This window comes from Phaseolus vulgaris, chromosome 1 (assembly GCF_051622355.1).
Source record: "Phaseolus vulgaris cultivar YP4 chromosome 1, ASM5162235v1, whole genome shotgun sequence".
NCBI classification, from domain to species: Eukaryota; Viridiplantae; Streptophyta; class Magnoliopsida; order Fabales; family Fabaceae; genus Phaseolus; species Phaseolus vulgaris.
In genome coordinates this window covers 43,292,201-43,436,379 of record NC_143498.1, presented here as the reverse complement: position 1 = coordinate 43,436,379, position 144,179 = coordinate 43,292,201, and the positions used below count along the sequence as shown (strand labels likewise).

At 32.6% G+C, this 144,179-nt stretch overlaps 13 protein-coding genes across 14 annotated transcripts; 5 read left to right on the top strand and 8 right to left on the bottom strand.

Annotated features, from left to right (window-relative positions):
- Window positions 1-1,859: 1,859 nt before the first annotated feature.
- On the bottom strand, window positions 1,860-2,515 carry LOC137816029 (uncharacterized). Its single transcript, XM_068619131.2, has one exon. It carries the CDS (start codon window positions 2,468-2,470, stop codon window positions 2,015-2,017), a length of 456 nt encoding a protein of 151 aa, XP_068475232.2. The 5' UTR covers window positions 2,471-2,515; the 3' UTR covers window positions 1,860-2,014.
- A 3,581-nt stretch (window positions 2,516-6,096) lies between these two features.
- Window positions 6,097-12,208, top strand: LOC137814197 (DUF21 domain-containing protein At4g14240). Of its 2 annotated transcripts, none has more exons than XM_068616790.2 (13): window positions 6,097-6,473; window positions 6,569-6,645; window positions 7,601-7,684; window positions 7,780-7,893; window positions 8,286-8,369; window positions 8,598-8,669; window positions 9,238-9,305; window positions 10,344-10,431; window positions 10,514-10,587; window positions 10,667-11,036; window positions 11,177-11,223; window positions 11,325-11,421; window positions 11,711-12,208. In XM_068616790.2, the coding sequence occupies exons 1-13, from the start codon at window positions 6,239-6,241 to the stop codon at window positions 11,717-11,719; spliced, it is 1,419 nt and encodes a 472-aa protein (XP_068472891.1). In that variant the 5' UTR covers window positions 6,097-6,238; the 3' UTR covers window positions 11,720-12,208. The 2 variants fall into 2 exon arrangements, with proteins under 2 accessions (XP_068472891.1, XP_090159129.1); XM_090303003.1 differs by having other exon boundaries at window positions 6,181-6,473; window positions 8,264-8,369.
- Window positions 12,209-13,863: 1,655 nt separating this feature from the next.
- LOC137814196 (small polypeptide DEVIL 14) lies at window positions 13,864-14,288 on the bottom strand. The gene has a single exon (XM_068616789.2). The coding sequence runs from the start codon at window positions 14,228-14,230 to the stop codon at window positions 14,078-14,080; it is 153 nt and encodes a 50-aa protein (XP_068472890.2). The 5' UTR covers window positions 14,231-14,288; the 3' UTR covers window positions 13,864-14,077.
- A 12,721-nt stretch (window positions 14,289-27,009) lies between these two features.
- Window positions 27,010-29,895, bottom strand: LOC150029650 (putative glutathione peroxidase 5). The gene is made up of 6 exons (XM_090303000.1): window positions 29,630-29,895; window positions 29,447-29,523; window positions 29,254-29,315; window positions 28,970-29,088; window positions 27,526-27,693; window positions 27,010-27,249 (listed from the first exon to the last, which is right to left on the bottom strand). The coding sequence occupies exons 1-6, from the start codon at window positions 29,681-29,683 to the stop codon at window positions 27,223-27,225; spliced, it is 507 nt and encodes a 168-aa protein (XP_090159126.1). The 5' UTR covers window positions 29,684-29,895; the 3' UTR covers window positions 27,010-27,222.
- Window positions 29,896-33,174: 3,279 nt separating this feature from the next.
- On the bottom strand, window positions 33,175-47,464 carry LOC137816028 (protein HUA2-LIKE 3). The gene is made up of 11 exons (XM_090302996.1): window positions 46,952-47,464; window positions 46,164-46,240; window positions 38,781-40,748; window positions 37,465-37,918; window positions 35,700-35,808; window positions 35,443-35,555; window positions 35,139-35,323; window positions 34,576-35,059; window positions 34,026-34,461; window positions 33,741-33,908; window positions 33,175-33,611 (listed from the first exon to the last, which is right to left on the bottom strand). Exons 1-11 carry the CDS (start codon window positions 47,072-47,074, stop codon window positions 33,586-33,588), a joined length of 4,143 nt encoding a protein of 1,380 aa, XP_090159122.1. The 5' UTR covers window positions 47,075-47,464; the 3' UTR covers window positions 33,175-33,585.
- Window positions 47,465-54,977: 7,513 nt separating this feature from the next.
- LOC137814195 (hyperosmolality-gated Ca2+ permeable channel 1.7) lies at window positions 54,978-64,996 on the top strand. The gene is made up of 12 exons (XM_068616788.1): window positions 54,978-55,128; window positions 56,365-56,698; window positions 56,858-57,013; window positions 57,311-57,446; window positions 58,428-58,529; window positions 59,497-59,616; window positions 59,764-59,844; window positions 60,693-61,033; window positions 63,048-63,293; window positions 63,376-63,700; window positions 63,905-64,138; window positions 64,467-64,996. Exons 2-12 carry the CDS (start codon window positions 56,388-56,390, stop codon window positions 64,674-64,676), a joined length of 2,262 nt encoding a protein of 753 aa, XP_068472889.1. The 5' UTR covers window positions 54,978-55,128; window positions 56,365-56,387; the 3' UTR covers window positions 64,677-64,996.
- Window positions 64,997-68,020: 3,024 nt separating this feature from the next.
- Window positions 68,021-71,044, top strand: DBE1 (debranching enzyme 1). The gene has a single exon (XM_068616786.2). It carries the CDS (start codon window positions 68,228-68,230, stop codon window positions 70,823-70,825), a length of 2,598 nt encoding a protein of 865 aa, XP_068472887.1. The 5' UTR covers window positions 68,021-68,227; the 3' UTR covers window positions 70,826-71,044.
- Window positions 71,045-71,828: 784 nt separating this feature from the next.
- On the bottom strand, window positions 71,829-83,123 carry LOC137814193 (mediator of RNA polymerase II transcription subunit 33B). The gene is made up of 12 exons (XM_068616785.2): window positions 82,783-83,123; window positions 82,279-82,389; window positions 80,734-81,081; window positions 80,301-80,620; window positions 79,498-79,613; window positions 78,889-79,252; window positions 78,243-78,453; window positions 77,145-77,259; window positions 76,855-77,016; window positions 75,966-76,623; window positions 73,285-73,485; window positions 71,829-73,004 (listed from the first exon to the last, which is right to left on the bottom strand). Exons 1-12 carry the CDS (start codon window positions 83,064-83,066, stop codon window positions 71,890-71,892), a joined length of 4,005 nt encoding a protein of 1,334 aa, XP_068472886.1. The 5' UTR covers window positions 83,067-83,123; the 3' UTR covers window positions 71,829-71,889.
- Window positions 83,124-85,901: 2,778 nt separating this feature from the next.
- LSM2 (Small nuclear ribonucleoprotein family protein) lies at window positions 85,902-88,476 on the bottom strand. The gene is made up of 3 exons (XM_068616783.2): window positions 88,368-88,476; window positions 88,120-88,278; window positions 85,902-86,229 (listed from the first exon to the last, which is right to left on the bottom strand). Exons 1-3 carry the CDS (start codon window positions 88,368-88,370, stop codon window positions 86,110-86,112), a joined length of 282 nt encoding a protein of 93 aa, XP_068472884.1. The 5' UTR covers window positions 88,371-88,476; the 3' UTR covers window positions 85,902-86,109.
- Window positions 88,477-93,889: 5,413 nt separating this feature from the next.
- Window positions 93,890-98,357, bottom strand: LOC137814191 (BTB/POZ and MATH domain-containing protein 2). The gene is made up of 4 exons (XM_068616782.2): window positions 97,643-98,357; window positions 95,990-96,338; window positions 94,918-95,194; window positions 93,890-94,392 (listed from the first exon to the last, which is right to left on the bottom strand). The coding sequence occupies exons 1-4, from the start codon at window positions 98,071-98,073 to the stop codon at window positions 94,214-94,216; spliced, it is 1,236 nt and encodes a 411-aa protein (XP_068472883.1). The 5' UTR covers window positions 98,074-98,357; the 3' UTR covers window positions 93,890-94,213.
- Window positions 98,358-99,457: 1,100 nt separating this feature from the next.
- Window positions 99,458-103,985, top strand: LOC137814190 (uncharacterized). Its single transcript, XM_068616781.1, has 6 exons — window positions 99,458-99,613; window positions 99,740-99,940; window positions 100,497-100,677; window positions 101,387-101,801; window positions 102,469-102,546; window positions 103,191-103,985. Exons 2-6 carry the CDS (start codon window positions 99,848-99,850, stop codon window positions 103,681-103,683), a joined length of 1,260 nt encoding a protein of 419 aa, XP_068472882.1. The 5' UTR covers window positions 99,458-99,613; window positions 99,740-99,847; the 3' UTR covers window positions 103,684-103,985.
- Window positions 103,986-105,214: 1,229 nt separating this feature from the next.
- Window positions 105,215-109,404, bottom strand: LOC137814188 (elongation factor Tu, mitochondrial). Its single transcript, XM_068616780.1, has 12 exons — window positions 108,974-109,404; window positions 108,784-108,859; window positions 108,615-108,707; window positions 108,455-108,529; window positions 107,917-108,021; window positions 107,734-107,824; window positions 107,400-107,605; window positions 106,591-106,674; window positions 106,298-106,363; window positions 106,146-106,208; window positions 105,748-105,988; window positions 105,215-105,599 (listed from the first exon to the last, which is right to left on the bottom strand). Exons 1-12 carry the CDS (start codon window positions 109,153-109,155, stop codon window positions 105,529-105,531), a joined length of 1,353 nt encoding a protein of 450 aa, XP_068472881.1. The 5' UTR covers window positions 109,156-109,404; the 3' UTR covers window positions 105,215-105,528.
- Window positions 109,405-122,519: 13,115 nt separating this feature from the next.
- Window positions 122,520-123,236, top strand: LOC150029649 (uncharacterized). Its single transcript, XM_090298389.1, has one exon. The coding sequence runs from the start codon at window positions 122,604-122,606 to the stop codon at window positions 123,024-123,026; it is 423 nt and encodes a 140-aa protein (XP_090154515.1). The 5' UTR covers window positions 122,520-122,603; the 3' UTR covers window positions 123,027-123,236.
- The last annotated feature ends 20,943 nt before the right edge of the window (window positions 123,237-144,179 follow it).

The window sequence follows — 144,179 nt, the reverse complement described above, 5'->3', positions numbered from 1 at the left end:
AAAAGGATGAAATGGAAGTGAAATGAAACCATATTACATCATAATCCAAAATATAATTCAAAAATTGGTAGTTCGTAATTCATTTGATAATTAAAAAATAACTTTTGGGTTGTATAATTCATAACTTATTTGATAACTCAATAGTAGCTTATAAATTAGGTAATCTATAAGTCATTTGATAACTAAAAAATAACTTTCGGATTAGATAATTCATAAGTCATATTATAATCCAAAAATATCTTTTGAATTGGATAATTCGTATGTCATTTTATAACTAAAAAATAATTAGGTAATCCATAAGTCATAACTCAAATACTTTCTAGATTGGATAATCCATAGGACACTTTATAACTAAAAATTTACCTTCTGAAAATATTTTCATTATTGGTTTCGCTTCATTTATTATGGACCTATAATATTTTTGGATTGTCTAATCCAAAAGTTTCAAAATTTAGTAATTATATTTCAGATTGTATAATGCGGAACTTAATCCCAATTTCATATTAATTTTTCAAATTATCTAATCCAAAATGCAATAATAAATTACGAATTAACTAAAAGAAATATTATTCCAAATTTAAAAATTAGTTCCGTGTAATTCAGAACATAATTAATTAATTTTAAAACTTAATCCGTTCATCTAGCGAATACAAAAAAAATCCATGAATGGAGTTATGCCTAAGGATGGACACCGACGTTTATGTCTCTTCCATTTTTAGTGCTCTAGTGGGTTCAATATACGTTTTGTGGCCCAAAAACACCAAAAACCATTCAACATTATTTTATTTTTCTTATAACTGGAGGGGAAGAAAAAACTTAAGAATTCTTCGTAAGGATTGAATTTGAAGAGTTAGGGTTTAATTGTTAAGGATTTCTGACTTCTTTATCTTATTCTATAACTTTTAAGAGTGTGTTTAGACAATATTTTTCACAAGAACTTTTAAATATAAAAATAAGAAGAAAAATAAAGAAGTTTTTCCATAAGTTAATCAATGCAGAAATCCTTTCATACAATTTTTCTAATTTTGTAATTTTTGTTTAAGTTAAAATGTCCTTAAGAGTTAGCTTAGAATGAATGTAGGTTTAAACTTAAAATGTTTAATTGTTTTTTACTTCAATAAAAATTTGAAATCACTGTTTTTAATCTTTCTAAAATGTGAAAATTTTAATTTTATTTTCTATAAAAAAAATCACCTTCTAAAATTTCAAATTGCTATTTTATTTTCAAATATTCATTTTAAAATAGATAAGTAACATTTATTTTCAATTTTAAGAGTTTATTTGATATGTCATAGGTTAATATTATATTATAACACTACGGATTTGCCCTAAGATCACTTAACCATTTGTTGAGCGCATTAACAAGTTAACTAGTGTCAAATTAATTAATAATAGAGATGCAAAATAATCATTTTCAATTTATACAGACAAAAAATAAAACTCATTCATTTTACCGAAACTAAAAAATATATATTATAAATAACATGTTGAAAAGAAAATAAGCTATGTTGAACATTTTACATTTTCCACTTTGATAGCTTCCTCTTGAAAAAAAAAAAGTGATGAATCACAATATGAGAATTATATTTTCTGGGTTTGAATTTGAGCATAATACATGTCCTTGTAATATTAAATCTTATTAAAAAGTTAATTTCTTTTGGAACACACGCATGTATGACTTTTCTAACATTGTATTTAATTATATTCAATTTTTACTTTTCGCATTTCATATATTTTGTCCCATTTTATCCCTTTCACAAACAATAGAAGTCTAAAAAATAGTAAAAACAGAGTAATATTTTCTATTCATATTTATAACACATGACTCTGGAAAATAAAGAGTGTTATAGAAATAATAATTAACCAAACCATAGTATCCGATTGATGTCTCAGTAAAGACGAAACTGCAGCTACATAGTAAAACTAGAAACCAGAAACGATAAATATAATGTCAAATCCTTAAAAACTGAACACAAGACAAGACAAGATTTGAGAGAATTAAAGTGACAATGACTCAGATTGGTGCACCGCAAGAGTAAGTGACGTCACACGCATCTCCAATGTTGAGTGTGTACTGATGCACAGGTCTGATAAGGAAGGGTGGCAAGTGAACCAGAATTTCACACACACATTGGCTGTCGACTTCCTTGGCCCACCGGCAACAGTTGTTTTCCTCAGGGGTCTGGTGGTGCCTGTGACTGTGTCCATGTCTGTGGCCATGTCTGTGAGTGTGATTTTGGTGCCTTTCTCCGTGACCTTCTTCCTCATCTGGGGATGGAGGAGAATCTGGTTGCACTCCAGGGCTGAAAGGCAACCTGGAACATGCATAGTTCACCAGTGCAAATTGTGATGCACAAAGAGGACGTGGAGCCTTTGATACAGGAATGAGTGGGGGCCTTATATGGCTCTCCATCTTTGGCACTAATGCTAGCAATGCCAAAGCCACTGTTATTAGGTTCAAAATCTCCATGATGTTCTTTTCTCTTTTTGAATGTTCATGTGATATGATATCACCTCTAGGAAGCTGCTTATATACTTGCGTGTTCCCAGGATCTTTCATGCTTGTTTCTAATGGCGTTGCTATTATAAAATTGTTCTCCAAGAGTGTCGTCCTTGTTTCAAGTTGGTTTCAAGTCTCTCATGTCCTTTGTGTGATGGAGTTTGTAGGTGACAGGACAATGGTTCTACTCCAATTAAACACCTACCTTCTTCCTGAACAATTTTTTTAATACTTACTCTTAAATGGTGCTTGTCATAATATGCATGAACAATGAACATGCAGAATTTATGAGGGGTGACAAAAAGTCTTGTATATATTCCTAGTGTCTTTCACAAAGAAATGTGGTCATAAACTATATGTATATCAGGATTTCTATGCGTATATAGACATTTGATTGCATGATAATTTGTGGGAAATGAAAATGGTGCAAAACCACATGTATATATAGAGAAAGGTAAATCCAATGGTACAAAACAAAATGTGATTTTTTGTATGTGTAATAGTGTGTGTATCTACAAGTTTACGCAAGCTACAAATCTAATAGTGTATTATTTTTCAGCACCTTTTAATTTTTTGAAAAAGGAATTGGTACTTCTGGATTACTTATTCATATAAAAATGTTAGTTATATCTTAATAATGTAAAAAAAATTAATAAATTTATAATTTTTTTTATAAATAAAAATGATAAAGAAAAACATGACATGGGACTGTAAAAATGATAGAAAAAGATAGATATTATATTTATTCTTCATTTCTTTAACTTATTCATATTTATTTTTTTATTTCTTCAGTCTTTTTTTAATTTGTCGATCAATCCACTATTTTTTTTTCAGTTGATTGACAAGTTGGAGAAAAAGAGTGTTAAAAATCTTATATTTATTGAAAAATAAGATCAATTTATAATATATAAATTATGACAACTTTTACCTTATAAGTTGATTTTGTAAAGATGAGTTAACTTTAAATTCACTTTTCAATATTCTATCAAAATATATTTTAATAAAGTTTGTTGACATATGTATCATGTGCTATTGGACAACATAAACTAAAAATAAGATTAATTCACACAGGCACACACACATCCACACACCTAACCCACCCACCCACACACCCACACCCACGCACCCACATGCACACACACAAATCATTTTTGAAGATGTTTTCATAACATTTTGGTATTAATAATTTGGTATTTTGTCATCAATTTCATAAAGGGGTTCAAGATATGAGCACATTTAATCGAGGTGGGTGCATATAAGTAACACTTAGATATTTGTCATTTATTTCCAAATAAAATTAAAGTATTTCATTTGTTTTAGTAAGCAAATTGGTGATGTTCTTATTGAGGATGACACTCACATGCACACACCCACACCCACGCACCCACTCACCCACACCCACGCACCCACACCCACGCACCCACATGCACACACTCACACCCACCCACCCACACACAAATCATTTTTGAAGATGTTTTCATAACATTTTGGTATTTTGTCATCAATTTCATAAAGGGGTTCAAGTTATGAGCACATTTGATCGAGGTGGGTGCATATATGTAACACTTAGATATTTATCATTTATTTCCAAATAAAATTAAAGTATTTCATTTGTTTTAGTAAGCAAATTGCTGATGTTCTTATTGAGGATGAGTTGTCTTTCTTTCGAAGTGTTTGCAATAAAATCTCTAAGTTGTTCGATTAAGTTATGGGACACCTGCAAAATATTCTATAAGTAAACATTATTAAATATTATTAAATATTAATAAATCTTATTAAATATTATTAAGTATTGTTAAATATTATTAATATTATTTAATATTATTAATATTATTTAATATTATTAATTTATAAAAAAAATTATTAATTATTATTACTATTTATTTATAAATATTAGTTATGATTTTATAGTTATTCATATATATATATATATATAAATAATTCATGTTTTTCGTACCCACGAATACATTGTTCCTAGATAAATTACTTACGGACTGTAGTTGGTGGGTAACTCCTTTCTCTTTTACCCACGAACACATCGTTTGTATGTAAATTACCTACAAACTGAGATTTGTGGGTAATAGAAATAGGAATTACCCACCAATTTCAGTCTACAGGTTTATTATTATTACTAATATTATTAATTTTGTTCATATTATTAATAGTATTAAAACTATAAATAATATTAATAATATTATTTATGTTATTATTACTAAAATTATTAATATCATTAATATTATTAATACATTTAATATTATTCATATTATTAGTTTTATAATCTTAATAGTATACATATCTATTAGTTATAATTATTATTATTTATGAATATTAGTTGTGATTTTATAATTATTCATATATATAAATAATATTTTTAATATTATATATAATTAATATGATTAATATTATTAAAAATTTAAAACTATTAAGATTATTTATATTTTTAATATTATTAATATTGTTAATAAAAATATTTATATTAATAATAATATTGAATTTATTTTTTAATATAGATATGTGGATAAAATTTGTATATAATGTTAAATTTATCTACGAACAAATATTTGTAGATAATGCTGAATTTACCTACGAATTCATATAATAATACTAATTTTACTTATGAATTCAAAATTTATAGGTAATATCTATAGGTAATGCTAATATTTTTTGTAGTGACTTTCTAAAATATATATTTATTGATTGGCACTATTTCTAAAATAATAAATACTCCTTAACAAATCACATTTAAAAGGTGTGGACTTTGGAAAGTAGCAACCTACTTTACCTCATTCAAGGTTAATCTAATAATTTGATCCTGCAAAATAAATTATCAATTTAATTTTTATACATAAAAATATATTAAATAGGTTTTCATGTGTATAATATATTTTTAATTTGATCTGTATATATATATCATATTCTTGATCCGTACATATAAAACATCAAATAAAAAATATGTTACACATATGTAAACCTGATTAATGTAACGAGAGATTATTTGTAAAATTTTACATGCAAGGATTAATTCATAAACTTTTAGATATCGAATCCACAATAAACTCAGTCTGGGCCCAATACAATAAAAAAACACCTAAGTTACAGGGAAAATTCTTCTTACACCCAACCTTTTTGAACTTGCACTCTACACACATTAAAATTTTCAAAAATGCCCTTCATTCTGAAAATGAAAAGTTGAAATTGGAAAAATATATTTTGGAAAAAGAAATCCAGAATAGATTATTGTGTTCCAAAAATAATAAAAAATGGAATAGAATTAAAAAATAAAAATCTCATTTCAGAAAAGTAATTCCAAAATGAAAAAATAGTTATGAAAAGAAGAATTGAAAACATAAAAGAGGGTAGGAATGTATGTTTGTCGTACTTCTTTTATTTTTATGATTTGATATGGAAGTTGGGAGCAGGTTGAAATTTGATAAGGTGTAGTAACTAATTGGCAAGGAACAGTGAGCACAGATAAAGGACCACAAGAAGGGTAATTATTTCACAGTAAACTCGGGCTGGGCCCAACACAATAAAAACGTAGCTAAGTTACAGTAACCACAGCTAACGACATATTCTATTTACGTAACAAATGACACAATCAAAATGATATAGAATTGAATATTATTATTATTATTATCATCGTCACTGCGTGTTTTGTGTTTTGTTTCTTCGCTACATTAGAGGGAAGTGTGGATTGTTGTAACTTTTCTCGCTTTCCTCAAGTGTAAGCAACAGAGCATGTTGCATGCGCTGAGTCTGGGCATGAGGGTGTTCCCACCTGAGAATTTCATGTACGATTCTGAGGATATTCCATTTGGGACTCCCTGGTGGTTCCTTTATGCTGGAATTTCTTGCTTGCTTGTTCTCTTCGCTGGGATCATGTCTGGTCTCACTCTTGGATTAATGTCTCTGGGTCTCGTTGACCTTGAGATTCTCCGGCGGAGTGGTTCCTCCACCGAGAAGAAACAAGCTGGTACCACCCTACCTAACATTCTCAACCAAATATTATACTATGCTAACCTCGTTGTTTTGTTTTTTTCGTCTTTGACTTTTGGTTCACACTTGCAGCTGCTATTTTCCCGGTTGTTCAGAAGCAGCATCAGCTGCTTGTCACCTTGCTTCTTTGTAACGCTTGTGCCATGGAGGTATTTGCAACTTGGTCCTTGGGAATTCTAATCCTTTATGAAATGGGTTTGCTTTTTTAATATTAAAAAAATTGCTATCTGATTACCCTGTATAATGAGGTTCTTACTGATCAACGGCAATGTTAGCGGAAGTGAATATGTTCATATGGTAAATTTTTTTATCCTGATTGTTTTGTTGAAGAAATTGTATTGCCTGAACATTTTAATTGTCGCCCTTTGCTTCAGAGGGTTTAATTTGATAGTTTAATTCAACCAACCATCCAACTAGCCAACCAACCACCAACCAACAATTGTCGATTCTTTCAGTAACCAAAATGCAAAAAGGGTGATATTGTACGGTACCTTAAATTTAGAAATCAGACATGTTTTGCTGGCTTATATCCTCATTGGAGAATTCTAGGGATTTCATTTTCACTTCAGTTTGGTGTTCAAAGTTTACACCCACACTGCTTGTAAATTATACAAGGGCAATTATTTAAACAAGATTGTAACTTTTCTACAGAATCATCTCTTGTTTAACAAAGTCAAAGTCATTATATTTCTCTGTAAAATTCCTACAAAAAAACAAAAGATAAAGAAGTGAGAACATAGGGTAAGAAACAGAGAGAAATCTCTGTTCTGAGATTTTGGATCAGTTTTAGAATAAACCTATAATTAATTTGTAAAAATCTTTACACATCTTGATCTTCTCAAAGAAATATAAATATATGCTCACTACATTGAACAAGTTTATAGTGTAGTCAATTTGAAACTGATGGCACCTCTATTCCCCTTGGTCAACAAGAATGATGATCCCAAAAGAGAAAAGACCTAAAAAGGCCAATGTAAAATAGATATCATAGAACAAATAAAATATGTTAAGATTGCTTTTTGGGTAGCTGATGTTATAACAACTAATGATTATTGGTGGATCCTTCATTTTTGTGTTTCCTTTCCTGCCGTTTCGATTTTGCAGGCACTTCCAATTTACCTTGACAAAATTTTTCATCCGTTTGTAGCAGTACTGTTATCTGTGACTTTTGTTCTATCTTTTGGAGAGGTACAATGTTTTTCCAATCCGGTGTGCTTGCATCATACACAAGGATTTCAGCAGAACATTACACTGACTGTTGTTACAATGCTACTTTGGCTTAGGTTATCCCACAAGCTATATGCACAAGATATGGGCTGTATGTTGGTGCTAATTTTGTGGGGCTTGTACGTGTTCTGATGATCATCTGTTATCCAATTGCTTATCCTATTGGAAAGGTAAGGCCTATGCTTGTCTAAATTCTAATTTTAATTGAATAAATTATATGCTAATCATATCATTCTCCAAGCCCCAATATACTGCAAAGGTGATATACAACTTCACCCATCCATTACAATGTTGCTTATTGTTTTTATGACTCTGATTATGAAGTGATATGCTCAAATATATTTTTCTTTAAGTTTTCCTAATTGCTAGTAACCTTATGCCCTATAGTAAAAGGGCCATGTTTTGACAATTTGGATCAGGTTATCTAAGGTTGAACCATTCAGTAGTCATATTAAGCTGTTTTATTTTTTTCTGAAGGCATCTGCTATATAGTCCATAATAGCGGACATTTTTATTTAAAACAAATTGTGGCTTTTGTAGATCTTTACATTTATGCTTCCAGGTTCTGGATGTTTTACTTGGACATAATCATGCATTATTTAGGAGAGCACAGCTGAAAGCCCTTGTTTCAATCCATAGCCAAGAGGTAATCTGTTTGAATTATGACCATTTTTTATAGCTTCCTGTTCAAATTGAGGAGTCACTGGATTTTCGTGAAAATATTTTCTATTAATAGCTTTTTAATTTGTTACTATGTTAAAAAAACCACTTTGATACATTTTATAAGGAATGCTGATCATTTCTCCATGATAAATTTTCATTTTCTTCAATTACTCTTCTGTGTCCCTTAACTTCATTTTCTTGATCATTTAAGGCTGGTAAGGGAGGTGAACTCACTCATGATGAAGCAACAATTATCAGCGGAGCACTAGATCTCACGGAGAAGGTAGCTACTGTTGGTTTGGAGAAAGGCATCCTGATAGTTCTATCTCTTGCCATCTATATGTAACAGAGTTTAACAGTTGTCATTTGCTTTAATGGCTCCCTACATCAGAATATATGAATGTCGTGAAATTTGCTTCTGATATACCAGGAAAAGTAAAATATACTGTGCCAATGTGACTATTTATGCCCCTAAATGTATGATGTTTTGGCTCTGTATTTGAAGCTGTAGAATAAGACTATCATTAGTACTTAAGTTAGGAGGGCATGTTATTTTGGTAAAGAAGTAACTGTCATTTGACTTTTCGAATTTAAAATCTACATGTGTATATATAGTACTTGCTTCATCATCCATGCCAGTTCCTTGTTTAGCTACTGGGCATGTTCTGAAAAGGGGTTCTCTTTTTTGTTTGATGATAACAATCCCAGTAATAGCTGTGTATGGATGTGTTATAATTTTCCCACTCTCAGGCCAATCCTCTGTTTCAGTTTCAAGATAAATTTAAAATCCAGATATATCTATTATATTGGCTTGATCTTATAATAGAAAACATTTCTCCATCCTTATGCAGACTGCTGAGGAGGCCATGACACCAATTGAATCTACATTTTCCTTGGATGTGGCTTCCAAATTGGACTGGTGAGTTTTTTTCTATAAGCTTTTCTGTTGAGATCGATGTATCAATCTCAGAAGGCATAATTATTTCTAACCAAAGTATTGTGGAATGCGGATTACTTGATGTCACTTGCCCAACCCAGATTTACCTTACTTTATCAGTCTATTATTAAACTGAACTCGTGTATTTGAATTATATATGTGAATATTATCTCATTCTTTTTCTTTACCCATGATTGACATTGAAGTAGCAGAGTATGTCGTATCAATGAGTTTGTAAACGCAATATATGTTGCAGCTCTCCTGTCCGCACAGAAATTTATCAGTTGTCAGAAATATATTATCTCATTCTTTTTCTTTGTTATTAACTAATAATTACGCACACACTCATATATAGTGAACATAATGTAATTGACCGCTAATACCAATGGCTATGTTTGAATTGATGAGAAGGGATGGTATGAAGTGAAAGGAAATGGAATGATATTATGTTCCATTGTTTGGTTGTTTAAAATAGGATACAATAAAATGGAACTTCATCAAATGCATTGCACTGCATTTCATTTCTCCCTTGGGTCCTTTTTTAATTTTTAATTTCCCTACAATTTTGAATGTATGCATTGACTAATTATTTTATGTATTATATTACAAGAAGGTTTATATTACTTAATTGATGATGTTAAAATTAACATTAATAAGTAGTAATTCAGATATTCAGTTAATTCCTACGCTTAAGTCCCAAGTGCTATGTTCATCACTTGATTTGCTTATGCATATGATATATATTTGTATTTCATAAATGCATTGCTTGAACTGATAAATAAAAGGCTATCCTTTTTAGCAGAGTAGTTAGTGTGAGATTATTTTTCAATTGAAAGACTGGTTAACCTCTAGTGAACCATTCTTTGAATAAGTTAAGGTAATTGATTTCTTTGGACAACATTCCCAAAAATAAGGGGACAAAGGTCACCTATTTACCTTTCCTTCTTATGCCCCATTACCTGTCATTTGGCCTACATATATTTAGTGCTGAAGTAAGATATTTATTCTGCTTAATCACAGGGAAGCAATTGGGAAAATTCTTTCACGAGGCCATAGTCGTGTTCCTGTATACAGTGGAAACCCCAAAAATATAATTGGCCTCTTACTAGTGAGTTTTTACATATAGTGAAAATGCTTAAAAAAGGTTTTTCTGGAACTAACTGCTAAGTAATTTACCACTGAATTTGTAGGTAAAAAACCTTCTTACTATAAGAGCTGAAACAGAGACCCCAGTGAGTGCTGTTTCTATCCGGAGAATTCCTAGGTTTGACCAATGGTGACCTTATATTTCGTGTATCTAAAACACATTCCTTCAACTGAACTATTGTTCATTATTAATCCAGAGTTCCAGGAGATATGCCTCTATATGATATCCTCAATGAGTTTCAAAAAGGAAGCAGTCATATGGCAGCCGTAGTCAAGGTTACACGAGAGACAAAGTACCCTCTGGCAACTGGTAACATTGACAAATCCAAGGATAAAGAAGTCATGAAGCATAGTTCTCAACTAAGTATGCCATTACTAGCCAGGTTTTGCGAGAAATCAGAAAAGGTTGTCAATATTGACAAACTCTCCAACCATGCTACAGACCAACAATTTCAGAAGGATGTCACTGCAACAAATGGTGCCCACCACTCTCTTGATAATGTTGACGATGGGGAAGAAGTTATTGGCATCATTACCTTGGAGGACGTGTTTGAAGAACTCCTTCAGGTGGCCTCCACTTTTATTATCGCCCCTTTAAGATTACCTTAGTTACATGGGATTGTTGTGCATTATTGGTGCATCAAAAACAAAGTACAATTCGTTTTCCTTAGAATGAAAAATTTTTCTAATAATTTTCATCCTTGCAGGAAGAAATTGTGGACGAGACTGATGTGTATATAGATGTACATAGAAGGTGACATAAACTTTATAGTTTATTTTTCTTCATCTCAATTTCCCATAGCTTTTAAGTGGTTACTGAATATAAGAATAACGAATGCATGATGAATTTGGCAGAATACGTGTGGCTGCTGTAGCAGCTGCTACATCTGTGGCACGGGTTCCTTCTGGCCGAAAGTTGACAGGTCACAAGCCTGCAGTAACTCAAAATCAGGTTTATAATTTCTATCTCTAAAGTTGGAATGGAAAGATGACAAGTATGGTAGAATTTTTGAAAGAATTAATATTTTTTTAAAAATAACTTTAGAAATGGGTTTGCATTTGGAAATGGTATTTTAAAAGTGAGTTTAAAAAATTTGTGAAGTGTAAATATATCCATGCACGTGAAGCTTTTATGCTAGATGCTTCCATTGATACAGTTCTGGTTACAGTTATAGCACTTGCACTATCATATAATGTAAATATTTAGATATTTTGTATTGAAATAATGTTGTTTTTCCTAGGGGAATTAAGCAATCAAGCGAAAGTTTGACGAAGTTTGTGAATTTAAGAAGAATATCATTTGAAGATCTTTTAAATCAGACCACCCATCTTCCTGTATACAGTTGTGTGGCCATGGTTGTGTTTGATGGCATAACTCAGCAAGGAGATGTTGGTCATACTCATACATTTTGTTTTTGTTGGAAGTCTTTTTATGAACATGTAGGTCCAATAGTACTTCTCAAAAATAAATTATTATCTTTGACACTTTTGTTTTCTTAGCAATTTTGTATGAATTAATCACACTTCTTGCCTCTGCGTTCCTTTCAATGTGAGCTCAAATTGGTGTATCACTTAAATGCTGGTGATGATGATTAAGGTGGAGTGAGATATAGCATGAGAAAGATGATGATTATGGTGGGAAAAGAAAATGTATGAAAAATGGTTGTTTCTCTTAACAGACATAATGCAGTATCTTGGCTTTGGCTGTCTCTTCATTTATTAGAAGAAAATTGTTGTGTCGCTTTCTGTTCACGTGAACTGTTGTATACAAGTAGCCTTACCTTTCAAATCTTTTTCTCTGCTTAGAGCAAGTTTTCCTACACTCCTCTTATATTTATTAAAAGGTGCACATTTTCAATCTCCCCAAAAACGACTTTGTCGTTCAACTGTTCTGAGTTTTGGACTTTCTTTCCACAAACTTCTCATCAACCTATGCATCCTAGTCCAATCCCACATCATTAGTGTTCAGAATTTATTCTTTTATATTTATTTTTCCATCATTAGTAAACTATAAATCAATTACTGTAATAGTTAAATACATGAAAGTATAAAAATAATTTGATAAATATAATTTTGTTTATTTTTGAAGGCACTGTTTATTACTATTTCCTTCCCTTCCATATTTACTAATGTTGCAGTGCTGAGATTGCGACCAAACACTATGTTGTCTTCTTTTAGACGAAAAATGTCTAACATAAAAAGGGATTCAATTCGATTCAATACTTAACATCTTTACACTGTGCAAGATTTTGTTCTACATTTTAACGGTACTCACGTCACCACGCATCACATTAGAATCATAGCCTAAGAATTTATATTCTTTATTTTTTATGGCAAGTTCAACGTGTGATTGCCTTTTGCCACTGTGGAATGTCACTTTAATTCCACTTTTTCTGCGTGGATGTAAATAACTTGCACCACAAATTCTTCAAATACTTTATATTCAACTCAATTATATATGCACTGAAATAAATAAGAATGAAAATTGTATTCAAAATTAGGTCGGATTAAATTTTTTGCCCTGTTATTTATGTTTTATGATCAAATTACAGTTAAATTAATTTTTTCAATTTCATGAATTTTGTCTTTTTTTTTGCAAAATTGATCCCTCTACTATTCTATGAAGTTAGTACAGTGGTGTGACAATATGGTGTGCCTTATTTGCCTTACATTACATTATTTGTTCAAAAAAGGAATACTCACCAAAATAAATTTTCCCAACATCTATTTTAGTCATTAACTGTATCCAACAACTCAAAAATATCAAACGAACAACAAAATTTATTGTTCAGGTAGAACCACTCCAACTATAAATATTATATCTTCCATCATTATTGAATCCTTTCTATCACCTACTTTATCTCTAATAAATATTGTATCAAATTTAATTTAAGAGATTTTAAAAATAAGAAGAAGACAAATTCCAAACACACAAAATTGAAGAGATAGAATTGCATGAAATTAAAAAAAATGGAAATAAAAAATGCAAGTGGAAACATTTTCTTGTCATGGTGAACAACGGAAAGCATTACAATCACTTAAAATCCAAATGAACCAACAAAAGGCAACAAGTGATCCGTTGCATTTTATTGTGAAATAAAACCAAAATAATTATCATAGCTCAAATGGTAGCTTCTCGAAGCATAAAAGTATAACCATGCTAAAAAAAATCTTAACATGATGAGAGGAAAAATAAAAGAATAAGTAATTTTTAAAATGAAATGGGAGATCTTACCTTAGAATAGGAAGATACCCCTTCTAGTTCTAAAACATTTATATAAAGGAAGCCATATTTTCCAGAAACATTGATGGATCATAAATTCATAATGTTAAACTCTAGAAATTGAAGCCAAGTGGCTATAAAAGCAACACACTGCTACTATAAAGACTCAAGTTAATGTTAAAAAGTGGGTGTCATGTCAAAAGTAGAATCAATGAAACTGGGGCCTGAGGCCGATTTTACAATCACTTCACCTTAGAATCATTGACTTCTTTTCTCCATATCTATACTAATTTACACATTAATCACCAGCTACCCTGCGATCAGCAAAAATTGGAAGCCCAAACCCAAGCATGCAGTGGCACCAAGCAGTGATATGATAATGAAATTAGTCATGCCAGCACAAGAGCAACACAGTGCATCTCCAAATGATGTAAAGCCTGGTCCTCTGCTGGCGAATGTACTTGGAACAGCGTCCCCAAGGTCGAAGCTTCGAAGCCCTCAGTGATGAGAACATGGCAGTAGTTGTTGCTGTTGTCATGGTGAAGTTGAGGGTGAGGTTGTGGTTGTGGTTGTGGTCCCAATGCTGAGAACTAAGCATGGTGATATATATATAGAGAGAGAGAGGAGAAGGGGTTGGAAAGTTGGAGATATGAGTGAAGAGAATTTGTGGTGGATTGCACCTTGTGGCCCGTGGGTGTGGAGATAGGACATGTCCCACTGTCCACCTAAGATATCTAAGTGACACCTATGAACTTGTCTCCTTATCGCCAAACCCATTTGAGAAGGACTTCTCATCCACTTCTACTAAGTAAGACTCTTCCTTGTCCCCCTCCATAATCGCTTTCCCTTAACTTTTCTATTCAACGCTGTTTCTATATTTATCTTCAACCTTCTTTTCTTACACAGTAATTCATCAACTTCGTTATTCAACATTCTAGGTTCTCATCATTCATGAAATATCTCTCTTTTTAACTATGTTTTTCCATTCATGCCATGAAAACGCAAGACTGTATTTGACAAATCTTGGTCTGATGATTTGGCTCAAAATAACCAGAAATTGGTTAAGGTTGTACAGTTGTCAACAGATAATCAACATATGTATAGAGTCAAATATGTTAAGTTTGTGATATCTGGTTCAATCATGCTGTTGAAAAATGCATATATTATTGAAAGGATTTTATCAGTTTAATTAATACCTGACTGAGTTTTGAGAAACTGTTTGTTCATCTGTCACATAATTCAATGTGTGGAGGAGATAAAGATTATGTACAGACTTCAATTATAGTGTGAGAGAAATAAGCATTCAAACTTCATATAAGAATATGATATTTTGTTTTAAAGTAAGATAATGTAGATGTGTTGATAACTCTTGATCCAAGTTTTTTCAGTTTATATATTTTATTTCAAATTAAGTTTTAAAGAACCTTCACTTTCTCATTTTGCATGCGTTTTTCTAAGCCAAGTCCACCAATCATTTGGTTCTTTTAATTTTAAAGCCAACTATTTCATACGTCAAATGTCATTGAAAAATAGAAATATAATTTTGAAAAATGCTATACGGAGGAATAGTTAAATGGTAGTTTAATAATTGAGTACATAGTTAAGATTTTTTTTTAAACGGATCAAATATAATTTTTTTTGGGATGGTTGAAATTAGAAAAAAAAATGTGTTTAATATTTATTTATCTTGTCATGTATGTGTCTTGTTATGACAAATTTTGTGGTATTTTCATGCATTAATAATGAGTTATTATTAAGTTAGTTAATTAAAAAAAAAACAATAGACGTATGATTACTCGAGGACAAATATACTAATAACTAGGGGCAATTGGATAAATATATTTTATGTTCACAAATTTAAATTAATTAAAGATGTGAGATCATATAGATAAATAGGTAGGAGAAAACTTCAATTTATTAAAATTGATTATGAATTCGAATTAAGTTTAATTTTTAATATCGTTTTATCTGGTTCTTTCTAGTTTTATACTCTAAATATATATATATATATATATATATATATATATAAGAGTGCAAATTTTACTCTTTCAAACCAATTGTGTGAAAGTTTAGTTAAATTTAAATTCTATATTTTTAATATGAAAAAATATAATATATCAAGTGAGGAATAAGTTAAACTTAATTGCTATACTAATTTTTATTATTTTATATATTAATGTGTATATTAATTTTAAATTTAATTTATTTTTATTTTTAAAATTATCAGCAAAGATTTAACGTATTTTTTAATATTATTAGTTTAAGAAGTTTAACAAAAAAAAACTTTGACAATGCAATTCTTTTAAAAAAAATTGTTATTGATAACTGTTTATCATTTTTGGTAATAGCTAATATTTATTAAAAAATGATTTTTTATATTTTTTTGTGAGATTTTTTTAACAATATTAGTTCGTTTATAAATTTAAACACGAAAATTTATTTAAAATATTCAGTTTAACTTGGCCAATTACTTATTGATAAGTTGTCATAAAGTTTAACATGCGTATAGCAAATCACCTTTTATTTCTATTTTTACTTTAACGAAATTATATTTAATATTAAACATTATATTTATAAAAAAAAACTATTGTTATTGTGTGATAAATATAAAATTGTTTTACTTGTTTTTTTTATATAGATGGTTCTCTAGACTATTTAGGTTTTATGAAGACACTCTTTTGTTAGGTTGTTTGTGCTCATTAGATCGTTTGGCTTGTTGACAAACGTCTAGTCTGTTAATAAGTAATATAGATATTATTGTCTCTGTTAGTTTGTTTTCTCTTTTTTTGTTTTTTTATGTATGTTTTATTTTCCTTTTATATGTTGATTTGATTTTTATTATATATATATATATGTATATATATATATATATATTATTTTATTTTTCTTATTGCTTTTTTTTGATGAATAAAATAAGTTTTCATACTCTATTTTCCTCTCCACTTAAGGTTGTTCTCCCTTCCCTTCCTCATTTCGTTGTTGTTTGTCATCATGGAGAAATAAATTTCTTCAATCGTTTCACAAGAGTGCGTAGAGATGACAATGCGAGCTGGTTCACCCTGCATTAGGCCTGCCCTGCATAGAATATGCGAGCTAATTTTGTTAGTCTTCCCTACATAAGGGTTGGTTCGCGGGTCTGCGGGTCATCCCAGATAAGAAATACTTTTTTTAAAAATTAATAAAAAATAATTTTTGCATCATTCATTACCTTAAAGGTGCTTCTCGTAATATTATTTTTCTCAGTTCACAAAGACCTATACAACTAAAAGCCTTTAGTGATTCAATTTTGGCTACATTTCCTCTCACACAACACTTTGTTATTGGTTTCGTTATCTACCTTGGTGATTCTATAATATCTTGGAAGTCTAAAAAGCAACTAACCATATCCAAGAGTTCTTATGAAGTCGAATATAGAGTCCTTGCTACTACTACCTCTGAAATATAATGACTCACTTATCTTTTTCATGACCTTCATGTTGATTTCATCCAACCAACTCTATTGTACCCTAACAACCAAGTTATCATTCAGAATGCTGCCAATCAAGACTTCAACAAACGAACCAAGCATATAAAGATTGATTGTCATATCATTTGAGAGAAAATCAATTGAGGTCTTATCAAGTTTCTTCCCATAGCTTCTGATCTTCAAACTCCTAATATCAACATTAAATTGTTTGCTCCCGCTATTTTTAAAATATGTGTATCAAGCTGGGAATGTTAAACATGTATTCCCAACTTGAGGGGCGGATAAACATAAACTTTGTTTCGCTTGCTTTGTATAAACATCCTATATTAAAACGTTGGTCTTCTATTGGACCGTTTAGGATTCTTGATCATCTAATTTGTTTGCACTCACTAGACCGTTTAGCTTGTTGGCAACCCGTCTAAATATTTTTGTTGTATACTAAACTGTTAGTTTGTGTATTTAACACTAGACCGTCTAGTATGATCATAAGTGATCTAAACCTTCTCACTTTGTTAATTTGTTTTCTTTATTTTGTTTTCTTTCTATCTATTTTATTTTCCTTTCATGTTTATTTCACTTTTCGTTTATATATATTTTCTTGTTGCCTTCTTCTTTTGACAGATTAATAAGTTTTCATGCTTTGTTTTTCTTTTTACTTTTGATTTTTCTCTCTTCCCTTCCTCTTTTGGTTGTGGTTTGCCATCACCAAAAAATCCACAAATTTCTTCAATCATAAAATTCTATAAATTTCTTGAGTGATTTCACAACAATCTCATTCATACCATTACTATGGTTAGCAACTCAACTTGCTCTAATGTAATTTTCACATTAGATAAATAAATGTTCCTAATTTTAATTTATATATATATATATATATATTAATTTTTGTATCTCTGTTTTTTCTTATTTAAAAATAAAATAGTGAAGTAGCTTAGAAATACAAGAACATGGTACTCGTGAGTCGTGAGGTAAAGAGATCTTTAGTTAAATAATTAAAAGTCTTTTGTAATGTTATGGGAAAGAAACAAAAAATTGTTAGGATTTTTGTTAGCATTCAAGATATTTACATTGTTTATGGCAATTGTTGCATGAACGTCACAACTTTAAATTTCAACTTTTTTAATTTTTCAAAAACAAAAGATCATTCCAAAACTCTATCTTCTTGTTTTTGATAAAAAAAAATTAAAAAAATTGATGATAATGGGAGAAAAAGGAGGTCCATCAATTTTTCAAAGCATAAACTATTATAAATACATTATATTACAGATAAAACTGATTTTAAGTTAAAATATCAAGATATTTGATCAAAAGTCACATCATTAATAAAACACTTTGATAAAGTAAAAATAAATAAATAAATATTAAAGATAAAAAAAAAAACTTAGATGGTACATAATTTATACACGGTCAAATATACTCATCAATGTATAGTAAAAATTGAACACGTCATTTATTTGTTAGGATTAGTTTTTAATGAAAAAAGTTTTATAAATAGAAGTACATATCATCAATGTACTCGATGTAAAAAGCATATTACACAATCACTACAAATTTTTTTAATACATATCCTCATTACTAATAAAAAATAATGATATATATGTTATCTCTACTTTAATTTTTCTACTGTCTACTTTTATTTGTCCTATTTATCTCTTATTTTACATTTTTTTCCTTTAAAGTCTTTTACTTTATTTTACCTTTAATCACTTTTATTATATGGTATTCAGATGTAGACTTATATTTATGATCATTTTCTTTTGAGATCATTTTACTGCTTTCAATTTACTCCATGCTATTTATAATTTTGCAAATTATTTCATAAAATTTGTTACATTACTTTACAATTACATTTATTTCCTCCTCAAACCAAGTTATTTCAATTAGTATTTATCTTTTTGCACCTTTTTTTTTCAATCAACATTTTTTTTCTTTAATTTATGAAAGGTTTTTGTCGGAAAAAAAAAACAACAAATATAGTTAAATGAAAAAACCAATAAAGTGTTGATTGTGTTCCTTTTAATCTATAAAATCTTTTAAAAAATTATTATTTAAGTTGAGAATTTTTTAACAAGCTTAACAATAAAAACAACTTAATTGTTTTGATTATTAGTTAATATATTTAAATCATATTCTCAACAAAATCAAATTAAAAATTTTTGTGGAAGAATGTTGATAGGTTGAGAATTACTCTTTTTTTCTACATTCACTTTACAGTCAACAATATTATTATTTTAATGTTTTTTTATATCATTTAATTATAAATATATTTTTATTACATATATTTATTTTTAAATTCATCACGTCAAGAATTGTATATAACTCTACGAATTGTAAAAGACAATACATTGTAATGAAAAAGGTGATTTGTACACTACTAATAAAAAATTGTTTCATTTAAGTAAAAAGTTGTTTCTCCTTCCAGTTATAATATGGTACATAGTTCTCAACATATCAACACTTCAATAAAAAAGATGAATGAATATTTAATAGGTAAGAATCATTCAAATTTTCTCATATGTCATTGCTCTTTCCTTACGAACTAAGTATATCAAGCATAACCAACCTCTCATATAAAACAATCACAAACACAAACTATCTTCTTTTGCCTCTCAATCTTTAACCAAAATCATTCACACCTAGGTCAAAATGAAACATCACAACCTTCAAGCAAGAACAATGCTTGAGCTAGAAACCAAAACACACTTTAAGGATTAAAAACACCTCCACATAGTTGTACATATATGTTTCTCACTTTGTCAATATCAATTCAATCTTTAACCATTAAAGAACTTTGTCAAGCCTTCACACTTCATGAACCAACCAAAAAATCCATCAAAAATCAACAAACCATAATTTTGAAGTCCAACTAGAAGATTCATTCAATCCGTGTACGCCTTACAAGACTTCCATTAAAAGAATTTCACATCTTTCATCTAGAAACCAACACTACCAAAATATCCCAAGTCAAAAAGTCTTTCTATATATTATTTAGCTTTTATTTGAAGCTTATCACTACAAGAAAATCATGAAATAGAAACCAATTTCTAGAAATCAAAATAATTAGTTGCAATAGTAACTAAATTAGAGACCATTTTAGAAACTAAAAAGAAATTTGGTCTCTAATTATTTAGTTTCTAAATTTGGTCTCTAAAACCTTGGTTGCTAATTAGATACCAATTTAGAAACTATTTAACAATAATAGAAAATAATAGAAACTAATTTAGAAACCAATTTTTTTTTAGTTTCTAAAATGGTCTCTATTTTAGTTTCTATTGTAACTAATTATTTTGGTCTCTAAAAATTAGATTCTATTTCATGATTTTCTTGTAGTGTATGGTTTGTATAGGAACCCTTATTTTTAATTGTCAAATCTTGAATCAAAGTTCAACAAAAAGAAAAGTGTGAAATCTGTAAAGAAAAATCTCATAACTTAAAAGGAAGGATTCTAAGGTACTTCTTATAACTTAGAAACTTTTTTTATTTTAGGAAACACAATAGTTTTGCTTATTTTAAATGAAGATGAGTCTTGTTGTTGATAAAAGGAAGATATTTTTTGAAGATCAAGGAATACATGAATAAACTAAATAGGGTCAAATAAATTTCACATGATTTAGAAGAGCAAACAATCTTCTTAACTTTATGGGAAGAAAAATAAACATGAGCAAAAAGGATTTTGGTTAAGCAAATTTGAGGAATAACTTGTAAGAAAAGTAGGTCAAATTGAATTGATTTCATAAAATCTGAATGGATCACGAATAGAAGACTTACGGGTTCTATCTCGTAAAACAACGTGCTCAAATTTTTCTTTGCAATGTTTAGAAAGGAAGTACAATTTCTCAAATCAGTGACACTTTCAAAAGCTCCAACAATATATTTTTTCCTAGTGTGTTTTAAAGTAATAATTAATGGTGGATTGAATGCTTACCACTAGGTCAAAAGTTATACTTAATAGTCAGGATGTAACTCTACTTAAGAGTATAGCAGCTCAAACGTCATGATTCAATTGTGACTTGACCGACTTGACCTACTTAGTTTTGTCACTGGATAATTGATGTCACCTGCAATAATCTCCCCCTCAACAATTTTCTTGATGGAAATCAAACTAATGACTTTGGCTTTGATACTAATTGTTGGTCAAACGCTTATCATTAGGCTAAAAACTATAGTTAATAGTCAAGACACTCTTTCTATTTAACAGTATAGTAGTTCAAACACCACGATTCGATTGTAACTTGACTCATTTGACCTCCATCACGAGACAGTTAAGGAATTATTTTATAAATTTTTATTAATAATAAAAACTAATATTTTTTTATAGTGTTATACAATCTACTCAATTAGTTTATAATAATATGTAATGGAATACTAAATAAGTTCATGACGAGGATGTATGCTTCAAATTTAAAATTTGTTCCTTTTGCATAATTCTTGTATCGGCTTGACATTGAGACACATCAAAGTAGCACTAGGTTATTGTTTCTTAAAACATAGTGTAATTATTGCTCTAAATTTGGAAAAATTATTTAGGATATTTAAGTATCATTTATTAAAAGGTTCTGTTTTAACAGTTGTCAAAATTAAATGTAAGAAAGTTACTTATTATAGATTATGTGTACAAAACTAGAAATCTTAGGATTTATGCAATTTCCTTGGCTTATAAAGATGTATTTTGAATTTGAATAAGCCCTTAATCGGATCCTATGAGTCTACCAAGTTATTAAAAGATAAATATTAAAAAAATACATGAGTTTAATAATTACATATATTCTCTTCTTTTGTCAAATGCTTTTAAAATGCTGAGTTTGTTTATAAACTTTGAATAAATATTTTTAACATGATACTAAAGCATTTGATTATCGTAATGCAATAGCTTAAACGAATATAATAAATAAAAATGTAGGGAAGTATAAAAGAAATTGAAACTAAAGCGTTTCTCAGACAAACCAACAATTATTGGGTTTGAAAGATGCTTGTGGATGATAACACCATCTCTTTTTGTTAACGCGTAAACAATCTTTGGATTAGTTTTTTTTTTCAGTAACTATTTTTAATAAAATAAAATAAAAAGTTATTTTTTTCATATCATTCAGCCCTAATGTTTAGATTGGTTTGGAGAGAGAAATAGAGAATAAATAAATTAAAAAAGATAAACACGTAAAAAGTAAATGTTTCTAATTGTTGCATTAAAAATAGATAAGAAATAGAATAACCTTTTCTATAATTGTATAATATGATTGATTTGCTAGAAGATAAGAAACTTTTCTGAATAAAAATAATACAAGTAAGTTCCATAATTATTTTTTTCACATTCAAATTAATTAAAACATTATTTATAATTTTTACTTTTAGTTGATTTGAGATCTCAAACATATTTTTCTTTCATCTCTTGCTACTATCAATTTATACTTAATTATATATTTATAAATAAGCGAGTAACCTAATAAGTTTAACAAACTATGATTAAAATAGATTCTAAATAACTTATAAAATAAAATTTATACTTACTTTCTTTATTTATAGTCGGAATGTACATAACATCACCTCCACTCATACAATGAAACCATAAACAACATTTGATTAAAATGTTCCTTATATTTTAGGCTAGTTTTTGGGTATATCTTTATGAAGTTGCATCCGAATTTTGATATAAAAATAAAATGTAGATAAATGGCGCAATGTAAGTTAAATAGAGTAGATGTGAGAAATAAAGATGAAGATGAATGAAATATGGTTGAAAAGAAGAAAGTTTTCCGGTTAACAAGTGAGAAAATAAAATCTTGAGAAGACATGAATATGTGGAGGGAGGAAAAGAATCTTGGAGACACAGAACCAATGGCCATGCAACAAATGTATCGATGGATGGTATGATGATGATGATGATGTTATTGTTGAGTGAGAAGACAGATGCATCTCATTTCCACACGAGGCCAGAATATAAGAAGATTCCAAGTCATTCATGAAGTCTAATTATGCATATGCATGCCCTCAGTAGACTCCACAGTCACGTGTACTGTGTCGCTGCATGTCACCAACCAAAACCTTGTCACTGTCAACACAGCTTGCTGGCAGCCATGACATCACGTCCAACCCCTTCAACATTCTTCCTATTCATCTCTCCCGTTCAACCTTCAAACTGTAAAGTATATAGCAATTGATAAGAAAAACACACGCGAAAGCAACACACAATTACAAATAAATTACAAAAAATAAATAACACATGATTTAACGTGGTTCGGTCGTCAACTACAATCAACATCCACACAGGCAACTATTAAATTTTCATTATATCTTGTTGCACACCAATTACAAGTACAATGATCTTTTTAAATAGAGATAATAAAGGGACACAATGATTAAATCAACTCACTAAAACATGGTGTCTACTCAGCTCAACCCAATTGGTCCTGGCTTCATACCCAACAATCTCCCACTTGAAGTCACGGAACAATGTTCACCTGTGCTTCAACTATGTACATGGTGTCTTGTCAGCCCAACACATGTGCGTAACATCGAGAGTTCTGTTGTCTGCTAGTCTTACCTTTCCAAAGTCTTCAATAACTAGATTCTGCAATACTTCAGAATCCATGACCCAGGAATCCACACTGTTATCTGCGCAACAGACTAAAAGCTCCTCGTCCGCGAAGTCTTTTGCAATGTTGACTTATTTATCATTTGGGCATTGATTCCTGAAATGCCCCACCTCCTTGGAGTTCCAACATGTTACACTTGAGCAATCCCGAGTCTTTGACTGACTCCTTCCTTCTTTTGTTCTTGCTCCCACTCTCTCTGATATTTCTCTTACCTCTTATGACATATAGCGATTCACTAGATAATTCTCCAGAACTCCTTCTTCGGACATCCTCGCCAAGAATGAGATCACGAATCTTCTCAGAAGTGAATCCATCGGATCCCGCTGAACTGTAACGTTGTAACCGTTCCGGACCAACTGTCAGGCAAAGACAATAGCAGTAGTAAAACTTGAACTTCATCGAACTTAATGCCCACTGACGTAAGTCTGGCTAAGATCATATTGATGTGCTCAGTAACTGAACTCGCAAATCCTCAATTTGCATTTTCCACCAACTGAAATTTGTACCATCAAATTTTCAATTCGGAACTTCCCGTCTTCTGCCATCTCAAACGACTAGTCGAGATACTCGGTACAACTAATTTCAGATCTTGGCAATCTTTTTTTTTAAATCAAGACCACAAAAATTGCACCATCCAAAATTAGTCACCAAGAGACCTGGTCGTAGTCCCCAATGCACTGGCGCTCCGCCGCACTGGACCGCAGCTGCCAGGACGCGCTCCGCACCACCACCGTCGCACTGCACTCTGTGCCGTCTTAGACCAGCACACATGCAGAACGCACATGCAACCCTAACTTTAGGATGCTGTTGTCGTCCCTCTGAAACCCTAACTTTGGGATGTTGTTGCTGCTTCTGTGAAACCCTAACTTTGGGACGCTACTACAGGCCCTGCGAAACCCTAGTTTTGGGACGCTGATGCCGCCTCTGCGAAACCCTAACTTTGGGACGCTACTGCAGCCACAATTTTCACCTCTTGTTGATTAATTTTTGCTCATCATATATATGGTGTGTAAACGAACCAAGGCTCTAATACCACTTGAAGAGAAAAACGCACGCGGAAGCAATCACAAATCAACTACAGAACATACACAACACATGATTTAACGTGGTTCGGTCGCCAACTTCCACACACGGACAACTATTAGGTTTTCATTATATCCTATTGCACACCAATTACAAGTACAATGATCTTTTTAAATAGAGATAAATAGAGATAATAAAGGGACACAATGATTAAGCTCACTCACTAAAACATGGTGTCTACTCAGTCCAACCTAATTGGTCCTGGTTTCATACCCAACAGCAATGCGAACTGACCCGCTCAACATATGTTTGTTTGTACTTGGTGTGTAAAAAAGTAGGTTGGGTTGATCGCTTCGCATAGAATCTGTGAGTTGATTTTTTTAACCCGCTAAGGGTTGTTTCGCAGGTTTGTCCGCATAAGAAATATTTTTTTGAAAAAATAAATTTTTATTTATTTAAATGTATTAGGTTAATGGTCTCATAATATTATTTTCACGAGAAATGCATAGTAAAATGTTATTAAAAATTTTGAAATGTGAAATATGAGACTACATGAAAAAAAAATATGGAGTACAGAAAAAAAATTTCTACATTTTAAAATTATGCGGTCAACCCGCACCGTACTTGACTCGCGTGGACTGCGGATTATGCGGACGGGTCTAAACTTGCCAACGGATTAAAATAAACAACCCAAACCACATTTTTTTTCAGCGGCATTGGACTAGCCTCTATAGCCCGCCCCACTTTGTCACAACCGCCATTTTATTGCAGGTCCCACATCGGTTTCTGCAAAACTAGTTTAAGAGCCAGACTCTATGGTTTACAGTTTAAGGTGGGCTTTGTTCCTGGGGCGGCCTGGCCCATGTTCATTCCTCTGTATATTGCTTTCTTCACCTCATATTCTCTGGGTGCACTATAAGTTAAGGATAAAATTGATATCTTAAAGTTTTATACTTTCTGGAAAATGTAATTTGAATTATGTATTTTGAATGATGATATCAAAATATATTTTTTAAGAATATCTCCAAAATATGTGTTTGACTACAAAACCTTACTAGAGAGTAAGTTAAAGAAATAGTTAGTTTGATGAATTTAACAGAAACTATTAAAATAAGAATATATGAGATGATTGAGTGATTGTGATAATGGTGACATGGTTGAGGTGCAGTGATTGTTGATACATATCTTAATCAGTGAGATGGTTCACTCACTATCATAATTGCTTTCTTCTTGGTAACTTAGCTTAACCTTTTGGAAATTATATAGGGAGGTTTATCTGAATAGTGACCCGATAGCATTATTGTCTAAGCAACACTGCAACTCTTTCTAACTTTGTTTCATCACTTGCCTCCCACTCTGTCATCTCGTTTTTACTTTTCTTTTTCTCCATTTTCTAACAACTTAGCCATCACAACATATCCTTTCCAATAAAATCCATGTAACATTCATTCATTATTAGTGTTCAATATATGGCTCTCATGAAATGCACCAAATAATAGAGTTAAATGTCATACAATGCATTATTAACATTTCTCTTTCAATACTTACCTCCCCATTATGGAGTCAACACCAAAAAGAAAATTATAATGGAAATTTCTTTGTCAAATAACACCACACTCCAATTCAATAATTATTTCATCCCGTGATCAAAATCTATCCTTCATTCATTACAACACATAAGATGTATTACATTTTAATCATTTTTAGGTCACAGTCATCAAAACCTGCTGTAATAAAATAGAAAATGTTTAACATGTAATAAAATAGAAAATTCACTTACCAACCAAAAACATTATTCATTTCCCCTTTATGCTTACATTAACAGTGAATTTAGAGGGGTGGATTTAGTGAGAAAAAACAATCTTCTGAGAGAATTTAGATAATAAAAAATGTACATTATTGTAGAAAGAAGTATATTGGTTCTGCAAATCATCCATATATAAATAATAAATATATTCTTGATAGACTTGGTAGAAAGAAGTGATGCATCCTCCTACATTGTAATACCCGAGGTCATGATGAACATTAAATAGATTTAGCCTTTGAGGCCATGATGAACATTAGATGCATTTAGTATTTGAGGCCATGGTGAATATTAGATGCATTTAGTATTTGAGGCCATGATGAACATTAGATGCATTACTATTTGAGGCCATGGTGAACATTAGATGCATTTAGTATTTGAGGCCATGATGAACATTAGATGCATTTACTATTTGATACATGAAAACACGCTTGTAAACAAACAACTCAAACTAACCTCCATCAATTAGTTTAAAGTAATGATTTACATCACAAAACCAAAACAGAATTCTAACATATCAAAGGCGAAAAAGACCTAGACATAAGAAATTCTCACTAGAAGAAACATCTACAAATATACATTCCTTATGGTTCAATCATCTTCAACAAGAGAGCCCCAATTTGAAGTGATCGTAGAGTCTTTCAAGCCTACCCCAATGCCATCTTGATGTCCTTCTGTAAAAGGAAAATGAGAATAATTTCAAGTTTCGAGAGCTACACATCAACATTTTTCAGTGGCATATGAATAGCCACACATTTCTCACAAAAAAAATCATTGCATATCCTTAGAGCACCATGTGAGATTGCCTCACTACATTCATATCTTGACATCTTAGCCTTTAGTGACAGGATCTGTCATTGTTCAAGGATGAGACGTCAAAATAAAAATGGAATGGGCATAATCTTACATAAGCGCTCCATGGAGATAAACAGAGAGAGAGAGAGTAGTACTTCAATGGACAGTGGTGAGGTGGTTGGACCATAACGCTTTAGGACATTCCCTTCCTTGTCAACCAAAAACTTAGTGAAATTCCACTTTATCCTAGAACCCATACATCCTGGTTTATTTGCTTTAAGGAATTTGTAGACAGGTGCTGTATCAGGTCCATTCACACGTACCTGCAAATCAAAGGAATTCAATATACACGGTTAACAACATTAAGTTAAATAATGGAAAGTACATCCTTAATAGTAATATATCAATAGCAAATATGCATAACTCACCAGGAAAACAGTCAAAAATAATTAGCTAAATCTAGACTCTAAGAGTATTACTAAAACATTATTTGTAAACTTAACCACACTGCCAACATGCTTTTCATTTGGCATCTATCAAGTCTTCATTGCTTTCAAAAACTAGATGTCAAGTGCCAACAACAAGAACAGATTTTCCTATCTTTATTCCTTCACCGATACATTTTATGTGGCTCATTTGACAATACTGTATTGACCTTTTTCTAAAATAAGCAAAGAATTTGTTAAGAGCAAGACACAAAATTGGAAGATAAGAAATCCTCAAGAGAAAAATTGATAACAGAGAAGGGTAAAAGGAGAAAAGAAGGCCAAAAAAGAAAATATAACAAACCTTGCAACAAAACATGTTAATCTCTCTGAAGATCCAAGGAAGACACTCCCTTGAAAAAACCATTTGCAGAACACCACAAGGAAGCTAAACAACATACTCAATCCCTTAGAAGATCAAAAAACGCTCCCCTGAAAATTCTAGCATTTATTCCCAACCATGTACACCAATGGACTGCAAACAGTGCAGTGCCAAAGCTTTTTTGCTCAGCCTTGCCTTTATTTATTAGAAGAAAACTGTAATTCTAGACCTGTTCCTCATGTTTCGTGACCAACCCATTAATGTTAAATGACATAATTTCCAAATAACAGTACAATTCAGATAAGTAAAAAACATGCCACATTGTCTCAATGCTCAATTAGATTTTATTTCAAGTCAAATCTTAAGTAACACAAGGTATATGACACTTACAACATTCGTATTTTAATGAGACAGCCTTTTTTTCTCAAATTCAATATTGGCCACCTCCATCATATACTTTTTCACTCCATTAACCAAATTATTCGGCATGTTTCACTAGGCCTAATAAATAATAAAATGACACAACTAGATGTCTAGATCACAGTTTTAACTTCTAAAGGATCCTGCATGGTATTCAATAGACTCAAGCAATTGGGCCTGTTATTCCTTCCCATTTGATAAATACTAATGACTACGAAATTAAAGTTACCGAACCAACCGGCATTTGATTACAAAATAAAGTAGAACAAACCAAAAAAATCAATGTATCGTCGTTCTATTCAAACATCTAGGACAGAAAAACAAACAGTAGAGGATCCAATGCCCTACACAAACAACCAGCATCGTACATACCTTTCGAAAGATGGGATACTCAGCCTTGTACCTTGTACAGGCAAATTGCTCTGCCTCCAAGCTATTCCCCGGCTCTTGCTTCAAAAACTGGTTGCATGGAAATGCCAGTATCTCAAAACCTGAGATCAACCAACAAAACATTCTCAAATATGACGAATTAAAGATATTAATTGTAGGCCCTTCAATCTACCCAAGTTCAAAAGTAATTGGTCACTGAAAATACACAAATTTAGAATCCACTAACATGCAAGCCCAACAACTGCTCTTAAACCTAAAAACCGTACCTTTGTCTTTGCATCTGCCGTAAAGCTCAGTTAACTGGGTGTAATTGGAATCCGTAAATCCACTGTAATTTACACCCACAGAGTTAATCAGCTAACCCAGGAGCAATAAAAGGAGAAAGAGAAAGAAAGGTTGAATTTTTATAGCAAACACAGAGAAAGTTGAATTAGAAAAAAAGAGAGTTTGTAAAAATACCATTTTGAAGCGACATTAACTACAAGAAGAACCTTCCCCTTGTAGGTGGTGAGGTTCACGTCTCTGCCCTTGGCATCCTGTGGCAACCATGAAGCATATGGTGAGAGATTTCTATAATAATTTCCAAAAATCAAATAATAAAAAAATAAGGGTTTTTCTGATGTTGAGATTCTGAGTGTGTACCTTGACCGTGAATTCATGGATGGACTTTTCCGAGACTGATTCCGAAGCCCCCATCTCTGAAACCTGAGATAAGGCTCTTCTCACAAATTTCTCTCTCTTTGCTTTCTCAATTTATATGGTACACTGTGTATACGAAAATATTTGGGTTTACCAATTTGTGCTTTCTCTTTAACTCTTTCACTTCTCGGATTTCATTCAATAGCCTAACTGTGGTCCAGTGATGGCAGGTGGACCACTTTTGCGTTTTTTTCATGATTAAAGTTGACAAACTTTCCTCACATCGAAGGCTTTTTAATTCATTACGCACTTCACAGTTTTTCTTTATTATTATTAAATACTACTGTCTTGTTTTGTGTTGTAACGGGAAGGTATAATTTTAGAAACTATAAGAAACTCATCTTAAAGTCTATCTGTAATTTATGATAATTAAATTCTCTCATTATATATTTTCTATTTTTATCTTATCAGTTACTCTATACATTATCGCATCTCTTGTATTTATTTTATTTTGACGAACGCAAACATATAATATCTACATTATCGCAAACATTTTTTATTTTATTATTTATACATAGTTGTATATTTATTTATTATATATGTAATAAGATTTATTAAAATTAAATTTACAATTAAATATACAAAATGAGAAATAATATTTTAATAATTTAATATCATTATTAATGTTATATTTCAATAAGTGATTGTATGATTTTCAAGTAACCATCTTTTTCCTTTACATAAATTGAGTTAATGTGAAAAAAAAACACATTTATTTTTATCTTTCTCTTTGCACTTTCACTTTGGATCTTCTTTACCACTTTCAATCAATGACAGTATTTGAGAAGTCTGGTAACGAAATAAGTTTAATAAAACATTTATATCTTTTTAGATTTAAAGACTTAAAAAAATATCTTTGAAGACAAAAACAAAAGTGGTAAATGATTAATGTTTATAAAATAATTATTTGAGTTTTTATAGAAAGAAAAAAGAAAAAAGAGTTTAGGAAAAACATGGTGAATAAATAAACAATGCCGGAATATCTAAAACACATAAAATAAAATAATGGTTAGGTTTACAGTTGTAGTATTTTATAAAAAAAAATGAGAAACTTACTCATTTGAGAGTAAAGAAAATAGAGTGAGTGAGGGGGATTGAAAAGTAAAGAGTGCATTTGATGAAGAGTCACTCGTCATAATTCACAATGTATGTAAAGAAGATGAAACAATTTGAACAAAAGCAAAATGAGAATAAATATCTCCAAAAAAAAAAAGTGAGTATGAGATAAAAGGGAAGAGAACTATAAAACTGATAAAAGAAATTATTAAACTGGAAAAAAAAATTGAATTTAGACTGAGAAATAGTTTTTGCAAGAGATTAAAAGGAAATGAGAAAAAAAAATAAAGAACTGAAGTTTGGAATACGTTATTTTATTTCAAAAATATTGTAACTCATGAAATACGCTATTTTAAAAATGTTGTAAAAGAATAAATTATTAAACTGATAAAAAATTTATTAAACTAATAACATTGATAAAATTGAAAAAAAAATATTTAACCAATATATTAAATTAATTGTTATTTTTTTTTAAGGATACAATTGAGAAAAAATTGTGTGTTCCAAAAAGAAAATCCTTATGTATTGTTATAAATAAAAATGGAGAAAAGTTGGCAGATAAAAGAGTAGTTACAAACCCGATTTCTATGTTTATTAGGATAAAATAGAAAAAATAAATAAATCAAGAAGCAATTACAAAACACAATCCCTTTGTATATAATTTTTAAATAGAAAATATGCACATGAAATAGTAATATTTTATTAATTTTTATAATATGTAATTTTTCCTAATAAAATTAATTATGTTTATAAAAATGATAAAAGAGTATACAAACAGAAGAGTAGTTCCAAAACACAGACTCTATCGATTATGTCACCTTTAATATTTGAATAGTTTATTTTCTTAATTTTAAAATACAATTAAAAGTAAATCAAAACAAAAAATATACATTAATTAAGAAAATCTTCTTTGTCTATATAGATTATGGATTATGTTTCTTTATTTTTCACTTAGGCAAATTTGTAATTTATGTTTTTCTTATAATATTGTTTTTTTCAAATTACAAATTATGGTATCAAAATAAAAACTAATAATCCAAATAATTTATTAGAATAAACTTATCAAATTTAAAAATTAATATAAATATTAAATTTAAATTAATGAAATAGTTATGAAAATGTCATCTGTTTTACTTTTATATGTCACTAAATACATATATAAATTATTAAGAATAGATTAAAAAAGAGGACAGGTACAATGTTTTGTTGAAATCTTTAGAGGGAATAACAGTTTCTCTTTATCTTCTCAAATTATACATATATTAATTGTAAAAAGAATATCAAACTTTACACATAACATAACGGTTTCTATTGAAGAGCAGTTACTTATAAAAGTAACAGACCACTTTCTTCATCATTATCACTTTCCAAAGCATACACAATCCAACCTCAAACCTGTAAAGTGCTATTGCATCTTGAATTATAACATAGCCTTCAATTCTAGGTAGAAAAGTGCAAGAAATAAATTTGACTTCCAACTATTTTTCATACAATTTTTGTTACTTCTTCATCCTACTGGAAGAAGAGAGGAATGGAATAATTTACATATTCACTTTTATCAGTAAATGGTTTGTCATAATTACACTTATTTAAAGTGATAAGAGTTCAATTCTTAATTTTGAGATGACATTTTGAAAATAAAGAAAAAAAAGATAACAATTTTGCAAGTTTCCACTAATATAAAATTTTCTTAAACAAATAGCATACACACAAATTCTACAGAAGGTTACATCCAAGCCCTTATACTACAATTAAATTATTATAACGAATTTTATAATGTTTTAAATAATCTAATCATTAAAATAAATATTCAATCGTTTATATGGTTGAAAGGTCAATTTGTTGTTCAGTATCATCGAAACATCAGAGTCATGGCTTCATACCGTAACCTCTTCGTAGGAAATTATCACCTTGTGCAATTCTTAATCTCACCATTCATGTAACATCTCAAGTATTAAAATTGAAAGAATGGCTGCGATATCATGCGGGCTTTGTTTCAAACTGCAGAGGATCTTCATTTATTCAAATTTAAATATATTGCTTCATTTGAAAAAAGAAAAAATTTCTAAGAAAGCTTTTCCAAAGTTTATGATGCTAACAGCTAGGCATGCCCTTCATGAGACGGTACATTTGCGTGGTTGCACATACCAACAACCTTAATCAATTCTAACAACCCATGATGGAGAGGCTAGAAATGGCCCCACACATTTGAATGTTAGGCCAAGGTTTTATCATCAGCCATCAAATTACAGGCTGCAGGGTGCTCACACTGAGTGCATGACAAAAAGCCATTTATGAGAAGTAAATAAAGCCAACACTCAACAAGAATAAAGTAACTCATCTTAGTTACCCAAGGGGAGTTTCTTTCTATATTATGAAAACAATTTCAAGTCCTTTAATTTTTTTATTTATTTTGTATTTAGATGACCAACTGTAAGAGCTTCCTTCAATTAAATTATATAATCGACAACAAAAGAATTTGATACGTTGACAGCCTAGAGATAAGCTACAGTTCTCCAACGACTGTACAATGACTCTTCTTCCTGCTCTGCATTCTGCAGAAGAGGCTGCCATATATATGTATATATACAAATCTAGCAAATTATGGCCATATTCTGTGCAGTTTCTGCGGAACTCTATAAAGACTTTTCTTGCATGTACAGAAAGATGGAATAAAATCCACCTCTTCTAAACAAAGGCAGGACCCACGCCAAAAAGTGGGTTGTATGTAACATTCAATGAGTGAATTATAAGTAACAATGGTTACTAATTAGTGAAGGATAACCAAAGAAGCCTGCAGATAGACAGAAGTACGCCAGCCTTCATTTATTGGTAATTTCTCTTCACCTGGGCTGCCAAAATCTTGGGCCTGAAACATAATTATCTTAAACCTCAATTCAATATTTTCAAGTAATATTTCCGAATTCCAATAACAAATGTACATCAGAAAATAAAGATTTTTTAAAGATTGATGAAAATCTATCAGAGGGGTATATACCTCGGTTTGCTACTGGAATTGCATCTTCATAGTGAGGTCTAAAAGGCAAGTTGTCCCTGTAATTCATTGGTGGGGGAGGAAATCTCCATCCATGGCCTGGAAAACTACCTGGTTCACTTGGATGACAACCATAAGGAGCAGTTACACCTCTGTCATGATACCAAGGACCTGAAAGCAGAAATCCCAGGAAAGATAATTACTACACAACCAAATCAAACCACAGCATGCCTACCACCTTCACCTCAAAAATCACAATCCAAAAGCATCATCAGTTATCAGTCTTACCATAAGAAGGAGGATCATTCCATATCTCTTGGTAATCATATGAAGGTGGTTTTAATCTCTCATGATTGTCATAACCAAATTCTCTCTTCATGCTCTGCACAAAGTGGTAATCATTGGAATATGGAAGAGGTGGCAGAACCTCCCTTTGAGACTTCATTCGATGTTCCCCGTGAACAAAAGAAAACTGATTGGATGGCACATGGTGAGGTGGTGGTATCGAGTAACCTTTATTATGCATAGTAACACCATCTGTATTCCTGGAAATGTCAGTTGATTGTATAGGGAGGGTGTTGAAAGAGCAAGCAGACGCCTGCATTGGCATTGGTTCGTCTCTACATTCATGGACAGTATACTTAATTGCCTCACTGACAGGTTGACTATTTCTTGGTTCAGCAAAGGGCTGACCCATAGGATGCAGTACATTGGCTTTCAAGGTCTGCAAAAATGAACCAAAGCCCAAGTAGAAAGGAAAAGGTTATAACATCAGCTGTCACATGCTGCAACTTATTCCACTCAGTTTAAAAATAACAAGCAAAAGAGTAAAACATACCAGTGAATCTTCAAAACCTTTTGAATCAACTGCAACATGATATTGTTCAGAGGTAGCTGGCATGAGGTGTGAAGTAGGTGGTGGTGGAGGTAGAGGAACAGGAGGAGGAGGTGGTGGTGGTGGTGGTGGTGGTGGAGGGGATGAAGGTGGAGGTGGGGAAGACGGTGGCACATCTTGTGGTAAAGGAGGAGCAAAGGACACAGGAAGATTCTTCTCAAAATCAGAGGCATTTCCTCTATCAACATTACAAATCGAATTTAATTCGAGATCAACTGACGGAGCCACATCTTCCATTTCAAGCTCACCATCAACATCTTCCAACACATGCCTGCGCTTTTCAATTGCATGAGCCATTTCTTGCACTTCATGTGTTTCAGAATCATGCTCAGGTGTGACAGCCTCAAACTCCCCTCCATCAGAATCACTTCCTCCATCATCAAGCATTCGGGGCATGCAAAATTCAGGTAGCTGAAAACTTGAGTTGCTGCAAAACCAAATGCAACTTGAGTAAACACACCTACAGAAGTAGTAGAAAAGCAGAGTCAATATTTTATGCATCACACCTTCCATATTCATCAAGCATGCCCTCCATGTCTCTGACAGGGTCATCAAAAGGCCTGTCTCTTCTTAATGAACGGCGTGAGAAGACACCTGCAGAAGCTGAAGTGCTATATGAGTCTAGTTCCCGCATATGATGCCGAATAATGGATTCAGGAAGGATTTTTCTCTCCAACCATAGCCTTAATACCTACATAATTGGGAGGAAAACTTAACAAGAATAATGACCCAAAAAAATATTTTGAAGGGAAGACTAGAGAGCATCTATGATTAACTTCAGTAAACAGGAAAAAAAATCCATTAACTTGCCTTAAGACACTGACGACGATTTTCTTTTGCAGCATTTCCAGGAGGTGCAACTGCAGACAATAGACGTGGCAGCACTGCTTTCATAGCTGATGGATACACTCCACCAATGTCTCCTGGAAAATACATATATTTTCAACATGAACAGATACAAAAGCCATAAATTCTGTTATGTTGACAACATCAACAGATACATGTGCACATATTCTATTGATTGTGCTTGCAGAATTCAAGAAACAAACAATTGAAAAGAAAAATACCTTTCAACCCTCGAGAACATTGAGCAATAGAATCAACAAGAAAAAACAGATCCACCCTCCGATGCAGGCTTGTCTCAATTTCCAGATTATGGACAAGAATTTCAACCACCTAGAATACATCCCCAAAGCCCAGCCCCCCCAAAAAATGCATATATCATCAAGACATATTGGTGCAAACTTATTTATAAGGAAATAAATTTAGAGCAAATTAACTGGTTTTAATTCCCATTATGGTTCATAAGATTGAAATCTAAACATATTGGTGCAAACTTATTTATACTAGGACAAACAAATTAAATTAGGTTCCTCTAAGAGATTGGGATGCCAAAAATGAGCAAAAATGATACCAAAAGAAAAAAAAACAATGAGCTAGAAGACTGTCTCAAACCATCAAGCAATTTATTCTTCAATAATTTAGGGAAAGAAAAAGGAATTATGACCAAGGATTTCGCAACAGAAACAAGACAATCTTCAAGATTCAAGCATGCCCAATGAAACTGACTCCAATTTTTTGGTTATCACAAAACCAAATGTTTCCTCCCAAAGAAATCAAAAGATTTGTATCCAAAAAATCATAATTATAATGCATGAACACCAATAATTTCAATTCAGCCTTCTATTCGTCCCTGCTCATAATCACTGGTGAGCAGAATAGGTAGACCTGCCATGGGGAATTGTAAAATCAGTGGAATTTGAGAGCTTTCCGAGTTTGCTTGGATCACATTTTTTAATGTGCCAACTTTCAGTAGTGAGTCAAGTTTCTTTCTTTTATCGTTTTGGGCTTTTGTAATCCTAAGCTCATAAAACCCAATCCCCAAACCAACTTTTCTGTAACCCCAACACTAATAATAGAGGAAAACACCTTCGCTGACCTGACATCCCTGCATATGTTCAGCCCCTAGCAAAAAATCTGTGTCCTCTCACCCAAGCCCCAAATTCATTGTATGAACCACTGTGACCAGAGGTCTTCTCTGTCATCCTTGAGGGACACTGCTTAGCTCCTCTGCTTCTGCTGCTGTTTGTGTGGTTTGTTGGTTCTCTTTCTATGGAATAAATGAGGATCTCTTGAGTGATTATGATTGGATGATCTATTTTAGAGGTCTAGTCTAGGTGTTCAAGTGTAGTGTTTTGTACTAATAGTCACTTCGTACTACTACAGTACTTTAAGCAGCTTTGTTTGTCATTTATGACTTGGGAGTTGAGTTTTGTATGGGGTTTAGTCATTGACTTTCATATGCTTATTAATCCGGGATTATAAATTTAAGCTTTTGATTTGTTACATGGGGTTTTTTTTCTCTTGTTTATTTTATGTTATATGTATTTATGTGAAGTTTATATGTCTTGTAGAATCTTATACTTCATCTTACAATTCGGCGATTTTTGTGATTTTGTATCCCCATTCCCCATCTAAATAGAATCTTGAGTTTAACTACCTTGCTTCTATTTACATCCTGAGCCCCTAAAAACCAAAAAAGGGCAAAGAAAATCAAGGTCATCTTGAAGAACAAGAAGGGAAAGGCCTTGAAAGGCACACACACATAGACCATAAAAGCTTTCTTGTGTGTGTACAATGGCAGCATCACAGCATCAAGATTTAAACAATGCCCCTATACAAACTATCCAAACCCAACACTACTAAGGGTCCCCTTGACTACAAAATCAGAAGTAAAACTAATCTAATAAACAAAACATTAACAGTTCAATGATTAAACATGTACTATTGACGCGGAAGAAAATAAAAATTTAGAAAGCACTATCACATTACCTTAGTTGCAATGCCAAACTTTGCACAGTCAATAGCTATGTGTGTTGCTCGACCAATACTTTCCTTTGTCCTTTTCAGTGTCCCAAGCATTGCTTCAAAATACAACAAAGCAGCATCTCCTGCTTCAGTTGACTTGCCCACAGATCTTGATCGGTCATTTGCCACAATCCCATCTTTCCATCCATCGGTAGGACCCGATAGAGTGTTCTTTTGGTGTACATCAGGGCTACAACTTCCGTTTTGAAGGATATTACTACTGTCTGATGTAGAAATATTGCAAACCGATGTTGTGTTTGGAGGTGAACCTGGTGGAAGGCAGACTCTCCCATCAGTCAAAGATGGGCTTGACAGAATCCCCAAATTACCCTTTTCACCTGAATAATCATTTGATATTGAAACAGAATTCATATCCTCCTCTTGTCCTTTAAACTTTACTTCTTTAGCAACCTCATGCCTGAAAAGAAATAATAGCATGAGATTTATTGAATTGAAAGAAATGAAGCATACTATACTTTCCTTTAACAGATTGATTAAAAATTAAAATATGTTTATTATATGACCCCCAGTGATTGAATTTCATAGACCCCACTCAAAAGTGTGAATAACAAAAGGGTAACAAATTTACCCAATAGAGATGTTCCTAAAAAAATGGATAGAAGAACAAGCTGGGGTAGGTGGCAACCAACAAATGGAGAGGGGAAGGTGAAAGATTCAGGACACATGGAAAATGATGAGGATATAGGGAGCATGATGCATGAAAATCATTTGGATTATACTAGTACATGAGGGCTTATAATTCTTTCAGAGAGTGCAGTATTCTCTTTTCTGTTTTTCCTGAGTAAGGAAAATAGCTCAATTCATGTTCTTAGTTTCAATGCTATCGAGATGTGTTTACCTTCAGTTTTTCTTAATCAGAAATTGTACCTACTAAGAATTTAGGCTGGAAAACACAACTATTTGCACATGTATGATCTAAACAAGGAATGCACCAGTTCATCCAGTCAAATTTCATAATGAACAATAATAAGCATAACAGAAAATGGAAAGCATGAAGTTTGTAAAGGTTATAACATCTTCCATATTTGGATGAGAAAAGTTTGAAACTCAATGTTTCAGTGTAGGCTGAAAACAGCTTGTTTAGCACTTTACTGAGGGTAAAATTATATCTTCTCCAGAAATGCTTTTTTTTCCTTAAAGAAATAGAAAAACAAATTTTCACAAATAATTAAAGTGAAATGTTTATCACATAATCTTTTCTTTTCTCCCGAAGGAGGTGTGATCAGAATCTAGTGATTGTACAAGCTAAAAATACTTACGCATCATTAATTTGTTTGCTGTCACCAACTACTTGCTTCACACCCTCACAAACAGCCACCACATTCTGGGGCACATTAATTCTATTTTGAGGTAATAATTTATCACTTTCACTGACCCCCAAAACAGGATCAGGACTTATTCCACCATGCTCCAATGTATCTGATGTATCTGAATGGTTCAAAGGTCTGATGTTGCCATCACCATTTGGTAACAATGGTGGACCTGGTGAATCTTCATTGCTTCCAACTTGATAACATTTCATATCAAGGTTAGGAGAAATTTTGCTGTGTAAGTGAATTTGAGGAACTATTTTGGCTGGATAACAAACAACAGAATCAATAAGATCTTCACCAACTTGCTGTCTATCACCAGGGATGGCATCCTTCCCAGCTTCATTTTCGTACTTGGCCAACTGCTTATCCACTTCTATAGATGACTCATTCTCTATGGAAATAATTGTATTTGAATGAGTTGAGAAACTACACACGCTAACATGAGAAGAATCAATGCCACAATAATCCAACCTTTGAAGTTCTAAATCGTTACCTCCTTCATTATTAACATTCATACAAAGACATTTCTTGCTAGTAGATATACAGCACCTACCAGTTGATGCCATTACAGAGGATGATGATTCCATGCAAGCATGACCTTCTTCAGCAGCATTGGCAGACATTGCTTCTAAAGCACGATGGATACGTTTAGATGGAGGTAAAGCAGCTTCATCATTCACAGAAAAGCCAATCATTTGGTCTTTCTTAATCTTACAAATATGAGAACCATTTTCTGAACATGGAGCTGTTAAATTAGAAGGAGAAACATTAACCAAAGCTTCATTCAAGATTGATGAGCCTCCTTCAGCAAGGCTACCATTTTCACAATTTGAGGAGGTAATTATCTGATGTGGTGAGTCAGTAATATCTTCATCACCACTCTTCACCTGGACTTCTACAGTGCTATTGAGTTCTTCTGCCTCTGATGATGATTTATTCATTCTAACTCTGGCTCGTTTCAATAAGGGCAAATGTTCGTCTCCATCTTGGACAGGGCATCTCTCTTTTGAATTTTCACACATATTCAGCAAAATTTGACAGGCATTCCGAGCACCATCATCATTTGTTTCTTTCTTCCTGTTTGGTCTTCTTTTCTTCTTGCTGATTACAGTCTTTATTTCTAGATCAAGGCCTTTGTTCAAATCATCTTCCCCTTCAGGACACCCAATAGGCTCAGACTGTTCAAGTTTTAAATTAGAATCTATCGTACTTCCGTCATTTAAAGTAAAGACATCAGAATTTATTGTAATAATTTCAGAATCATTATCCTCCATGCTAAAATTTGAGGCAAATGCAAGTGAATCAGTATCATCGCAACCTAAAAGATCAGGAGATTTCCTGATACATTTACTCCTTTGTATATCCCTATTTGGAATTGAATCAACTAATACATTGCCATCACCATTATTTTCACCATCACTATAAGGTACAACAAAGTCTTGGACCTGTAATGTGCTTCTAGACCTTCGAACTGGTTCATTTCTAAGGGTAATAGGAAAAGGTGATTTTACAGTTGCAGCCACAATAGCATTATCAGTAGGTTCATCCAATGATGCCTCTATATTATAAGATTCATTCCTCAATGCAACAGCATCCTCAGCTGCACAAACTACCTCAGGTCTGTCAGTCACACAATTTGAAGATTTCATTTGTGAATTAATTGCCAAAGGAGCCTCAATTTGATCCTTTAACCATATGTTTGCAGATGGATCAATTGGATTTGACAAATTTGCAATGGCAACTTCACCATCAAAGCTAGTGTCATCATCTAGATTCTCACTCTTCAATTTTTCATAACTTTCAATAATCTCCTTTACTGCACGTGCAAAATCAGCACCCCTTCCTGGACGTTTAGCAAGAGATTGTTTCTTCTCTTCAGTAAATGCTTCTACATCGGCAGGATTACAGAATGCTCTGCAAAACCAAATGGCCTTTCAAACTAAGACAACTTTCAAGCTGAATAAAATTAAGGCTAGTACATGAGGAAATAATTAAGAGATTCCACAATGCAACACAGTTACGAAGTCTTACAGTTAGCTTAAAAATAAAACATATTCAACAATTCACATTCATTCAATGAAATCATCAATTAAGAAATAGAAATTAAAATTTCAACACCTAATTTATAATTCGTCCCCTCTCAAGTTGGTGTAAGCCACTTCCTTCCCTAATTAAGTATGGATCAAGAATGGTTTAATCAATATTAACTCACATCATAACTTATTTAATCATATCAAATCTTGTTCCTATATTTTTCTCAGATCTAATAACTACGTAGAAATTTGTCATCTATCAATAAGTATGTAGAAATTTGAACCTTAGTTGTAGCTATCAATTATCTTTAATTATAGAAGAGTGCCTATCCCAAAATATGGGAAAATTATTTCCAGAACCCCTACAGCTCATCTTATCAGAGCCTTTAGAGGGGCTCGGGTGCAACTGTCCTTCCTTTCTTTCCCAAGCCCAATGCCCCTATCACTGCAACAGCCTATTCTCCAGAACCCTTAAAACAAATAGTCCAATTTCAGCCTCGAAAATATGAGGATTGCTGTACAACTGGATGGCAAAAATTATATATCATTGGACTAGATTGGTGCTACCTTTAAATGGGAAGCAGAGGCTTCATCATCTCTGTGACAATCCACCTTAGAGTAACAATGAGAACACAGAGGATACTATCATCACAAACCAGTAGCTGAACTCAATGCAGATTGAGGTATCTCGGACTTTTATGTAACTTGAGACATCAACATATATATGGAACACATTTAAAAACTTATAAGCTTAAAATGTGGCTATAATCTGAGTTAAGGCAAGGCTTGTTCATAACTAAACTACATAACTTTCTGTTACAACGTATTTCATATTAAAATGGTTTGTGCCAGGAGACAAAGCTATGCCAGAATCTGGAATTGAAATCAAAAGAAGTCAATCAAACTTCTAAGAGAGAAGAGCTTGAGTTTAGAATTCATGGCTGGTCTAAGCATACTAAGATGCTGGATTGGATACGCCTGCCTCTCAATCCAACACCAATTCAGCTCTCTACTACTGCAGAGAGGACGTGAACATGATACAAACCAAAACCAAGTAAAACCCTGAACCAAGACAACTTATGGTCTACTTATTGCAACAGAACACCAGGGAAATTAAACCAGATAAAACAGTGATGGAGTAAAGCTAACTCTACAACAAAGAAAAGCTGCAAAACTATCTTGAAACTTTAACAGCCGCTTAAGCTCTGTTGTTCATTCAGTTACGTGTATAATTCACATAATTACAAAGTTCTTCTCTCAACAAACCTTCTCACATACTGAATTATCTGCCTCACATGCCACGACCCACAATCACTTAAAGAAAGTATTGTGTTAATAATATAAAAGTGACTAGTCATGTACCTTAATACATTTCCAGTAACTATTTTAAGTTTAGTAATCCCCAGTGACATAACCTATATATATATATATATATATGTGTGTGTGTGTGTGTGTGTGTGTGTGTGTGTGTGTGTGTGTGTGTAAAACATTTTAAGCTTACTCATACACCTTTCCATTTTGAAGAAATCTATGTTTCCTGCCTGAGAATTTGGACTTTTAACACATTGAATTGTGAATCTTGCGAGCGTGGAAAGCATCATAGGGTACATTTTTCTTGTTGTCAACAAAACTTCAAGAATACTCCATTTCTTTTATGCATACAAATGTTTGAGAATCTTCTGAAATTTCATATGTTAAAGGAGCAGGAAGGTTTGCGTCCTTTATTGATGTTTGTACCAAATTAACTTATGATGGAGCTATCCTCATTGCAGCAACTAGCATTAGATGCCTGTATTCCAAATATCTTGCAAACACATAGCTTCAGGATTTTTTGGCTATCTCGATTTTGTTTCATGATCAAATTTGAGGCGGCAAACTTGATCCACAAACACTCAAGTGTGCCTTTGCAAGCTTCAATGTCTAGCAGGGGTACATGTTTCCAACCTCAAACCAGAAAAATCTGTTTTCTGTAGATGTTACATTTTGTGAACCCCTCTGATAATATTCTTCACATTGTCAAGGGGAGAAGTTCCATGATGTTAAACACCTTTAGTTACCAACACTTCACTTTACTCCAATGCTTCCAATCCCCAATCTTCCATCTGCTTCTCAAACAACTCCCAATTCACCAAAACTAACCATGTCCATTCCTACATATTCAGAAAAAATAAACAAAGCCTCCCAAAGCCCAAAGAATCATTCCAAGTGAATTTGAGTAGAGAAATATCAGCCCTAATAGCATGTTCAATCATTGGATCCAACTCCTACTGAAGCTCAAAGAGAATCATGAGAAATGGAACCTAAATCTAGTCTTATTTTTGTTAAAATCTCTACTATAGGCAAGGCGAAATCCTTTTTACCTGTTAAGAAGAAAACCAAACTTTATCTACCCATTGCCGTAAAGAAAGAAAGAAGTAGCACTAAACCCTTTATATCCCATCATGTATCTTACCCTAATATTTTAGATGGATGCAATTCCTTCTTGCTAACCTTAAACATCCATTATAGTTTATAGGCTGTACAAGAAGCCTTAAAGAATATGCGAATTGGTTAAAAACCATGAACAAGGTAATAAGATAACTTCAGAGAAATGAAATGTGGTACTGGAGAGTAGTTCCTCTTAGAATAGTTTATATTGTCTTCTAAGCAAAAGTTGTTGGGTACTATATCTATCTAAGCTGGAATCCTAGGGTAAACGCTATTAAGTTTTCTTTCTCTTTTCTTAAGCTTTTGCTGTAAGCTATGTGTGTGTGTGTGAGAAATTGAATCAGTAGAGAGATCTTAGTTCTACCTCTTTATTAAGATCTCTCAAGCTCTTTTTCTCATATATATGCTTTCAAGTTAGTATAAAAGCAAGTTAATCTCGTTCTACCTACATTGTTTGGTTCCATCATCCACTGTTGTTGGTTGTCATCTCCCCAACTCCACCTTTTCCTTTGGTGACCATCAGATTTGAAGCATCTCTCCGAGTGACGCTGTAACCTATTATGGTTTACATTATAACTTCATAAAGGATTTTTCCGGTTGCTGATATTTTCCATTATCCGATATTGAAAACACTGGTATCTACTCGTGGAAGGGGAGATTGTGGCAATAGAGTACCTGGTGGTCAAGGATGTCCTCAATGCTTTAAGTGTAAGAGAATAGTTCATACTCAAGAAAATTGTTATTTTTTACATTGCTTAACTAACAAAACAACAAATATCTTGAAATCCAAAAATACTTAAAGCAAAGTTTTCTGGTGAGGAATAGCAAGAATATTTGAGATTAAAATCCAGCAGTCAAGCACAATTTTCCACACATCCCACTTTCTAAAAAATTCTACATCTCACCATCCATGGAAAGTCAAAATCCAAGGATAATTGACTTGTGTGCTCTTAATCGTATTTATGCTAATGCCCCCTTGTTCTCTTCCATTTCTTCTCTTAAATTTCTTCATCTAATAACCTTAGCCAACGAATCCAAAGTTGTTTCTCAGGGAGTTGGTCAAGTTTCAATTTCTCCTTTAAATTAAAATTTTGTTCTATTTGTTCTTGCATCCCCTCTAACCTTATCTCTCTAAGTCAAATAACTAAGTCATTAATATGCTTTGTAACATTTGAAGTCAATTCATTTGTTTATAAAGGAGCATGGTACGAGTTGAATGATTAGCGTTGGACATGAGTGCACAGGATCGTACTATTCAAGGACCAAGTCATATGTATATCTTGTTTTTCCTCTCCTCCTAAACCTTTGCATGATCACTTAGGTCATTCACATTTGTAAAAATTAAAACAAATGGTTACTAAACTTAGTAAACTTCAAGTTCTAGTGTGAGTCTTGTCAATATGGAAAACATGTCAAGTCCTTTTTTTCCTAAGCAATATAAATCAATATGTAAATATGTGTTCTCGGTCATTCACTCTAACATTTGGGACCAGTGGCTGACTGAGTGACCATGGTTGTTGAACCAGATCTGTTTTGCTTTTTAGTTTGTGGCAGATATAGATTTCTTTCAGTCATGGGTTGGCTTTGGTTCAAGTTGTATAACCGACCCTTCTAAAAAAATTGTTGGGCAAGATTGGGTATAAGGACTCTAACAGTATTAATTTATTAAAAACAATGAAATTAGGGGGTTGCATAGGTGTCAAAGTCAGGTGATCCCAGGCTCCATGTTCTTCCTCACAACTAGTCACAGGGTGGTGGTTTGATTTCCATAACATCTAAAGTGGCCACAATGTGCTGCCACACCGCCATGCTGTGGCGTCCAGCAATCCACCACCACTTTCCTTCTTAGTGCTGCCATCATGCCATGGCCATTTTTCAATAACACAGGTGTGTAACTTCTAAATATTCTTACTAAATACTTAACCAATATTATAACTTCCTATAATTGACCAAGATAATAACTTCCTATACTTAACCAATATTATAACTTCCTATAATTAACCAAGATTATAACTTCAAATCAGAGGGTGCAGATATACCAAGATTGCTACATACTTACTGAAATTTTAACCAGTTTATAACTTCCTTGTAAATCAACTAAATAGAGAACCACAAAAAGTTCCAAATTAGTTTTAATAACCATACGAATAAGTAGTGACAGGGATAAAGGAAAGATTATAGGGTGAATTTAGCAAGAAAAAATATTTGAGGATGCCAAAAGAAAACAAAATCTATTGAGCTACACTCAGCCCCTCATAATAGAATAAAAAGCAAAATACTGACTAAATATAGAATCTAACATGAAGAACAAAAGAAGGAAAATTATTACAGAAAAAAAAAAGACAAAGAGGACCAAGCAAAAAACAAAACATTTTGGATACAAGCATTCACAATCACAAAGCCTAACTCGCAGTACATAAACATTTCTATCCAACAAAATCACCATAAGTAATACTCTTAAATCATAAGTCATACCATCTCACATCATATATATATATATATATATATATATATATATATTACAATCGAGGTTATTGCTAGTGTTCATTTGGCTAAATTTTGAGATTTAAGACTTTGAAGAGTCACTTTTGCATGAATTGATTTAGGGAAAATCAGTGCTTATGTTTTAAAATCTTATTTCCAGCAAACACCAAGTCAATGAAATATGAACAAGAAAACCACAACTAAACCTTACAGTATCCCTAGGTAAAACACGATATTAACCATGTCACACATATATACTATATCACTTACTTCCAACAACTTGGTTTGAAATTTCATCATGAATATTCATTTCATTATCAAACATGAACACCATATGAATACCAATAGCAATTCAATCAAAAGAGAGATGGATTTGAATACGCACATTTGTTGGGTTCCAAAGAAGTAAACAAATACTTTCTTCCGATCAGCAGAGTAACCCCACTTGTGCGGCTCATCCACCTGCCCCAAAAATAAAAAACAACATAATCAGCAAAAAAATCTTCATAAAATACAAACCAAACTAGGAGGAAAATTGTCGAACTGTCCAGAACAAACATATCAGCTATACAGGGCAGCAGAGAATGCAAAAGCAAAGCTCTGAATTGTTTAACAACGGCCCCTGGTCTCTTACCTTCTCCATATCTGTTCCGGGAGCCTCTACGCCCAACTAAGTCATTCATTAAATATTCCCACAAGATAATCATTTGATTAAGCCAGTATCCATGCAATATCAAAATTAGACAGAACAACTACAAACTTAAGCTAAAGGCATCTCATACATGGTCAGACCCAAAAACCTTTAATAAAATACATAATATACATAAAGAAAACATCCAAATTAATTGAAACAAAACCAGGCAACCACTTAAACAGAACTTCAGCTAAGGCTTAATTGAAACAAAACCAGACAACCACTTACACAGAACTTCAGCTAAGGCAAACCAGATAATCAAGGTCAGACCCCAAAACTTCAATAAAATTCAATATACACTTTAAAACAAAACACCACCTGACTTAATTGATTCACACACTTTTCACTGCACCATAGTTCAGCATAGGAGAACCAACAAAATATGCAATCCAAGGGGGAGTGCTATGTTATTCTGGACACAAAACACAATCAATCCAAAAACTCAAGCATTCACTTAAAAATTAGCAGGGAGCACTCACCGTCGCAGGCCAAACAGGGAATCCCTTAACCTTAGCAAGCACGAGATCGCCGACCTTAAACTGACTGCAAGCGGCGGCCGCCGCCGCCGCTTTTTTTCCTCCCTTTCTCCGACTAGGCGGCATGGCAGGAAACAGCTCCCGATTTTCTCCGAATCGAAGCGCAAAAGTGAAGGTGGAAGGAACTTGGGTGAAGGATCGAAGGAGCTGGCAGGGTTGGGAATTGGCAGAGATAATTAGCAGGCATTGGGAATGAAGAAAACCCTAATTAGGAAGAGTTTGAGTGAGAGTGAAAAACATGAGATGAGAGAAGAGAGAAGAGTTTCGTTAGGTGAGGCTCGGAAGAAGAGAAAGAAGAAGGTGCTGCTGGTCCTGGTGCGGTGGTGGCTTAGTGTAGGGTGCGCAAGGTTCTGGGTATATCACACACTCCGTGAAGTGCGCTAATGTAAAATGTAAACAAATAAACCCTCTTTTCTTCTCTCTGCCACGTCACCACCTCCTCCTCAAATAAACCTTAATCTAAGTTCAGTATTATATAAAATTTATAATCTCTTTTTGGTGAGAACTGTAATACTCTTTATCTGCACAGTAGAAATCAGCATTTTCGTAAATCCTCAATTTAAATCTTTCTTTTTCCTTTTTCTTTTACACTTTAATTAATTATATTTTTTTCATTGTCCTTATATTAATACTGTTGTGTTTGTACAGGGAATTTCATAATTTTTAAAATATTTAAATATATTAAATTTAAATTGATTATATTTTAAATTATTTCATTCTTCAAATATTTTGTTTGGATAAAATAATTTAAATTTATTAAATTTTCATTTTCTTGTTTCAATAAAGTATTTTAATTATTATTAAATTAAAAATAATATCAAATAATTATTAAAAATTTAAAAATATTTAATCATTTTTAGATTTTATTCATCTTATTTTTTTTTTTAAATTCTTCAAGATTTTTTAATTTTATATTTGTAAAACTTTCTCAATGTTGTGTGCGTAAAAGTTATATACAGATTAGTCTGAATATAAAATAATATTCTAACTAAACCTAATCAATTATTTATTACCTTATTTAAATCAATTTTTGTGGTTTCTAATTTTCTACATTTATTAAATATCTGTTTATCTTTTATATTAAATTATTATAAAAAAAAATAATACTTAAAAAATCATAAATTTATCGCATAATAGATTGAATAAAAAATATTTATTTTAACATTTTTCTGAAATTATAATTTGATTATTAAAAAATAATGTAATAATCTAAAAAAAATAAGTGTTTGATTTATTAATTGAAACAAAATGTGAAACCAAGCTATTATTTCAACCATCGATAGTGTTACTACAAGTAAATTGCTACATAAATGGGAAATAATGTGGTACAATTTATATTGATTATGGTATAATTATCTTTATAAACAATGCTATAATATTTGTGGTAAATAAGTTATTAAATATTACATAAATATAGTATAAGTAAATACTTTTGTTTCTTTTTATCTTATTTCAACATAATTTCAAACTTTTTGTTTCTTTGATTTTTGTTTTTTCCTTTTAACAACATTATCATTGTTGTTACCAATATTGGTTTGTTCCTTTATGTAATGTTATGTTGCTACCGCTTTAAAATATCATTCTTATTTTTCTTCTCAAACACTTCACTATTATTTGCACTTCAGTTATTATTCAATCATAATTAAATCTTATTATTTACATGTTAGAGTTAGATATTAATTGGTATTATGATTTAAAACTCTCAAGTTAATTTTATTTATGTTATTTGGTTAAGTTTAATTATAAGTTCAACTTAGTTATATTATTTGGTTATATTAGAAATTTAACTCTTTAATTCATTACTTATTTAATCATTTAGTTATGTTATTTTGTTAGTTTTTTTATTGATTGGATTGGATTTGTTTTGTTATAAATAAGTACATGTTTTTATTGATTTTCTATTTTTATGGTAGATTAACAATAATTGTCATAGAAAGTATTTTTTTTAATATAATATATTCATTTTCCTACTTGCATAATGTACCCTGCATAATAAACACTTATCATACAAATATTTTTTAAATAAAATCTTAACTATCTAATTAAAATTAAAAAAAAATCTAAAAGTTAATATATTCAAGAAAGTAAACATCTAAAATTTTAAATAAAAGTGTTTATTTGGACCATTTCTCAAAGAGAAAGGGTGTATTTTACTGTAACTTTTATAAAGATAAAATGAACATATAAACACGTTACAAATAGCATAAATATAGTCATCAACAAAATATAATATGCACACATGGCAATACATCAATACAAAATAGTAATTAGAAGAAAAGTATAGTATTAATTTGACATCACTTTTTGTGGTTATATTTTTACAATCTTTTCAATTACTTGTTCAACAAAGGCTTTTGTATCATTCAGATTATTCTTTGAGTTCCTCAACCTATGTTTCAATAACCAAGTTAGGAAAAAGAAAATTAACAATTCATTTGAATAATTGGTGAAGCCATGTGACACTCAATAAATACTACATAGTAATTAACAATATATTATAGTCCCATGAGTATTGTTGAGTAAGCGAACTTGCTCAACTATGTAAGGAACTCATATGGGTGTCCAGGCTTGGAAATGTGAAATGTATAAATTGGAAAAAAAAATCATTTTAAAGCATGCATTATAGACTAGTTTGTAGAATCTACAAATTAAAGAATAAATTGTCATACCTGGATGCATAATCCGAGCAAAGGAGAAATTTCTTTCTTCAAATTATCACAAATCATTCCATATATATTTTCCACATATGTTGTAAGTTGTTGTTTGAATAGCAAAACAAGGTACTTGGCTTCAACTTGTCTTACAATGTATCTACTCCTCTGCTTACGCTACCATTGACTAGGAAAAGATTTACTCCAGCTAGAGTTCCATGGAAACTCTAGAAAGAGGGAACTATGCTTGCCTGAAGAATAAAAGTTTTTCATTGAAATAGTTCGTTGAATCAGAAGCTATGCTTACTTGAGTTATCCTCCCAAACAAGGTTGCTGATGAAGAACGACGGCGTTGCGGAGCCATTCCAACAGCACCACTAGCCTTCAGTGTACGCTGGAGTAACAAGAGAAGTGTAGAGGCATTGGATAACCAATAAGCCATGACATCATTATTATCCTGGGTCTGAAATTTAAATGAAATATATCAACACCTTGAAAGTGTTAACTTGAGAGGAACAAGAAAAATAGGGCATCTTTATCGTCAAAAAATTTGTATAGTATAAAATTTGAGTTTATTTCGAATAAGAGACATCTTTATTGAAAAGAAAACTATAAAAGCTTGTTCACACGTAATATAGAAATCAATTCGCCTAATAAAATAACATACTATTGTGTTCTTCTACAAACCCAAATCTCAGTCTAGTGAAGCCATGGTTGGTGATAAGTGAAATTTATGTCAATGTTTGTATGCCCATAAAGCTTGATCTTGCTTTGATCAGATGAGAATGGAAGTGACTGTAGTAATTCTCTAACTTCATTAATTTTCCTAACGTGACACTTTGATTAAAGAAAATAATAATTGCAGGAGATTAACATGAGTGAGGATGAAAAGGAGAATTAATGAACGATTGGAAAAGAAACGAAAGGAAGTAAATGAATTACAAGAAAGGCATTATATATTGGTTCATGCACACATAAACAACATATATCCCATGATAACAAGAACCATGTGAATTAAGCTCTTCTACAAAAACAAAATCACAAGAACAAAACGCCACAATTTTCTTCTTCAATCACAAACACATATATTTAGTATATCAAGTTTCAAGTATTTTCGGAAGTGGAGGGTGCAAGCATTCAAAATCATAGATAAATGATTTATACAAACCAAAATACTTTTAAAATAAATCTTAGTTAAAATTATAACCAACATAAAAAGTAAGTGAATATTATATACTAAGATTATTTTTTGACTCTTTTATGAGTGTTTTCATTTTAACCCAAGTAATGAATGAGCTTTCTAAGTTAAGTAGAAAATGCAAACTTTTTAAGGTGGGGTATTTGTCTTAATGGTTGTTTTTTAAGTTATTTTTTAAGAGATTACATATGGACATACCAATTGAATGTTAATTTATAAGAACTAACTTTTTAACATTTTTAACCGAAGATGATGACTATATTTGAAAAATGAGTAGTTGAAAACTTGAAAAATTATATATAATAAAAACCCTAAACTAAAAACTATAATGAAAGGTATAAATGTAAATTGAAAAATTAAATTGATATATTTAAAATTTGTTTCATTTACTCCTTAAATAAAGGGATGAGACTACGAAGCTTGTTATGTTGAAATAAAAACAGAGATTACTAAGCAGATAGCAAAACTAATAAACACAACAACTGACTTTATTTCATATCGGAATGTCCTCTTTCAAGAGGATTTCTTAATTAAATATTAAATGCAATGTCTTATTTCAAGAGGATTTCTTAATGAAATATTAAATGCAATGTCTTATTTCAAGAGGATTTCTTAATGAAATATTATATCCTATAGCTAAAAAGAATAGACAAAAGTGACGAGAAAATAAATATAATAAAGAGATCAAGTAAAGCCCAGGAAGCACAGTGAGAGTGGGAAACAAGGTAAAATAAACATGACTTTCTTGACTATAAGCGTCTTTAAAAGAAAAACAAAAAGAAAATCTCATAACTAAAGGGATCTTGCTATCTCAAAGAAGATAAATGACTTATCAAAAGTCACATTACAATTTTCTTTTTGAATCTAATGAGGAAAATATTGATTAAGGCTAAGTAATCGTATATTTATTGAAAACCTTTTAATAGTTTACAGTCAAAGGAGTTGTTAACTGGCTATTGATAATGTTCTATCTGTTACAGCTCTTCACATTCACATATAGGTTCAGAGGTCTCTATGACGACTCTATTTAAAGTGCTCAACAATTCTATTATGTATAACCAATTATGGTTCAAACTAATCCAATTACTGGGTATCCTACCACTGATATCATTACCTCCCAACCTTATTCCAAACAAAGAATCCAACTTGCCAATAAAAAGACTTAAAGTACCACTAAGATTAAAGTTATTCAAAATAACCATTTTCACCTTTCCATCCCCATTGCACTTTATCCCTAACCATGACCCATCATACGTATTATTCCCACCCAACGAATCAACCAAAATCTGAGGGTAACTTAACCCCAATAAAATTATTTAAAACATGCATCAATTCACCAATAACTTAAAAAACCTAGTTACCTAGGACCAATATTATCACAACAGCCACATACACATAATATGTCATGAAACTTCTCTAATTGGCATGTTTTGCACAAGAGCACCATATATATCACAACCAACCAAATTATAACATACACTAAATAACAAAAGTTTGGCATAAATTAATGAAACACATTGTGTAATGAAGTAATATTAACATTCATTTGTACAATTATATAGAAATAATATATATTGGTTATATTAACCTTCTATAATGTGATATACACAAAGAGACTAATATCACAATAATCTGGAAAGATTAACAACATCCTTTTGTGCAACAATTTGGAATTTATCAACAAAAGCAAATGGCTAAAAAATCTAAAAGAGGAAAAAAATATCAAATGATGATAACACTGTAACAATTGCTAAAAAAAGTTCAAATGTGAGAGTCATTACGATTCACAACAATTAAAAATCAAATGAAAACGAAGCGAAAATGAAAATGAAAATCAAATAAAAAACAAAAAACTCTGCCAAATTGTAAGAACAACTTGAAGTCTCTAATACTAAAAATCAGATTAAAGTACCTGTGTTTGAGCATCGTCACCAACAATATTGCGAGTCGCAATCACGAGATATAGAGATTGAGAAAGACTTATCTGAGTTTGAGCAAGGAACGAGAAAATGAGATGAATCAATTGAACGAGACTAAGAGTGAGAATGAGACTGCGAGAACGAGACTGAGAAAGTGTTGGAGGTCCCACATCGACTAGAGATTAAGACAATTCATTGTATATAAGTGGGTGCAAACCTCATCTCATGAGCCGGTTTTATGGGGTTGAGTTAGGCTTAAAGTCTACTTCTTAACATGGTATTAGAGCCATTTCAAGCCTATCATAGCGAGTGTTTGTTGGGCTTATTAGGCCACCCGCTATCGGGCCGTTATCGAACCACCCATAACATATATCTCCACGCACGAATTGGTAGCCTCGGTGTGAGGGGTGTGTTGGAGGTCCCACATTGACTAGAGATTAGGACATTTCATTGTATATAAGTGGGTGCAAACCTCATCTCATGAGCCGGTTTTATGGGATTTTATGGGTTTCTGCCCAGCGGGTAACGGTGTCAAGGTCCCCCAAGTCAATGTCAATGGCGGACAAAATATCTGGTAATGGTTTAATGTAGAGAATAAGAAAATGTAAATATAAACGAAAAAGAAAAATACTTTAATATGTTATGATATTGTGTTTTTGCATTATATATATATATATATAACTCTATTTTAATATAATTATCCTTAAAATTTATTTCGCTTTGTAAATACATGAAATTTAATTTTCTTTCAATATATGTAAATATATACTTTGAACTTATTCTCACTCTAAGTCGTCTTTTAACTTACCCTTTCCGCAAATGATTTTCTTTATATAAAAGTAGAGTTAAAATATTTATTAAATGCCGATACTCATTATTTTGTGACAATTCAATTTGTTCATATATTAAAATATATATAAATTAAAAAGTATCTATTTTATTTTTTATGTTTTATTGCAATGGGCTACTCATTTTTTTTTCAAATTTGAATTAATAATATTCTTTCCTTTCACTTTTTAATTTTACAATTATAAAGTAGGAGTTTAATATATAATAAATCTTAATATGACATTGTAATTTATCATTCATTATACGAATTTTCTACTGAATAATATTATTTACATAAATACTGAAATAATAACTGTTTGCAATAAATAATTTATAAATAATTTGTATAATATTAAAATTTTCCAATAATATAATAAACATAGTACGTTCGAATTTAGTTATTTGATCTCGTCTATTTTCTGTTACATGAAGATACTAACGTGTTCTAAAAGTTTAAATTAAAAAAAAAACATTTTAACAAGTTTTAAATTCGTTCTTAATTTTAAACATTAATCAATAATTCATGAAAAAAATAATTTCCTCCTTGTTATTGGAAGAATTTTTTAAAACGAACACAAAAAAGTACAGTATAGATACCTAAACTTCAGTGCCGTAGTTACGAATACAAATTATTTTATATTAGTAACATTTATCAATCTTTCTATATAAAATATAAATATAAATAAATCAAAACCTTGCTACTCTACGTATAAATCACACCCAAACTTTCAAGCTTTCGTAAGATTGCGAGAGACTTTCTTATTGTCTTTCCCATGTTTTTATAAGATTTTACTTATTTAAACTATTCTTAATTTTAATAAAGTATTTACAAATGTTTGAAAACTTTAATTTTTTAGAAATTATTTTATAAATTTTAATTATTAAAATTAGTTCGTCTTTAAATATGTCGAGATAATATTAATAAAATCAATCAATATATCTGACTACAGTTTATTTTGAAGTTTAGAACTCTCTTAAGATTTTAATTTTGTACTTAAATCATTTTGATAAATTAAAAAAAATATTTAAATTATTTGTAAACTCAACTTTTAAATAATGTGAGGAAAGTATAAAAATAATGTGTTTAAAAGTATTCGTAACATATTTTAAACGTTTAAAATTAGAAAGCATTTATGATACTTTTAAATAATTAAAATAAACTAATCTTAAATAAAAAAAATTCCAAATTTTCCGCGTTGATGGTAAGTAGCGGCATTAGTAAGCGGTGAGTCCAGATCAAAGAGAAAACGGTAAAAAAGGATGGTAACTATTTGACATGCCTCCGAAGCTTTTGGCGCCCAACACAATCCCTCTCTTTCTCTGCGCGCAAAGAGCGTAATTAAATTCACTTCGCATTTTTCTCTCCGCTGTTTAGACACCGCCACCACAACAAATTCTGCTCTCTCTCGTTTTACAAACACGGAAACCACAGCGCGGCCACCGCTTTTCTTTTCCTATCAACCAAACATGCATTCACATTCAGGATTCGTCGCCGGATAGAAGCTTTCACAGTGAAATTGTCCCGTAAATTTCCGTTCCAATCCTCAATGCTCTTGTGTTAGGTTTAGACGTTTGCTTATTTTGAACGTTCTGGAATTTGCAATGGCGCTAATAATTGCTCTTGCGTGCATGCTAGCTTAGATAACAATAGAAGTTGATGAAACTGATGGTTTTCTTTGTTTCTCTGGTTCTTTTATCTGAATTTTGCGCTGGTTCATCTGAGAACAGTTGAATGCCTGAATACACAGCTATGACTCGACTCCAGATTGATGCGTGTAACTTGTTCATCGTTGTGGTGTGGAAAGTGGAAAGTGGAAGCTAGTCAGAGAAGAAATTTGTAAATAATTCCTAGTGGAGGATTAAACGTTGTTGATAACGTCTAGATTTCGGTAAAATATGCCTGAATTTCTATAATAAATTATGAAGTTATTGATTTATAATTAAAGTGAAAGATAGAATGTCATTAATAATGGCGGAGGATGTGATGCTTGCAGAGATATGATAAATTATGAAGTTATTGATTTAAATGAAGATTAACGGACAGCTTAACTCTAGTAGATGAAACCTAGCGAGATAGTGAGAAACTGAGAGAAAAATGTAGATATAATAGGTTTTATTTTTTTCTCCTTTAATCTGAATTTTGACCTGGTTCAGATAACCTTTCAAATTCATAACTATGAAGTGTCTTTGACTTGTTGACAATTGTGGTGTGAAAAATGGAAGCCAGTTAGAGAAGAACTAGTTTTATTCAAATTTGGTTCCTCTAAAGTGTTGAGTTGAATGCTGCTAGTAATGGTCTGTGATTAAATGCATGCACTTTCTGATAAAAAAAATGCATGCACTTTGTGTTATAAATTATGAAGTTATTATTGGTTTATATTATAATTTGAATTTTGACTTCTCTAATAAGTGCTGGATAAAAAGTAGTTAATGTGGTTCTTTTATCTACGACTTCTCTAGTTCATCACATATCAGTTGAGTGCTTGTGCTTGATACATAATTACGACATTGATGCTTAGTAGCTTGTGGAGCATTGTGGCGGAAAATGGAAACTAATTAAACAATTTTTTGTTCAAATTTGGCTTTTTTAGAATGCAGGATAAAATGCAATGAATAACCATTTATGTGTTTGAGATTGAGATAACATTTATAATAAATTATAGAAGTTATTGATTTAGATGTAGTTAAATACATAAGATATAGTACGACTTGATGGTTGCAAAATGGAAAACCAATTTGGGATGTTTGTATATGATACAGATTAAGCCTTGAGAAAGAATATAATGGCGAGTATTGCAGATATTAGTCTTTCGGCATCCATCAATCTGTTGACTGCATTGGCATTCCTGTTAGCATTTGCAGTATTGCGACTTCAGCCCTTTAATGACCGGGTCTACTTCCCAAAATGGTATCTGAAGGGGATAAGAGGCAGCCCAACAGGTTCCTCAACGGTAAAGAAATTTGTTAACTTGGACTGTGGGACCTACATCAGGTTTCTGAACTGGATGCCTGCAGCATTGCGTATGCCAGAACCAGAACTTATTGATCATGCAGGCCTTGACTCAGCAGTGTACATTCGAATATATCTTCTAGGGTGAGTTGGGCACCAAGTATCGCATTGATATTTACATACGTACAAATGGACTTAGTTTAAGAGGGACAACAATATCTGATATACTGTCTTGTATTTAAATATTTGACCCGTTTTCTTTTGTGATATATTTTTTTATCTGATTGGAATACTCGTGTACAGGTTCAAAATATTTGCCCCCATTACCCTGCTTGCTTTTATGGTTTTGGTTCCTGTTAACTGGACAGGGAAAACATTGGAAGCACCGGGAACTAAGAATTTGACTTATAGCGATATTGACAAGATTTCAATATCAAACATTCCATTTGGATCAGATAGGTTAGATTTATGACTGTTGTACCAACTCTGAGTTTCTTTCTCTTGCTCTCATAATGTGGATTCTTTATAAATGGAAGTTATTGGTTGTGTTGGGAACGTAATTGCAACTTTGATCTTTGCCTTTTTATTAAGAAAATCAGAATACCTCTAAAAGTTTAAATATTAATTGACTTAACTTCCTCTTCCTCTTTTATTTTAATAGGGTTTCAGACTCTAATTTTTCGCCTTGAGTTTCGCGTTACGTAATCTGCCTGCTTTGCAGTTGATGTTTCGAGATTTCACTTCGTTTTCTTCCAGGTTTTGGGCGCATATTGTAATGTCATATGTCTTCTCATTTTGGACATGCTATAGTCTCTATAAGGAGTACAAGAATGTAGCAGCAATGAGATTGCGATTTGTGGCAGCTGAAAGTCGTCGTCCGGACCAATTTACTGTAAGTTGGTCATTTTCACTAAGCCTCCTTCGCTGCTTCACTGCCCTTCATAACAAAGAAAAAACATGGAAAATCGGTACCTAAATTTTTTCATTTATGGTGTTCTAGCTCCTACAAATCCATTTTCTTGCCGATACGAAGAGAGTGGCTACTCATATTTACGGAAGTTTATCTTATCTGAATATCATGTAATTCTGTGTGTTATTTTGTGGCCGAGTTACCATTGTATTTCTTTGACATGTCAGGTTCTTCCTCAAATGCTCCTGGATCAGTGGATCCAACATTTGACTGAATACTTTTTCTAGTAATTCAAAGGAAGGGATTTTGTTAAAACATCCGGTTCTGTTTCATCCATGTAAAATTATTAAAAAAATCCGAATCTAGTGCTAATATTATATTACAACGACAGAGTGTGTACGCCCGCTGGCTTATACTGGCGGCCCTGTGCATGGATGGGGATTTCTACTCTCCCTATTTTCATGCCATGCATTCTACAATTAAACATGATAATAGTCTTTAAGCTTGTATTTGTTTTATAGGATATTAATGATCAGAAAGTTAGTATCCGTATTTTTAGTAATTTTAGCAGACTTGCTATCAAAACTATCCTTGTTAGATGCTTGCTAGTTGTCTTCTAATGTTGAATATTAAATGCGATGGTCTTTCAGCTTGTATATGTTTGATTGGACATTGACGATCTGAAAGTTAGTATCCGTATTTAGCATTTTTAGGAGACTTGCTAGCAAAACTATCCTTTTCAGTTGCTTGTTTAGCTGTATTCTATGTTGAATACCATTTGCTTATTCCTGGGTCACTTTCCAAAAGAGTTTTAAGTTGCGGCGTTCATTTATGCTTTATATAATGCATGTGTTTGTTTTTGTTTCCCGTTATTGGAAGGATTGAGCTAATAATTGCAGCCGATTTCCAGCCGTCCTTTAGCAAGCTGAATATTGTTTGTAATAACCACTCATATTTTTACAGGTCCTGGTGAGGAGTGTTCCCCCAGATCCCGATGAATCTGTCACTGAGCACATCGAACATTTTTTTTGCGTCAACCATCCTGATCACTATCTAATGCATCAGGTATGTTGCTTAATTGCAAATAGAAATAATCTGTAAAAAATGTATACTTTTTCTTAGTTGTTTTTGTTTGGGAATTACCACTTCCCCTCTTCGTGTGCTTACTTAAACCCTCACATAAAGGGTGACCCGAACCTGGGAAAAATAGATGTATATATGCAAAAACGCGTCATAAACACATAGTAATACAAAATATTGCAAACACATCAAGCTTAAAATTTAAAGTGATCCAACACGTCCAAATCCTTGAATAAGTAATACTCCCACCACTATTAACAACTTTGTATAAGTTGCAAATCCTCATACATACTGCTATTACAATTTTATTGACAAAGCTATAAACCTTATAATTCCCTGCAACTTTTACGGACGAGGTTGACAACCTTCCTCTAACATTACTCACAATATGTTCTCTCTCATTCCCATAATCCTACCAATCAATACTAGTATTATTTTATTGTTGCTGAGAAATCCAAAGAAGAGAAACATGGAGAGATTTTCTTCAATGAGCTACGAGTCTAATGCAAATGAATTTGATACTACACTCAATTCAAAACTAAAAAAACATTAAATTTATAGTTCTTTTTACTTATGTGTTAGTGTTACTCAACTCACCCTTTTTGTACTGAGTGGACTTCACTTAAACACTTGCGCCCTCGCGGTAACTTACAGTAATTTATTTGATGGATAAACAAAAAGTCTGTATCATGATACGAACTATATATCTCACTTATCTTGATATATAGTTAAAACTTAAAAATGGGAAACCATGGACCCTTATTCAACTAAGAATTACGGGTCAAAACCCAACATTTTAACATATTGGCGTTCCTCTTAGGAATTATGATTTGTAATTTACTGAGAGTTACTTCAATTTTTGAGGATCTTCTATTATGAATCTTGAATCTGTATTACTTATTCGATTTTCTCTCGTGTAACAAAAGAATAATTTATTATCAATTATTGATAGGTTGTTTATAACGCGAACAAGCTTGCAGCAATAGTTGCACAGAAGAAGCAATGTATGAACTGGTATATTTATTACCAAAACAAATACGAAAGAAGTCCTTCCAAGAGGCCAACTACTCGGGTAGCTTTCTTTTCACGATTTACTACTAAATAACTTCTAATTTCAGTAGAAGAGACCTCCTTTTGGCATTTTCTTTTTCACGAGAATAGCCATGAAGTGGCATCAACTAATAACCTTTTGGTTCACGACTTGATTTCTTATCTATAGACAGGTTTCATGGGTTTATTGGGGAATAAAGTTGATGCTATTGATCATTACTCTGCACAAATTGATAAACAGAGCAAAGAAGTAAGTACTGATCAAATTATACAATGGATACGTCAATGTCACCCTTCTTATCCCTTTATGTAATTATAGTTCCTTTTCACAGATTTTATCAGGTCAGCTTGCCTACTCTTATCACTTTTATAATAATATGAAGTAATCAAATTATGGTAATTACATATCATTGCTATAACCAGTGGAGATAATGAGCTACTTTGCTTTTAGAAATGGGATATCATGTTATATTTAGGGAACTCAAAACATTTTGGACATATCGTTTCATTCCATGCTCTTGTTTCACTTGCTAATTTGGTTGTTCTCGCTTTTGATTATTATCCTCATGTTTATATCGGAAAATTCCAAGTGGTACATGTACAAGTTGTAAATGGCACGGTTTCTGTTTTTCCTTGCAGGTACTCGGAAACTAACATATGGCTAGTCAATTATTAGTTTATTTTAAAATTAAAATGCCAGGAATGACGGCTACTTGAACTTGTAGTTTACATGCATGATATAAATTTTAATTGCAAAGATTCACCTTGCGCCCGTATGTGTAAGGGGAGGGGAAAAAAAGAGAATGGGAAGAATAAACGGAAATTTAGTCATTAGACATGTTTGGAAGAATTTTATTACAAATACTTTTATAAAGGAAAATGAAATTAGTATTTTTATAAATTAAAATTAGTTTATGCATCAGTTAAAAATAAAATTTTAGAAAAGTTATATATTTTTTTTATCACATAAATTGATTTTAGTTTTTTATAAATATTTACGGATAGATTCGTCAAAGGTGGAAACCAGACTAGATGCAACTTTTACTGGCTAAATCAGTTGATATGTGGGTATTGATTTCTTTCGATGATTTCAAACAGGAAGCGGAAGAAAGAGAACATGTTATAAACAATCCGGAAGCTGTTATTCCTGCAGCTTTTGTTTCATTCAAAACACGATGGGGGGCTGCTGTGTGCGCTCAAACTCAGCAAACCAGTAATACTACAATTTGGCTCACAGAATGGGCTCCTGAGCCTCGGGATGTCTTTTGGGAAAATCTTGCAATTCCATATTTTGACCTCAGCATGAGAAGATTGGTCATGACCGTTTCTTTATTTTTGCTGACATTTTGCTTTATGATACCAATAGCATTTGTCCAATCTTTGGCCAACATTGAGTCAATTATGAAGGTCTTTCCTTTCTTGAAGCCTATAATCCAAAAGTAAGTGGTCTCAATCTCATACCAGTTATTAATTTTACTATACTAAATTTGAATGCTAAATTGCTAATAAATTTCTACTTGATTTTTCATTTTTCCCTCCCACAAAACTGAAGTTTAAACATAAGATCTCATATAAACTACTCAAATCCCATGTAACCAGGGAAAATATATATCTTTTAAAATTCTCAAAACATTAAATGTTTTCATTATTCTATAATCATTTAAGGGATTCTTATGCCAATCATCTAAGTCTTCTTTTGTTACATAATCATTTAAGGCTTTCGTGATTGCATTACACTTTTCAGTATATTTTCACCTGTAATCAAACTTATGGTTAGCATTTTCAATCATTTAAAACTAACTAGGGTTTGTTAAATTAGAAATAACGTGTTTTTGAAAAAAAATGATAAAAAAAAGTGATTGTTTCAAAAACAGTACAAATGTTTGATTACAATTATTATAATGTGTTTGCAGGTATATGTGTTTAGTGTATTTGTGGTGTTAAAGAAATTTTTTCCAATTATAATTATTTTATTTTTCTATTAAATGTGGTCCTATGTGTTTTTTGAAAACTACTTTTTTTTTTTAATAAAAAGCTTTCAATGTTAGTCAATTTTGAAAACCACTTTTACACTTGTTTATTTTTATAAACTATTCTAAATAAGTTGTTGTTTTTAATTTATTTTTGGCTTCTGTTTTTTTTTTAAATATTAAATGAACATGTAAAAATATAATAAGTGTTTTTTTGTTATGTAATCACCTTAAATATTTTGTAATGTAATCAATTAGAATGAATTTAACTATATTATTGGATAAAATTACATCTCCTTTACTAATCAATCTGATTATTATAAATTAATATTTTACTATATAATTATAAAATATAAATGTTTATTTTATATTAATAAATTTTATAAGAAAAAATAATTTAAATATATAAATTATATTACTATTTAAACTTAAAATAAATAAATATTTTCAAATATATAAACTATATTTTGAGGTTATATATTTAAGTTGTGGCATAATATTTTTTTTAAAAAAATTGAAACTAATATGCAATTAAGAAAAGTAAATAGATGAATAAAGATTCAAAGAATCATAGTTAGAAATAGTTGAAATATATTCTTTTATTAACTGAATAATATGTGAAATGTATATAGAGGAGATTTTTTTCCAAATAAATTATTTTAAACTTTATTTATTCAAATAGACTTGTCTACTATTTACATGTCGGAAATCAATTCTCTTGAATTTTAACTTATGAATAGTTTACCTTCCATAAACAATGATAAATATAGATTTTTTTTATACGGGTGATAATTGTTCACATGTCAGAATTTGACTCTAGAGGATCGAATTCCGACAGTATTGTGAATAATAACTGAATCATGTTTATAATTTCAATTTATAATACAATAGTATAAATTATTAATCTTACAAGATGTTTAACAATTTAATTATTTTATAAATACACACCAAATTATTCTCTGAAATTAAGAATACAAATCAGTCAAGTTTACGAAATTACAAAAACATTCATTTAATTTTAAAATAATAAAATATCAGCCCTTTTTATTATTTACTTTAAAAACTAAAATAGTTGTTATTTCAAAAGATTAATATACAATTCAAAAATTAAATTAGTTAATGTTTTTAATAAATTTAATACTAATTTAGTGTAATAAACAATGTATTACAAATTTGATAACTATTTCAAAAGTATTAATAATATTAATTTCTTATTTATATTGTATTTTTTTTTGTACATCTAGAGAGGTATTACGTATATGTTTACTATTTTTTTTAGATGAATATTAAATGCAGTTTCGTAAAGATTTTTAGTTTGGTTTCCTAATTTGAGTTTAGTCTTCAATTAAGTTGATCTTGAAATCTTTTGTTGAGTGAATTACTGAAATATTTAAGTGGCTTACTATGGAATATTTATTGTTTCAAAAGCGCCATTTCTTTCTGTAATGGATGTGGTTTGATGCACTGAGTTACTCTGTTGCAGGCCATCGGTGAAGTCTCTCATTCAAGGATTTCTTCCCGGGCTAGCATTAAAGATATTTCTTGCGTTGCTTCCGAAAATTCTGATGACGATGTCCAAAATGGAAGGTTTTACTTCCCTTTCAGGTTTGGATCGGAGGTCAGCTTCCAAATATTACTTGTTTATTCTCATCAATGTATTCCTTGGGAGTATAATAACAGGAACAGCATTTCAGCAACTTCAGCAGTTTCTTAACCAGCCCTCTACAGAGTAGGCTCTGAATTTGTTTAGTTTAGATATTTTATATGGACACTGAGATTGGCAGCATCTGACATGGAATATTAATTTTCAGGTTCACAAAAACTGTTGGCAGTACAATCCCCATGAAAGCCACATTTTTCATCACATACATAATGGTGGATGGTTGGGCTGGAATAGCTGCAGAGATTCTCAGGTTATCTCCGTTAATTACTTTCCACCTTAAAAACACATTCTTGGTGAAGACGGAGCAAGACAGAGAGAATGCAATGGATCCTGGAAGCTTGGAATTTTCTACATCTGAACCTCGCATCCAGTTATATTTCGTGCTGGGGCAGGTGTACGCTCCAGTCACACCTTTTCTTCTCCCCTTCATTGTAATCTTCTTTGGTTTTGCCTACTTGATCTTTCGGCACCAGGTAAGTCTGCACCAATATTTTGTTGTTGTAGTTTATGCATACCTAAACAAGCCCAGGAAACAGCAAGATGAAAAATACAGCTAAACTCACTTTTGGAATTGTTTTGATTGCTGCTTCACCTACTAACCTTGCATGTCCTACATTAAAGTAAAATGATAATGTTTCTAATAATGCTTAATAACCACTTTTTATTCTTGTCCAAAGATTATCAATGTGTATAACCAGCAATACGAGAGTGGAGCTGCGTTTTGGCCAGATGTCCATGGGCGAGTAGTTACGGGGTTGATTATATCTCAAATTCTTCTGATGGGATTGTTAAGTACAAGAGGTACAGAAACGTCGACGTTAGTGCTTATTGCACAACCCATCTTGACATTCTGGTTTCACAGATATTGCAAAGGTCTCTTCGAATCTGCATTTGTAAAATTTCCACTAGAGGTTGGTTAAGCAATTATAAGTATGCATATACATGTTAAAGTATTATTGTGTATGTTACAGAGAACAACCATATGTACAAGGAAACAAGTTGTGTTATGTGGTTTGGCATGTCAGATATATCTGCTGTTATCATATTCACTTAATTTTTATTAAAAGAAAGATACATAAATTGTTTTTATTTTAAGGAAAAGTTCAATGCATTTTACTTGATTTTTTTTTGTATGTGTCTGTACAGAAGTTTATCCTAACAGAATCTGAGTAGATATAGTTTTGAGAGGCAGATATTAATTATGGTCCTGTATTAGCTGACATATTTGAGATTTGACAGGAAGCCATGGTGAAGGATACACTTGAACGTGCTGTTGAGCCAAACTTAAACCTGAGACTTTACCTTCAGAAGGCTTACGTACACCCAGTTTTTAAGGACGATGATTTTGAAAAACCAGTAGTCGTTGATGATGAAGAGGATAATCCACTAATTCAGACTACAAGACCTACTCGGAGTAGCAAAAATGGTAGTGAAACCGGCAGTTGCTAAGGTACAGTTCATTTGAGATTCCAAGAAAAGTTGAAATTTGAATGAGAATCAACTATTTTTAGTTGAAATTTGAGATGCATCAAGCAGCATTCCCAAAACCAATAGCATCGTAACATCCTGTTGATATCCATTGCCTTCCAAAAATGTTATTTCTTGTGTAAATATCAGTATGTTTTATTTTCTTGTAACTAATGTAGAAAATACTCTGTTCAATATGTACAATAAGTGAAAAATAACAGCTCTGGGATGAAAATAACTGTTTCTTTTGTGATAATTGTATCCGCATCAAAAAGAAATTTATCTTTACAGAAGGTTTTTACAGTACGTTTTTTTATCAAATTTTTACCACTTTTTATATAAATTTGTTGCACAAGTGATTGGTTCATTCGGCGGTGTTAATACAGTCTTGCAGATAGACAAGCCACAAACGACAAAACTCTTGAATGGAAAGAATGAATAATGAAGAGATGTCTGTTTCTGATAACAGTTTGATAAAGAAGGGAACGGTGAGGAGTGAGTGAGTGAGTAAGAGAATTGAGAGAAGACAGAAAAGAGTTGACGGATTATGTGACACAACACAACACAAACTCTTTTTCTCTTATCTCATTATTCCTCTTCATCCTCTCCTAAGGCTAGGTGAACTCCACATAAAATCCATTAATAGTTTACCTGTAAAATTAAGTTTTGGAAGTTATCAAGTTTGCAAACAAATCCTCAAAATGTCTTAGTTTAGTTTATATAAGGGTCTCAAATGTTTATAATATTAGCAATTATAGTCCTCCTTTGTTATAAATAATGTAAAGCTTTATACTCTTCAATGGTTCCAAATCTAATGAACTTGACACACCTAACCATATGGTTGATAAAATGGGTAAATTCATCATCATGCCGCTGATATATATTAAAGACACATTTAATTATGATTTTTTTAAGAATTTAACTACTTGCTTTTTAATCAATGCATTTAATTGATATTGAAAAAATATTTTTATATATTAAACTACTGAATTATAATTTATAATTAAAATAAATGTTTATAATTTAAATTAAAATATTATTACAAATTTACATATTTTTAAAAATACAAAAAATATTAATATTTTTAATTATAATAAATTTTAAAAAAATATGTGAGTTGGTCGTGTCATACTAATAGCGGACTAGTAAATTGGTTTGTTTTATTATCCCTATCCAAGAAACAAGTTTCACATACAACATATTGAGTCCAAAGTGGAAATTATTTGTAAAGTAAATTCAACAAGAATAAAAACTTTACCTGTAAAGTAGTTTTTTCAAGTATGATTATTGTTTTTATTTTATAAGTATTAGAATGGATAATTTGTAAATGTAAGAACCAAAAGTTAAAATTTGCACAACAACCATACAATTAAATACGTAATTAAACTCTTTTAAAATTTATACCTATTTTTAATGGTTTATTTGGTAGACAAGAGAAAAATAAAAAGTGAATAAAAATAGAGATGAGTGAAAATAGGTAAAAAATAAAATAAAAGTTAAAGGTGTTTGATTGAAAAAATAATATAAAAATAAATATAAAATATTGATGAATCCCACTAGTTTTAAAATATATTAATTTTAAATTTTAACTATAAATCATTTCTACAATATTGTAATTTTTTTCCATTTATATTTGTCCTGACCAGTCCTCGGTCATCGACTGACCTCAAACATCACACACCGGTGCCTGATAGTAAAGATGGACCACGTGAGGTAGGTCCTGGATAAGCATATCAGGGTGATGGTCAGTCTTTGGACATCGGTACTATAAACTTCGACGTTGGAGATCGACATCAGGCCTCATCAAAAGAGGGAGAGATCGGACATCGACTGTTTAAACAGTTATATTGGGCCACGTAAGGTCGATCCCAGAATTACACAGTTATCATTTAAAACGATAAAAATGAGAAAAGCCTAAGTCACGAGGGATCCATGCAAGTGGTGTATAGCGCGTTCAGGCGCGACACGAGTAAACAGTCCTTGAAAGCGCTAAGGCCCATTAGGGTTAGGGTTTCTGAAGGAAGTTGCATGCATGACACGTGAATACTTAGGGCACCCGCAAAACAGATGACCCCAGAGACTTGGTGCACAAGTTGGTACCCAGGCGACCATTCTGTTAGTCGTTGCACTCCAGTTAAGGGATGTTCCATGTGCCAGATTACGCTAAGATTATGTCATAGCGGCGCAGGGACATTCTCCAAGGAACCCTAGACATCGGTAAAGGAACAAAGGTAAACCCTAATTTCAACCTATATAAAGGGTGCTAAGAACCCTATAACAAGGGACACAATTTTCTAAGATTGAAACTACTTTATACACTTAGTGTTTATTTGTCCTTATACTGACTTGAACGTCGGAGTGCAAACGATCGTCAAGGCGCCCTTTATCTTTGCAGGTGAAAGATTCTTTGATCAAGGAAGTACGATTTTCTCAGACGGAGATAGGAGGGCCAAAGGATGTTGTTCGAGAACAATATTCATTACTAGATAACAATGGTTAAATAAAAGAAAAAGTTAAAGTTAGAAAGGAAAATTCCACTTAGTAAGTTATGTATTCTACAAATACAAAAACAATGAGTTGTTAATAAAAGTAACAAATACTTTATATTAGTGATATAATCAAATATTAAATAATTAAGAGTGTTTTATCTCAATCTCTTATAATCATTATAATCAGTCTTTAGATTATTTGAATATTTGAAAATGAGAAGTCTTATTACTCTTAAATTTTTTTATCTCTCATTCATATCACTCCAAATGGTTGAACTATTACCAATTTTCATTTCTGTCATTTGAACAATAAGTTAAGTTTGACTATCCACATTGTTTAAACAAGAGACCCTCAAAAGAAGAACTTAATCAAAGATCTTAAATAAAAAATAATTTGCTAAATAAATTATAAACATAAATTAATAAGAAGATTAAGCCTCAACAGAATCCATGATAATAAAGTATAAATAAATTGTCATAAAATATGCACTCAATAATCATTACAATCCATAAATATGATAATAAAGTATAAATAAATTATCATGAAATATACATCTAATAACCTTTATAATCCATAAATACTTTTTACCTACTTAAATGTTTAAATATCTTTAAAATAACCTTATTTCTTTCTTGTAAGAAGTGTAAATATCTCTCAATTAGTGCATAAAATAAAATTTGAAGGGACCTTTAAATATGATATTTTGTGGCATTCGTTGGCCAAAAGGTAACAAAGCCCTGAGAGAAGGACGGAATTGCAATTTCAAACCCAGTAATTGAACATCAGTACCAACTGGACCAACCAGTTAACCGTCAAACATCCCAACCGTTCATTACGAGATTCACATATCTGACGGTAATGAGAGAAGCAGCAGTGTGTCTTCAGCGTAACCGTTACCTTAGTGTTCCTTCTTTCAGTTACTCTTCAGATCGACAATGGAAGTTTCCATCACTCATAAAAACAACCTTACTGAATCTCTGTCACTCCAACCTAATGCAATGCTGTAAATAGCAACTACTCAATTTCCTTCCTCGGATTCAACTATGGCAAGTGTTGTGTCAGCCTTCTCATTCTCACTCATTCCTTTCAATCAACACAAATTCGGAGCCAAATGCGTTGGCTTTCACAAACCCTTGATCCAAAGGAAGCAACGCCAACTTGGATTGCAAAACCACTTTTTCCCCTTTTTCCGAAACCCATCCTCCAAATTGTGTGCCACTTCACGATTGTCCATTGAGGAGACGGAGCAGCAAGTCGAACCCTTTACGCGGCCGGAAGACCTAAAAGGGGCGTTGGCGTATTTGTTTAGGACGGAAACTGGTGGGGGTTTGGTGAAAGTTTATGTCACAAAGAAAAAAGATAGGTATTTTGTTTACATTGAGATTTCTTCGTTGGATGTGAATCATTGTGGTGACAGTGAAACATTGGTGTTGTGTTGGGGTGTGTATAGAGGTGACTCATCTTGTTTTGTGGATATGGATTCGACTGGTTTGAGTGGGAATGCGGCAAAGCGGATGAATGTTAGTCCTTTGGTGCAAACTTCTGTTTGCAAGTTTGGAGTTGAGTTGGAATTTGATGCCAAATATGTTCCTTTGTACTTGTCATTTTTCTTGATGTCATCTTTGGATGCAGGGTTGGAGATTATAAGCCATAGGAGAACGAATTTTTGCGTGCCGGTTGGTTTGCTACCGGGTTACCCGGGTCCTTTGGGGCTCTCTTATTCTCCTGATGGGTCTGTGAATTTCGCTATTTTCTCTAGACATGCTGAGAGTGTGGTTTTGTGCTTGTATGATGAGAAGGGTGTGGAGAAGCCTGCTTTGGAAGTTGATTTGGATCCCTATGTGAATAGGTCAGGTGACATCTGGCATGTCTCGTTTGAGAGTGTCAAGAGTTTTGTGAGCTATGGTTATCGCTGCAGAGGGGGTGTTCATAAGCAGAACAACGGTGATAGTTCTGCTGAGCTTGTTGTTTTGGACCCGTATGCTAAGATTGTTGGTCATTCTTATCCTAGTGGTCTTGAACTAGTGCAGAATCTTGGATGGTTGGGAAAGGAACCTGCTTTTGACTGGGGTGGTGATTTTCTCCCAGATTTGTCCATGGAGGAGCTAGTGGTTTATAGGTTGAATGTCAAGCGCTTTACTCAGCATAACTCAAGCCAACTTCCAAGTGGTTCAGCTGGGACTTTTACAGGTTTGGCTGAGAAGGTTCAACATTTTAAAGATCTAGGCGTGAATGCTGTTCTGCTGGAGCCGGTTTTCACATCTGATGAAAAAAAAGGACCATATTTTCCTTGCCATTTTTTCTCCCTGATGCACATTTATGGACCATCTGGTGGTCCTGTGTCTACTATGGCCTCTATGAAAGAGATGGTTAAAACTATGCATGCCAATGGGATAGAAGTTCTAGTGGAAGTAGTTTTCTCAAATACTGCTGAGATTGGTGCTCTACAGGGAATTGATGATTCATCCTACTACCTAGCAAATGGAGTTGGTGATTTGAAGATACAGAGTGCTTTGAACTGTAACTATCCTATAGTGCAAAACTTGATTCTGGATAGTCTGCGGTATTGGGTGACTGAGTTTCACATTGATGGCTTCTCTTTCATAAATGCTTCACACCTGCTGAGGGGATTTCATGGGGAGTACTTATCTAGACCTCCATTAGTTGAAGCAATTGCTTTTGACCCAGTACTCTCCAAGACTAAAATCATTGCAGATTGTTGGGATCCTCATGACACGGTAGCGAAGGAAATTCACTTTCCTCATTGGATGAGATGGGCTGAAATGAATGCAAAATTTTGTAATGACGTGAGGAACTTTTTTAGGGGTGAAAATCTTCTTAGCGACCTTGCAACAAGACTTTGTGGGAGTGGAGACATGTTTTCTGGTGGACGAGGCCCAGCATTCTCTTTTAATTACATTGTCAGGAACTTTGGATTTTCTCTTGTAGACTTGGTCAGCTTCAGCAGTGATGATGAATTAAGTTGGAATTGTGGAGAAGAAGGACCCACTAATAACACCAGTGTCCTTGAAAGACGACTCAAACAAATCCGTAATTTCCTCTTCATCTTGTTTGTGTCATTAGGAGTACCTGTTCTGAACATGGGAGATGAATGTGCCCACTCATCTGGTGGTTTTCCTGCATATGATGATATAAAGCCTATGACTTGGAGTGCTTTGACAACAGGCTTTGGTAAACAAATCTCACAATTCATTTTCTTTATGAGTTCACTGAGAAGGAGGAGGAGTGATCTTCTTCAGAGAAGGAGCTTCTTAAAAGAAGAAAACATAGAATGGTATGGAAGTGATGGGGCACCACCAAGATGGGAAGACCCATCATGCAAGTTCCTGGCCATGACTTTGAAGAGTGAAGTAGCAGTGTTGTCAGAGAGCTCTGTATCTTCTGATATTTCTGGGGATATATTTATTGCTTTAAATGTGGCTGATGAGCCAGAAAGTACAGTTTTACCTTTGCCTCCAGAAGGGATGTCATGGTACCGCTTAGTTGACACAAGTCTTCCATTTCCGGGGTTTTTCTCTAGCAGTGGTGAAATTGTCCCTGAGATGAAAGCAGGTCTGTCTACTTATAAAATGAAGTCTCACAGCTGCGCTTTGTTTGAGGCATGTAATCCTACCATTTAAAACAAATACATTCCTTCCCCAGAGGAACTTCTCTCAAACTTGGCAAATGTTGCCATTCAGTTTTAGGTTTGTAGATTAATTACTGAGGTAATAATAAATTGGTGAGAAGGCATACTGGGAATGTATGCTCCAATACTGTGTAAATAGTAGTTTTATTGTAGTGATTTCTTATGGTCTTTATTTTTAAATAAATAAATAAGGAGTATTTATTTTTGAAAATAGTATTTTTTTATATGCAAGAAAAATACTACATACATACAACTCTCCCTTGTTGTGACTTCAGGAGGCTAGGAGCCTGCATTACATTTTAGTGTGTATTTATATTTTCAGAATAAAACTATCCTTATGACACTAAAGACAGTCACTTCAGAATTTTACTGTCATAATTTAACTGTTTTATTTTATTCAAATTTATAAGGTAAGAATTAGTGTGGATCAATCCAGCATATTCTAAATGAATTTCTTGCAGCAATGCATTCCATCCTTAATAAGATAGTTTGACATCAGCTTCAGGGGTGCTTGCAATGATTGAAGAAAATTTACTCATGAAAATTACATTACATAAGATCGAAGACAGATAATTAGTGGATTACAATAAAGTTGCGTGCATTTGGTGCTAACGACATTCACATGCATAGGATTTGTTACATATATCATCCACGAAAACAAATTGCACTCTAATAAAAATAACATAGGACAACTTGAAGAAAAAACGACTCATGCCACTACTGATATGAAAGCCAATTTAACCAGAATTGTACACAGGTAAATATTTCATAGTGATAATTTGATAATATTTTTCTTGTGCTTTTACCCATTATTTTTTATTAAGGTAGCCGAAATCATTGCAAAGAAGATGTGTTTGTATTTTTGTATTGGATAGATATAATAACCAATAAGTCAGATATTTGTAGTCTGACTACTGAATAGTTTGACAAATTTTTTAGTTTATTTGGTGGAAGTAACTTTTGCCCAATTTCCAACTGAAGAATGGTATATCACAGAAGAAAAAGCCCTTATCTAACGAGTCAAAGAATGAATGAAATAGTATAGTATTTGCCAGTTCAGATACGTTTAAATTCAATTATCATTTCAGCCGCTGCACCCATCACACGTATCCCACCGATTTCCAACAGGCGAAGAGCCAACTCGTGTTCATCCATATGTCTTAGTCCCCTGCTCAGTCTCTTGAGCAAATCCTCATCAGCTTCCTGAATCCATGATGGAGCTCGACCCACCATCAAGTTGATTAACCCTGACACATAGGCTTCCCAAGTAGCACTATGACAACGCATTGATGTAGTTCTGTTCAGGGCACTCTCAAGAAATTCCAAATGCAACCCAATAACCTTCGCCCGTCGTTTATGTGGATGCGAGTTGTCAATACCCCAGGCAAATGCTAGGCTAAGAAAAACAAAAAATGCCAGTGCATAACCTTTGAGCATGGCAACCATAAGTCCAGATTCTCCACCACCCTGCTCCAACATGGAAGCTGATAAAAACCAGGAAGGCAGAGTCTCACTTATCAAATATTGAACGAACTTTGGTCCACCTGATATCCAAACCAATGAAGCCCCGAGTAGAGCGGCATGCTGCACACGTGCCATGGATCTGGCAAGAGAAACTTGGCCATATTTGATCCCAAACTTGGTTTTCTTTGGTTTCCTTATGCCCTTAGGCAAATCACTCGCTATGTCTCTAACCGAAAGCATTAGAATAGGCACAATTTCTTCAACCAGTAACGCGATATCTCCAATAGACCGATACACTCTTAGGTAAAGAATTCCTGGAGCAACTTGAGAGATCCCATCGGATATTTGGGAAACTATGCCATGACCAAGGAGGCCACTGACACCACCATTATTATAAATGCAAGCAGACCCAAGGCCAAGGGTGGATGTGAAGCAACTTTTTAGTAGTTGAACTACAGCATTCCTGTTGTGGTGGAAAACAGTGCTGGAAGCAGAGAGCACAAAGTAGTTACTCCAACGCTTCACCTTCTGGATCCACAAAGACGTCACAATGGGCAAGGAGGGCCAGGGGCAAGCAGAAGCAAGGGAACTCACAGTAGGGGCAATTAGTGCAAGGAATCGTTCGGTGGCCTTGTCAAGTTTATATGTTATCGTGAGGCTTACAAAAGCTGCCAAAGGCAAAGGAAGTGTTGGTGGAGAGTTTCCATCTGCAGGGAATTAAAAAAAAATACTGTAAACATAATGAACATTTTGTTTCCACATAGAATAATAAATGCAGATAAGGGTAACATGGGGATTTCATTGATCAACGCTCTTGACAGAGTATGCATCTTTGTGATAATGTCAGTTAATAAATGTTTGCTTTTACATTAGTTACTTTTTAGTTTTGTTCCTTAAGACATTAGTTTTGTTCGAATTCCTCTCCTTTATGTTTTAAAAAAGCTCAAAAAGAATAAAAAGTTAGAGTGGAGACTAAGAGTACTTTACCTATATCAAGGCTTGGGACATCGACATCTGCTAAGATTTTCTTTATTTCTTGTTCAACATGGGATAAATTTGAAGCAGGGCTGGGCCAGTCAGTTCCATTCATTAAAGCTGGCTTCCATATGCCCCGCGTAACTTCAGCTGAAAAATAGCTTGCAATGGTAACCAAAGAAGCCGGAAGGAAATCGGCTAGATCTTTGAGACCTGGAAAAAAGCTTGTGAAAATCAAATTACACAGCAAACAAACTAGAAGTTTCAAAAATCATCATTGAAATACAACCCAGTGCAAATTTCTCAAATATAGGGTTCACGTTCAATATCATGATCTCGTGGGCTACTTAAGAGAATGCAAAATCCTTTTAAAAGCCGGTTGGCCTATGTTACTCCACGAAGACTGAAAATGGTTCTTTCTTCGTCCGCCTCCATGGTTTCTGCATGCCATTGGAATGATGTAGACAATTCTAGGAGAACAGGGAACTTGAAGAATTGGAAGAATAGGGAATGCCAATAAATGAATGGATTCCGAATGTATTGAATTAGGAGAAGGATTAAGGGTATACAAATTGAGTCTGATCCAAAAATTAACAACTTAGATCACACAACATCCTTTTCATAGCTAACTACAACTGTTTAACTAGTAACAAAAAAACAGAGTAACTAGCTAAGGTGTCTATAATTTGGAAATATATTTAAAACTGTAAAATTTATATTACATTCATGAATTTTCAGATTAATTTCTAAATTTATTTTAGATTAAGTATAATTGAGAAATGTAATCTATATTTTCAGATTTAAAAATAAATTGTAGATTGTATAATCAGAATATGTTTATTAATTACATTATAAAAAATGCATTTTTAAATTATTCAATTCATAATATTTTATATGAATAATTTGTACTTTTTCCTATTTTCACGAAGAGAATTAAAAGAAATGGCCTTGAAAAGGTAGCTTTACTGGTACTACCATTTTTCACGATTACACCTCTCGCCTTAAAATAAACATAATCTTATCACCAACACCCCTACCATTTGCTACCGCCACAATCACCACACAAGATCGCCGGCATTACCATTGTCACCGTCTTCACCTCGTGCGCTAATCACTATCACCATCGATAGCATAATTGTGTGATTATCAGAACACCACCAGTTTTGCTACCTTCAATACTATTCTCACCTCCACTTGTACCACTATCTCTACGATATATTACCACCACAATACCATTGAAATTATTATTATTATATTATATCATCCTTATTACCATCATAAGATATATTAACAGCACAAAGGTAATATATTTTTAGGTCTCAATGTATTTTTAGTATCTGAAATATAATTGTATTTTTTATTCCTTAAATTCTTAAATAAATTTGTAAGCGTTTAGAATAAGTACTCTAAAAGTATTAGTATCATAAATTTTTCTTGCTTGTCCGTATAAATTTTTTAACATCGGATACTGGATAGAAATTAAACATTATTTTACAGCAAGAAATTAGACTTCTTTATTCATAGATTAATCATTTTCATAAAATGTATGCTTTAACATTATTATAAGAATTTTTATCAACATTCTAAAGCACTATAGTTTAAAATATTATACATATACATCAACATATTAACTCCCCTTTACATCAACTTAGAAGGTGATATATAGTCCTGAAATATTTTTTTAAGAAATATTGGACATGTAAAATCAGAGAAGTAGTAGTTTTGTTTAGGACAAGATTTTCATAATGCCCAGTTGCTAATCCAGCATTTTCAAGTGGATTTGCACTTGGAAGAGCTAGCTGGTGTCATCATGTGTAGATTTTAAAAATAATTTTCTTAAGGTAAAGCTACTTATTTATTTATTCAATTTTAAAAATTAATCTACCTTGTATTTGTATTCAAGAAGCTTGGATATTTGTTCCAAGTTTCTAATGAAACATTTTCTATATGTGTAGGGGTGAGGTTTGATTCAAGAAATGCTTTAATATTTATGAAAAAGTATAAAAACACATAATTCTCGTATTCAGTGGAAGAAAAATAAAAAATTCCTTAGAATAAATATTTTAGGAAATAATAATTTATTAACAAGTGAAAAAAAAACTCTCACTTTCATAAATGACAATAACTTTTTATTCTTGTATATAACTCGTGTAAACTTGTTTTTCTAATATAGTTGACACTAAATACATTATTTCTATTAAAAATCGAATAAGCAAACATATTTTATAATTTTGTTCTAGAAAAATGATACTTTTTTTTCTCAAAAGGGTAATTTTTTATGGAAAGATAGTAAGATGTTTATTTAATTTTTTTCTAAAACAGAAAGATAATGATAGGTTGATGTTCTATATATTTTATATAATTCTTTGATAACCTACTATTTTATTTTGAGTTTCATTTATATTTACTATTATCATATATATTTATAATAGTTTACTATTAAAACAATTTATTATACGTTTTTTTTAATGGGTGGTCGTGGTTGGCTCTCAAATCAAATTGAAGCTTTAGGATTGTGTTCGGTTATTTATTGAGTTATTTTAGGACTCATTCAATTTGGACATATTCTCACTCCACGCTGTGACATTCTTAAATTATGTTGCCTCAGTCCTCATTATAAACTTGTCCTGACTCAATATGATACGTGCTAAGTTCAAGTTAAATTATGTAGACAAATAGAGAACAAGACAAACCTGTAGCTAGATCACGAGTAGAGAGCTTCCCATAATCACAAGAAGTCAGAGAAGCATCCAGCACAAAGGGAATAGCTTCGAGGATATCCCAGGCAGGCACTTTTAAAGCATCATCCAATGCAAGCCCACATGAACTGCTGCTTCCTGAAGTAGTAGGTGTCAAAGGTTCGGCACCATTACTTACCTTCCTAAACATCATGCTTAGTAGGGCATCGACAATCCGAAGAACGGGCCCTCCAGGCACAAGACCAGAGAGGGTAGAAGCAATGCCTTCTTGGTGCTTCCGGTACCAAAAGTTTAATTTTGGAAAGGAATCCATAAATACAGGGTCTGCAGGAAAGCTTAAAATGTTTGACCATCTTTTGAGCCTTTGCCGATCCTTTGATGTTCTTCCAAGCGATGCCAATTTACTGTTTCGAACTAATAAAAGGCATTCAGGACTAAGTAGTGATCCAAATGGTGGAGTTGTTGCATCGCTCCTCACTTGTTCAACAGGTAGACGATCAAACCGCCAAAACCTCAGCAAAAGAGTAAATGCATTAGAGAATACCTCCCAATGAGTGAGTTTTTCTCCTGTTGCAAGAGTCCCCGAGGCATCTGGAACACGGGATCCAAAAACCTCGCATATTAGCATTAGTCCTGACGCAAGTAATGGAACCTGTAGTAAATGGCAAAAATACAACATATGAGCAAAGAATGCACATGCAACATACTAGTTCTCTATAACATTACATCCTCCTTTAGCTTTTATGAAAACTAAGCACTTAATTTATGATAGAGCCTTCCTATACTACAAAAAACACTTGATAAAAAACTTCACTTAAAAAGAAGAAGGTTAGTTGGCAATTACATGTCTGTCAAACTACAAGGATAAAAAAAAAGATCATACCAAACCATGTAGGGAGAATATATGAACACAGTCTACAGATGAGATTCCCATTATTAGAACGTTTAAAAAGGCAGCTTGGCTGGTCAAATGGCTCTGAGCCCCAGAGTAATTAGGAGGATCTATAGGTGAAAGCAATTTTGTGATAAAAAGAAGGGCAAGCTCCTGCAAGCAAAGATAATGAACAAATAACAGACGAAATTAAAGAAGGGACACAAGACACACTAAACAAACTAAAAACTAAGAAAATTTAGTAGAAGTCTCCGGTAAAATTGGAATGCTAAAAACAGTACCTGTACATTCCACCCACGTACCAGAGATGCCCCACACAGAATGGTAGCAGCAGATATCTTTTCTTCATCTGAACCATTGATTGCAATTTCATATATTTTCTCAATCTCTGCTAAGCTTCCATCAAAATCCATGAATTCAGTTGCTTTATAAATTTTCTAAAGAGGGCATCTAATATTGGCTTCATGAAAAAAAGGATGCACGGCATGCTGTACTATAGTGGAGATATTATGCAAAGATAGCCACCACTTTCACTTATACACGAAGACTCCATAAACTGTGTATGCGCATTTAGTGCCTTTAAATTATAAATCTATATTTGATCTAAAAGACAAGAATTTCCATGAATTTTCCAGATCATTAAGTCCCTTTATCCAGGAAATATGGGAGCAATAAGGCCTATATTAAAGCAAAGTATTCTATAGCAACCCTTCATAATGTATTCCATCATTCCATATCTGTTGTATATTATGAGATTTGCTTACCACGTCAACATGTTTATAGATTATAGTTTTGAAGATTCTTTTACGCATTACAATACTATCCACATTATAGTATTCCATCATTCCATATCTGTTGTATATTATGAGATTTGCTTACCACGTCAACATTTTTATAGATTATAGTTTTGAAGATTCTTTTGCGAATTACAGTATTATTCCATCATTCCATATCTGCTTTACCACGTCAACATTTTTATAGATTATAGTTCTGAAGATTCTTTTACGCATTACAATACTATCCACATTTAATTTACATTAAAGCATAAAATACACACACTACTGAAGTATGAATAATGTTCTACGTCAGTGGCATGAATGACGAGAGCAAAGACTTTTCATGAATTTTCTGACCGAATAAATGAACACAACGTCAACAATTCAAAGTACGAACACTGTTCTTCCCCTAAACCACCATCACCACCAAAAGACAAAAATGTGGCAAAAGCAGCATTTTGGAAAGATTAATATTATTGAAAAAACCCTCCATCTAATTTGCCTAAGTCAACCACCTTCCTCGAATTTTTCCGTTCTGAAGCCAAATGTAAAAGGGGATTGAAAGCGACACAGAGCATATGAACTATGAATGATGCAGCTTACCTGGAAGCTGGAGTTGCAACTAAGACATTAACCAAAGCAGGAGTTAGCTGTGACCCCTCCATCAAAGAAGACCAGCCAGACACATGATTAGAAATGCTACAAGGAATTTGGTTGCTGGATGCATTGACATAACCAGGCCATAGATAAGCTGATGCATCAAGTAGGTTTTTTGCAATACAAGCCTCAACAATTAGATGCCGTAAGTTGCCAGCTGCAAGGAAAAACATACAAAAAAAATGAGCTTCACCTATACACCAAAGGCATAAAAGATAAAGGATCCGGAAAAAAATATGAACAGACTTTTATGAAATAGCGTTATACGAAAAAGAAAATAACAGAGGCAAAAGAGCATTGCAAGATGACCAAATTACCAAAATGTGATTAAATACCACAGTACCAAGGTAAAGGTGACAGCGCCACTAATAAAACTATGGACAACTATAATTGTTGTGTGCGAGATAGAGCGAGAGAAAAAATTAAATTGATAAGCAATGTTGACTGTTTGTTCACAGGGAGATCCATGTCTTCCTGTTTGGGGAAGCAATATAAACATAGAAGGATACGCATAAGTTAGAAGTACAAAACTCTACCGCCAAAGAGAAATCTTTACAGATTCCCCATAACCACAACAAAAGAAATTACTCACAAGATTTTATCGGCAAGCCATTCGTGCTCGTATATTCCAAGTATCCACTACCAACAGGGTTTCCTGATAAGGACAAAATAGCTTTGGCAGCAGCTTGATTGGCTTCCACGAGAACAGGTTGAGGAGGGGTGAGTAAGGACTCATAATCACCCAAAAGCTGTAAACTGGTAATCAATTCCCCTCGACACTTCCCCAGAGCTGGCTTTTCTGTCCCTTTGCTTGTTGTAGGGCTATGTTCAGCTTCTTCAATCAGTTGACCTTCCTCTTCTTCAATAATATAAGTTACCACGAGGGTTGTAATGCTCAGTAGCATACACATGCAGGTGTCAAGACGAGGTATAGGACCTTCTTTTGAATCCCTCTCCTAAAATAACGGTGAATATTTGATCTGTTATTGTGAATATTAAGTAAAGTACAATTGCATGCAAATTTCCAATGTCACTAGAGCTTTATAAAGGACCAGTGAATCAATTAAACGTAAAGGTGTCATGTGCCAACACAGAAAAAGTAAAATGTAAATGACATGCAGTACGGTCTTTCTTTTTTTATGATCAAACACAGGAATAAATTCATCAAGCAATATTTCCGGGAGAATCATCGGCTCTATACCCTTGTTGTTGGAACAGTTCCAACCCTTTGAACCAAACGCAGTGCTGCAACCCATAACCCCAAAAATGTGTTGTGCCACATAGTGCCATTAACTGCGTGTAAAGTCTTCACCAAACCTGCAATTACAAGTTCAAATAAATAACACTGATTTGGAAATAAAAAAAATACAAGAAAGTTTGTCATTTAAATCAAGTATTCAGTCCAACTCCCACCCAAAAGATGCCATTTGGATTTTTTTCCATGTCATAGTCCTCACATGGAAAAACTTGAGATCACTATTCATATTTCTTTCCCATCATCTTTTAACAACCCTTTTTTAATAGAAATAGCAGCAATTCTATTTGTTACAAGCCATATTTTATTCTGTGATATCCACTTTCTCACTCAGTATTTTGCAATTTCTATGGATCATTTTCTGGTTGCTTTTTAATTCTTTCTGTCTGCCAAAAAGAGAGGCTGGCTGACACTTCTGGTGTAGTTTGGCATGATTATGGCATGTCTTACAATTTGGGCTTAGAAAGATTTGTTTTAATTTTGTTGGGTAAAACCATAATGTGGTCCTTGAAATTATATGAATCATATTAATTTCTGAAGGAAGCCGAAAAAAGAATCCTGGAAAGACAAAAAATATCTGTGCGTATGGAATGAAGAAAAAGAACCATAATAACTATGAACCCAAGACTGGAAGAGAAGGCTCTAACAGAATGAATTAAAGCAGTTAATGTCTAGACTCTTTCATCGTGTTATTTTTCTTCCTTGTATAGGTATTTTCCCCAACATTTTCACTTCAAAAAAAATAATACCTGTAATAATCTCAATAGCACTAAATGCTGCCACTTGCCCTCCATCCAAAGCATCTTCCAGGATAAGATCAATAGGAAGCCAGAGTGCAGACCAACTATCCCCATAAGACTGCGCAGCAAAAGACATCAGCGAACCAGCGGATATGACTTCTTTAGTCCTCACCTTAGATTTTATTTTGAACTCATGAGAAACAACCGCCCCGGTATTTTGGGTCAAACTTATAAGGGTCTCAGCAGTATTATTACTCAAATTCCTAAAAATTGAAGAGTTTGACACAAGCAGCTGTGTTTGGTGAATGAAGGACTTCCAATATGATGACCTACAGAGATAACTTCCCTTCAATAAAAGATTCCAAAGCCTTAATTGAGATTCACTCAAATGAATATTTAGCTGGTTTACCTAATACAAAGCATATCAGAATTAAATTCTTACATGTTCCAATGAACTAAGGAAAGGATCCTTGAAGTCATTTTGTGTTGCAAAAAATCTGCAATAATCTCTATAGCCATTGCTGTATTTTTCTTCTGAAACCCCTCAACATGCTCAGTTTTCTTTTCACCTAAGCTGTCAGGTCCATCAACATCCATATCATGTGACCTGCTTAGCCATATAGGCTTATTCTCTGTAGTGTGATCTAGTAACCCTTCATCATCTAATGATGCTTCAAGTAACTGCCATACGATCGAAAAGACAAATTCAACCAGAACAACTCCAGGCTCCCACAACGTTTGACTGTATACTTGAGAAAGCTGAAGAACATCATCAATTGATTTCATAATCCTAAAGAACCATTGGTTTGAAATGTCATTATTAGTATTCAGAAATAAACAACGAACCTCCCCATACCCTGAAAAGAGAAAGAGAAAAACGCACAAGAAACTACTTAAGCAGATTTATGTTTCCTTTATCTAAAAGATAATATAAATATCTAATTGCAAATGATGAAATGTAGTCCTAGGAGATAACATTGAAATTTAAAAGAGGTCAAATCTACTTTTGCGAGCAATGCACTAGATGCAAATTTTTCTTTCTTTTCACATAAATATCCTTCAAGTATATAAAGCTCTAAAATCTCATCCCAATTTGTGTGGTGAATGGTTTGAGCGTTTGAGGGACAGATATGTCAAACACAGCAACATCAACAAGTACCTTCAGGTTAACAGCACAAAGCCTAATAATAAGACTTTCAACTTTCAAGCACCACCACCAAATGCTAAGGAGATTTATTTCTGTTTTTTGTTTTTTTGCCTAAGTGGTTTTCTCTACCACCATAAAGGAAAAAATTATTCATAACAAGGAAGAAATTTACTTTGTGGATTGCAAAAATTGTCAGGACCTAACCATAAATAATATGTTAAAACTTCAAATACCAAACTGGATAGCAGATGTTTTGGTCTAGTTATCTCAATATTATTTAAACACGATTCATCATCATCAAGGAAATCTTCAATTACACATCCCAATTCCTTTGCATGAAATGTTAAATATTTTCAGCACATTAGCATGCTATTCAAAAACCTTCAAACAATAATAGAACTACAATTCTTAAAAATTACATTTTAGTTATTGTAGTGGTCTTTTGTAAGTTAGGCTACTAAGGTTAGTCTTTAGCCTATAAGATCGACATTAGAGAGTAACACATACACACACCAACCTCCTACCAACGTAAATTTCTACAATAATAGATTTACCACGACATGAGCAGTGCGTTTACATTGACATCTGTATCGCACGTTTTCTCAATTTTTCACATCAAATCAAAGAAACACACGAAACCAAACACACACGAAGACCCAATACAAACAACACTGGCTAGATTTGGCTTAGTTGTATCAGACAGAAATTTATTCAGTTTAAATTGAACAGGAGCAATGATAAGTTCACATTCAAACCACCATAGTAATAGAATATCCAAAATGCTAGACATATTCAGAAGCCAACACAAACAATTCTTGTCCAGAAAGTGTTGGACCTCACTTTTCATAGTTTGGAGAACTGACATCATATCCAAGCATATCGCGAAGTTGCTTGAGGAGTTCCATATAAAGTCTGTAAGCAGTAGGGTGGAGTTCTCTGCTTGGTACAACACTGCAGTAATCAGTGAAGAAAACAAGTAAATCAGTGAATGTTCTAAATTGCGGCTCCACTCCCGTGCGATGTTCCATAAAAAAAGACAGGTTGGTAGCGTTAAACTTTCATTTTCTAGCAAACCAAAACTAGTTAAGCTTCTCTCTCTTAACCATCAACCATGCACAAAAACTATTCCGATAACGAATTGAGCAAATCCAACGTTACAACAGTACGAATTCCTTCATTCAGTGATTCTACATCTTCAGATACATATTATATAAATGGAATATTAAGCAGGCCAATGAAAAATGCACGTTCAAGAAACAAATGATTCAATTAATTAGAGCGTAAACTTAACAGAAGAAGTGAAAAAGAGAAAACGGAAATGACAAATGAAAGAGGTAACGTTACGTGGCGGAGAGAAGTGCGATGAGGAGGGAGGGAGGGATGATGTCGAGGGACAGGGCGGTGTGTAGAAGCTTCCATGCGGCTGCGGAGTAGTTGTCCCAAAAGAAGTGAGAGACCAAGCGGTGAGCGAGTTCGACGGAAGGGATGGCAATGGCGGAGGAGTGAAGCGTCGACCTGACATCGAAGGCCCACGTGTAAGGATCGGCGTTGCTCTCCACGGCCAACTTCGTTTGGCGTAGGACCGCGTCCCACGCATCAGCCTCGGTGGTTTGCGCGGGAACTGCCATGGTTAGGGGATTGAGAGAAATAGAATTTGAAAGAGGGAAGAGACGAGAGAAGAGAATATGAGTGAGTGAAAGAAGGGACGAGAGAAGAGTTATGCATGGGTTTCACTCCAACAAATGTAACATTGATTTCCATCTTCTATTTTCATAAATTTTAATTTATTTGTGAAGTTTGTATTCTTTTTTTGTAACATAGATCTGAAGAAATACTTTTTATTATGCACTGTACCAAAGAATTGCACAACTGGATTGTAAAAGAAATTCCTTTTAGTTAAGTAGTAATTAAAATAACTAATTCAATTTTTTATTTATTTTATAAAAGTAATAATATCATGTTTATTACTAATGACTTTATATATTTTTTTCATTATTTATTAATAAAATATATTCATATTGGTAATATTTAATAGAAGTGAATATGAGAAATAAAAGAATAAAGTTTGTTTGAAACAATACAAAAAAAATCCCACTTAACAACTTTATTACTACTGGAAATGAAATTAGGAGACTTGACGCCCATCTTTTATTTAACGATCACTTCACAGTTTGTTTTAATAATAAAATATTATATTTAAAACAATAAAAATAAATGGAAATAAAATAATAATATACTTTGGGTGGTTGTATAAGATGTGAAAGATATCAATTTATCACAGTCCATATAATTAATGGTTCATGGAAACTATAAAATGTTACATTTCATTTCTTTTAAATTATGCCTTCTAAGCATGAAAACTGTAGGGGCAAAATGTAACGTTTCCATATATATCATCAGTTTTTGAGGTATTTATAAAAAAATACCTGCAATTTTTTAGTATACCAGCTGATATTTATAGATAATTTACAGATGTTTTTAAAAAAAATAAAATTTTAAATAAAATTATTAAAAATTAATTTTTTAAAGTATAAATTCAAATAAACAATTAATTTTAAAGTACAGTACAAATGTTTTCAATGACTAACATTTTTCTTGTTAATTTATAAGTCTAAATAAAAAATATAAATATATAAAATCAAATTCTGAAGTGACTAATTCTCTTGTTAATAACTTTATTTTGATCATTTTATATTTAAATTTTTAAATTATATTTAAATAAATTTACTAACAATAATTAATGAATAAGGAGTATCATTATACTTTTACCCACTTTATTAAAATGGGTAATTAAAATAAATATGTTCATCCACTAAAAATATTCATTTAGTATTTGTTAGATATTTTATCCACATATACATGTGGATATAGATTTTTTTTGTCATCCCCTAATTAGTAATCTAAAAATGGGTTGAGATAAACGGGCTATTTTATTTTTGGTTTGCCTTGCTTAAATACAAGTGACCCATACATATTTTATTTTTTTAAAATCATTTGTCAAAACTCTACCATTTTTCCTTTATTTATAATATATATTTGAAAAGGATTTTAATTATGTGAGCATACAAAGGTCTAATACAATATTTCATATGGGCAATTTCATAAACTTGTGTATATTAAATCATGGTAACGTGTTGTTGTTTCTTCATCATCCCTAATATAATTTTTTTTTTCTATTATGATACTAAAAATAAACATGTATAACTAATATCAATTACTCCCATCAAAGAGTCATCATACAATTATAATGTCTCCACCAAATTTAGCATCAACAAACGACAAATAGTAAATTCAATTACTTTAATACAAAAGTAAATTCTAACTTAATATAATTGCAAAATGAAGAAAAACAAAAGGCAACTATAATGTAAAGGAGTAATGTATGTATTTTGAGTGAATGAATTGTTTATCTGTTCTATTTTACTTTTTTTTTATTGTTATATATTTAACGTAATAACTTTAAGGTTTAAAAGATTAAAATATAATTAAAAACGAAATAAAAAAACTTGAAATAGGTAAGCAAAATGATATTCCTTATATACGGTTATAAATGTAGTTTAAACACTAGTTTAAAAAACATATTGAATATATAATAAATGGAAAACCTTTATTTGCTTAAAACTTAATGGCCAATCCAACAAAGTAACAATGACTAACCCTTGATAACTCTAACCAGAAATTCAAAGTGGATCCAATTTTAGTTTTTCAATTTTTATGTCTTCTAATTTTAAAAAAAAAGTGTTTTAGTTCCTTAAAACACTAAATTTGAAAAGCTGAAATCATTTTTTACTATTAGTCTATAAATAGTAAATTTGATAAGTTAAAATTATACTTTTTTTAAAATGTAGAAAACAAAATATCTCAGTTTCGAAGACTGAGAACGTTTTCATTCTAAAAATATAATTATACTTAAAAAATCATAAGATTTTAAACTATAACAACCACATTGCATGAGTTTATTTAAATTTAAAATAAATATTTTATACAAATAACATTTTAAAAAATCACTTATTTAAGAAGTAAATAAATTTTTCTTATTAAGAAGAATAACAAACTACTTTCTTTAAAAACATGCAAATTAAATAAAAACACACAAATATTTACTACATTAAGACACATTTTTAAACAAGAATAAACACAAAAATTCAATTCATTAACTTTTACGTATCAAAATAAACACTTTACATACTAATCCCACGCCCTATAAAATTCCTTAGATTTAATCAAATTTTCACTGAAGTATAAATTCGACAATTATTTAATACCATTAGAGTAAAAAAGGAATGATTTAAGATGTTAAATTTTGAGTTCATATTTAATTTGTTAAAAAAAAAACTTAGAAAAATAAAAAAAGTACACAAAGTATGTAGACTTAAACTCAATTTTTAAGGCCATCGTCTGAATCATGAATTCAGATATCTGACACACTAAGCTGCGTGTTCTCTGAACTGAGAAGACTTGGGGAAGGAAAAAGCAATGCATGCAGTTAGACTAGTATCATTTTGTCACATTAAAAGTGGACAAAGCTTCCAAAAGAAATAAAAGGAAAAGGCAATACAGTTACACAGAGCATAGCATTAACATCTGAAAAGAGTTTCCTTCTGAGGTAGGATTAACCAAATGGAAGCCTACCGAATTTTCATTTAAAAGATACATCACAAGGTGAAGACGCTAACCGCCCCGAGCCTCTCTCCTCGTGGCATCGTGCAACAATTCAATGTCCACCCCTTCTGGAGGTAATTGCACATATCTCACTACCGAACCTCTGATGAAGCAGTTTCTTACAGAAAGCTGACATCAAATAGTCACACGTTACCAACTAGAATACCAAAAGAATAAAAAAATCTAATCATCATTATATGTACTCAAGTCATATATATACCAAATTAAGGAATCTAAATAAAACAAAATTAACAGGAGAAAAAACTTGGCAATAATTCAAGAGGAGCTTTGAGAAATTTGTATCAAGCTTCCTTGATTTTAAGTTTTTCTCGTATGCAAATCAGTATTCAGCAGTCTTTTTTGCAATGACATCCTAAAGTGAGTATCTTATTATATTATAGCAGCATAAACCTTCGTATTTCTTCTACCATCAAACTCACTATACTCATATTTTCTTGATGGCATACAAGCTAACCTTAATTCAATCGAGCATCCACTTTAAAACAGTAAGTACCAAACATATATAGAGTTCCAAAATCTCAACTCACATACTTCCCAAATTTCCAACAATCAACGAGATTAATTTATAACAATTTCAACCTCCCCACATCATATTCATAAAACATAAGAGAAAATCAGAAATATGAAAGTTGGGCATTAACAGCCTCAGTCAGATCCTTAACCCTTTTCCCACTATTTCTAGAAGAATACCAATTAATTGATTGTCCAACTCTTTTAAAATGTAGATGAAGTAAAACGTCACCTTGAATAAATCCTTCATTCCTTGACATTTAGATATTTGAAGTATCAAAAGCAACTTATCAGAGGCAAACACTTTCAACGAAAGTCCATTCATAGAAACACATGAACAGGCATATAGAAGTGTGTAAAAAAAGAAAGGCTAACCATGCAAAATGACAAGCCCGATGTTGGCCCAAAACAAAACCAAGAAACTGGAGGACAATATATAATCTCATATTCAATATTTATATTTTCAGAAACCAATAAAGAATTCTAACATCCTTCCGGTAAAACTAGTAATGTCTAAAACACATCTAAAAGCACGACACCTGGATCAATTTATAAAACCACTAATAAAAAATATCAAGAGCATAACTTCTTCTCTTTCTCTTTTATTCTAAATCCTTGCAGAGTGTGAGCACGAGTCAGTAAAAATTGATTATTTTTAGATAATAGTAAGTAGAAACAACGCTTGTAAGGAGTCCTGTTGAAACTAAGAAATACAAGCCTGCCTGCCATCCACACCACACCAGAACAGATGAAGTTTTCCGAAAAACTGTTAGTGGAGGGAGACCTGTGATGGATTTAAGAAGAAACTCGAACCCACTCTCAATCGCATATAAACATAAAACTCATGGAGAATGTATGCTAAATGCTAAATATAAAAGACAGGTGCCCTTTAACTTGTTACTTACAAATGAAGTTTTTCTACCTCAACTGCCAATTCACATACACTAATGTACAATTCAAATCATAATCAACAACAACGACTCAAAATTAACCATTAACCACGGGCACATCAATACTCAATTTAAATCCCAGATACAGAAAATCTCATTATTTAACATGTGTCCAATGCTTATTAAGCATTGCATCGAAACAAATTTGAAATTAAAGAGTACTAAAAGAAATCTAATTAATTTTTTTAATGCTTGGTTAAACTAGAGTTATTGTGCATCTAGACAGAAGAAGGGGGGAAAGGTCAGGTGTGAGTTCAAAATTCAAACCTCCAGCATCTACATCAGAGCCTGGACTCAAAAATCCCGATTTCATTCCAAAAAGGAAGAAAGAAACCCAAGGAACAGAGGGTATCAGTGGCAGCTTGACAACACGGAAATTTATTCAATCGTAATCCCAAATTAAATTTTAAACCCAAATAAACCCCATATCCAACGCCTTAAAATTCACAAGTCCAACATCTACTCACTATCAAAGGAAACGTATGATACAAATAGATGAAGAATATAAACCCTAGAGCGAGAGAGAGAAAAGGGATACCATGTGGGGGTACTTGTCTTGATCGACGACGCGAGTGTTTTCGAGCTTTATGTTGAGGTACTGATCAACGGAATGCAATGTCCCTCTGATGGCCAAATCGTTCTTCAGCTCCACGGTTACTTCTCTTCCCACCAAATCCTTGAAGTACGAGAAGAACAACTACACCACAACCCAATTCATCACTGAAACGAAAATCAGAATGAAGAAAACAGAAAACAGAAAACAAAAGAGACAAAAGAAATCTGTACCATGTTTGCACGGAGGGAGAGAAAACGGAGCTGCGGTGGTGGAAAACCAAAAGCTGCTACTGCGAGAATGTAACCTTCTTCTCGTTCTATTCTATATATTCAGTAGAAATTAAAACCTCGATTATATGATTTAATTTTTAATGAAAAATAAAATATTAGATGCAAAACAAAAATAATATTAAAAATACTTTAAATTTAATACAATATTAAAATAAAAGTGGTAAAAAAAGGTGGATATTAATACTTATTATTACACACAATAAGAGAAAATAAATATAAAATAGATTACGTATTTTCTTTATCTGGATAAAAAATAAAGTTCTTTTATTCATATTTCTAACAAATTGGTTGTTTGGTATAAATGTGGTCAAAATTAAATTGATTTAATATCAGTTAATTTTTTTATATAATTTTGCATTTAAATACAATTTATTTTTTTCTAATTTTAAATAAATGTATATTTAAAATATATTTGTAAACCTTTTTAAGCATATATGCGGCAACTTTTTCTAAACTTGACCAAGTTTTATTTTTCAAAAAATAGTAAGTTATTAATATAAATGTTCTACGAAATATATTAGTAGTAAATATATGTCATATGTATATTAAAATATCTGTTTGTTGTATTGGGCAAAAGAGCAAAATTAATCAATAAATACTGAAAAATATATAAATCCGAAATTTTACATTGAAGATGGAGATAAAATAAGTTTGTATTACGTAAGAAGATAGAATGAATTCTCCTGATACATTTAATATGATAATTTTATCATTGTTAGTTTAGTAAGTCATTCATATGTAGGTATATATGTGGATGCGCAAGCACAAAGGTTACTTTTGGACATCATTTAATAAATTTTACATTTATTTACAATGAAAATTATACTTTGACATGGTTTTATAGTCGTATGCAATTCTTGATTTGATAATTTTAAATATCTACAATCAACATTACTCTTAACATAGTACAATAAATTGAAGCAATGTAATGAACTATTTCTAAGAACTAATTTTATAAATATATTAATAGGGTTTTCTTTCTTTACTACAATCTTATCTTTAGTGTGAATGAAGTGATATTCAACATTTGTCTATTTGGTCTATTCATGGTGAACATGATTATTGAGTAAACAAATTGCACTTAGATTATCATAGAAGATTACAACCTTTTCCTTTAAAAACTTGAGATCATTCATCAAATCTATCTTTCAAAAAGATATTCATCTTAGTTACTTTCACCATATAATTTATTTCAATGGTCGACATGATTAGTCTAAGTTAGAGAATAGTTTTCCAATTAACTAGAAAGTCACTAATCATAAAAGTGTAACCAGTAACAATAAAAAAAATAAAAAATCAACAAAAGTACATTACGAGTCATCCATGAAGATGAGACCATGTCTTCCATTCTCTTAACGTATTTGATGATACATTTCACGATCCGTCAATGTTCTTCCTTGGATATTTCATATATACTTGTTAGACTAAATGCTTTGTGCTAAGTTGTGTGCATACCATTCATACATCGAGTTGTTTAACACACTTATATAAGGAACATAAAATATGTACTCCTTCCCTAAACCACTTTAATTAGAATTGAGCTTAAAAAGACATATGGACAATGTCAAATAGGTGCTTTCCGGATGTATTTTCTCTAATACAAAAACAAAAAAATTCTAATGTGCATGATCCCTCCTAATTTTCATTCCCAAAATATTTTCTACAATTTTTATAACTTTTATCATAAATTCAATACTAAAAAGTGACTTCAACTTTCTTATCTCAACCTTTTCTCAAGAGGTTATTAACATGTCGTCTAAATAAAGTAATAAACATATGAATTATAAGAATTTTTGTTGTACCTTAAAAAAACTTTAAGTTGGTTGAATTATTATATCATTATCTATTATCACTTTAGCTTATAGAACGATTTCTTTAACTTACACAATCTTTTTGTAACTTCCCTATATTTTTCCACATCTAAAAACTATAATCTATATAAATTATTAAAATGAATATATAAACATAATACAAATATGTCCACAACCCTTTCTTAAAATATTTCAAAACATATTTCTCTTCATAAGACTTTAAATATCTACATAAATCTAAAACAAATAGTCAAATTTCAAATAAACTAATTTCACCACCCAGCTTCTCACTGAGGAGCTCTATCACCTATAACATCATCTGCTCCGTGTAAATACACGATCATCACAGATAAAGAAACAACACAAACAAAATTCTATAAAATTTCAATTTTTAAATTAATAAACATAAATCATCAAGTCTCATAAATTCTCAAATCATCAAGTCTCATACAAATTCTCAAATCATCAAATGTCTATTAAAATTCAATATTCATCTTTCACATGTCAGACTTCCACTGACTCATATCACATAGACACTCGACTCTACTTCCGGAAGACTCGTGTATTGAAATCAGCATCCAGAGACCTGCACATGTCATACTACTGCTGTGAAACCCACACAGTCATGCGCATAATTATCTCAATATACTCTCACCAACTCATATGACAGGGTAAATTCATATGACCTGAAAGACCAGATTATATTTCAAACCCCAGACAAAGTCATATGAACCTCCATCGACTCTCACCAACTGAATAACTTCATCTATGTGATTCCATTATATTAGTAGAGTCGGGATCGTTTCATTCACAGGACACTCACAAATCAATACACCCTAATAACAATCTCAACACGGTATTTTCTTTCCTGAAAATACTATGTCTTGATCTTACTTTCACATCATTGCACACTTCATTTAACACATCAATACACCATTCAATCATAACATATAATTTAAACTTTCTAACAATCCAAATATATCCAAAAAGTTATTTAACAATAATAATCCAAAATAAACTATGCTAAAATAATAATAATAGTAATATATATATATATATAATTGGATTGATTGAAAATATTTTAGTTTGATCTAAATTACACCAGAGAGTACCCAGTAAATTTGGATTGAACAAAAATAGTTTAGTTTGATCTAAATTACACTAGAGAGTACCCAGTAAATTTGGATTGAACGAAAATAGTTTAGTTTGATATAAATTACACCAGAGAGTACCCAGTAAATTTGGATTGAACGAAAATAGTTTAGTTTGATCTAAATAACACCAGAGAGTACCCAATAAATTTGGATTGATCGAAAATAGTTTTGTTTGATCTAAATAACATCAGAGAGTACCCAGTAAATTTGGATTGATCAAAAATATTTTAGTTTGATCTAAATAACATTAGAGAGTACCCAGAAATTTTGGATTGATCGAGAATAGTTTAGTTTGATCTAAATGACACCAAAGTGCACCCAAAAATAACAAAGTTCATGCTATAACTGAAAATTACTCTAAACCAACATCAAACAACCAATAATAAAAAACATTATAATTTTATAGCAATAACCATATATCAAATTTCACATTCAAATCTCAGTCAATTTCTAATATACTTAAAACAAACAATCCTGGAAGAAAGTTTGATACTGGTGACCACGTCACCCTCACATCCAGATCTTCTAGCCTAGTATTGTTTTGGAAATTAAGGCTAGCTTCCCTTACCTGAAAATTAGCAGATATTCACTAAGAGCTCCAAATCCACCAAGAACTTAAAGGTAACTTAACTTGCACCACAGAATCCTAAAAAAATCTAACTATATCACTAGGACCCTGAGCTAACAAAGATTAACCCTGAAGCTAAAAAGGTCACATGCAAAGCAAGGACAAAAACAACCTAACAAGTTCAAATTTTGACTCAAAGAGAAAAGCAAAAATGAACTTACTCTATCGAAGATTCTGATCGGGCAGTCTTGTAGTATTCACTGTCAGGAGTCTGATGGTGGACTCTAATCGTCGAACTGATGAGCGAGGAAGTCAGAATCTTAGAGAGAAGGGAGAGGAAAGGAAAAAGAACTTTCTAGAGAGATTGTGGTTCTTTTTAAAATGAAATATGAATAACAGAATTTCTATTTATATGCTATTTTAAATTTAATAATAAAATATTCCGGTGTCATTTTAATTGTACCACTTCTACTCTAAGACTATTTTTCTCAATCCTTACACTTTCTCTTATAATGTAAAGTTAACAAATATCAATAATAAATTATATTTTGAACTATTTAATTAAAAAATCAAATTTATTTTGAACTCGCACATGTTAAGTAATTATTTATTAATAAATAAGTATGAATGAATATGTGATGAGTTTGATAATGATGTTGATTATGATACCGTCATAAAAATCAATGTTTTATAATAGTATAGCATAAATATTTATATGTAGGACTTGAATAGTAAACTCGAATCTCAAGAGAAATTATTTTTATGATGATATTTGAAGATGTTTTTAGAATTTTTAGCTTTTATTGTATGTGGTTGAAAGTTTTCACACAAATATTCATAAGATTTTCAGCTTAGCACACAACATCTACCAAATTAATCAAAAGAAAAATATTTTTGAAAGTTAAAAATAAGAGAAAAATGTTTTATGAGTATGTTAATTGATTAAATTTTTAAGTAATAGATTAAATTATTCTTCAAAGGTTTCAGAACAAAATATTCTATTATAAATTAGATTAACCGATTAAAACAGAGCGAAAGTGTTTTCATTGTTCTTATAAATTAATTGATTAAAATATTATATAATTAATTAAATTATTTTTCTGAATTAAATATAAAGCTAAAAGAATTTATTAGCACATGTCATAATCTATTAAAATAAAAAATATTGTGACTGTTTTTTGAAATAGAATAATCAATTATCACCTTTAAGTTATCAATTAAATACATCATAATCTTTTCTAAACTAGCATTGTCTAATCTCTATAAATAGATTTTTTTTTATAAAAAAATACAAATATTATTGTGAGATATGAATTTTTTGGAGACCATTTGTGTTGTGTTGATTAAATTAATCTTGTGCCGTGCTTCTAATGTGAATTTTGGAATATTTTTTCTTTTTCTAATTGTTGGAAGTGACTCAGTGTATATCTTCTTGTGTGATAAAAAAGTTTGTTATATTTGTATCTTGGAATGTTTCCAAGAAAAACATATCCTCTTGAAAAATGTTCAATACGGTGTTTTATGGTATTGTGTGTGTTTATAATTGCTATTGTGAGTGCTTGTAGTGGAATTCAATTATTTTATATTTGAATAATTAAGACTGGATGTGTGATAATTTGTAATGTGATTGAAAACAGTAAAAATTTATTGTGCAGTCTTTCTCTTTTCTTGTCTTCTTTGTATATTGAAATTGTCTGAATGTTTTTGCAAAATCAAACTTCTGTGGAAGGTCCTTCTATTAAAGTCCTCCACTTTTTTATGGTGAAAACTTATCCCTTTTGGATAGTAAGGATGCAAATATTTCGTTAACAACATGTAGGAAAAAAAAAGACATTTCAGATTAACATGTGAAGGCTGCGGCGGCTTAACTAGTTCGTGTATTAGAATAATCGGTATAAAACAGATAGATGTTAGATGAAGAGTGAGAAATGTTCAAGAGTACTTACGCTGCTAAATTGAATAAAAATACAAAAACAAACGGCGAAGTAGCGATCAACACTTTCCAGACATGTTTTCCAGTAAAAAGAAATCCTTAAGATATTACAGAAACCTACGTCAAACAGAACGGTAACACCAACAACACAAATTACATTTACATCTCTTACAACAAGAATAAGCTAAGAAATTTAAAATTTGACTCTGATCCTATAAAAGATTATATATATATATTTTTTCCCTCCAGCTACTAACTCTCGCGATCTTTCAAAACGGAGAGTAGAAGAGGGTTGTACAGAATGGTGTTCAGTGTTGAAACTAGAGCCTTTGCTTGACCCGCCTCCCATTTATGTCACTGCCATCAAGTAGTGCTTCATTCCTATGCTTGCACATGAAGTCCGAATGCTCAGTAAATCTGGCCACGTACTCCAATAGCTCAGTCAGAACAGATGGGCAACTTTCCTTCAAGTACTCAAATCCGTCAGTTTGCATCACAGCTGAGGAATCAAAACATGAAATACAATGGTTAATAATAATTTTCTGGATGAGGGATTAAGAAAGTTATCAACCTTTTCATTCGAAATACCAAATATTTCAACCCTTAAACCAAAATCCTGGAAGACGTATACTGGTTGTTCCACGATCTAGGCACTTTTTTGTCTTATTTTTCAATGAAAAATTACAAGAGAAGGAAGCAGAGAGAAAAATTAAACATTTACAAAGATACAAATTATGCATAAAGTTTCTGGTATAAATTAATGACACAAGTCTTCGAGATCAACTTGGGACAACCGGACGTTTTAGATGGATTAATAATTAGTTACATAAAAAATATCACTTTAAAGTAAAACATATGATCCCTTTAATGCTTAGCATTTTTTTCATGCAAATACAAACTGGAAGACAATGACAATTGACAGCATCACAATTGATACAATAACAACTCTAACTTGCCGACAACTTTCACAATTCCCCGATAATACTGTACTTCTTGTGGTAAGTGTTCAGATGGAAAAACAAACCTCTAAGATTTTCAGAAGTAGCGATAAACTTGAGACAAACAGCTTTCAGCTGGAAACAATGGTGCTGCTCTGCCAAGGCTAGAGTCGTAGCCACAGTATTAATCGCTACGTCTTCACAAAGACTTGCTTCACACTTCAGCCTAAGCCTCTCTAAGCCATATCGATCAGCTGCTGCTAGAAGATGCTGAGCCATCAAGGTTGATGCCCACTTCGAGTTCAACCCAGTAAGCTCATGCATGTCTGGTAGTGAGTCCCAGTATATAAAATGAAGCAATGCCTGAAAAATAAAGACATGACACAACTGACAAAACATTCTACAAGCATATTGCTCACTGCAATTTATCAAGTTAAACAGACAGACAAATTCACATTTGAGCTAGACCCAAGCCTTGCATAGTTGCATTTTGTAATTGTAAGGAACCAGAGTCACCAAGTACTCCCATAATGTAATTACAAAAAAACTAAAAGCTTGAAATTTTCTCTGCATATTTAAAATATTAAATATACTATTTGTTATATTATGCCAACATCAAATTACATTCATTAACCTTGCACTTTGTTTGGACGGAGTGATGGAAAGTGAGAAAATGGAAAAAGAAAAGAAAGAGGAAAAAAATGAGTAGAAATGCAAGTGATTTGAAAATGGATTAGTGTGTCTTATTCAGCAAAGTGATATTACAGCTAATGACACCACCATCTGGGCAGTGATACCACAAAATTTTTAACTTATCTGATAGCCATGCATATGAAGAAAAAAGTAATACAATGAAACGTGTGCTTTTTTCAGAGGGGAGAAGCACGAAAAGAGATACAGATTGAAACTACATTAAATTGTGTTTTTGCAAACCTATTTGAATACAGTAAGACTAATTAACACATGCGCCTGAGATGAGTGGGTATAAAGAAATACAAATTCTAATAACGGAACTACAAAAGAAAAGTCAAGGAAAAAATGCACAAAATCATGAAGCACATGCGGTTAGAATAAAGAGCAAAATACAAACCAAAACCACATTAGGTAACCACATTACAAACAAAATCAAATGAAAAACGGGAAAAGCATTTAACAAACCTTGAAAACTGGAGCCTCCATGTCTTCAACCTTAATACACTGGGTATTCTGATCTTTCATAGGACCAAAAAGCTGTGCTCTAAAAACAGGTGAGCGAGCCGCTAATACCAATTTATGAGCAGCAAAAATTTCTCCGTCCACTTCAAAATTCACATCACTTCCTTTACGATTTTCAAGTAGTTGCCCAAATTGCTGACCAATGCTAGAGGGTGGTATTGCTATGGTATAGATTTTAGGACCTTCTGTACGTGACCTCACAACACCAACACTACAATTCACAGAGAGACAATCATCTTTAAGGTAGTCCGATGTTTCCAGAGCTGTTCTCTTAAAAAATCTTTTGTAACCCCTGAAACACCCAAAACATCAAGTAATTAGCAAATACAACAAAATATCAGTAAAAGGGCATGAAGCCACTTACAATGTTCGAGGATAGGAAGGGGGTAAAGAAATGCAAAACTATATTTATACATACATGCATATACATAAAAATAGAATAGATAAGAAAAATAAATAATAACTCAATAAGTCAAAAAAATAATACGTAATACCCAACTGACACAAACACACTAAATAGGCCCAAACTGAGAAGAATCAAAATCGGCCAACACATACCAAACAGCTGCCGCACAACTTCAACAAAGAATGCATCCAACCAGTACAACTATGCTAACATCTGGAAATGGTAATAATCGACAACGATGGTGGCAAAGACCAATAGTGAACTGCAGAGTGGAAAAGAGCCTCTTTGTTGGTCTAAGTAAAGAGGATAGAAGCGGATCAACAATGAAACTTGCAATCCGCATAGCTACTGACGAGCTAGGAAGTGGACACCAGACGTCCAAAAGAAACTCATAGTATCAAGAGTTAGCGAGTTACTTGTGATTCTTGACAACACTGGACATGAACATTTTATTTCTCTAAATTGATATTTCTGTATCACTTTACCATGCCATTTGTGGGAGGAGAAACTCTCAAGGGATGAAAGATCTCACCACTTAAAACACTCAATGAAACTCACTCCATAAGACAAGAAGGACAAACATACGACACCTTACGAGAGTTACCTCGTAAAGAAAATGATCACACAATTTGGTATACAACAGCTGCGTTCAAGATAAGATAGACAAGTACTTGACATGAAAATGAAAATGCAGTACATTAAATAATTTTTTTTTTTTTTTTGGGGGGGGGGGGGGGTTTGGGGTGCGTACTTGTTAAGGAAAACCTAACCCAACCAATTAAAAACATTCAATTACTTTAAAAAAAGAATGTAAATGTTTTCCTTCTCAATAAATACTTTCCATTTTTGTTTTCATAACTGCTTCCTCGAAAGCATATGTTAGCATACGTTATGTAAACCTGTCACCTTCCAATAATATTAGAAGTTTAACAAACATACTAGTTTTTTTTTTTGGGTAAAAGACCAGATATATCCTTCTTAAGACGCAATCTAGCTCGACTCAGTAAGACAAATATGAGCGACAACATTTAAGGACTCAAAAGAGACACCACTAGTTAAACTGGAAATCAGGAGCTCGGAGACAACTTAACAAATATGTTTTTTAGACTACACAAAATTAAAACGCAAGGCAGGGACGAAATTGAAAAAACAAGATTAATATCAAAATTGATTTTTAAATCTCAACCCACCACATACTACCGCGGTATTTTAACGTGTAAGGCCCGCTTTCGAGTGTCCTCTCGAAATGGCTATGCACCTTGTGCCTTTCCTTGCCACTCTGATCCAAAAGGGTCAACTCGAAAAGTGCCCTAACGTCGGTGCCGTCGCTGGCCAGAGCGATGAAGAGCGACACGTAGGTGGCATTGTCCTCCACGCTCTTCCCATCGGGGTAAAAATAAATCGCCCAATCGTACCCTCCAACGGAAAACTGCTCGGAGGGCATGTACTTGCCAATCCCGATCCCCTTCGAGAGCGAGTACCCCGTGATCTTGAACTGGTGCGAGCCCCTCACGGTCTCCGTCACCGACGTGGAAGACGTGGTGGCGGGCGCTGCCGAAGAGGGGGACGCCGATGAAGAATTCGCCGATGGCTTCGCGGTTTCTCGGAGAATCTTACCCATGCGCTAGCCACCGTGAAGAAATCGGCGATTCTAAGATTGTGGCGTTAAGTTGGGAATTGGGGAAATTGGGGCAGTGAGGTCGATGCGGGGAATTGGGACGGGGATTGGAGTATCAGATTTGGATAAGTGAGGTTTGATGAGAGAATATAGGTTCCGTTTGGGAGAGGTGTCAGATTGTGGAAGACGATGAATTTCTAGGGTTTCGATTCAGAGAGAGAGAGAAGAGGAGAAGAGAAGGAAAAGTAAAGATTGAGAAACGAAATGACAGATAAAGGCTCGCAATTAGAATGGCTATGGCTTTAAATAATATTTTTTTCGGAAAATGGAAAATGGAAATTGGAATATTTATTATTTGATGAGACGCGCAACTACCTGTCTCCATCCGCTCGCGTTCCTTCCCAGACACGTGTGCGTAATACTGTAAGAAAAAACTTACCAGACAAACACTGTCTGAAGCACTAACCGGTCGGTGACTTATGAGTTTCAGGTTTCTATGATTTGGTTAAAACTTATTCTTCTTATAAATGGTCATTTATGTGTTTTGTCTTCTTGAAAATGAGGTGAAATTTTGTTTTTGGTTAAGTCAAAATTAAAGATAAGATATATTTGAAATATATTATACTTACTTTAGTTAAAAAACATTCAATGATACTAGAGTTGTTTCCGAAGTTGTTGTAGTAATATGATAAAGTTTTTTTAAGGAAAATTAACAAAAAATAAATATTAAAAACAATTAATACTAACATGTTTATGCTATCCATCATTTAATCTATATTTTAGGAAAGTATTTGAATAGTTTAGATTAAGACCATTGGAAAGTCATGAAAATTGCTTTTCAATTTTTATTCATTCTTTAGTTTGATTTAATTGCTTTAAAAACTCAAATTGTACTATTTTTTACTTTATTTTTATGATGGAAGAATAATTATTTATTAGAAAAATATAAAATAAACTCTTACATTTAATTTTAATATAGATAAAAATAGGTTATCTTTATGACCATTAGAAAAACTTAAATTTTAGCTTTCATTTGTAGTATACTATAAAACTATCATTGTTATGAAGGGCTTTTTCATGCTAAACATTTTGATGTTGAATTTATTTTAATATACTCTAAGATATCTAATACTATTTAATTAAAAAATATAAAATATTTTATACATAACTTTAAAAGTAATATTATAAAAATGCTAAAAAAGTTATTGTTAGTACATTCTAATTAAACTATATTATATTTTTATATTCTCAACATCTAATGTATTTATTATAATTTTTAACCACAAAATCTGTTAATAAAAAAGGTATTTATAATATTTTGACATTGATGTTGATATATTCTCACCCAAATGTGTTAAGTCCACTTCAACACATAACATTCAAATATTTTATTTAACATATTTTTCTGGTGACAACGCATGGTGCAAGCCATTTTTCATTAATAAAACAATAAACGTAGTATTAATGTAGTTTTACAGTATGAAGCCAACCACAAACTAATTCTCTGTTTTTCTTGTAAATTCGAACGTTGACTATCACGCCGGTGCGTACCATTAGTTTTTCCATTTTGGAAGTTTCTGGATCCAGCAAGTGTTTTTTTATTTTTTTGTTGAGGTGATGGATCACAATAAAACCTAATTATTTTTTGGGGTTTGGGGAAAATATTCAGGATTTGAGGTGCACGAAGGGATAAGAGCACGAGGGCATGACCGAGGGCACGAAAGGAGGGAGCTTTTGGCTACAGAAAATCGTTTCTTAAGCCGGGTTTCTTTCAAAAATGGTGCAGAGTCTCTGTTTGATGGCTTCTCATGGTTACCCTCCCGGTCTTGTCTTACACCCACAACTGGGTTTGCCCGGCACCAACATGAAGGTAACATCAACAAGCTGAGGTTTTTATGTTTTTTAGCAGTATCAATGAATGGAATGGTGTTGTACTGTAAAATGGGTATGGTGATGTTAAGTTTTCACTAAGGGATTGTGACTATGTGACCTTGGTATGATCACGCAGGGCTATGTTTGGCAATGGGGATAAGTTTTTCGATTTTGGTAATTTGTAAATATTATAAATTCTTCTGCAATTTATAAATATTTTATGATGAAAGGAATAGAATAAGATAAGAGATTATGTTACCTTTTAATCATTCGTATTCGTAATTCAATAAGGCTATCTGTGGAGGAGGGAGGGTGAATTTTTCATTTCTAAATTTAATTACAAACTATTTGAGTAAATGAATAATGATGATTTGAAGGTTACACGACAATCTACCATTTCTTAAACTGTGAATTGTTCCCCTACAATGACAAAGTTCCTCTCTAAAACTCATAATATTATCCTCCATGGGTTCTTATACTGAAATAATTTTGACCGTGTTGTGCATGCTTAGTTTTTTAGTTTCTTATATGTTTTAATTTGTTTTTCAAGACAGGGCTACCAAATATCCTTTCCTTCTCCAGTAGCAAAAGTAGACCTGATCAGATATCAGTCTCCTTATCTTAAGCAAAGCCCATGTGGGGAGTTAAGGAAAGGCCAGAATGAATGGTTTGATTACAATGAGGTTATTAATGTTGACTCATCAGTTCAAAGTCCGGTGCTTATGGATGAACAAGGTCAAGTTTGTGGTTAACTTTATCTATGATGTTAGATTACTGTTTGATCGTTCCCATGCATTGGTAGTAGAGTAGAATATTTGAAAATTTCAAGTAACTGATACACCCCTACCCACCTTGTACTGCCTGTTCAATAGTGATTCTATCTTCTCCTCTCCTAGACTAATCATGTAGAAATCTCACATTTGGCTAGCTACACTACTTAAATTCTATTTGATGTAGATACCTTTTGAATTTCCATGTTCTCTGATTTCTCATGTGTTTCATGCAAAATTCCATTGAATGTCTCATTGTAGTAATGAGGATGGCTCATTTTTTTGTCTTTGTATATTGATTATGGATCTTTCTTTCACATGTTAATTTAGTGGTGATAAGAACCTTGGAAGAATCACACCAAAAAAGCTATCTATGGTTGTTGTAGAACCAAAAGCCCTAGAAATCCCCCACTGTTATCCGAAACTTCTAATGTGGGAACTCAAGTCCCTTAGTGGATTCTAAAAGGTGACAAGATAGTAAATCTGATGACCAAAGATTTAGAGTAACCATTGAAGTTGGCTTGCTCTCTCAGATGTTATGTGTTACTAACTTGCCTAAGATATTTGATTGCATCTTTTCTTATTTTTGAGCTGAATGCCTAAGATGATTTATGGTAGTAAATCTTTTGTGCTTATTTTGACTTCTGAATATCGATATTTGTCTTTGGTTGCAGCAAACTGCTCAAATGCAGTTCTTTTTGGCTTTGGAATTGTTGAACAATGCACTAAGCGTGATGAAATTATAAATATGCTAATGTCTGAGACTGCTGAAGCAGGAATAGATGGAGCAAATTTATCTTTGTTGCCCGACTTAATGAAATTGCAGTTGGCAGGCATTGGTGAATCTCAACAACCATTGTCATCTCTTATCTACCCAACTAACAAATTCATCATTCAGAAGCTTTTACTGCCTCTTGTTCAAGATTCAGCCCTTTCTTCAAAGATCACGGTTCATCCAGATGGTCAAATCACATGTATGGGTACTGCAATTCAGTTGAAAGATCTTCTCTCTGTAGTTGCTGAGTCATACATATCAAAAAGCTCAGGAAAGGGTGAAAAGCAATCTATGCTTGTTCCACACTTCAGTTGGTATAAATATGTTGACCATCTTGACTTTTTTAAACAGGTTCTGATTGTCCAGTCATCTGAAGGACTATTTTATATACTTAAGAATTCTTTGTAAATTATGTTGATCTTTGGATTAGCATCAACCACTCTGCATTAGTTAGATATTCAACATCTAAATAACAATTTTAGCAAAGCATGTTTGCAAATTATATGTGTCATTATATGTGTGTGTTATACATTGCAATAAATTTATTAAGTGTCATATAAATGCATGGTAATTATTGGGAGGGTCAAAGTTCAAATCTTGAAGAAGGCATTTGTTTGGAGGCCGTCCTTGATAGTGAAAATATGTTGGGAAGGAACTCTATAAACATATCCTAGCAGTTCAAAACAAAATAAACTAGTGTCTGCTTAAATTAGTTGTTATTTGTGACCGCTAACAATTCCTAGCACTTTAATCTCACAGCAATGGATGGATGGTGGGGATTCCCTATCTTTGGCCGTTAAAAATATGAATACTTGTATGGGAATTAACCTAATTTAGTTTAAATCAACTGTTCAACTTGTGTTTCCTTGCTTCAATTGGTTTTTAAATTATGGTGTTATCAGTTCTTCTGTAATAGAAAGCACCTATAATTTTCTGGTCACAAAATTTAACAGCATATTTGACGATGTTCCATATGGACAGGGTGAATATCAATGAATTAGAGAGAAGTCATTCCTCTACATTGAAGAATCAATCCACTTTAGCTGCTCCTTTAAAGAGGTATGCAGAATATACTTTCCTTGATCGTGTCTGTTTTCCAGCTGGGATATGCTCTGATGTTGAATTGTAAAAAATGGCCTGTATTTATCTTCCAACTCCCTTGCGTAGATTTTAAATTGCTGAGCATTAAACTGTTTCTATAGTATGAATTATGTAAGTTAATTTGATAAATCAAACTTGTATGTGCCACAGTAGGATTGAGACTGAGTTTCCTTTTACTCCCTTCCCCTTTCTACTATTATGAGAAAAAAATCAAGGAGAATGTGGGTTGCAGTAGTAAATCTTAGGTGGTACTTGAAACCATTGAGACATTAATATGCTGCTTTATTGCCAACACTTGGGCTGTTTTTTTGTAATGGTTTTTTGTCCAATGAGAGACTAAACATATGCATCACTGCTTTGGCTATTTATTTTTCCACATTTAAGATTATCAGAATAATCCATCTGATCGAAATTTTTTAATTTTTGCCTGATGAGAAAAGGGTATCATCTTCTATAGTTTCTTTTAATATTGACTTTATACATGGTTGTGGATAGATTTGATCATGTTCAGTTGTTGGGCTGCATACTGAATGTACAATACCTCTATTGTAATTTCGTGCTCAAGAAGTATTTGATATTAATGTTTCTATCTTGTCTTAAAGCCCTGAGAAAGTCAAAGTCAAGCCAGGTCCAAGAAAGAACAAGAAAGTAGGCAGGGACAGGGATCTCTACAAGAACTATTCACATGCATGTGAGACCCTTCTGTCCCTGATGGTTGACAAGAAGCAGCGTGGCAAGACCACAATTATCTCCCTGAAGAAATCGGGCCCTGAGCTTACCGATCTCCTGACACAATTTTCTGCCGGCATTGCTGGAACTGGCCTCGCGGTTCTGCTATCAGTAATGTGTAACCTAGCTTGTGGAAGGTCTACCTTCTGTGCTTCTAGCTTGTTCAACACTGGGTTTGGATTGGGGTTGGTTTGGCTTTCTGGGGCAGTAAATAAGCTCAGGGTCACAATTGTGAGCATCAGCAAAAACGCAGGAAAGTTGGGTTTGAAAGAAGAGAAAATGATGCAGAAGCTGGATAAGACCATAACAGATATTTACTATACTGCTGCAGCATTGCTAGCACTGGTGGTGCTGAGACTTGCTTGAGTGGCATCTTCGAAGATTAGTTTGATGATATGCTATATGGCTAATTGGGTAATGCTCAGTTATTTCTGATTGGTTGGATGTCTGCAGTAATGGGGTTGGGTGAGGCAAAGCAGCCTGTAAAAGAACAAATGTTCGAGTTAGTTTAATAATGAGATCTTCAAGGCACAATGCTGATCAACAATCTTCTGTTCTGTGTTATTTTCCTACTTCCAATTAACCCAGGAAGTATTCCTTAGTTTTGTAACTTGTAATATAGAATTTTGCAGATTAATAAACCGAGTTTCTCTATTTCATCGTTAAAATTAGTGTGATGTTGAAATGAATACTTCGGGTTTAAAAGTTCTTATACCCAATAAAAGCTCTTGACCACCATTCAAATTCATCAAAAGCGGTGACACTTTTTTTTCATTTTACAATCAAAACTCGTTTCGAATACATAAAGACACTCCTATAAGTAGATATAGATCTAGCTTAGCTCCGCTTTGCCTAAGTCCGAGTTAACTTGTTCTATAATCTCATGACTCAAGCTTGACATAATATATTAACTTGTTTAAAGACTTTTTTATATTAAAATTTAAATAGACCAACAGATATTGTCTACGAACAGGGTAACAAGCTTAGAGTTAATGATCTTTTCACTGAAAAAAACTAAAAAAATGAGTTAAACAAGTCCCTCATTAACATATCTGCATAAAAAATATTACGTTTTAATATATTAAAACTAGCTAAAGTAAAAAGCATAATCTTTAGTTGTGAAAATAATGCAATATACTAATTTTTAATACTTTTATTAAACAAGTCTGCCGGTCAAGTTAAATAAAAGTTTACTGTCTGACCTTAAATAAAAAGCTTAATATAGGTTAAGTCTAGTCAAGCCTTAAACAAGGAAATCAACTATAATGACTTTATGTTATAAACTATCAGTAGATTATTTGATCTATTTCTACATCAATCTAAACAACTTTAAATGCTGTGAATTTGAGTACTACCCGTTTTCATAAATGCTGGAAAAAACTATTTTCCATCGAGTCAACATTTAAAGAGCATTATTAATATTCTGTCGTTTAAATGAAACAATGTGTAGCATAGAGGAACTATATTTATATGAGAATACCTGCATTTTTCATCATGGATATTCCTCATTCCAAATTACTCTTGTCTAAGTTTAAAAAGAGAAAGGACATGCCAAGCAAGGTTGTTCTAAATAGAATAATTTAACCTTAATCATTAGAAATTAATTTGTTATGTATATTAACTGGTGGTGCTTTTTATTTAATTATATTGTTTTAACTACATAGTTAAATTTACAACCAATTGAAGTATATGGAATACTTCGTGAGTTATTTTTTGTGCAGATTTGATTCCATAAATCAATTTTGCACTGGAAAGATTTAGAGACAAAATCAGGAGTTCCCAATCAGAGATACTAATTGTATCACAGCAGCTAACAATTCATATTCCAACCTATTTATTTCTCTCAAATCAATAGACGCAATCAACAATAGAGGTCCAAACAATATGAGCATCATAATTAAAAACAAAAAAATTTGTAAAATCCAATATCAATAGCTCGGACTGTTGGAACACAAGATACACATTATTTTCATAAAGCAGAAAAAGGCTGCAGTGATCAAGGGCATGTTGAAAATTATGCACTACAAAAATGAACATTGAAGATTAACTTCTCTAAATTTTTCTCAATTTACTGAATTTCATCCAACACAACCGCTAAATATTAATTGCTTGGCACATGGTTTGTATTTTTCAGGATAAATAGTCAGGTCTCGGGGCTTCCAACCCCTTTTGCAAATGTATAGACTAAAACTTGAGTCACGGCGAACGGTTCTAGCTCAGTACTTTTGACACCACACCTGCACCAACTGTTCTGCCGCCTTCTCTCAATGCAAATCTTTGTCCTGTAAAATCAATTGCAAACAGTAAAGCAAAGTTTCGACATGAAGTGTACAAGAATATTCAACATACGGATAAATGCATTTAGGTATGGTGGTTCAATAATACACTAAAATGATATTTGGTTCGCTAATGAAGTAAAGTAATACTGACCTGCATCAAGTGGAACTGGTGAAATCAATTCAAACACAGCTGTAACGTTGTCCCCGGGCATAACCATCTTAACATTTTCAGGCAACTCTACTTTTCCAGTAATATCAGCGGTCCTCAAGTAAAACTGAGGTCTGTAGTTAGAGAAGAAAGCGGTGTGTCGGCCACCCTCATCCTTTGTGAGTACATATATCTCTGCCTCAAATTTCTTGTATGTTTTTACAGAACCTGGCTTGGCAATCACCTTCCAATAGAAGGCAGCATAAGGAAAGTGTTAGCTCAAATTTAGTAATTTGAATTCAGAACTCAACAAGTTTACTGAAACATATGATATTATGTTGTTCTCTTGCATACAGTTACAATGTCTAACAAAAAAGGAAAAGCTTGATCTCTGGACTAACCTGACCACGTTGAATATCTTCACGCTTCAGACCACGGAGAAGAAGACCAACATTGTCACCAGCCTAACAAAATGTATATAATCCATATTAGTTTAACATATGCTCTATGTAAATAGCCATAGCCCTTGTACATGAAAATAACAGGCACTTACTTGTCCTTGATCCAAAATCTTCTTGAACATCTCAACTCCAGTTACTGTTGTTTTCAGAGGACCACCCTACCAAGGAAAACTCAGTTTTAGGACTATTGTTACAGAGGAATTTACCAAAAGTTCTGATAGAGAAATAAACTAACGCTCATCAGGAACCGACCACTAATCATCAGTCATTAGTGCCAAATAAAAATTATATAGCAGAAGAAATTAACAATTGGAGATTAATCCAAAGGAGTGATGAGAATCAGAGGGCAGCTATATACAGGAAATGACTCAATCAACATAAATACCTGCATTAGACCCAACACCTCCACTTCTTCACCGACTTTAATGATCCCTTGTTCAACACGGCCAGTGGCAACTGTTCCTCGTCCCTTCATCACAAATGAAAAACATAAAGCAGCTGAAATGATGGAAATCATTGTGTTTCTTCCATCGAATCCCATGTATGTAAGGAAAAAAAATGAAGATTTTGAGAACTTAGCGGTGTTGAAAATAGAAATTGATATTCTCACAAGGGAAAAAAAGAACTTAAACATAGGACAACAGTGTTTAAAGATTAGAGTTAGATTTCAAATTACACCACTGTGTCATGTCGTTATAAAAAGCAAGGCCATAACAAATACTACCTCCTTTCCTTTTTAATTCTTGAAAAAACAAGACAGCATTATTAAGAATTAGAAATTTTATCCTTATCTTCACCTAACTAGATTTTGAAGAGCAAGAAAGAAATTGTTGAAATGGCCACAGTTACAAAGATGACCCAATATTATGAACCAATATTCCACATATACTGTTTATAATTCCATCTGGTTATGATGTTTAAACACACCAATAATTGTTGTAATTTGAGCGAACTATAGGAGCATATTAGGAATTTTAAACAATTTTAATATAAAAAAGAATAGTAATAGTACTTCTTAAACAGTGTGTCGTTACCTAAACAGTGTTTATACTGGAAAGAGATAGAAAGAAAGGGTACATGATAAAAACATGAGCATTACGTATTGTAAAAATATTATAACTGAGCTTATCTTTAATTCAATGAATCAGCTTTCTTAAAAAATTAAACCAAAAAATAAAGTTCAAGTCCTTTTACCTGAATTGAGAACACATCTTCAATTGGCATTAGGAAAGGCTTGTCAAGTTGGCGAACAGGGTCAGGAATGTATTCATCTACAGCATCCATTAATTTTAGAATGGCTTGTCTTCCAATCTCATCATTTGTACCCTGTAAAGCAGACAACGCTGAACCTCTAATGATAGGGATATCATCCCCAGGGAACTTGTAGAAGCTCAGAAGCTCTGCCAAACAGATAATTAACATAAATACACTTTTTAACTTTTAGCAAACCACAGAAACTTATGCAGGCTTATTCATTTTCTGAGCATGCACAATAGAGGGAAGGGGAAGCCTTAGAGAAACACCCTACCACGTAGCTCCATTTCTACAAGCTCTAACAACTCTGGATCATCAACAGCATCAACTTTATTTAGAAAGCACACAAGAGATGGCACACCAACCTGCATAATACATTTAAAGGATAAAAATATGTTAAGGAGGAAGGTATACACATTCTAAGCATATTTACAAACCACATTAGTAGAATACCTACTTGGCGAGCAAGAAGAATGTGCTCCTTGGTTTGAGGCATTGGTCCATCAGGTGCAGATACAACAAGTATACCACCATCCATCTGAGCAGCTCCCGTAATCATATTCTGAAAAACAGACAATTATAAAGCATACAGTGAACAAGAATTATTTTGTTATTTATACTAAATAAAACCATTAGATAAACCACCTAGTAAGCAAATTAAGTCATGCTGGAACGCTAAACCCTCTAGCATTTATGGAAAATAGAAATCTGACAGATGAAGCTATTGCAATATACAGTGTAACCAATATTTATAAAAAAAAATTACGAACTAATCCACTTCCAAATTCCTAGCTTAAATTTTCCATCTCCTTTTGAATAGAAGACCAAGCTACACAAGCACCAAAATATGCTATAAATTCCACAATTAACTATTATACATGGTAAAATTGCTTAAATTTCTCCGTCACAATTTAGCCACCCAGCTTCTGTTACGCAATTGACAACTCCAATAAAAAACCATTCTTGGAGAAATTAAACCAAATTAGAAAGCTTACTTTAACATAATCCGCGTGTCCAGGGCAGTCCACATGCGCATAATGTCGTTTTACAGTCTCATACTCCACATGAGCCTGAAAACCGAAATATTGAGCAAGCAAACATCTCAACAGAAAACAACACAATAGATTGCAAGACCAAAAGGGTACGATTCCAAACCGTTGCAATGGTGATTCCTCTCTTCTTCTCTTCAGGAGCCTTGTCAATTTCATCAAAGGCCACAGCCTTAGCCTTCCCTTCATCCGCAAGCACCTGATCAAATCTAAGTGAGTAATAAACACCAAAACATCTACCTCAACACAAATTTAAACAAAGAATGAATCAAGACCTTGGTGATTGCCGCGGTTAGCGTGGTCTTCCCGTGATCCACGTGTCCAATAGTTCCGACATTAACGTGAGGCTTCCTGCAACATCGAAAATTAAGAGGAACAAAACAAGCAAGACGCATATTAATAAAGATTACTGTTAATTATTTATTTTAAAATTAGTGACAAAAAAAGAGAAAGAGAGAGTGTTACGTTCTGGTGAAAGTTGCCATGGATCTCCACCAGGGATTGGAATTGAAAGAATAGGAGGAGGAGGTGGTGGAGTCATTGGGAGTAGAGAGAGGAGAACGAGATAAGGAAGAGTGGATTTGAGAGGCGAAGGGGAAGAGGCGGCGAGAAGTGGAAGAGGACTGTCTGAGAAGAAGAGTTGCCATTGAAGAAATGATGAGGAGAATGAAAAGCCCTAACTATGGAGTGCAGAGGCGAGGGTTTTAGGAGAGGGAAGACAAGCGAATTGCAGTGAGTGCGAAGAGTGAGGGTTTTACAATGGGCGCCCGACACCGACCCGTCATATTCGTGCGGCCCAATTCTAGCACTCAATGTTTGGAAGCACAGCGCCAAAACAACACATCCTCAACTAACACATACTTCGTTTTTTCTGGTACAATGTTTTTTTCTCCTTCTTTTCTTATGTTGGTACTCACTAAGAAAAAATTATGTGTTCCGACAGAAATTATTTGAAGTAATTTTTATCTTCTTAAAATTATAATTTTTTTATCTTTTAAAATTTGAAGTTTTAGATAAATGATTTAATTCGTGTTTGGTTTAATTTATTTAGTGAAATGATTTTTTTTCTTCTAAATTTTAAGTATAATTTATGATAAATAATTATGTTCGAGGTGAAAAAAATTATCTATGGGAGGATAGGGTTATTCCAGCAAAGAATTTTATTCCATATAACAAGTTATATTATATTGAAAAATTAAGTCATATTCCTTGAACTAACTACATGTTATGTTATGTTATTTATTTATTTATTAACTTTAAAAAAAATTTGAAAACTGACCATCTTTTTCTTTACAAAAAACTTTTATAGATATGCATTTACTTGTCTTTAAGTATAAAATGAATAAATACAATAATAGATGAATTGTGTAATTAAGCATTGTTATTTATAAACCATTTATGTCGTTATGTTTCTACTGAAGCATGTCTATTCTTACGATACTATATGTAGTAAATAAAAGCTAAAATACGGAAAAAAAAATGATTTTATGAAATGTTAGGATCACCACTGTCTGTAAAAATTTATTCGTGATGTAATCTGTAAGTCTCTCAGGATATAACATGAACTTATCGGATAAAAGCTGAGAATATCAGAACTAGCAAACAACTCTTATAAGAACAAAAAAATAACCCAGGATTACAAAAATAAAAGAAAAGAGAAACACACAATATTAAAAGTGTATTTTTTTATAGACTAGAAAAGAAAGAGACTTGAGAGGCAAAAATGTGTTTTTTGGAACAACTAGAGACTCCTATTTACAGATGGAGAAAGAAGATTCAAAACCACGAAAGAAGAGAAGTCGTTTTGAAAAATATGGAGTAATCGTCGAAATCGGAGGAGGAATGTGGAACAAGGACTTGCAACGTTCCAGGAGTTTGTTCTGATCTCAAAGGCACCATATATGAAACCCAATCTGAAAGCAAAAAGAAAACCAAAGTCACCGACAAAATCATAGGTGTTTTCGTGACGTTCTTCTACAACTTTTCTTCGACATCTGCAATATATATATATATATATATATATATATATATATATTTCTCGCATTCGATTTACAACAATCCCCCACATTTGGTAAGAGATAAAAGAAAGAAAGAAGAAAGACTTGGATTCATATAAGATATAATGCATCAAAGTTGGTATAGCAAGTTATATGAACCAAAACAGTTAGTATGTGTTAGCAGTTTGTCAATTACAATACACCCTCACAATTATTATTGTTATCGTTGTGTTGCGTTTATTAGGTCATGCGCGTGCCCGATATTCATGAGTGCTTTGAAGATCTTGTCAAGCTCTCATACAAGCAACCCCACTTGATACTCGTATAGGTGATTACATCAAGTGTATGTTGCAAATCACATACTACTTAAGGGATATGAAAATCATTAAAAACTTTGTTAAGACGTTAAAACTCTTATACCTTAGAATTTTAACCACAAAGTTTACCCTTTCAATAATGCAGTATTTAACACTTTCACACATCACGAGAATGGACAAATTTGATCTTAAATTAACTTTAGTGCTAGTAGAACTAACAAGTGACTTGTTTTTTACCCATACGAACATTATTCATGGGATTTCCAATCACAAAGGTTGGATTTCTATCACTTGTTTGTTTGCAAGTGACTTAAGTCTCATTCCCTCGATGTTTCTAAAATCATTTTTCTCCCTAGGAATTTTTTCAGAAGATCTGCCAAATTCCGTTATGACTTGACATAGTCAATGAAAATTGTTCCACTCTTTAGCAGTTGTTTTACCAAATTATGTCTCAATTGTATGTGTGTTCTTTCTATTTTAAGTTTTATTTTTAACTATAGTTATTGTCGAATGACAAACACAATGCATAGATACATATGAGGTTGGTTTCATTCCTAATGGAATGTTTGCTAAGAAGTTTTTCAACCACTCAACTTCACTACCAGTCATTTTGAGATCAACAAACTCAGATGTTATTGTTGATCTTGCAATAAATGTTTGCCTGAATGATTTCCTTGTAACTGCACCACCCCCAAGTGTAAACACACAACCATTAGTGGATTTTGTCTCATCTGAATCAGAGATCCAGTTGGCATCACTATTCCCTCTTAGCACAACAAAAAATCCACTATATTCAATAGCATAATCCATTGTATCTCTCAAGTGTTTCATGAGTCTCGCAAACACATATCTTGACTAGGACAATGTACTATTCAATCTACTTATTACATAAGCAATGTTTAATCTAGAAAAGATCATTAAAAGCAATAAGCTCCCAATTATTTGGGCATATTGAGTTTGAGAAATAGATTTTCCTTTGTTCTTTTTTAATTTAGAGTTAACATCATAAGGGGTGTTCATTGTCGTAAAGTCATAATAACCAAACATCTTAAGAAGTTTATCAGTGTATTGTTCTTGAGATAGTAATATATTATCTCCATTCCTTATGACTTTAACTTCTAGAATCACACTTTCTTCACCATTTCTTTCATCTCAAACTTAGATAGATACAAGAAAAAAAAAATTGTTTTAAAAACAATATTATTGCATGTACCAAACATTAGCATGTCATCCACATATAAAATATAATGGCACATTCACCATTTTCAGATTTAGTGTACACACATTTATCAACATCATTAGTAGAAAAATCATCACAAAGTAAAACATTATCAAGTTTTTAAATGGTACTATGTATTCTCATAAATATGTTTATATTTCTTATATTGTTAAGGGCATTGGACAATGGAAAGTTGTACATTGACGATGGATTGGTTATGAGTTTGAATTTAAAAATTGTCTTCTTTCTATATGCAATCCTACTATGCCAATATAATTGTTTTGATCTTAAGTTTTTTGAGATGGCAGTGATGACAATCACTGCATCCAAGGTTTTATCCTCTTTGGAGCTCAGAGCTCTATCACAGTTTTTTCCTTAAAAGGCACCTTGATGGATTCAGAAAGGAAGGTGTATTTAAAGTCTTGATCTCAACTTTGGATGTACTGGAACAAGCCCCTTAGTTGAGGGCTAAGAGAACTAGGGTTCGTTTTTAAAATCTCGTCGATCTCCACAGACGATGCTAATGTTAGAATTCCAAAGCAAACACTATCTCAAATGGGTGATTGACGATGGACTTGAGATTAAAACAATAATAACATTCTCAAGTAATTTTTATTTTGTCTCTAATTAATACGCTAGTTTAAAGTAAAATATGCGATTAACTTCTACTTTGTTACATAGTGAACTAATTTTCAAGTAATTAATTTGGAGTGGTATATATGTTTGAGAGGGTTAATAAATTCAAAACCCCATTACCATTATTGACATGTAACATTAGTGCAAAAAGCCCTATTTTCGACAATACATTTACAGCGTTGCTTTTATGGATAGACGTTGTCCTTCAAAATGTGGTGACATTTTCGAAATTAAATTCGTTTAAAACGACGACTATGAGGTAAAGTCGTTATTTTAGACGAAAGTGTTTCGTCTAAAACGACGACTTTATATCATAGCCGCCGTATTAGAGTCTTTTTATTACCCTAATTCATAGTGCGTCAGTTACGCTTTCATATTTTCTTGTCTTCTGGCGCTTCGTTTTCATATTCTTTGCTCTTTGTGCTTCTTCTTCATCTCGAGCCATTGTCATCTTTGAGTCATTATATAAGTTTTTTTCGAGCTCTCGACTTCTTCTTCACCATTGCTTATTTCTTTTCTTTTTTTGTTTCTTCATCACCTTGCACGATGTTCTTTGGGTTTTCGTTGTGCCTCAATTTGGTTCTTCGTCGTTGCCGTTCGTTGTCGTCGCCATTGCCGTTAGCCTGCTACTGCCATTGTCGCCACTCTTCACCACCGTTGTTGCCTTCACGCACAAGGTTGGTAGTGTTTTAATTTTTTAAATATTTTTTTAGTGTTATTAATTTGTATATTTTTTATTTATTATAATTTTTTTTTTAATTTAAATTTATATTATGTTAGTTTTTAAGTTAGAATAGAATTATTAAATTATTAGGTTGTAGATAGATTTATATTATTTAGTATTTATAACTAATTTAATGATTTTTAATTTGTGTATTTAATATTTATTATAATTTGTATTTATTATTAATTTATATTATGTTAGTTGTTAGGTTAGAATAAGATTATCGTTTTGGTATTGAGTCCGAGGATGTTCGACCATTGACAATTGATATGTGTTGGTATTGAGTTTGAGGGTGTTTGACCCTTGGAAATTGATATATGTTGGTATTGAGTCCGAGGATGTTCGACTCTCGGTAATTGATACGTGTTGATATTGAGTCCGAGGATGTTTGATCCTCGACAAATGTGAGATTTTACACTCATTAGTAAACACCTAAATGACCATTACAGAATATAATGGATCGAAATTGGATTAATTTTGTTCGCATAAGTGATGAGTACGAAATTGAAGTAGAAGAATTTATACAATTTGTGCAACGTAATGCCAATAATAGTGGTCATGATGGAGTAAAGATTAAGTGTTTGTGCGTTAATTGTTTGAATGGAGGAGACTGGATGTTAAGAAAACTAGGGAGCACCTTTTATGTGATGGGTTTCTTCGATCTTATACAACTTGGACAAGGTATGGTGAATTATTAAATTTACCATGTGTTTTCGTTTCTGAAGAATATGTGGAGTCCACCATGGATGATGCAGTACATGGTGAAGTACATGATGATCGATTGGAGGACATAATTCGTGATGTGGGAGCTGAGTCTTTTGCAGAAGGGCATGGATATGAAAATTTGTCAAGCGATGCAGATAGTCCATTATATCCTGGATCAACTAACTTCACACGGTTGTCGACAATGTTAAGATTGATGAATTTGAAGGCAATAAATGGATGGACTGATAAAAGCTTCACGGAATTGCTTTAGTTGTTGAAGGATATGCTTCTAGAGGGAGATACTCTACCTAATCGTAATTATGAGGCCAAAAAGATTCTTTGTCCGATGGGTATGGAGTATAAAAAGATACATGCATGTCCTAATGATTGTATATTATACAAGAAATATTTTGAATTATTGAAAAGTTTTATGAGGTGTGGCTTATCATGTTATAAGTTGAAACAAAAAGATGATGATACTATTGAAGAGATAGAAACACATGGACCACCAATGAAGGTTATGTGGTATCTTCCCATCATTCCAAGGACGAAGCAGTTGTTTGCAAACCCAAATGATGTTAAGAATCTTAGATGACATGCAGATGAGAGGAAATGTGATGATATGTACCGTCATCCAGTTGATTCTATTCAATGGAAGAAAATTTGATGACGAGTTTCCAGAGTTTGGTAAAGAATCAAGAAATATCCGACTTGGTTTAGCTACAAATGGAATGAATCCGTTTGGTAATATGAGTACAAATTAGAGTTCATGGTTTACTAGTTATTTACAACTTATCTCCTGGATTGTGCATGAAGTGAAAATACATGATGTTGCCTATGATGATATTCGATCCAAAACAGCCAGGAAATGACATAGATGTTTATCTAAGTCATCTAATTGAAGATTTGAAGTTAATGTGGCTATTACGTTATGCAATGGATGGTTACCATGGTAAGACTAGGCATTAAAAGTCATTGGGAGCAGGTAACATGATGGTAAATTATTTTTATAATTCTTTCACATATATGTATCTTAACAGTAATTTATGTGAGTCTTATTTTGTAATGTAGTTCTTTATGGATGACAAACATTACCTTCGCCCGCCATAGATTATGTGAGACATGCTTGAGTCACATATTTTCTTAATTTTTGTAACTCTAGGATAACTAATCAATAGTGTGGTAATTAAATAGATAGATAAGAATATAGGTAAAGATATATGTTATTAGTGTTTGTAATAAATTTTTATCAATATATATAATTTGATTATCTGAATTATGTATTTGTTTGGCTGGATTATAATTGAACAAGTCAATTAAGATGAGAATTAGCATTAAACAAAATGTATTAAAAATAATACCATCTAGAATGGCGGTTATGACCTAACCTCCATTTTAGATGCTTCGCAAAGGTGTATAACAACGGTTAAGGCAAATAGCTGTCGTTTAGGTCTTTGGATGTGCTGAGATAGGTTGGGTATAAAAGGGTGGCTGTGGTGAAAGTCTTTGTTTTACATCTCATGCATATATTATATATACATGCTATACGGAGGTATAAAACGACGACTTTTACCATAACTGCCTTCTTTGCTTTGGGACATAAGATTATGTGCTGAACAACAAGGACTAGAAAGCCGCCGTTTTACGATTAAATTAGTCTTTGTTAGTACAAAATCTCAAAAAAGCGACTTCAAACAAAGACGATTTTTATAAAACCATTTTTAAAAAAGAGGCGGTACAAACTTGTAATTAGTTTTCTTTTTAACGAACGTTGCCCTGTGAACCGTCACAATATGTCAATTTGGCCCTGAAATAACGATGGTTGCTATGTGAACCGTTGTTATATGTATTGTTGAGGGTTATTTAACGACTGTTGCCCTGTAACCGTTGTTATTTGTACCCCTTTTTTACTCCCGCGCACGCCCATGCCCTCATCTTCACTTGCGCCTTTTCATTTTTTTCTTCACTTGCGCACCCACTTCCTTCTCCTTCTCCCACTGCCCGCTCCTTCTCTCCACCGCCATCGGCACAAGTCCTTCTTGTCACTGCTAGTGTCGCTTGCGAACTCCTCCTTCGCTCCAACCCTCCTCTCGCGCGGCAACACCTTCCGCATAGTCGCATGCCGCCAACACCTCCACCACACACACACTGTCAGGACTGGCGCACGGTGCCTCCCTAAACCCTAAATTTTATTAAGTTTATAATAAATATTTGCATGTATGTGTTGATTAGTTAATTGTTTAGGTTTGTGGGAGCTTCATTTAGTAGATTTTTAATGGAAAAGTCCTAACATTCAAGAGAAGAGTGATAAAGTTGGAGTTCACAAAAATCAGTATGAAAAAACTTCAAATGGTCATAACTTTTGACAAAAGTTAGATGGAGACGCATAAAAATGAAAGTTGCTTGAAAGGAGGTAATGAATCACGTGGGCGATTTCCCGAAGGAGATTGGGGTCGACCAAAATTCTAAAACTCCACCATTTACTATTCTTTTTTTTTTATTATTTTAAAGTATTATTTAGGTATTTTTTAGGTATTTTAAGCTTTTAGTTCTTATACTTTCACTTGTCAATTTTTTTTGAAATTTTGCATGATGTTTCCTAGTATAAATTAGAGATTTATCAAACCATTATGATTATATTACATTCACAAATTTATTATGCATTACATAATGTTATGTGTTCTAGCATGAAATCTTATTATTTCAGTGCTTATTATGGATATAACATGTTGAGTGAGTGGGAAGGGAAGTGCAAATGCAAAGAAACTCTCTTGAATGCACCTTAAGGTAATAATGTAAAACTTTTTCATATTTAGAATTTTTTTTATAGAATGTTATATGTACTAATTTATTGTAGGTAGACTTTCGTATTTAAATTATGATATTACGTACATGCATTATTGTTTTGGAAATTTGACATTTTATACAAAATTAGAGTATATATAATAATAAAATATTTCTTTTAAAAAAATACATTTATAACGGTGGTTCCAGTGGAAACTGTCTTTAAAAATACATTTTTTTTTTATTTTTTTATTGTTTATTTGACGAAATAAGACAATTTTTTACACGTGTCATTAATGCAGTTTTATAATTACGGTTGTAGAACCGTCGTTATAAATACTTAGTTATAAATAACTAATTTACAACGACACTCAAAATAACAACAATTTTTTAACTGCTTTATACGACTTTTTTAACCGTCGTTAAAATACTATTTTTTACTATGTAAAGCATATAGGTCCTTGCATATGGTTGTTAGATCTAAAGTAGTTTCAAAGCTTAGTGTAGTCAAAGTTATCCCTTATAACGCCCTTCCCAGCATAAAAAACCACTTGCCAGAATCATAAAATTTGCTCTAGTATAGTATTTTGAATGAGTCAGAACAACTGGTTCTAGAAGTGTCAAGGTTGGTACATAAAAGTTTCTTTTCTAAAAGATTGTGGTAGTGACATAAATCAGCGGTGGAACCGTGGAAGAGTAAATGGTATAAGAGGAAATCTTTGACGGCGAGTTAAAAATTAGAACTTTGTTTCTTTCGAGCTGCACGACTTAGACTTATTTTCCTCTCTGTCTGTCATTTGTGAAGGGACATGAGATGTTGAAATTCTTTTCTATAGGATGCGTTTGCCACCCAATCATATGTAATGACATCATAATATATTCTAGATGAGAATCCTTGCTTTTGATTTGCATTTAGAATGTGATTGCCATTTTCAAGAAAAAAAAGAATCTATATACTGTGAAGTAGTTTTTATATATTCATAAAATATGTTGATTTAACTGAGATAAGTAACCGCTTCTAAAGGCTTCAAAATGAGGAAGTACGTTATATTAAGATAAATTTAACTACGGTTGATGGATACGATGAACATGCAAAAATAAAATTCCAGAAACATATTCATTTTAATTTTTGGTATTGTAGGAGCCACTTACATTCTGGCTCTCTGATTGTAATTTCAAATTCAACAAGTGCGACGAATTGTTTAATTTTCACATAAAGACACGAATATTAATATCTCCATATGGGTAATGGAACCAGTTACGCATCTTATATGACGTGATTCTTGCAAGCTGCAACTGAACTTTTGTTTATTTCGCCAATTCTGAACAAGGGTCCTCTTCGAATCTGATACCATCTACCTGCTCTGTGGAAAACTCTCAAGTCCCCATGTTTTCAGGCTTCGCTGAGGGGAACTCATTTCTGATGAAACACAACAATTAAGGAACACTTTATATATATATATATTATGAGAAATGTATATTTCTTTTTGGTTTTTATTATGATAATAACAAATCATTAAAACAACAATATATTTTTTTATCATTTTTCAATTTTTTTTTACTAAGAAAATCTCTTTTTCTATTCATTTCTTATCTCTTTCTTATTTTCTCTTCTTTTCCTTTTGTTTTATTTCTTGAAAGATTACCACTAAGCCGTCAATTTTGGCCATGATACTTTGCTACTACGATTTTTTAATAAAGTAGAAAAATTTTATAGCTTTTTTTTACTAAAGTGAAACATTTTTTTAAATTATTGAGATAGCGAAGTCGTATCAACATAATACAAAAGTTTATTATTTTGAAACAATAATAAAATCGTGTTAAGACACACGATGACACAATTTGAATACTAAATGAAATAAAGATCAAATCATCTTAACACGATTTCACTTTTTTTATATCTTCATTTTAATTCATTTATATTTTTTGTTAAAAAAAAAATTCACTCAAAAACCTCTAAAAATGGACTAATTGTAGTAAAAAATGTTGTTAGTACGTTGTTTTGGAGTTCGACACTATTATATTCCATAGAAAATTAGAAAAAGCTCTTCTTAATCGCTGTTCGGAATCTTAACTGGATAGCTCATACAAATACAATTAGTCCTAGATCAAAACGTGTCACTTTTTGTTTCTTTTAATTATTTTAGTTCATAATCTTTCCATTTGAGAACACACTATAAAACAAGCCCCTTCTTCTTGCAACTTACACTCAACTCAACTTATAATCTTCTGAGCTCAACCAAGTTTGAGAACCATATACTCTGTATCAAACACTTATCAAACCAACCTGCATCATGGGGAATAGGAACTCATCAAATTCAAAGGTTCATGGAAAGGCAACAAAAGTTGCTTCAACTGGCTATGATCCAAGGAAGAGGTGGCTTGTTGCTAATCCAGAGGTAGAGACCACACGCGCTTGGAAGGGACAACATGGTAGTGCGGCGTACTCAGACAACACACCACTTGATAACGATGAAACTTTCAACAGTTTCATTAAACGTGCCAAGGGTAAAATCAGAACCGTGTCCCACATCGGCGGGGAGCAGAGCAACGTTGCACCTGCACCACTACCAGACGACAAGGCTAATGCTAGGGATAACCTAAACGACCAGTTTTCAAATTTTATCAAGACTTCGAAGAAGAAGTGGAGAAGTACATCAAGCATGAGGAAGCATGGTTCCTTCAAGGGCCAGTGACCATTGATAAACCAGGGAGCCGCAAAGAGAGTGGTCTTAGTAATGTGTTGACGATGATTTCACATGTGGGTCCATCCAATATTTTGTTATATTCTGCATGAAAATAAGGCCTCTGAGCCATGCAAGCATTATATTATATTTTTCTTTTTCAAGCATAGTACATATGTGAAATGTTTATCTGGGGGGAATAATTTGGATTGGTTGATTGTTTATTGGTATGAAATATACATTGATTTGTCTTAAATGGAAGGTTTGTAAATTGTAATTAATCTGCAGTGTTTTTAAATTCTGAGGCCAATGTTTTGTCCTCTTTGTGGGCGACATTAAAGCAGGTAGAACATTCCATCATTAAGCATTAAGCATATAATCTTGAATCTTCTTACCTTAACCCGACTCTTCCAATGATGATATATGATTTTAATGATTATACCGAACTCCTCATTTGTTAATTTTCCTTACGAGCATTTCTTAAAAGAAATACCAAGAACATGATTCACGTGCGTCTTTTTTTTGATTCATGTGCGTGTTACTACTATATATTCATGCATTTGGCCTCTCAAGTAGTAATTATTTATCATTACAAAGGTTTCATTTTATACAGAAAGTTGTTGGTTTTCCTAAAGCACGTTTTTAATTTGTACATTGATAACTGTTGCTGTCCAGATTATAATATTGAATATCCTTGCAGTTTTTTTTCTGAAACTATAATAAAAGCACTTCGTTACACTGCTACTAACTTGTCACGTGCTGCTGTTCTTAGTATAACACTGGATTTAATTGAAATCACTCCGAAGGGATGTACATATGTTCCTCAGAAAAAAAGTGTGTATATTTAATATAGTTTTAATTCCAGGGTTCATGCTTCTTGAATTGTCTTCATTTAATTGATTTTGGGAGGCTGTGTTTTGACTAAAATCTTATATATATAATTAAATTTATGCTAAATTTTCAGTTAGCTTCTTTTCAAAATAAATATTTTCTAAACAAAAATTAACAAAAAAAAAATTAATTTAAGAAGAATAAGCAAATTGTACTTGTTATATATGAGGTTTACTGTAAGCTTCACTATAATTGCTATGAGGTATGACATCCTTGGAATGGAGTCTTCCTTGCAGTGAGTGTGATTGTGAGAGCTTTGGATTTGCGATACTTGCAGAATGATTAATTAAGTCTTAGGTCTAACCAATTTCCTACGTTGACATACACAAACCATGATATGCGAGCTTCCGGAGTGTGATTATTAATGTTGTCTGTAACTCAAAATTTGTCCATTCTTACGACGGTGTTTAGATGTTCAGACTAAGTTGTCTTATGCTTAGTCTGATGCAACAATTTGTTTCATTACTCTGATTCATATAGTTTGTTCAATCTTCTTATACGAAGTTAATCAAATTACGATAAATCGTGTCGTTCTCCTTTTATTTCTCTTTAATTCTACTGTGTTTTACTCTTTTGCATTGTTACATTTCTTGTTTCTTGAGAACTGCACGTTCTTGGTTTGTTGATTTGTTTGGCGGTTTCTATTCTTTCTCTTTGGTAGGTTTATGAAAGAATATTTTCTGTTTTATTCAATCTGTCTTTCATCTATAGCAATGATACATATATATATATATAACCATAACATTAGAATCGTACAGATTCTTTTTCTAACATAACATCTGTAATTAAGACTAATTATAGACCCATTAATAGTGATTATATTCCTATAATTAAGTTTAATTATAGACTCATTAATAGTGATTATATTCCTGTAATTAAGTCTAATAATGATTTTGTCCGGTAATAATTTACAAGGATGTCGTGAGTAAGCATTCTTGTAATTTGTAGATTTATGGAAATAGGCTTATAAGATACAAATCAGGCCTCTCCTGATTGTGGAAGTAATTGAAAAATGTAATCAAAGCATTAATATGGAAGTAAATCTCAACCACTAGAGTTACATTTTAACAAAACTAACCAGAATTTAGATTGAACGTATCTGCATTATTAGATTAAGGATGGTTGGTATCAGAAATCATGGACAATCACTAGAGACAAAAAAAAGTACAGAATTTTCGGGGACTCCACACATCCTTTTTAATGTACAGATTAATTAAGAATTAGGATTCGGTTTAAGATAAAACTCTAGAAATATCACAAAGCGGATTCTTCTTGTTTTTTTGGTATGTCCTGGCTCTCTTTATTGTAATTTGTAGTTCAATAATTGCGATTACTTGTTTAATTTGCTCTAGAAAGACACGAATATGGACTCCATTAGGGTAATGGAACCACATACGCATCCTACTTGGAACACTCGCATGATGTGATGATTCTTGCAAACTGCAACCGCACTTTGTTTATTTCGCCAATTCTGAATTATTGCTTTAGGAATCTGATACCATCTAGCTGCACCTTCGGAAACTCCCATTTCCCTTAGTTTTTTCTCCTCAGCAAAATAATTCATTGACCTCTAACATAAATGATACCGAGAGAGAACGAGTCAAAATATAACTAAAATAAATTATATATGGTGTCATTAAAAGAAAGATTAAAAAAAAATGTAAAATTTTTGCATGATATACATATAACGAATTATTGAAAATGATAAGAGAGAAATAATATATACTGATAAATGGGTAACTACGTATAACATCACTCTTTTTCTTAAGGACCGCTAAATTTGGCTGAACATACAATGTTACAAGTTATGATGCGATAATATTAGTACTTTGTTTACTTTTGAGTTTAGCACCATTATATTCCGTGGAAAATTAGAAAAAGCTCTTCCTTATTGCTGTTGGGAATCTTATTAACTAGATAGCTTCTTAGAATTGGTTCCAACAAAGCTCACAGTGGAAAACGTGTTTCATATTTCGTGCTTTCTTTCTAGTTTCCTAATCTACACCATGGAACAATCTTATATATATATGGTCCTTCTTTCAAGTTACACTCAACTCAAATCTTCTGAGCTTAAGCAAGTTTGAGAACCATATACCTTGCATCAAACAGTTATACCAAAACTAGCCTGCACCATATCCATGGGGAATAAGAGCTCATCAAATTCAAAGGTTCATGGGCAGGTCACAAGGGTTGTTTCTACTGAACCTGGCTATGAACCAAGGATGGGGAGGTCTGCTGCTAGATACATAGCCAAACCCAAGACAGAGACCGTAGGCACTTGGAAGGGACAGCATGGTAGTGGGGTGTACGCAGATAACACCCCACTCGATAACGATGAAACTTTCACCACTTTCATTCGACATGCCAAGTATAAAACCAGGAGCGTGTCCCACTTGGGTCGAGAGCAGAGCAACGTTGCACCTGCACCAGAATCTGATGATGAGGAAGCTAATGGTAGGGATAACCAAAACAAGGAGTTTTCAGATTTCATTCAGAGTGCAAAGAAGAAGTTGAGAAGCTCATCAAGCAAGAGAAAGAATGGTTCCTTCAAGAGAGGCTAATGTGTTACAATATTTGTTATTGAGTATAAAGTGCAATAAGGCCACTAGCCATGCATTCCAGCAGATACATGATTTATTAGTTTATTCGAAGCATAATACGAAATAATGTTTGATGGGGGGAATAATTTGATTGGATTATTGCATATTCATGGTATGATATATGTACAAACATTCAAGTTTTAACATTGATTTATATTTCCAATTTTACCACTGTATTCAATGGAAGCTACATGTGTAAGTTAATCAGCAGTACGTAGTACATTCCTACTCTACATGGAATCTTGAATCTTACCTTACGACGATTTCTGCTCTACCTCGTCATTCGATTTCACTTGCTTTGCCAAAAGTTATTTGAAACAAATACCAAGAATATATATGATTCATGTGTGTTCTCCTCTTGATGTTTGTGACATCTCAGGTGATAAATATTATTTTACAAACAAGTTACTAGGATTATGAGAAACTTTTCAAATTAGTCGAAATCATGAGAATTCTTGTCTGCTCCCCTACCCATGCATTCATAAAAAGGAAAAGGATCACCAGATTCTTTTTCAATATATATCCAGGAGTAAAGTAGCTCCTGCTATCTCTTTCTAATTGACATTTTCAAAATTGTTGGCGTATTTATAGTGTATTTTTGCTAGTTTGACCAAGGAAAAATATAGAAACACATATACTAGCTACAAGTGAAAAGCGAATTGATTTCAGAAATCCATTGAATGGAGTCTTATATTCTTCTTGGAATTGATAAAAATAGACTATTTAATACACACTCTAATAATAACAAATCAAATCGTCTATTGTTTAGAGATTATCTAACTAATTGTTTATGATTTTTAATAATTTTAAACCTCTAAAATATATTTAAAAATAATATTTATGGTAAGGTTTTTTCACAATTTTAGATTCTCAAAATTTAGAAAAACAAAATGAAATTTTATACAATACTGATAATTTTATAGAAATTTGTGACATCATATATCCATAAAAAACTATTAATTTGTTGAAGAGGTATAGGTAATAAATATTTGTGATGATGTAATGAAACTAATTCGTGGTTAAGCACTCCATCACAAAATTCATTAACAAAAATAATTTATGGTGTATTTTTTATCTATAGAAAGTTAAACGTCATAAAACAACATTTTGGGTTCTATAAGAAAATGATAATAAAAAATGGTAAGAAGAATAGATGTTTGTTATTCTCTTATGTGTATATTACATCACCCATGTATAGGAAATATATAGGGAGTTTCTTTCTCCCAAATTACAATCTAATTAGGTAGGATACTAATTATGAGATTCTATAATTATTAAATTAATTGCATATAATTGGTACAATATCGTCAAATATTGCATACAATAATTGCATATAATTTGATAATTATTATTTCCTTAATACTCCCCCTCAGGTTAGTAGGTGAAGATCAAGAACCCCCAACTTGTGTCGTAGCGTCAAAAATCGTTCCTTGCCCAATGCCTTCGTAAAAATATCTGCAAGCTCATACTGTGTCGGTACATATGAAAGACTGATTATCCCAGCTTGTAATTTTTCTCGCACAATGTGACAGTCTATCTCAATGTGTTTTGTGCGTTCATGAAATACTGGGTTTGCTGCTATATGTAATGCCGCTTGATTGTCACGGAAAAGTGGAGCTGGCAAGTTACATGACACCTTTAAATCCTGCAACAGATATCGCAACCAAACTATCTCCAAACACGTATTGGCCATTGAGCGGTATTCTGCTTCCGCTGATGATCTTGATACGTTTGGTCTGTTTTTTTGACTTCCATGAGATAATAGAGGAACCAAGAAAAATGCAATATCCAGATACTAATCTCCGAGTTGTCTGACAACCTCCCAGTCTGAGTCGCAATAAGCTGTCAATGTCAGATTTTGTTTTCGGATGGCAATAACAATCCTTGTCCTGGTGCTCCTTTGATGAACTTTAGGACTCGAATTGCGGCATCCCAATGAGGTTTCTATGGATCCTGTATATATTGACTTAGGGTCCAAACCGAAAATGCTATGTCAGGCCGAGTAACCGTGAGGTATATCAGTCGTCCCACGAGTCGCCTGTATTTGACTGGATCCTTTAATAACTCTCTATCGTCTGGTGTGAGTTTTAGGTATTGTTCCATTGAAAATTTGTCTGGACGAGCACCTGTGAGTCCCGTATCCTGCAAAATATCAAGCGCATATTTTCTTTGGGACATGTAAATACCAGCTTTGGAACGGGAAAATTCAATCCCTAGAAAATATTTTAGGTCTCCAAGATCTTTAATGCAAAATTGTTGTAATAAAAAATCTTTAACACGCTGAATTTCTGTCAAATCATTTCCAGTCAAAAGAATATCATCCACATAAATCAAAAGGGCAGTAAATGATGAGTTATTCTGTCTTGTGAATAGAGAGTAATCTGTCTTGGACTGTTGAAATCCTACAAATTTAATCACATGAGAAAATGTTGAAAACCATGTTAGAGACCATAAAGGGATTTGTTGAGTCGACATACAATGTTCTCCCCCTGTCGATGATGTCCGGGTGGCAAGTCCATGTAAATAATTTCATGCAATGTGCCATGTAAGAAGGCATTTTGCACATCTAGCTGGTGAGTAAACCAATTTCTGGCTGCTGCAATGGTGAGGAGACACCTCAAAGTTGTTAATTTTGCTGTTGGTGAAAAAGTTTCAGAATAGTCGACACCTTCAATCTGAGTGTACCACTTTGCGACAAGGCGCGCCTTATATCTGTCGACGCTACCATCTGAGTTGTACTTTATTTTATAGACCCATTTGCATCCGATGGGTTTCTGTCCAGCGGGTAACGGTGTCAAGGTCCACGTTTGATTTAGCTGCAAGGCGGAAAGCTCTTCGTCCATTGCTTTTTACCAATTTGGATCAAGGATAGCTTGAGCATAAGTGTGAGGTTCTTTGGTGGTTGTGATGTTAGCAAGATATGCACTATGTGTAGAAGAAAATCATGAATTAGAAAGAAAATGATGTATAGGATACCTGGTTCCATTCGGTCGGTCTTGGGCAGTGGTCGAATGATTGGCTTGGGATCCCGTTACGTAGTCTTGAAGCCAGGAAGGTTGGGTTGATGTGCGACTGGATCGTCGAACAGGAAGGTCGGTTAGAGAAGGTTTGGTAATGGGTGCTAAACTTCTTGGCATGGGAGAAGAAGGTTGGTCTACTAGAGGTTCAGGTGCATTATGACGAGTAGGAGAAGAAGGTTGGTTTGGTGGAGCTTCAGGTGCATTGTGACGAGTAGGAAAAGAAAGTTGGTTTGATGGAGGTTCAGGTGTATTGTGACGAGTAGGAGAAAAAGGTTGGTTTGATGGAGGTTCATGTGCATTGTGATGAGTAAGAGAAAAAGGTTGATCGAGTGAATGTTGGACAGGAGTGGGTAAGTCAATGTCAATAGTGGGCAAAATACCTTGTAATGGAGGTGAGGATTGTGTCTGTGACTGTTGGCAGAATGGGAAAACACTTTCATGGAAGATGACATCCCGACTTGTAAAAAAAGTGCCTGCATCTATATCAAATAATTTGTATGCTTTTTGACTGTGAGGATAACCAATGAAGATGCATTGTCGGGCACGCGGATCAAATTTTTGCTTAGGTGAAACAACAGTTGCGTAACAGAGGCAACCAAAAGTTTTTAGGTGAGAAAGTGAAGGTGGTTGATTATATAGTAGCTCAAAAGGTGATTTATTTTTTAGTAAAGGTGATGGCAAGCGATTAATGATATATGTGGCGGTTAAAACACATTCTCCCCAAAATTCTAATGGTAAATTGGACTGAAATATGAGGGCTCGTGCTGTGTTTAAAACATGTCTATGTTTGCATTCTACTACTCCATTTTGTTGAGGAGTGTAAACGCAAGTGCGTTGACATTCAATACCTTTTTTGAGAAAAAAATCATACATTGAAATAACTGGGTGCCTTCTTTGCCAGACATGATTTTTTATTTAGGGGATAAAAATGGAGAGGCTGTCAGGGCACCAAGATCGGTGCTATGATACCATATAAGAAAATGATAAAAAATGGTAAGAAGAATAGATGTTTCTTATTCTCTTATGTGTATATTACATCACTCATGTATAGGAAATATATAGGGAGTTTCTCTCTCCCAAATTACAATCTAATTAGGTAGGATACTAATCATGAGATTCTATAATTATTAAATTAATTGCATATAACTGGGTACAATATCGTCAAATATTGCATACAATAATTGCATATAATTTGATAATTATTATTTCCTTAATAGGTTCGTCAAATTTCATGGAGTGAGGGATGAGATTGCTTTGGAAAGACAACTCGATTCTATTTAGATTGGTACATGGAAATTGCAGACAAACAAACACAAATACAGAAGGCAAGAGAAGTCAAAGCACACCTTGGAGTTATAAGATTCAACAATGCTTTTACACTCAAGTCGACAGGGGGAAAATGTGGTCAATGACCAGAAGGGAGAAGATGACAATTTGCCACATTTCATGGTTAATTCGGAGATGTCTTTATGGTTGGAGAGACGCTTCATTGGGAAACTGTTGAAGGCAGCGAATGTGCAAGCCATCAAAGAAAGATTTATTTTGGGAGGATTTAATTTAATAAGGGTAAGATATTTAGGGGAGAGGTACGTGATTTTGTCCTACGAAGAAGAGGGATTAATCAAGACGATAATCGCCAACAACAAAGAATGGTTTGAAGGTATTTTTGGATCTATTGTTCTCTTGGATGACTCATTTGTGGTATTCGAGAAGATCGCATGGTTTCGCTGCAGGGGTATCTCGCTGGCTCTCGAGAGCAATTAATATTTCGAACGTATAGGGGCTCATGTAGGTACACTTGTAGAGACGAGGGAACTGCTTCAAAAGAGGTGTTAGAGTACGCGAGGTTGCATATCAGAATCCCTTTGGGTGAGGAGGCAAGGCCGGTGAAACCAGTGAGAATAAATGATAGGTTTTGTCAGGTGTGTTTTGAGGAAGAAAATCCCCCTGCTCCTATGTTTGAGAATCCATTCCACAAGTGGGGTGCAACTTCGGAGGAAGAATCCGAGGCCCATCTAGATGCTAGTGTTGGTGAAAATTTTTCAAAATCCGAGTGCTCTGAACACGACGACAAGAACAAAGAGATAAGAGGTGAAGAGAAGACTGTTCAGTTTCCAGTGGAGGAGGATGAGTATCCAAAAGGCGACGTGTGCATTAGTGGAGGAATTAATTCTGTTGTGAAGAGTCAGAATGATGCTTAGGAACTTAGGAAATGGGGGAATATTAAATTGGAAAACATGGTGGCGCGTAAGTCTAAAAGTTACTTGGGAGTAATTAATTGTGGAATGGCTTCTAATGGGGTTTGGCAAGATGACATAATATGTAGTGGGTCGGTTTAGGCCCAATTTGTTGAAGATGGATGAAGCTTCTTCTCTGTCAAGTCTTAGTGTATGTTTGATGTAGAAAATAACAAGTTTGCTTTGAAGGTTGTAATGTGTAATTAGGTGATCTTGTATATAAGATAGAGTGAGTTTAACGTTGCATTTTTCTTCATGAACTACTCTATATGCCTAATCAAGGTGGTAAGATCAAACACAAGAAGTGATTCAATGTTTTCCTAAAAGCACTTTAAGTTTTCTCAGAAAATCAGGTTACTGCACAAAAATAAATTTGTTTATTTGTAAAACAATAGATTTATTTTTGATCTGCTGAAATATTTTTCAAAATTCTATTAGGGCACCAAACAATTTGTTTCAGCAATTATTTAGTTATTTTTGTTAAGCTGACAGTTTTTCATAAAAACAATATGTTTTCTATATAAAGAAAGACTCTTCTCACATGAAAGGGTGTCGCGCAATCACGTTTTAAACAAAGATCAAGAGTTTTCTGTGAGAGGAGAAGGATTTGAATGAGTTTTTTAAAAGAACTTCAAGAGTACTTGTTCTTAGTGTCCCTTGATCTTGGTGAAGGTGTTGGTGTTGTTGTGCTGCAATTTGGGCAACTCATTTTTTCTCCTTCAGTAAAATCTGCAATGGATAGGACTCGAAACCACCAGGTTCCTTCACTGATCAAAGAAACTTTAACCACTACACCAAACAAATTCTTTTGTATTATTAATATTAATATTAATAATATGAATATAATTATTATTAATATAATTATTATTAATACAATTATTATTGATACAATTATTATTCATACAATTATTATTGATACAATTATTATTCATACAATTATTATTCATACAATTATTATTAATAAAATTATTATTAATAAAATTATTATTAATACAATTATTATTCATACAATTATTATTAATACAATTATTATTAATACAATTATTATTAATAAAATTATTATTAATAAAATTATTATTAATAAAATTATTATTAATAAAATTATTATTAATAAAATTATTATTAATACAATTATTATTAATACAATTATTATTAATACAATTATTATTAATACAATTATTATTAATATAATTATTATTATTAATAATAAGTATAATAAAAATCATAATTTTACCAAAGAACTTGTTTGGTCTAGTGGTTAATGCTTATTTAGTCACTGAAAGGACTTGGGTTTGAGTCTTATCTGCTACAATTTTCTTCCAATAATAATAAGGAAATAAAATTTTGCAACCTAAAGTGAAACTGACCAAAGAAACTTTAACCACTACACCAAATAAATTCTTTTGTATTATTATGATTTTTATAATACTTATTATTAACGTTTTAGTGCCTTTTTACATTTTATTTTCCGAAGAGAAGAGAGCCCATTAGTGCCTAAGCGAAAAGTCACTTAAACCCAAACAAATTAGGTTAAATAGGAGGTTGGAGGCACAACCCTAGTGTGCAAGATTGAGAGAGGAAAACACGATTGAGTGATTTGTGATAAGTGCCGATGTGTAGTTTTTATGATTGATAAAATTGAACACTTTGAAACTTAATTGTTGCTTAATGTAAGAAAATTACCCTAATTTGATAATTATTGAATCTGATTATATATTTTGAACCAAGAAACAAATGAAGAAATTTAATCTCAATTTTTGTGTAAATTGCAGATGAATATGAAGCATTGAAAGAATTATTCAAGCTGGCATTGAAAGAAAGAAAGCAAAAACTTAATTGGATCACTAGAAGATTTAGCTCAAGCCAGAAGATTTAGCTCAAGCTAGAGGATTTAACTCAAGCTAAAACTGTCTAGAGTTGATTAAAGGTGCAGTACTGATCTAGCCCATGCTAGAATTGCTAACTCAAGTTAAAAATGCACCGAAAGATCGAGCTTAAGCTAAATTGGCTAGCTTGAGCTAAAGTTCATTATATAAATTTTGAAACACAACTCAAAAGGAGGCGGTGGAGAAAGATTGAATTTTTATAGAGAGAGATTAGTGAGAGAAGAAGGAAAAACCTCTGTTCTTAGGAGAATAACTTGCTCAGATCAGCCCTTCTTATGCAATCTAGATCAAGAATGAAGATTGGAGGAGTTTTCATGAGTGGCTAAGTTCTTTCTAACTTGGGATTGAATGTAATTTACCTTGATCAAATGCATTCTTGGTGATATATTATATAATATTCTCTTTTCTACTTGTTCTTGGTATTTTCGTTTTATGCTTATTGCTTGATTTTGTTTGATCAATAGAGTCTTGATTTTGATCCTTAAATTTAACTGGAAAGTACCTTTAAGGATCTGAAATAGACGAAAATACTTGATAACTTGTAATGCTAGGAATAGATTCCAGGTTATTAATTGCATCATAATTATGTTCATAAAGCTGGATGATTTGTCAGATATCTGAGGAATCAATATTTGAGAAATTATCTTATGAATTTCATCTGTGAGGAATCAAGGTGAATGACTTTAAATTAAGCATCAAGAATAAGTAGTTTTGAGTATTATATATTGTATTATTCAAAGTACAGATGATTGAGATAGACACAATTCAATCCCTAGTATCTTTCTCTATATTTGATAAGTTGGTTTTGTTACATCCTGAATCAAACCCTAAATCTCTGAGTTCTTGTGAAATCTTTAATTTGGTTATGAAAAGGTTCTCAAAGTTATTTTTCTATACTTAATGAGTTTTACAACAGAACATCTTAATTAGAATTGTTCTTTGTGGGTTCGACATTCGTACTTTAAAGAGTACTATATTACAATTGATTTGGTACACTTGCCGAGAATAATCAACAACTTGTAACCCAATTGGGAGAATAAGAGGTGTTAGAAGATGTGTGGCTAATTCTACCTTGTGGATTTGTGAGTAATCTATTCAAACTCTTATGTATTGAGGTGGTCTCTGAATATAATATTATGTTCTTTATTGATTATTGGTATTATTGTTTTGCTTCTAATTCTTGATTTAGAACCTTAAATTTGACTGGAAAGTATTTTTAGGGTTTGACCTAATCAATAATACTTAACATATTTGAGGGTTAGGAAAAAACTTGAAATGTTAATTGTTATCAACGTCTAATCGTAAAGCTAGGTTGCTTTTATAAATATGCAAAGAATCGATATAAATGATTTTTTATACTGGCATCAATATCAATCAAAGGACATTATATTATCAGGCTAATCTAAATACAAAAGAGTGAGAAAGATGAAAACTTAATCCCTATTTTTCCAATTGAAGCAACAATTTTTTTGACTTGTTTTCTTATTAATCAGTGTCATCACAAAAATTTTTATTATTTTGTTTTATATTTAGTGAATATTTTACTTGATTATTCAACTTTTTCTTGTGGGTTCGATATTCGTCCTTAGGGACACAATATTACTTTTGAGAACGCGGTGCACTTGCTGTAAAAAGTCATCAGGAGCGCAGGGGATGCAGCATGCAGCGAATGGTGCTGGTGTAGGAACAAAGCGTGGTAGTTGCGCGGTGGCAGGGGCAATGCAGGTTGATGAGGAAGAGGGTGAGGTGCAATGGATTGATGATGCAAACAAATGGACAGATGTGTGCGAGACAAACGACGAGACAACATGGGTTGCGAAGAGGATGCGTAATGAGGGGTATCACAGTGTGGAGAGGGTGCCGTTTTTCACACCAGTGCAACGGTTTTGCCCACTCCCATGGCTAAAGCAAGCAGGTGAGAACCACTTTTTGTCGGTTGTCTAGTGAGGAGGATGATGGCTAGTATTGGTGGAGGGGTGGGATTTACGTTTACTTTGAGATACGAAAATGCACCTTTGGTTGAAAGGATATCTAAGTCAACTTCGTTAAGGGAGTTAAGGTCTAAAATTATCATCTCAAATAGCGATGTTAGAAACTATAGTAGAATGCTTTGGTTAAAAGATGAACATGGTGAAGCTAGAATGATGTGGAATATTGGTAAGGGATGGGTTTCACACTATTAGGGGAAGAAGAAGTTGTCTTAAACAGGCTTCGTAGTTTGGAGAATCGAGACTACAAGAGTAATCAGATGAAGAACCGTATTTCTGATGATGAGTCTAATTAGTATAAATATAAAGGGGGTAGGAGGAAGTATGAAAATATCATACTTAAGAGATTTGATCATAAAAAAGGAGGTTGGAATGGTTTGCCTACATGAGACAAACTGCTCAATGTTTAGTAAGGAGAGTTGTTGTTATTTGTGGGGTTCAAACAAAATTGATTGGGTGGAGAACAGTGCAGTTAATAATGCAGAAGAAATTATTACTATGTGGAGAAGAAGTAGTTTCAATATGACGAGTTACTTTTATGGGAAATTTTTTTCTGTCATCGAAGGAGTTTGGAAAGCAGGAGTTGGGGTACAAATTACGATAGTGACTATGTACAGTTTTGGCTCGTTGAAAGAAAGGAAGGAAGTCTGGGATGAGATTTGTTAACTCAAGAAGAGTCAACAAAACAAAGTGTGATGTGTCATTAAGGACTTTAATTCAATTAGAAGGAATGAGGAAAGAAAAAGCTTAGTTTTAGTATCAGGTTATAGTAAAGAGACTAGAGGGTTTAATGATTTCATCAAAAACTCTGAGTTGTTGGATATCCCGATGGTTGGAAGAAAATTCACTTGGTACAAGCCGAATGGGACAACTAAGAGAAGAATTGACAGGATTCTTGTTTCCAAGGAATGGTTGGATGTTTGGTTGAACAATAAACAATTTGTTCTCAGCAAATTGGTCTTTGATCATTGTGCTTTAGTGCTTAAAGTTTCATCGATGGATTGAGGGTCAAAATCTTTCAGAAGTCTGGACGTGTTGCAAAGAGATGGAAGGTTTTTAGATTTCGTTTGCAGTAAATGGAAGAGTTATGGGGTGTTTGGTGGAGGGATGTTTGTATTAAAAGAAAAAAATAAAAAATTTAAAATTAGATTTGATGAGGTGGAATAGAGAGGTTTTTTATAATGTTCTTGTGGCCAATGAAGTCTTAGAAGAGATGAAGAGGAAGAAGAAAAGTTTTGTGTTTTTCAAGATGGATTATGACTTTGTGAGGTGGGATTTCATTTATTATATGTTAGGCATGTTTGGTTTCTGTGAAAAGTGGATTTCTTGGATTAAAGCTTGCTTGGAATCAACGTCGATGTCAGTTCTTGTAAATGGGAGCCCTACTAAGGAATTTATTCTGAAGAAGGGTTTGAGGCAAGATGAACCTTTAGCTTTGTTCTTGTTTCTTATAGCGGCTAAAGGTCTAGCTGGGGTGTCTAGGACTGTGGTTGAGAGCTTGGAAATCGAAAAAACGTTGGATAAGGTAAACATGCTCCAGTATGTTGATGACACTTTGTTTTTTTGTAAGGCAAATATCAAAAGTGTGTTTAACATAAAGGTTTGAACTATTTTGAGCTAGCATCTGGACTTAAGGTGAATTTCCTTAAGAGTAGACTTGGTGGAGTTAGGGTGGATCAGATAGAGATTCTCCGTTTCGCGACAATTTTAAATTGTGAAGTGATGAGAACTCCACTTAAGTACTTGGGGATGCTAGTACGGGGTGTCATAAGAGGGGGCGAGTTTTGGGATGAAGTGGTCAACAAAATAAAGAGCAGGCTAGGTAGGTGGAAGGGTAGGTACATCTTGATGGTTGGAAGGATATGCTTGATTAAGTTCATTTTATCGTCAATACCTTTGTTTTATCTTTCTCTATTCAAGGTGTCGTCTACTGTGTTGAAGAAGATTATGTGCCTACAGAGGACTTTTTTGTGGGGTTGGAGGTTAGAAGGGAGGAAGATTTCATGGGTTGCTTAGGATAAGGTTTGTAAATCCAGGGAAGCGGGAAACTCAGTATTATTAAAGTTAGGTTGTTTAATCTGGCCTTGATGGCAAAATGGATTTGGCTTCTGAATTCGGACAAGGGGGGTTGTGGAAGGAGATAGTTGAATCTAAGTATGGACCGCAGACCAATAATAGCAAAGTCTCTTTGTGGTGGAGAGATTTGATGAAGGTCAGGTGGTCCGTGGAGTGGGAAGGAAAGTTTGTAGATCGTTTCAATTGGGAGATTGAAAAATGGAGAAATATTATGTTTTTGCCAGATAATTAGGTAGACTCAAGAGTCTTGAAAAGTAGATTTCTGAGACTCTTCTATTTGTATGTTCTTCAAAAAGAAAATCTATGTGATTGTGGAAAATGGGTTAATGGGGTATGGGAGTGGAAATTAAATTGGAGAAGGGGTCATTTTGCTTGGGAGGAGGATCAAGTAAGCCAACTTTTAGAGACAATTTCCAATAAGAGGCCCAAGTTGGAGACCGTGGGCAGATGGGTTTGGAAGGATAGAGAGTCAGCATCGTTTTCAGTCAAGTTTGCTTACGGTTTATTAAGGGGAGAGGGAGTCGAGGAAAATTCGAGAATGTACAATTTTTTATGGAAGGCGCTTCCTTTAGCTCATGTCACAACTTGGAGGGTGATTGAAAACAAGGTTGCTACTAAGGTAAATCTGGAGAGACGAGGGATAGGGGTCGAGAGCAACTTTTGCTGCTTGTGCAAGGTGTTAGAGGAGTCAACAAATAATTTGTTCTTCGGATGCAAAGTCGTTTGGCTAATTTGGAATCTTTGTTACGACTGGTTAGAAGTGAGTTCAGTTGATCTACTTATCTTTGGGTCACATTTCGAACATTTCAAAATTTTGGATGCGTCAACTTCAGTTAATCTTCTTATGAGTAATGTTTGGATTGTGTTGGTTAGTTAGATTTGGAGACACAAAAATAATTGTTTATTAAAGGTGGAGTGGTTGATCATACTTGTACCGGTCGGTACCGGATGAACCAGTCTCGGTCTCGGTGACCGACCGCCCAAGTCAAAGAACATAAGAAATGCAATAAGTAACAATAGTTACAAGTAGCATTGAATGAGTCAAGGTGCATCTCGAAATATACAGAAATTCCGACAAACCAGCTAAAACATATTAACTAAAAGATGCACATCCCTGATAATAGGGGACCACGATGCATGTTAAATAATAACTGATATACAGTCCATCAGAGCCAGGGCCCATAAACCAATACTATAAATAGAGCCCTCTGTGGAGGAGTAAGGTATGTTTTTACCATTTTACTAACTACAGTCTTACACCATAGCACTCACTTGAGTGTCGGAGTACCTTTTGCAGGTAACCCCCAACCGACTGAGCATCAGCATAGGAGGAAGAAGACTTGAAGAAACCAAGAGATCACCGACACGTCAACAATTGTACATCTAGTCATAGGTACTATATGGGCCCCTCAGCCTATACATGTACAATACTGAAGTTTTTTTCCCAATCACAGGTTAAGGTTTGGTTTTGGATCTCTTCAAATGTACCGTCAGTGAGTTTCTCGTTCTCTAACTGGTGCCCAGAACCCCTAGTATGTATTTGCATTCGATTTAATGTTACTATAAGGGTGGCGGAGTTGGTCCTTGATCTTTCTATATTTTCTTTAGTTGGTAGTGTTAGGACAGGCAGTTGGAGGTTTCATTTTAGTTTTTGTTATGTATGTGGTAATGTACTATTTGTCTCTTGTCTCTCTTACTTTGTATGCTGTTAAAAAAAAGTAATAACAACACTCCATTACTAAATAGTTTATCACTAAAGTCAGTACTAATTCTTAAAAAAAAATATACTTAAAAAGATATATAAATAATTATTTTAAAGAAACCTTCTCTTTATTTGAAAATTGGTCATAGATGAAAGATTGGGCCAATTTTTTCTATTTCATTTTATATGATAATTTTCTTTATTATTTTATTACAAAATTTGTCACAAATTGATAGCGAAAATGAAAATTTTGCTTAAAGCTAACATATAAATGTGGAGTCTTATATAAACCTGAGTGAACTAGTTTAAGTGGGATCATTGTTACTTTAAAATGTTTTTAACGACGATTAGAAATAGTATTTAAAGACCCTTTTAAAATCATCGTTAATGAGGACATTATTTACATGTAAAACTTAAACAATACCAATTTTATTTGAGCGTGCTTAAATGAATAACTTGTTCTCATCACTTAAATGAAAATGGTGTTTATTATTTTTTCACTTAAGTTACCACATTTTAGTGAAAATTTGTTTACGATTAAACGAGTACATGTTAAAGTTTTAGTTTGTTTTAAATGACAATGTTTAGGCTTAAGTTTCAATAAAAACGAAAAATAAGATGGTTAAGAATGAAATTTTGTAATGACAAAATGATTGTCAATATATAATTTGATTTTAATGTATTAATTTTGGTTAGGTATTTATCTTGGTTGATTTTAATTTATTTGATTTTAAAAAAAATATTAAAATTAGAATGTCCTTTGCTACTATTAAATTCAATTTTTTTTCAACGAAGTATACTCTATTTTAAATTATGCAAGAATATGTTATTTATTTTGTATATGTACTTAATTAAAATAGGGTTAATTTTGTTTTTAGTTTCTGAATTTCTTCACAAAATTGGATTTTATCCTTCATAAAAATTGTAAAGTAATTGTTCTCTTACAGTTTAGAAAGTCAGGAAAAATATTCTTGTAAGGAGGTGACGTAAACGACTTTTTAGTTTACATGACTTTTTGTAATAGTATGTGGTGGATATATATATATAGAATAGTTTCTATGCTTTTTTTTTTTTTACTAAAAAAATTATTAAAATTTTAAAGATAAAAAATAATTAGTTACTATATTAATTAAATATTATTAGATACTAAAATAATTATTGATATTTAAAGTAGTTTTTATTATTGATCAAATTTATAAAATAATTTATAAATTGGTATCTAATCAGTTACCAAGATTTTAATTATTCTAAAGTTGGTCTAAAACTTTGGTAGCTAATTAGATATGTACCAATTTAAAATCTAATTTATAAAATTTTTTTAATAATAGAAACTACTTAGATATCAATAATTTTTTTGTAGTATCTGAAATAGTATCTAATTTAGTTAATATAGTGACTAATTATTTTTTTGTCTTTAAAATTAGTTTCTATTTAATTTTTTTTTTTTAGAGTTTGTACATCCTCAAATATCCAAATTTATTTAATTTGTTCTTTGATGATAAAAGAAGATCATTTAAATAGATAAGCCTCACAAAATGTTTAACTTTATTTATTTGGTTAAACAAGCATGCATTTAATAAGTTAAACAACCAAATAATTTACATATATATAAGCTTGTCTAGCTATATACCTAGCATTAAGAAGAATGAATGAGCATAAAAAAGGCATTGGGTCAGAACAACAATTTTAGAGAATTTTGCAAAAATTCCCTAAACCTATTGAACATTATCCTACACTTTATCACATGAATGAAGCCTCCATATTTGAATTGCGTTCACGCCATTCTGACGAAATTCTCGAAGTTTAGGTTTATATTTAGTAACACCAGATTAAGATTTTCGGTTTCATAAATTAAAACAAAAAATTGGGGATTTCAATGTAAATTTTGGAAGACACGAAATTTAAATTGCAATTTTAGAAAAAATAAGAGATTGGAACATGTTTTCCAAACAGAGAAAGAACGGAAACTTCAAAATTTCATTGTTTGGGTTGCAGTTACGTTTCGAAACTCTAAAAGTGTTTGAATTTCAAATTCTCATATCCTCACAATTTGAATTTGGATTTGAGAATCTCCATTAACATTTTTGAAAAAAAACTTAAATTTCAATCTAAGAATCAAGATAATGTTTCAGTAAAGAAAACCGTGTTGCTATTGTAAAAACCAATTCAAACATAATATCTTTTTCTTATTTTTCTTAAAATATTTTATTTTAATTATGGATTAAAGCATGGTAACCCCTGTAACAAAATTTTCTACCACCTAACATTCGTAGGTAATGTGCCCGATTTAAACTTTTTTTTTTTGGGATTATTAACATTACCCACTGAATCTTTAAGTATAACCCATTTACATAAAAAAAAAAAAAAAAAAAAGAGTCCATGGGTTATCCATGGAAAAAGCAACTTTTTCTTATAGTGAGAGGAAAACAATATTGCTTATTCATGTCTCAAGAGAGTTCAATTGGCATAAAATTGGCAATGGATTTTGTAGGCATGTCAAATTCTAGAACTTTGAACGAATAGGACTCCAGATTTTCAATTCTTTTATGCAAACAAACGATCCATTCAAACCGGTATCAGTAAACTCTTGGTTAACCTAACTCACTATGCTATTAATTTTAGATAATTTTTTTGAAAATTCAATATATGAAAATTACAATTATGAACCTACAAGTTATCGAAAGAAAAGTTTATATATACCTAACTGCGGGTATTAAGAATTAGATTTTATGTATAAATCCATCTTAAAAAATGGTTTGTAAGGTAAGTGTAATTATATACTATGAAATATTCTTAATCGATTGAAAAAATGTCATGTCTTCATAAAATAAACCTATCATTTTCAAAGTTCTAAAATTCAAATTTCTCGTCATTGTCATCACTTTATCCTCGCTATTGAAATCACCACAATTCTCTGACATCAGAGAATTCATCCTCAACCCCAACAACAGATAATTAAATTTCTCTACAATTAAAAACCAATTAGGACTGTCAGTGGGTGAGAACTAGACAAACGAGTTCCATGTCACAACCTAAGAATAATCAACCCAAAATAAAAGAAAGTAAATTTATTATCATAGTAAGATTTTTTATAACATTTTTTGTTATTATTTTTCTATAAGATATTTTTTATATATTTTTAGCTCTCATAATTATAAAATATTTTAAAGATTTTTTATATAATTTTTTTATTTTATGTAAAAAAAATTGAGCTAATTCCTCGCTGACATAAAGCTCCATTTGTCATATGACAAAGTCGTTAACATGATCTATGAGGATCTTTTTCATGCCTTTCCAAAGTGTAAGGAAACAATTTCTCTACAATTTTGGTGAGAGACGAAATCCAATTTCTCAAAAAAGTGCAGGAACTAAAAGCATACTTAACCCATATATATATATATATAAAAGTTTATACAAAGTATTAATTAAAATGCTATTAAATTTTGTGCAATACTTTATTGTAGAATATGATGTTGTGCATTGATCATGGATGATCTATCTAGACACTTTGTTAATCCGATGAACACTAGACGCTCTTAGTGTCATGTTGTTATATTTTCATGATAAAAAAAAGAGTTTGAATGACTAACTTGTGTATTGAAAATATATAAATAGTATTTCTACAACTACAATATTCATTAGTAGATCTGAAAGACGATATAAGTGTATGCAACATAAGTTCATCATAGACAGTCTGAGCGTCTACAAAATATACTCATTAGATAGTTTAAAAAAGATTTGTTAAGTGCATAAGAGAATTCAGACTACATGTGTTACTTGATTTTAACAATGATTTGTACTTCTGAGCATGTAAAATTGTATTCATGTTAATCAGTTGGGCTAACACGTTGAATGAATACCATGTTTTGATTATAATTGTTAAATGAAATATTTTAAATTCATTTATCTACTAAATCGAGTTCAATTAAAGAGATTTTATGTTCAAAAACATTAAGATTTGAATATGTGTAAAGACTCCATTCGTCCCTATTTTTCGTATATATTTAAAATCCATCTTTTTTCTAAACAGTTTTGTTTAAATAAATCCTGTGACTATCTTTCAATCTTCTTTAAACAGAAAAATTTAAATAAATTAAAAATCCCAAATAACATGTTTGTGTATCACGTATTATCTAGAATGAAACAATTTTATGATAATGTTTTAATTTTTATTTTTACTAACTCGTATTACAAATATTTTTGAATTAGTTTCTTAAAAAAATTTGAAGAAAAAATGAATTGGAAGATTGTGAATCCAAACTTCCTATTTTAGCGTCTATAATGGAAAAGATGAAGATATGAAGATATTATAATATCTAAACTTAACCAATTTAGGTTTCCAAGCGAAGATATAAGGAGATTGAAGATGAAGAACAAAAGTAAGACATGCCGAGAAACAAAAAGATATATTGTGATATTGCTAAAAATATTGAGAGTTGTAGTAAACATCTACTATAGTTTTTTGAACTATAGTCTTTTGGGTTGAGTGTGAAACAATTATAGTTTTTCACTTTTTAAAGTTATAACTATGTGAGCTTTCTTTGTGCATTCTTTGAAAGTGTTTCTTGTTCTTTTGAGAGTTCTTAATTTTAGGGTAAGGTTCAGAAGGTGTAACCTGGAGAGGTACGAATACTTATTGTAACCTGGAGAAGAAAGAATACTCATTGTAACCTCTAAAGATGAGAATACTCGTGTAATCAATTGGTTAGTGGAAGCTCTTAATTAGTTGTTTAAGTGGACTAGATGTAGCCCGAGTTTGGGTGAACTGGGATAAATTCTTATTGTTGTTCATACTTTGTTTCTACTTTATTCTTCTGGTCAACGATAAATTAGATGGTTTTCCTATACGATTATGCTAGATGATATGGTTTGTTCTTATTAAACGGTCTATTAGACAATTTATCTTTATTCGTTGCAAAAAAGAGAGTCTAAATTCCATTCAACAACCCCTCTTTCGGGAGCCAACTACACCTACATGTTGAGTTATCATTGGTTTATATATGTTGCATATTTAAATGAGATAAAGAATATTTCAAAAGTAAGACTAAAAGAAAATATAAAGACATGCACACAATACCGTTAAATTTGAATATATGATTTTAAATCATTACAAGAATTTACAAAAACATAAACAAACCAAGTAAAAATAAATAAACTAAAAAGTAATGATTAACCTATTTGGTCTTGTCCATTGCCTTATCATCGTCAGTGTTAGAGGTAAAGACAATATCTTTAGAGCTTGAGGATTCAAGTGTAGGTTTATGTCTATCTTGTGCAACTTGCTCTACAAAGCAGCCAACTAATATAAGTAGCTTACTCAACCTATTTGGGGCATGCAAATGACTAAGGAACACTAGTGGATATATGGGTGTAAAAAAGACGTAGTGTGTCCAAAACCATGTTGATGACCATTTTGCTATAGTTGTAGTTGTCCTTTTGATGCATGTTTTATGATGGAGGGTCTAGTGGAGGAATGCTACTACTTGTTGTTGGAGTTCTTGTACCTCCTTAACATGTACGCATAAAGTTGTGTGTAATCGAAAAATGAAGAGAAGCATAAGACTCAGTGTGTGGTGGATCCACTAAAACACAATAGAATTCACACAACCCTATGATGAGGGTTAAAAATCTCACGATACCTAGTTGGGTTGACTACAACTCTTCCATTCAATGAGCGATGATGATACAAACCAACCAACAGATAACTAAGGACACAACAAGCACTTCTCAAAAGGGTCAGTCATCTCAAGATACAAATTCAGGCCCCACCAAGCCTCGAGAAAGAATCAACAAAAGAAGAAGCTATAAACCTGAATATCAAAAGTTCTTCCTTTTGGTCTTCTTAAAAAATAAAATATGTTTGTAAACAATTTGGGCTCACTTTAGGGGTCTAAATAGCAAAGATAGGCTAGAATAAGGTGTTTTTAACATAATAAGGGGTGTAGGTATCATTTTAACTTGTTCCTAGTCCTTTAGGAAGGCAATTTGACCTAATTTTTAGAAGGACAAGCGTAGGATGCGGGTTTGACTTAGTCAAACCCTTAGGCTGCCCATTTTTTTCCTTTTTCCATCCTACCCCTTTTGCTTGTTTTCCAAGGCTCCATCACCTATAAATAGGAGGCCTACCCATTGTATTTTACATGTTGAATTTGAAGAGAAAAGTTACTCTGCACAAATTGTGTGAGCTCTTAGTGAGACTTATGTCCTCTTAGGTTTGAGGTCTTATCTTAAGTGATTTGTGAAGCTCTCAAGTGGCGGCCAACACACTTATCTTGGAGCACATCGCACTCCAAGTGGCGTGACATTTCTCACCCACCATCATAAGTTTTCTCATTCCATTTTCCTTCCATTTCTCTATTCCATTTTATGTGTTTGTCTCTTAGTTTCTATTCTTTGTTGTTCTTGGGTTTCGCTCATAATCATGAATATGGTGCATCATTTGGGAGGCCATGACCACCATTGATGTTAACCTTGTGTCCATTTTCAATTCTACAATTGCATCTCATCATCACCATATCTTGTTTTTCATCATTGCCTCTGTGAAGTGAACTTTCACACTTACTTAACCACTTGGTTAATTTCGTGTCCAGTGGGAATCTTTCTTAGGTCCTTACCATTAATTGTTAAAATCTTAATCTTAAGTAAAAGTGTCACCATAAATAAAAACATCTAAAAATCAACTCACATCAGATGATGTCATTGATAGTGAAGGCTTCCTGAGCTACATAGATTAATTTAGCAGCATCAATAATAATATCAACGTGTCAAGGTTAGGAGCAATGACGAGGACAAAAATCATCAAAAAAATATAAGATGAGACATTATGATTTGATCCCTAAATACACTACAAAAAAAACATTCTCACACCCTCCATATTCAAAACCACAACCCCTAACACCCAAAGTATACTTGAAGGATTGAATAAAACAAGGACGATTAAGTCACATATCGTACTGTGATATGCAACCTGAAAGATATTTTGTAGTGTCCAAATATGCATTGATGATCAATGCATCATATGGGGTCATAACTTGTGTGGAATAGTAGGTCAAACTCTCCATCCCCAATCTAGCTCTCAAATAATAGACGAGTATAAACTCTTTGACTATACTATTTAGTACTCTAACTTAAATTTCAACAAACACTACAAAAAACAGTGTAAAAAATGGCGATTTTATTATGGCGGTTATTAATAACCGCCACAATTTTCAGTATAATATGTCATTTGACTAAGCGCCACAATTATCTTTGTATAATACGTCATTTCAGTATAATATGTTATTTTTAACTGTCGCAATTATCCTTAAAAAAATAAATTCTCAATTTTTTCCCTCCATACACCATTTCTCATTATTCATTTTTTAAAAAACTTGCTTTCACTTGGAAATTGAATTTTTTTTTTTAAAACTTACTTTTCCTTGGAAAATAAATATTTTTTGAAAATTTGCTTTGAGTTTGGAAACCAAACCCTAACACCTTTTCCCTCTCTCTACTCCACACCCCTAACGTCTCTTCCCTCTCTCTGCTCCACACCCCTAACGTCTCTTCCCTCTCTCTGTTCCACACCCCTAAGCCTCTTCCCTTTCTCTGCTTCACACGAAACGAAACCCTAACGCCTCTTCCATCTGGCTGCTCCTCACAAAACTCTAACGCCTGTGTCCTCTCATGAAACCCTAACGCCTCTGTCCTCTCACGAAACTAACGCTCACTCTCGGGTCCGCCATCACCACCTCCGCGCAAGGATTCAATGTTTGTTCCGGTTCGTTTCGTTTCGTTTCGTTTCTTCTATCTGCAACTAAAACCCTAACTCGTATTCAATTTCGTCTACCATTTTTACTCGTTTCAACTGCATTTCGGGTATCTCTGCCTCTGGTCTCTGTTATCTCCAGGAACTAAGTCTCTTGGAGATCACTGCCTCACCCTATCTTAGGTGGCCTCTGCTTCTCTCGTGTTGGTTTGGCAATCTCTGCCTGTCACTAAGAATTTTTATTGTTAATTGTGAATATCATCATTATTAGGTAATTTATTTTATCATTTTTGAGAATTTGTATGTATATTGTATATGATATATAAACAATTTTCAGAATAGCAAGCAGTTATCTCATAGGGCTTTTTGGGACTGGCTTGTGTTGTGAGTTGTTTCTCTTTCAAAATTTTATGTTGAATGTCTTTATTGAGTTGGGACTGTTAAAGTGACATATACAC

Excerpts from the sequence above, each read along its gene's own strand:
- LOC137816029 (XM_068619131.2), bottom strand. The coding sequence starts at position 2,470 with ATGGAGATTTTGAACCTAATAACAGTGGCTTTGGCATTGCTAGCATTA.
- LOC137814197 (XM_068616790.2), top strand. The coding sequence starts at position 6,239 with ATGTTGCATGCGCTGAGTCTGGGCATGAGGGTGTTCCCACCTGAGAAT. Across the intron at positions 8,370-8,597 it reads TTTCAATCCATAGCCAAGAG|GCTGGTAAGGGAGGTGAACT; the intron begins GTAATCTGTTTG and ends TGATCATTTAAG. Across the intron at positions 10,432-10,513 it reads ATATAATTGGCCTCTTACTA|GTAAAAAACCTTCTTACTAT; the intron begins GTGAGTTTTTAC and ends CTGAATTTGTAG.
- LOC137814196 (XM_068616789.2), bottom strand. The coding sequence starts at position 14,230 with ATGACAACAGCAACAACTACTGCCATGTTCTCATCACTGAGGGCTTCG.
- LOC150029650 (XM_090303000.1), bottom strand. The coding sequence starts at position 29,683 with ATGGGGGCTTCGGAATCAGTCTCGGAAAAGTCCATCCATGAATTCACG. Across the intron at positions 29,524-29,629 it reads TCCATGAATTCACGGTCAAG|GATGCCAAGGGCAGAGACGT; the intron begins GTACACACTCAG and ends TGGTTGCCACAG. Across the intron at positions 27,694-28,969 it reads AGTATCCCATCTTTCGAAAG|GTACGTGTGAATGGACCTGA; the intron begins GTATGTACGATG and ends TTTGATTTGCAG.
- LOC137816028 (XM_090302996.1), bottom strand. The coding sequence starts at position 47,074 with ATGCCGCCTAGTCGGAGAAAGGGAGGAAAAAAAGCGGCGGCGGCGGCC. Across the intron at positions 34,462-34,575 it reads AAGGTTTTGAAGATTCACTG|ACCTTGAAAGCCAATGTACT; the intron begins GTATGTTTTACT and ends TCATTTTTGCAG. Across the intron at positions 33,909-34,025 it reads GAATGATCCTCCTTCTTATG|GTCCTTGGTATCATGACAGA; the intron begins GTAAGACTGATA and ends TTCTGCTTTCAG.
- LOC137814195 (XM_068616788.1), top strand. The coding sequence starts at position 56,388 with ATGGCGAGTATTGCAGATATTAGTCTTTCGGCATCCATCAATCTGTTG. Across the intron at positions 59,845-60,692 it reads TTGATAAACAGAGCAAAGAA|GAAGCGGAAGAAAGAGAACA; the intron begins GTAAGTACTGAT and ends GATTTCAAACAG. Across the intron at positions 63,701-63,904 it reads ACTTGATCTTTCGGCACCAG|ATTATCAATGTGTATAACCA; the intron begins GTAAGTCTGCAC and ends TCTTGTCCAAAG.
- DBE1 (XM_068616786.2), top strand. The coding sequence starts at position 68,228 with ATGGCAAGTGTTGTGTCAGCCTTCTCATTCTCACTCATTCCTTTCAAT.
- LOC137814193 (XM_068616785.2), bottom strand. The coding sequence starts at position 83,066 with ATGGCAGTTCCCGCGCAAACCACCGAGGCTGATGCGTGGGACGCGGTC. Across the intron at positions 79,253-79,497 it reads GAACTGTTCCAACAACAAGG|GAGAGGGATTCAAAAGAAGG; the intron begins GTATAGAGCCGA and ends CCGTTATTTTAG. Across the intron at positions 77,260-78,242 it reads GTTGCAACTCCAGCTTCCAG|CTTAGCAGAGATTGAGAAAA; the intron begins GTAAGCTGCATC and ends TTTTGATGGAAG.
- LSM2 (XM_068616783.2), bottom strand. Across the intron at positions 86,230-88,119 it reads AAGACAAGTACCCCCACATG|CTTTCTGTAAGAAACTGCTT; the intron begins GTATCCCTTTTC and ends ATTTGATGTCAG.
- LOC137814191 (XM_068616782.2), bottom strand. The coding sequence starts at position 98,073 with ATGGGTAAGATTCTCCGAGAAACCGCGAAGCCATCGGCGAATTCTTCA. Across the intron at positions 96,339-97,642 it reads AAATACCGCGGTAGTATGTG|GGGTTACAAAAGATTTTTTA; the intron begins GTGGGTTGAGAT and ends TGGGTGTTTCAG. Across the intron at positions 94,393-94,917 it reads TACTTCTGAAAATCTTAGAG|CTGTGATGCAAACTGACGGA; the intron begins GTTTGTTTTTCC and ends TTGATTCCTCAG.
- LOC137814190 (XM_068616781.1), top strand. The coding sequence starts at position 99,848 with ATGGTGCAGAGTCTCTGTTTGATGGCTTCTCATGGTTACCCTCCCGGT. Across the intron at positions 100,678-101,386 it reads GGTGCTTATGGATGAACAAG|CAAACTGCTCAAATGCAGTT; the intron begins GTCAAGTTTGTG and ends CTTTGGTTGCAG. Across the intron at positions 101,802-102,468 it reads CTTGTTCCACACTTCAGTTG|GGTGAATATCAATGAATTAG; the intron begins GTATAAATATGT and ends CCATATGGACAG.
- LOC137814188 (XM_068616780.1), bottom strand. The coding sequence starts at position 109,155 with ATGGCAACTCTTCTTCTCAGACAGTCCTCTTCCACTTCTCGCCGCCTC. Across the intron at positions 108,708-108,783 it reads TAACCGCGGCAATCACCAAG|GTGCTTGCGGATGAAGGGAA; the intron begins GTCTTGATTCAT and ends AGATTTGATCAG. Across the intron at positions 106,209-106,297 it reads AGATTTTGGATCAAGGACAA|GCTGGTGACAATGTTGGTCT; the intron begins GTAAGTGCCTGT and ends ACATTTTGTTAG.
- LOC150029649 (XM_090298389.1), top strand. The coding sequence starts at position 122,604 with ATGGGGAATAAGAGCTCATCAAATTCAAAGGTTCATGGGCAGGTCACA.